The sequence below is a fragment of the Squalius cephalus genome (genome assembly GCF_949319135.1).
Source record: "Squalius cephalus genome assembly, chromosome: 14".
NCBI lineage: Eukaryota > Metazoa > Chordata > Actinopteri > Cypriniformes > Leuciscidae > Squalius > Squalius cephalus.
The window spans coordinates 21192989-21337167 of NC_137135.1; the positions used below are offsets into that span (position 1 = coordinate 21192989).

A 144179-nucleotide genomic window follows, 5' to 3' on the forward strand; every position below is an offset into this window, starting at 1 on the left:
ATCTAGAAACAATACATATTATGCCAATAGCTCAATATACATTTATTTGCACGAACATCTAGTGGTTTTACCATCATGAAAAGGAAAAACAGCGGCCTCCAGAAATGTCAGTTTTACCCCCATTTCAAAAGGGAACTTGCAGGTTTATTAGAGTTGGTGGCCTGTGATTGCCTTTTAATGAGAGAATGACTGGGAGTGAGAGATAAGGAAAGTTCAGACTAAGAGGTCCTTGGTGGGATTAGAATAATCATCAAAACTGCCATGTCTTTAAAAAATCCACAATAGGACATGGCAGCCCAGCACACTTCCCCCCTCTCTGCAGCCAACCTATTTGCATTCCAGCGCAATGGTCCAGTGGATGCTCGTGAATATAGAATTTGTTCTCTTATTAAAGACCCACTATGATTGAGGCAGGAAAATGAAAACTGTGCCTGCAAAGGAAAGAAACTTAAATGCCACAACTGTGACAAGATTAATTATCAGTTTAGTCATGTAGCCCATATTTAATTCACCTTTATGATGAGCTGATATAGTTTGCCTTTTGTAGAATGCTGTCTCAGAAATATAAAAGACTGCCACATTACATGATCATTATATTCGGAAATATGTCCTATTTATTGGGCAATACACCATTTTGTAGGTGACATACATTGTTGAAGTGTATTGGAAATAACCCCATTTACATTCGAAAGAAAGAAATGTTCTTAAAATAAATGGTCATCATGCTGAGTTGAACAACAGTAATACTCTGCAATCTGACAGCAAATCTTCACTTTTCAGGTAAAATGACAAAAGGCAAGTGCTGTGTGTTTCCAATTGATTTCTTTTTCCTATTACCATTTGCTGATGGCGATCATGTGGACTTCTGCCAGTTTAAAAAAGCAGGTCTGAACATGTCGACTGAGATATTGATCCCATGAGCGGGTCTGAGCAGCCAATGGCAGTGACCGCACTGAACATGTACAGTACTCACTTCTCATTGCTCGTGTTTCATTTTTGGAAACCTCATGCTTTCAAGTGATTTTCAGGGATCAAGAAGTGGAAAAGCTTGTTCTGCTGTCTTAGATGTGCTACTCAAAACCTCAGAGGACATTGGGTTGTTACTCGTTTGGGAAAAGATACCCAGAGAGATTTCTAATGGAGTCTTTTTTAGGACTCAAGCTGCGAGTCATTCAGTAATTGAACCACAGTCTATTTACACCCAATGACAAAATATTAAAGTCCACAAATAGTTTTGAATCAAATGAAATGATTATTCAGCCATAATTTAGCTAAAAAATTTATCTCAGATAATTTGGAGCACGTCTGGGTGACAAGCCCAACCTTCAGTGAAAAAGGATTATGCTTCTCTGCCGTAAAGCATTCTGACATTCTGAATGATATTAAACTTCAATGGACTCAGATCAAGGTTCACCGATCATTCTTTCAGGCGCTGAATCCATTATTCAAGGTTAGAGATGCTGTTTACTGAACTGAAAATGGGCTGCATCTATTATACATTCACATTACACTCAAAGCACAAGTGGTGCTTTCTGTTTGTTAGAAGTAATGTACGGTTTGACAATACAAAGATGCTACTAGGAAATTGTATATGAGATAAAACTGCACTGCATTTACATTGCTCTCAAGATGTTAATTATGAAACATTACACAAGTGATCACCAGTGATCTACATACACAACTTATGTACACTGCTCAGAACTTAGTGCTTTCCTCTGAGGGATATTTCTTCCAAAAATGAAAAATAATGTAATTATTCACTCACCCTCATGCTGTCACAAACATTTATGATGTTTTTGTTTCTTCTGTGGAACATTAAGGAGACATTTTTGACAGTTTTGACAATTATTACACAGTTCTTGCTATACAACAAGGCACTTCAACTCTAATTCACTTCTAATCAAGGTGTTCAGAATTACTTGCAAGGTGGGTTAAAGTGGGTAGGTTTAATACTAAAGTCTACAGGACACTGCCCAGACAGCAACATAGTGTTGGTCCAGATCCAACCCTCATCTGGTACACGTGTAATCCACACATACCAGATGTAGGCTGGATCTGGGTCGATGTTGCTGTCTAGGTGGCCCTCCTGGACTGGAGTGGAAGAGCTCTGCCGCCATACAATGACAGTTCATTGTGACCAACTGTAAAACTACACAAATCAACATTAAAAGTGGGCCATACGAGTTCTGCACTTGATAGATTTGAATGGGAGTATGGAATAAAAGACGCAAAGCCTTTGTGTGTGTGGATATCAGATATATTTGCTGGAAAAGATAAGCCAGCCAGAGATTTTACTACAATTTAAGGTCGCTATGAAAGTGGTGACAGATCTTTTCTTCTGTTTTGTGACACATCCAAGTGTAATGTATTATCGAAAAAGGGAAAAGAAATGTAGGGAAGCGACTTGGTTCTGTCGATCGGTTGTCAATTGGATTTTGAGATGTGACCATTGTACTTAAAAATAAATGCGAGCTTGCGGTCGATAGTGGAGGGACAGGGATGAAGTTATGACATTTTGATTAAACATACAACAGGGGTGTCCAAACTCGATCCTGCGGGACACTGTCCTGCAGAGTTTAGCTCCAACTTGCCTCAACACGCCTGTCTGAAGTTTCTAGGATGCCCAGTAAGACCTTAGTTTGCTGGTTCAGGTGTGTTTAATTGGTGTTGGAGCTGAACTCTGCTGGACAGTGGCCCTCCAGGAGCAAAAAAAAGGCACAAGTTGTATGAAGCAATTTTATGTTTGGAACATTTTGGGGTGAACTATCTCTTTAAATTGGTTCCTTAGCAGAAGTGCCTCAAACAAACTCTAGCCATGGCAATCATAATAAACAAAAATGCCTTCAAATGGGAGGCATAACCTGCAGTTCTTTCCGTGTGATGTCCCTATAGTCGGGCTTGTAACAGACTGGAGGTCAGCTGGGACTGTCCTGCTTGGCTGTTCCTGCTCCCCTCTCAACAGTGACAAGCAAGGCTCCAGTGTGACAGTAATCCATTCATCCGTCATCCCGTCTCACTCCATGTGCACCACCATACATCTCTCCGCTCTCTCCGTTACTCATTTAACTTCACCATCCATCTTACGCTGGCAACTTTCTACATCTACGCCCAACACGAACACTGGCCAAGTGAGCCTGTCTGCTTCCCCCACTGTAGAAGGAGTGGGGTGCGCCTTCATTTTAACTTTTGATTCACCGCATATAGCGTTTAGTGATTTCCCTCTCAGGGAGGAGATTTGGGTGAGATCAAAGGCTGTGCATTAACATGGCTGGGATTAAACGGTGAAGGGCGCCTTTGTAGGTCAGAAGTGAAATCATGAGCACATTAGCGTGATTCGTACGCATCACTGTGGCGGTGCAGGAGAGGAGGCAGGGGATCTATCTTTGTCACTGCAATGATGAGCCCGCGTGATTAACAGGCCTCCGCTCTCCGCACAGACTGCAGAACAGTGGGAGCAGCTGATGAGCCAACTTACAAATACAATGCTATTTTCTCTCTCTTTCACATGTGTACGAAAGCATGCCCGCTCTGTCTTTTCATCTATCACTCCATCGCTCCCACTCACGTATGCCCCCTTGTAACAAACAAATAAAAACAAATAAAAACAAATCACACCTCTTACGGAAACCCCTCGCCATAAAATATGAAAACGGTGATTATTTACTCACATTTTTGTAGTTCCAAACTTTGACTCCTTCTTCTGCAAAAGACATAAGGAGAATGGTTTGAATGCTCTTTTCTAATCCATTACAATAAACAGGGACGCAAGCTATGAAGTGTCAAAATGGATGCAAAGTCACAATAAAAGTGGTCTATATTACAGTACAAGCCTTCTATTCATATTAGAAGAGCCCATTTCACCACAGAAGAAAAAAAAAATGTAGTAAATCATAATTTACAAAAGTACATCATTATGAGATAAAAAGTCAATATTGTGACAAAATTCATAATTATGACAAAGATTTGAAATTATGACATACTGCATATTTTTGTCATAATTGTGTAACAGTTTTGACTTCATCTCATAATGACGTAGTACTTCATAATAAAAAATGTCAAAAAAGTCGACATGTCAAAATTGTGACATAAAAAGTCATAATTATAACTTAAAAGTAAAAAAAGTCATAATCATGGCAATTATCTTCAGTATGTCAAATTTCAAACCTTTGAGTCATAATTATAATTTTTTTTTGTCACAATTATGACTTAGGCCTAGTATCTAATAATTTTGACTAATAATCATCATAGTTTTTCTTATGTGGTAGAAATGGGCGTCCATATACAATATGTCTTTATTAGAAGCACATTCAAATTTGTTGTTATTTATAAAAAATCCTAACATTTGAGCTAGGGCTCTATTTTTTCCTGATTTGTGAACAAACAGTTCTTGTGAGTCTGATATTTTTTAATGAATTTCATCCTGTTCACATAAACGATTTGTTTTATTCAATCATGAAATAAACCGATCGGAATCTCGAGTTCAAGTCACTGGCTCAACAATCCAGTCCAGTCATAGCCTATAGTTCATAGTGCTTTTGCTTTTTAAAAAAATGGAACGCTTCTAACCCTTGTAATTGCATGGAAAAGTATGGAGTATGATATGATCTAAAGGGAGGTGACTTTCTGTCATGTTTCATGTATGTTTGCTTCTTCAGACCACATTGATCCATCCACCATGTACCGCGTTGCCCAGAGCCATTCTGTCTCTCAGTGATGGGATGGTAGTGTCAGATCAGACCCAGATCAAATATTCTGCCCCCTTTACTATTCATGATTAATATCAATCTCGGAGCCGAGAAGCTTAGGCAGGAGACTGCATGTCACTTAAGATATCCTTTGCTTGTATTTTTCATAGTACATCACTGCTGCGGGTAATATATTCATGAATGTCTGTGTCTGTATTTTATTGAAAACCTGGACGTGATGCTGGATGGTCTGAGAACCTCTGCTCAGATAAAAGCGGCTGTGACTGACTGGGCTATGACTTGATTGTGCAGACAAAAAAAGAGAGATAGATTGATGGGAAGAAATACAAATCACAGGGAGGAGTGTGTGAGAAAATAGAAAAGAAAGGAAAAGAAAGAGCGTGGGATTGAGGCACAGTGGCAGGTGTCATGGATCCTCTCATGGCGTCTCACACACCCACACTGTGCCTTCATTATGTATGCTGTTCAGGCCCACACAATCACACACATTACAATGCCACAGTCACAGTGTGGGCAATCAAACAGCTCAGGCTATCCGGAAGCATAATGCTATTTTAGACTGCCTTAAAATTGAGGTTTTCTTTTATACTGGATGCTTTTCAAGTCTTTTTGATTAGATGATGTCAAAGAAGTTATTGAAGTATGCAGGGTCCCAGATTAAGAATACTGTACTTGCACAACAGTCAGTTCCGGTCCTTGAAGCTGATTGGCTGAGCTGCATTCCAAGAGTGACTTTTCCCTGTTTGTATCACTTCGCTTGTCTGTGTTTGCAAGTTCCACAGACAAGCAAAATGGACTGTTCGTGTATTAGTGGAGGGAATTTTCAGTGGCAGGTGCTGACACGTGAGTGTCTTTATGAGTGAGATATTAAAAAAATAAACTAATTTGATACATGGATACATTCAGGAATGATTTATCAGTAAGCCACTGAATCATTCTCTCAACCGATTTGTTCAAATTCACTGATTCATTCATTAACGAAACAAGACTGTATTTATCAGTAAGCCACTGAATCATTCTCTCAACCGATTTGTTCAAATATGCTGATTCATTCTGAAATGAAACAAGAATAGCTGCAAGAATTTTGAATAAGTAATTACTTCACAACTGCTAAAAAAGTACTGTATGTTTTATGTAGTATGAGTGTGTGCAGTATGAATGTAATCTGGACGCACTACATTCGCCATGTTGTCATTATCATGTGACCTACCAGTGTCAGTTGTGTTGCTTCACTGCCATTCACAAATCCTCTCCCGTGGCCTCATGGGATAGTAAAGTGTCCATCATATGCACACTTCAGAATCTCGCAAGTAGTAGGTCATCCAGGTACTTTTTGCCTACTCTTTTATGAGTATTGTGAATTCGGACATATACTGTAGGCTACTTCTTTTGTCACATACTGTTTTTCGACTATATAGTAGGGAAGTATGCGATTTCAGATGCAGCCAATGTCTTTATCAGTAAGCCAATGAATCATTTACTAGCCTACACTGATTTGTTCTAATTAAGTGATTCATTCAGGAATGAAACTAGACTGTCTTTATGAGTGAGCCACTGAATCATTCACCTTAAGCAATTCTCTCAAAAACACTCGTTAATTCAGTAACACCAGTACTTTGTGTTGCTTGAAGACTTGGTTATTTTTCTGTGGCTTTGTATGGAATTATTTCCATTGACAGAGCAAAAACAAATAAAGTAACTGACAATATTGCTTCTAAAATGTCAGTTACTCAAAATCGCTTTTGGATATTTGTATCCAAATATGAACATGGCTAATTACATGTGTCACAGCTTGTTGAAAATAAAGATTAATGAAGAGGATCTAAATGCAGCTAGACTTTATTTACACAAGAACTTGAAAAAACACTAGGCAGGAACATAATCAACTAAGCTAAATGTGATGACAACAGACAAAGAACTGTAATAAACACAGAGCTTACACTGAAAAAAAACGATGAACTAAATGAACATCAGGCGCAACCATTAATTAACCCACGAGTAACCATAATAACTAATGAACAAAAGGAAACTGATCTAGAAACAGTGAAACCAACTCAAAGTCAAACTCAAACACATAAAACGAGACAACAGTTTCATTATTGCTTATATTTTTTTTCATATTTTTTTCCATATGTGTTGCAAAGAAGCAAACACAGCTATACCTGCCAGCAACATGAACACAAATATATATATATATATATATATATAACAATTATTCTTTTTATTTTATTTTTTTCTCAGTGGCCTATAGCATATTCTTTACTTTAGAAAGTAATGATATTCTGGAAGATCAAGGAAGTTAAGGAGGTTAACTTGGGTCACCCTCCTCTGGGGAAATAAGAGACAAACCCAGATTTCATTGCCTGACTGCAGCTTCCCATGAACAAACGATTCATTTTCTCCAGTGTCACGGCGGATAACAGGACTATGCTGAAAATGCCACATTTGACACTTTGCACAGTATGCCAGCTTTTGGAATAAACTGTCCTACATGGAAATAGAGCAGAACTGATTATAAATCTGATATGCAAAAAAAAGAAATTCAGTCACAACAGAGGCCTGCCAATCATGTGTGGAATTACACTACAAATCATCTTGACAGACTTTCACAAATGAGTCTCCGGAGCACTTAAAGAAAGAAAACAAACTTCAGTTTTACAAATGCATCTCTAAAGTGTGGCTGAGGGATCCTGATGGAACTGAAACAGACATGGGCGATCATTGAAGTTTCAGCACATATATGTTTGTGAAATATATTGGCTACAGCTGTGACTTGGTTATTTTTTACAACATGCCAGATTTATCATCTGCTCGATAATGTAGCTGTAGTACGGTTTAGATTTCTGTAAGATGCCTTGATGAGACTTTTAATGCGATGTATGGCATCACACCAAACTAAAAATGAGGGAATAAACACCTGTTTCTTTGTTCCATATTTTGTTAACATCTCCGTAATGAGAGCCATGAGGCATCCCAATTAACTCCTTCCGTTATTTCTGCAGGGGAACTCAAATTGACAAAGATTAAAGAATTAATAATTCCTAAAATGAATAGGTTTGAGGCAACATGTGCCAACTGGTTAAACATCAGTGATTATGTGTGGAATGCACCTGTAGGTAATTAAAATACTCTACAGTGAGTCAAGCTCTAGAGATCAGTGGGAAATACATTAAACACCAATCTTTCACAGATGGCCACTTAAGTAAAGAATGAATAATCACTCTGCTTTTAAGCAATCATTATTTATATAAAATAGCAATAAATATTTTTCTAATTTGAATACGTACAATTTTTTTCACACAAGTAGCCTATTTACGACTAAAAATATATGGATAAAATGTAATTTATTTCCCATTGTTGAAAAGCCCAGACTCTTGATGATTGTGGTTAAAAAAGTTTTATTCATTATTGATTGAATGTATTTTCCAGTAAAATTTCAACCACATCTCTCCTGTATGATAAAAAAACAAAACAGAACAAAATAAATCAATAAGATCCCAAATAAAATGCTAAAGTTTGTGAAAAAGTCAAGAAGTAGGTGAGCATGAAGAATACATTTTGCATTAAAATACCCCCAAAATAAGAAGTATCAACACTGTTATAGCAGAAACACAAAGACTCTCAAAGACCAGGTTTCTCTCTTAACTAATCAAAATTATCAACCTTATCGGTGAGAATATCCATCATTAGAATATGCTTCAGCAATGTGTAAAACACCAGTTCAATTAACTCTTCAAAATCTCACAGCGGTATAAATGGTAAATGTCTCACTTTAACTTTACAAATCTTTTACTGCTTATAAAATACTGCTTTCACACGAGGCCATAAAGGACCGCAGTGCTCTGTGCCTAATAAAACACGTCAAGAAAATGGAAAGAAAAAGCCAGAGAAATACAAGTTTCGATGGCCACACAGTGTGTCATGTTTCGCGGTACAATGGCAGTGTGCAGGGGAAGGCTGAATAGGTAGAGCTGGAAGCCATGTTCTGAAAGCCTGCAGTGATGAAGCCAAGAGCCCTGAAAGGTCAGCTTGACCCCAGAAGCCGATCAATGATATCTCCACAAACGTCATCTCATGAGGAGCCTTGTTGCACAGTGTGTCTATAAGACAGAACAGCCTATGTTTGGATCTTGTAGCTGATCTGCTTTCTTTTGTTTGTTTGTTCTATTAACAGAAAACAACTTAAAAGGATAGTTCACCCCCCCCCCCCCTCAAAAAAAAAAAAAAGTGTCATAATTTATTCACCCTCATGTTGTTCCAAACCTGCATGACTTTCTTCTGTGAATATCAATGTTTTTGTTAATACAATGAAAGTCAATGGGTTCCAAAGTCACATTATATGGACAAAAATGGAGCGACGTGAGGGTGAGTAAATGATGATAATTTTCATTTTGGGGTGAACTATCACTTTAGGCCAACATACATTTATTTACAAATTTTGCACTGATTGAGGGGGGCAATTTGTTGAATGGATTTTAAATTAATTAAATATAGAGTCACACTTTTAGCATTATCAAATTAGCCAGATGACAGGGGATATGTAAAAACACACAATGATGGGCATTTGGATTTGGTGGAAATCTCTGGATATTCCATGCAGGCCTAATTGTAGGTGAACGAATCATTAGCAAAGTATCATAATAAGTCCCTTTTTGTTACAGCACCACCATTCAAGAATAATTTCTCATAATGCATACTCAATGGCTTCACCTTAATGAGACTCAGTGGTTTGTGTTGGGGACAAACTAGCTTATTTGCCCATAACTGAGGTCAAATTTTTCCTCCTTCCTCTGGGAGAGCTCACAATGAAGTGGCAATCAAAACATGTGGCGGCTCGCTCCCAGGTCTCCGATGAGGTATGGTGCCTGAAACGAGGCGTAGCAGCTATGCAAGGTCCATGAGGTGGGAAATCACAGAGCAAGATTATCAACAAGTTCATTTCAGCTATGTTCTACCAATCGACAACAAATCAAATTTATCCCTCACTCAGTTTCAGATTTACATCAGAGTATTTACACTATCGACAGGTCGTTAAATGAGCTGATATGTTTCTTCAATATGCAGTGATGGAGAGAAATAAGCAAAGTTGTTTACAGGGCACTGGATCCATCTTAATGAGTAAGATCTTGCTCATTAGCTTACTTTAACTCTTTTCTAGTAAGTATAAGGTAAAGGAACTTACAGAAATGCTGTATTTGTCATATCATAGAACACATCTGTGCAAAAAATAACAAAACATCTCTGTGAGCTAATCCTTGTAAAGAAAATCAAGTTAGAGACAACATTGCCGAACACTGATATGAACTAAAATATTGCACACTCAGACAGAAGTAAACAGGTTTATAATATTGGCACAGCGCGAGTGTCAAATCAGACACGTGACTTCTCTTTTTTGTTTTTTTAATTCATGACATAAACGAACACTTTCCACCCCAAAAGAGTCCCACAGGCTTGTTATTGCAGCACATTTCCCCCCTTTTTTAAAATGTTTCGTCTTTCTTTAGAAAATAGTTTTATTGGTGGCTATTCACTGAGAAGAGTTTTCGAGTGCATTTTGGCAGTACGGTGCGTCTGTTGCGGGCGGGCAGACAGACATAGGGGCAGACGGCAGGTGAACGGGAGGTCCGTGCGTTACATGTGACGCGTGCCGCTCCGTCAAGATGGTCACATGCCAGAGGCTCCCAGGCCCATGCTGGCCGCGTGGCTCATGCACGGCAGCGTCTGCACAGCTTTGGGGAAGTCATGTGTGACGATCCGCCCGTTCTCCCCACCGCTACCATTCCCACTCATCCTGGTCAGCGTGGAGCAGCGCATGGCGTCGTTGATGGATTGCTGGGATGGAGATACAACAGCGTTAGACAGGAAAATGGAAATGTTTGAAAGATGCTCAATTTTAGTAGGATGATGATTTAAGCATCTGCCTAATGGAGTATGCACATAAAATGTTTTGTCATGTGATGACTGGATAATTAGTTAGACAACATTTGTGAGGTCTATGCCAACAGATTTCCATCTTTTGGGTTTCCTGACTTAATTGATCAGCATGATGGCCTGGAGGGCGCGACACAACGCTTTTAGCAAAGCAAAAAGATGAAACACTAATGAAACTTTTCTGATAATTATGCATTTCAGGAAACAATCCAATATTAGCCATATTGCTGTAATAAATAACAATAGTAGCACTCTATTCTACTTGAAAACCTTCCAATTCCACAACATAATATAGGCTCATTGAAAAAATGTACATCTACCTACATTTTTGCAAAACTCATACCTATACATACAATTAACTTCTGTTGAAATGAACCCCAGATAGCAAGGGGCTTTCGCACCGGAGGAACCTTTTCAAAGTTCCTAGAACTATTGGTGGAAGAACCCGGATTTTGGCGTGTTCGCACCTTAGGAACTAGGAACGATTTTTGTGATCCTTTTGGAGGAACTAATTTAGCTCCAACTTCTGAGTAGGGTCTAAATCAGCACTATAGGAACTACCAGTGACATTAGTTTATGCTGATTGGTCGAACCCAGGCGAAACACCAGCACCCGCCATTTTAAAACTCACAGATTATAGCCTATATATTTACTCCACAAACTAACTCTACGATCATAGAAAACGGTGATAGATGGGCCTCTTAACCTTTACGCTAAAGAGATCATCCAACGCAACTTTGAGGGGACCAAGCGAGACATGATTATGTATTTCGGCTCAGCTAGCAACACTGGACATCAACCACACTGCATACGCTAATAAGTTTTCATATACTGTCTACTTTCTATGTATAACAGTTATGTCTATATTAGAAAGGACTGTTAGACAGATCATAAACTAATGAACAAGGAGAATGCGAGCACTGTGTGGCTCTGGCTGGCCGGTGTTCTCAGCACCATCAAAATAAAGGTCTGCCGCGCTGTCGAAATAAAAGTCACAACAACAAGCGCGGCTTACGTCACTTCAGAGTTCTTACTGGCGATGCGAATGCAACCAGGAAAACGTTCCTAAGGGAACCACCCTGGTGGCTAGTTCCTAGAACTAAGTTCCTAGAACCACTTGGTGCGAAAGCCCCTTTAGTGTCGGCCCAGATCCGGGCCACATCTGGGCCGTGTGGAATCCATGTGTACCAGATGTGAGCCGGATCTGGGCCGACACTATGTTGCAGTCTGGGACACTACTGGCAGTAAAACCACTTTTATTCCTTTTTAAACATATTATACAGTGGCAGATTATCGATTAATGTTATGACCTCAAAACACTTTTTACCAAAGTGCATGATTTGTAAACTAATATTGTTTTATGTTTGCATCACATAATGAGCTCCATATGGGTTTTTTGAAGGTAATAAACTGGCTTGGTCGCTCACCTGGTACAGCATTGCTCTTGCGATGCGGAGCACTCGGGTACGAGTCCCGTGAAACAATAAAAGAGCTCAAAGACATGTAGAAGCAAGATAAAATGACATGGTTGCTTCAGCAAATGCGATTTTATCTCTCGTTTGCTATTGTTAACACTATCGGTTAGGTTTAGTATAGGTGCCACGCTATTTTCAAACGCGATAGACCATTAACCTTTTAGCACCATAATAAAACATGGCCAGATTCACATTCATCCGTTTCGAACAAAACTGAATGCGTTTTTAGCGCCACTCACTGGACATTTCACTTTGAAAGTGTTGCAAAAAGCAGCGACGTAATATCATTTTGCAGAAATGTCGCCACAGGCACGTTGTTTCCCATGAGCCTGTGTTGCAATTCCATGCTGTGCTACATATAACTGTACCGGGCACTCTGTTCAAAATGATGTTCAATATGTGAACGACCCTTATTTGCATTAAAGATGTGTTGTGGGCTAATGCTGTTGTGTTGTCAATTTTTAATTGCTTTGCTGCTGTCGTTGCATTGTGCCCCCAAGGACCACCGTATTTAGGCCCTCAAAACCAAAGCTGACACTGTAAAGCATCTCTGACTTGTGGGTAGACAATAAACAGTCTTGATAGGCGTGTAACACGAGCTTAATTTGCTACGGTGGTGGGGAAGTGAGAAATGTCATCGTTTTATTGCTGCTGTTGTGAAGAGCAATCCGCTATTGTAGTCACAGCCAGTGGGCCTGAAACCAAGGCTAATGATGTGTCCCTTTAAATCGCGTTTTTCCAATCTAGGAATGATTTCATTGCCCTACACTTCAACGCGTTGGGGGATGAAGCTGTACGCCTGATGCAGACTAATTAGTTTGCCCATAATGACTCAGATTCCAGCTCGCCTAATATGAAAAATGGACAGCTGTGAAATGTGACTCCTGTCAATTGAATTAACAAAGCAAATCTATATTAATCTGTGCTATTATAGCATTACACAAGTGTGTAATACCCAGCTAAACTTGCTACAAATCCTACTTTGGGTAATTGCCTGTCATAAAGATACTTATTACAAAAATCACACTGAGGTATCTGTATATTCAACGAGTTACGTTCAGTTTTTTGCAATGGTGCTTCTTTGATTTGTCAGTTTGGCCTGAATAAAATAAATGATTACCTGATAGATACTTTTAATCAGCTATGCATTAGCAAAAGTACATTAGGTAAGATCTGACTTGGGTCTTAATGTATGAAGGAGCACACAAGCTGAATGAAGCATAATCATAAATCTAGACTGACTATTTTCGGAGTCACGATGGAAAACAGAGACCTGCAGTGTCTCCGGGGAACACTTGCTCTGTTTCATGAATGAACAGAGACACGATGCATATAAACAAAGCTCTAGTCTATGGACAGAGAGGCTAGCAGCCAACGGGAAACTGAGGGGAGCAGGAAATAGAGGGAGATAAAGAGATAAAGAGAGATTAGATTAGATTAGAAGTATTAGGGCTGTCAAGATAAATGTTGTCTGCATGTTTGTATACGCCAACAATTAAAAATAAATGATAAAAAAACAAATAAATTAAACATAACTAAAAACATTTTTTTTTAATATTAAAATTAAGTTAAAAAAAATCCAATTAAATAAGAATGAATAAAATAGAGATATTTCCCAGCAAATATTGATATATGCAATTAATTTTGATTATTACATGGCTTGGTTGAATTCCAATGTCGAATGCAGTCTGTTATTTCTTGATAACAGGCCGCTGCGAAGTATATCACACCGTTGCCATGAAAAACAGAGCGTTGCTATGGACGCAGGATTCGGAACGGACTATTTTCTTTAGCGGAAACAATACAATCGTTTTTAAATCAATAAACTCCTTTTTAAATCAATATTTTGTGTCAAATTATTGATTTATTTGGTGGGTAGCCATGTAATAAGCGGGATAATGTAGAGCGAGGCGGTTGTTATAGCGAATACAACCCCTTCAGGTTGACTCAAGAAATTCCCGATCAGCCTGTCGGGGTTGTATTCACTGTAACAACCGTCTCGCTCTACATTATCTCTTACTTAATATTATTAAATAATCAGCAAATTTTATAGAGTTATAAATTACTTTATACATTTTGACAGCCCTAGTTTTAAAACAACAGTGTAAGAGAAACAGAAAAAGAAGAGGTTGTGGAAAGAAGGATGATATTGAAAGTGGGCAGCAGAAGCTTTGATTCTGGTGACGGTTAGATGGGGGGCAGCTTAGGCTGCTATGTGGGCAGAATGTGGCCTAGTTTTCCGCGGTACTTGAGGTTCCTACCCCAGAGTGCTTTATATCTTAACAGTGTCGGGACCGTACAGGCCGTAACTCTGCAGCTCAGTGTAGCTGCTGTCTAAGGCGGTGCAGTGAAAGGCCTGAGTGGCCCGCGCAGACACCTTCATTCTGCGGGACTCTGTTCTGGACTTGTAGCAGAACTCCACCAGGGCCACCAGCATGGCCAGACCCAGACCACCGATCAGAATGTAGAAGACCCCAGCCACATTGCTGAGGCTAAGAGCACTGGTCTTGTCCTACAGGAGAAGGAACAGCGTCTTAGATGAGAGTTACTGTATTACACCGTTAACAAATTCACATGGACAAAGACAATACAAGCATTCCTGTAAATTACATATATCACCAAACATCTAAACATAGACATTGAATATAAAAGCTAAAATCAGAACTGTCTAGAACAATGTTGCAAGTTTGCTTAAAATGTTTCCTGCTCAGACATGACCTGAGTATATAATATCATTAATATAATAATATAAAGATTTAGTTTCTGTTTTGACTGTTGAACTGATATCTTGCATTATTGCTAAATGATATGCACAAATCAATAATAATATTCATTATGAAACATCTTATTATATTAGTAACTAATATAAATATATTATTATATTAAAATAAATACTATTATAATACTGACTAGTCAATAATTCAATACTATTGATGTTAATATAATATAAACAAGATAACTAATAATAATTATATAATAAATAATAACTGTTAAATTATATAGGTTAAACATCTTAAAATATATAAAACATGAATCTTAAAACATGGCACAAATTGTCATTTTGGCCTTAGGAACATGCATTCATGCAGTAACAGTCTGTGTTCACCTTTGACTAATTTAATACTTATTTATTTATCCCACTAGTTAGCATCTCCATAAATTACAAATCTTTTAAAACATACACACACAGTATAACATCTGCAAATGCTTATATTAGTGGTTGGCACCCATGCAGCCCAGGCCATGAATCTAAGGAGATTTGGATATGTAGCTGTTCAAAGGTGATATATTTCCTTTATAAGGACAATAACAATCTAAGGAGCTTAACTGGTGTGGAACCGGTTCTCAGAAAGGCAGGTATCACTTTACAATAAGGTTTCATTTGTTAACATTAGTTAACTAACATGAACTAACTATGATCAATACATTTTTTACAGTATTTAATAATCTTTGTTCATGTTAGTTAATAAAAAATACAGCTTGCTCACTGTCATGTTAATTCACAGTGCGTTAAGTAATGTAAACAAATACATCTTTTGATTTTAATGTTGAAATGAACATTAACAAAGATTAATAAATGTTGTAGAAGTGCAGTTCCTTATTAGTTCACGTTAACTAATGTAGCTAACTAATGTTAACTAATGAAACCTTATTGTAAAGTGTTACCGAAAGGCAATCTAAGGGAGGTGTGATGTGGCGTGTGTGTGTGTGTGTGCCATGCAGGTGGGTTTGGTGCGGTGGGGGTGTGTGGCGGCCGGGGCCTATGACAGCACAGACAGCTGTCCACTGGGTTTGCATCCAAATACATGCACACTCCAAGGGCAGACAGAAGGAAGAACACAGAGACTGAGAACCACAAGGGGGCTTGACTCTTACGGATGATCAGAGTCTCTCTCCAGAGCTCCATTCAGACCACCAGGCTATTTTAAACAAAGTGTGTGTATCATACAGTGAGTCATCCAGTCTATAATAATGGCCTTTTCACCTCACGACTCCAGGAGCTAGACATACTATTACTTACAATTGAATTAATAATATAAAAATCCTATTAAATATTATAATTTTGAAATACAACATTTCCCTGACTTGACCAAAGGAATATGCTTACAATTTAATCTCATTTATTTAACCTTAGAATGTAAGTTATTACATATACACAAATTTGTCATTTCTGACAGGACAAAAATAATGGTCGGAAATGTTCGGAATTGCACACTAACATACTACTCTTAAAACATCTTCATTATCACTGTTTTTACTGTATTTTTGAACAAATAAATGCAGCCTTGGAGCATAAGAGACTTCTTTAAAAACATTTTTCATTCTTTCCAACACCAATCTTTTGATCAGTAATGGATAACACTGCAGGGTGCAAACTGCAATACCACAAAGAAATGCACACAACTTGACTTTCCATTTCCAGTGTATGGAAGCTTGTTTCTGTGGAAGCTTGTTTCCGCCACTGAATAATAAATAAATAATAATAAATGCGACTTGTTATCTCACAATTCTGACTTTTTTCTCACAATTGCGAGATATGAAGTCAGAATTGTGAGAAATAAAGTAGCAATTCTGAGAAATAAAGTCGCAATTGCGAGAAATAAAGTCGCAATTGCGAGATATAAAGTCGCAATTCTGAGGAATAAAGTCGCAATTGCGAGATATAAAGTCGCAATTCTGAGAAATAAAGTCGCAATTGGGAGATATAAAGTCGCAATTCTGAGAAATAAAGTCGCAATTGGGAGATATAAAGTCAGAATTGCATGATATAAAGTCGCAATTGCGTGTTATAAAGTCAGGATTGTGAGATACAAACTATTCTGAGGTAAAAAAAAAAAAAAAAAAAGTCCATCTTTTTTTTCCCCTTAGAATTGGACTTTATATCTCACAATTGTGAGTTTATATCTCACAATTCTGAGAAAAGATGTCAGAATTGCGAGATATAAACTCGCAATTATGTGTTATAAAGTCAGAATTGCGTGATATAAAGTCGCAATTGCGAGAAAAAAAGTCAGAATTCTGACTTTATAACACGCAATTCTGACTTTATAACACGCAATTGTGAGTTTATATCTCGCAATTGTGACTTTATAACACGCAATTGCGACTTTATTTCACGCAATTCTGACTTTATATCTCGCAATTCTGACTTTATAACACGCAATTGCAACTTTATTTCACGCAATTCTGACTTTATATCTCGTAATTCTGAGAAATAAAGTCAGAATTGCGAGATGTAAACTCGAAATTGTGAGATAAAAAGTCGCAATTATCTTTTAAAATGTTTTATTTTGTGGCGGAAACAAGCTTCCATACTAGTGTGATGAATGAATGAATGAAAAAAAAAGCTGTTTTTGATATTTTTTGACCTGACTGTCAAAAGGTAAGATGCTTTTACACAAAATCTAATTAAAAATGCAAAATGGCAGCATCTACTACCAAACTGGTAACTGGACACCAGTCAGATGCATAAAGAAGAGGACACAATTTTGTATACTTCAGACCTAGCATGTCTACTACTTTGCTTGCTACCTGTAAATCAGTAAGTAGTATATAAATATTCTACTCCGAACACAAGTGTTTTAAAAGTCATTGAAAATACCAGCAGTTTCAATTTAAATCATGCCTAAAATATTTTCAAAAGCCTTTTAATTTGCCCTCTTCCAGCCCAAATGAAAGAATACAACTCTGGAGAGAGAGTAAGAGCCGCCCATGTCCAGATTCCTTATACTGAACCTTCTGAAAGGGTTCTGGGAAGGCTAAACTGAGGGGAACAGAGCAGGACCAAATGTGTGAACTGACCTTTCTTCCGGAGTCCTTGCTTCCACACTCCCCCTTATCGTACCACCATTTGTTTTTCAGTTTGTCTAAGACGGCTTGCTCACTGAGTTTCAACACCGCTAGGTTAACTGGGATTCTTCAACCAGGGAAATAACATAAATAACATTATCCATGTTATTTTATGTTATTCAGCACACATTAAACACATACCCATCAATATCAACTCAACTGTTGTGTGTTTTTTTTTTTTTAATTGACTGCACACATATCAGAAACATGTTGGTAGTTCATTGTAAAAGTGATATGGGTTAATACTCCATCTAGCGATGCTTCCTTGCTCCCTGCTGCAAGATGTGCATTATTATATCACTTTGGGTAACCGGCAGACCGCAAACACTCCGTCTGGAATAACTTGAATGTGGTTGGCTAATATTGACTACTTGCCATGATATGCCATTATTTGATCAAAACTTTACTTGCTATTAATCAAACAAAATTTGCTAGACGTAAGCTCAATTAAGATCATATTGTTTTCGTCTAGAGTGTTTGGTCGGCGTGAGTTGCCGGTTACCCCCCATGGTAGTGGTGGTTTTACCCGTTGGGTTTGTCACATTGGGGCTGACCTTGGAATCACCTCCTCCGCTGCCACACTCTCCCTTGTCGTACCACCATTTGTTTTTCAATTTGTCCAACAGGCCTTGTTCATTCAGTTTTAACACTGCCAGGTTTACTGGGTTTCTTGAAACGATAATGAAATAATATTTTGGTCAGTGTCAGCCCAGATAAACCATTTCAGAGACAGTGTGATGGGAGAACAGACTCAAACTTGTTTGAACACAACAGCCACTGCTCTAGGTTGAAATGTTAAATGCATGGCAATTGCAGTGGTTTTGCCCTGAGTCTGTATATAAAGTATGTTAAAATGTGTTTTAATGGAGAACAATGCTTTTGTTAGTGGCCTTTGAGAAAGACAGGTTTTATAAAGCACAAGAATAAGACTTCTTCAGACAGAGGAGAAGAAAAAAGATGTCCTTGATTTTTGCTGTCTGCATTTGGTTCTTCCCTTTTAGGGAATTGTAACAATGTGAATCTAAAACAACAGACTAAAGACATTAGGCAAATTCTTAAAGTGATAGTTCATCCCAAATTAAAATTCTGTCATCATTTCTCACCCTCAGACCAAACTGTTTCTTTCCTTTTCTTTCTTTTTTTCTGTTGAAAACAGAATACTTTTTCATGAAATTGCTTATTCCAGTGAAAGTGAATGGTGACCAAGGGCTGTCAAACTATAACAACAACAAAAAAAAAGGGCCATAACAGTGGTTACAGTGTATATATTTGTGAGTAATATATATGTACACAGTACATACAGAGTATGTCTGCCCGGCCAAAAAAAGAAAGTCGCTGTTTGGATATAAATAGGCAAATACTTAAGAGTCTATGACTGGATTATTATTGCTGTGATTATTATGTTTCTAGCATGTTATATGTTTGGCAACAGTTCTTTTAACCCTCATTGATGGAGTGTGTAGCTTTTCATTTCTTAAACAACCATGTAGGAAGACACGTCATGGCTCAAATGTCAAGATTCATCAGGCTCAAATTGTCAAAGAATGTTTGGGAGGGAGCATGAATAATCATTTTCACATATAAATTGGCAGCTCTGAGTCCTTAAATTCATTGAAAGACTTTGGGATGTGCTGCAGTAGACTTTACAGAGTGCTTGACTCTTGCATTGTCAATACAAGATCTTGAGCAAAAATGTATGCACCTCTTGATGGATCACAATATTTATTTCCATCAAGAGGTGCATCAATTTTTGGTCAAGATCTTGTTACTACGATTTTGGAAAACTGACTGGCTTGCTCATTTCACAAACAATGCAATGCACCATATTTTAAAATACACAAATGTAAAGTAAATATAAGATTTGAGAGCTGCAGCAGATACTTTTATAAGTATGGACTACTTTTATGGTGCTTTTTGTCATTTTTGGAGCTGGGTCATCATTCACTTTCATGGTTTGGAAAGGAGCAGCATGAACATTCTGCTAATCTTCTCTTTTTGTGTTTCATAGTAGCAAGACCATTATACACAACATGACAGAGTAGATGATGATAAAAATAGAATTTTTGATTTTAACCCCCCACCCCCCATGACTGATATCAAGAATCCCATCTGAAGCGTGTGTCTCTCTTTTCATCTTCTCCTTCATCCTCAGGTCTTAAACACCCCTTACAGTTCAAAGGCACAAATATACATATCCTCACGACCCACAGAATCGGCTGGCCGATCTGCATTGTGAGCAAATGTCGTCTGCAGCTTTGCCTGTATAGGGAGTGATTCTTTGGCTTGATAAAACCCAGGAATTCTTTCTAATCCCAGAAGTACCAGAAAGAAAGAAGTCAGAGAGTGTCTCAGGAATGAGAAACAAAAATCTACATTCAGTTTGATGAGCATTTGCTTCAGGAGGTGGCAGTGCTTTGGGTGAGATGATTTCATTGACTAAACTCAAAGAATGGCACAGATGAATAGAGATAAAAGGGCGCACACATCAATCTTTAGGGCTGTCACATCTTGACTAAAACAAACTGATTTAAGGTGTCAGTTTGAGATAAGACAAGGAAAATGTGGGACAGCTGTCAAAATGCACCAAAACAACTGATTATTCCATCAGTCAGTAAACCTATAAAACACAGTTAACCTATAAAACACAAAGTGAAGTACAAGGTAAAACAAGTTCAAAAGATCAATTAACATCTGTGTTATGAAATTGATCATTAAAGCAAGATGAGACTAGCAGACCATAACATATAAAATAGTAAGGTGTAAAAATGATCCCTATTAAAGCCTTTGATCAGAATAATTCAGTCGCAATGTAAAAATAATATTTTTTTATTCATTGTTTCTTCTAACAACATTTTAAAAATTATGTAAGCAGTTTTAAATATGTCAATTTGAAAAGTGATTTTTAATTAAAATCTCAATGAAAAAGTCATTGCGTTTTTCGCAGATTAGAGGATTAATTTGAATTAATATATATTTTTTAAAGATTTATAGACGTAAAAAAACAAAAACAGTTTTTGCAACAAGATCTGATCACTATGTAACTTTGTTTCCGCTACTGAATAAAAAATACAAAAAGGTAATTGTGACTTTTTATGTCACAATTCTGCCTTTTTTTTCTCAGAATTGCGTGATATAAACTTGCAATTCAAGTTATAAAGTCAGAATTGCGAGATAAAAAGTCAAAAAGATCTTTAAAATTGTTTTATTCTGAGGCGTAAACAAGCTTCCATAGATCTGTGCCAGATGTCTATAAATAATACAATTGGTTAAAATGCAAAATTCAGTAAAGATACACAGGAGCATTATTACATTTTGACAACTGCACCACATGGTTAGTTCAGCAAATCACAAACAATCTAAATGCTCAATTCAGTGTTTATTGATTTTAACAGAGAGAGCAAAATCTCCCATTGTCTTTCACATGTTGAAATAATGCAGTAGGTTCCCATATAGAATCTACCGGCTCATGTAAACGCGTCAGTAAGGGAGTTGCTCTCACTCAAAATCAGATATACACCGCACAGCTGGTAACTCAACAGACAGAGAAACACATTTATGAATCCATTTCCGAGCCTCTTTCACTCTTGCTGTCAATGTAATGGCAAGCTAGTATTACATTTAATTCGAGTCCTGCTCTTGGTGGCAAGATGGAAGTCATTTACATCTTGTATCTGATGTCTCTCTCTTTCCCACTCCATCCACCCTCTATGTTCGCTTTGCTATAAGGTGACCCAAAAAATGTCTGTACAATTGCTATGAGGTCGTTTCCCCAAGGAGCTTATCTTATTAGAGAGAGATGGAGTTATTGAGGTTATTTCAACAGCTCCAAATTGCCCTTGCGAGGCCCTTTGCACTGCAACGAATGTAATATCATGTGGGCCATGGTGTATTAGTCAGATGGGTACATTCAAGCACAATAAATGTGACGTTAATGATGGTGGTGTACAATTGAAATAACAACTGTTCACCTTATATTGCAGAAAATATAAAAGAAACATGTTAATGTCGACATTCATCTTTAGAAGTGGCTTGCATAAGAATAACAACTGATTGCCCAATTTCTTTCATGCACAAGTCACTCGGTGAGAATAGAGCTTTCGTAATTCGGATTGAAGGAGAGGAACTGAAATTAGCATCCAGTAGACCTATAGCTTCAAAGTGCCTGTCGTGAATAATGTCTGTGGTGTCTCAATGGGCTCTGCCGAGCGGCGCTGCTGTTTAATGAAAGGACGGCGAACACACGTGTTTCCTAAAGAGCTTCTGAAGAGGGCGCGTCATTTTCCTGTCGTTTCTTATGCAAGCACTTCTGGTGGAGTGTGTTGAAAACCCCTTCAAGCAACATGAGGTAGAGGCGGGATTTTGAACAGCTCCACACACATATGTACACCCACACAACAGGATGTTCTGTTATAGCAGAGGCTGCTTAGCACAGTACTTCTACCCTCGCCCTTGGTTCAAATGATCATGTATGACGTCATTAAAAAGTCCTTCAAAAGAGAAACCAGATGAGTTCACTGAAGCCACACCAATTTGGCAAAAACCTCCACCTTATTCACAAACCACCCGGAATCCAGGCACTGAATGTACTTTTTTTTGTTTTTGTTTTTTTTGCACTGTGCCGCGAGTATTAAATGAATTCACTGACATTCTCAGCACAGCCCTGTTGTTTTGCTATGAATGTCTTATTTGCAAAACTCAGCAATATTTTCCTGCAATCATGTCAGCAAAAAAAAAAAAAAACATCAATTGATGGAGAAGAGCACATATAGTTCCACATATAGATTAGGCAGTGTACTCAAGCACACTTGGCATTTTAAAGAGCTGATTTAGGTGCCTGGATTGCAGTGAGAGAGTGATGCTAGACCGTTTCAGTAAAGTATAGCAGATTGCATTAGTTTGCTGAGTCATAATCTATTCAGAACTGGCTTGCAAAATTGGGAATTGAAACATGCAAATATCTATTTATTTATTTGGCTATGTTTGTTCTGTGACATGATTGGCATACTTATTTTAATGAATTCCCATCTCTTTTCTCTTTTGTTTTTTATTTAACTAGTAGATGATGTAAACTTAGATGTAAAAGTTAGCTAAGGTGAGCATTACCCATTTAGTACTGTATCCAGCCTCTACCACAACTGAACCACCATCTGAAGTTATTTTCATAATGGTCAAATACAGTCAGCATACAGTGGACAGCTGGCTTTACCTGAGAGCTGATCCTTTAGGGGTGGCGATGCCGTAGCCTTTGGAGTCCAGGTTCCCTCCGACCTTCATAGTGTCACAGGGTTTGCGCTGCTCGATGTACTCGTTCATGGTAGACTCCAGCAGATAGGCATACTTCCCCTTGGACTTCCTAACCCGTATAACTCCTTCATCTGTGGTTTTCACAAACACTGAGGGGTCTGCTGATTTCATATAGGACCACATCTTCTCAAAGACTGCAATCTTTGACCTCTAAAAGAGGAAAGAAAGTGAAATATTATGCATTTGCACACTGTAAAAAGTGGTAACGTGTTTTGCACTTGTTTTACAATTGTTTTGAATTACCTCTAATGTAATATAGCTGTTTGTGAATGTAAAAATCAAAAAAAGTTTCAAAGATCAAAGTGCATGATGAAATGGAGTTATCGTTTCCCAAAAGAACAAACCGATTCTGAACTGCCTGAAAGAGTCTTTCCTAAACAAACCTACATAGGTTTGTAGCAAATTAGCATAATGCCAGTCTATGATCTTCAATGAGCCGCTCTCAAACACTGCAGTTGTAGCTGAGGTCTGGAAGTGTGTTGTCAACATGTTGAGAAGATGCTGTTTTCTGCGTTGCGAAAGCAAGCAATGCATGCATTTCAAAAGGATGAGGACTCGGGCTCATATAGATATGATAAAACTGATGCTAGCGTTACTGTTCGTATCATTGTGTATTAAAGCGCTGAGGAAGCCTCTGGAGCTGAAGTTCAGCAGTGATGCGCGGGTTGATCCAAAAAGAGCGGGTGCCTGCGGTCATGATATTCGGGTCGCGGTCGGTCGGGTCGTTTGAAATAAAGATGCCAATTAAACCTTTGTAATTTATATAGTACTAGACACAATTTTCTATGAAATACATAGGCCTACACTTTATTGGCTGAATAATTGGTGCGAAGATGATGCACGAGCTCAGTCTGCAGGTCGAGATGGAGGTGGCAAGAGAAAAGGTGAAGACTGGGGAGTGGAAGCTCCGCAAATACACAAATAGAAAGAGCAAAGTGTGGGAGACATTTGCCGAAATAATGAAAGATGATGACCAAAGTGCTGGCTTTGTCATGTGTACTTCTTGCGATGCTATTTACACATTTGATAACCACAAAACTGGCACGACCAACCAGGCACGGCGCCAGGATTCCAGTTTTGGATGGGCCAGACCAATTGTACTTCAAATAATATAATAATTAATAATGAAATAACTAATGTTCCAGCCGTGATTTCCAATGCCTTTAGTTTGCTTTTTTCTCAAACACCGCTTGTTCAACCTCCTATTTTTCACGCGGACCCGTGTTAACAGCCAACCCTGCGGTAGCTCTTTCAAATTTAGACAGGTCAGATCAACGGATGTTCAACAGGCTATTAATAAGCTTTCCAATAGCAGTGGTCCTGGCCCTGATGGCCTTGAGGGTAAGTTTATTAAATTTGCCTCGCATGTACTAGCACCCCCACTGGCTGTGCTTTTTAACATGTCATTTGATACCTGTGAAGTGCCCCTCGCTTGGAAATGTACTAAAGTCATTCCTTTGCACAAAGGTGGAGACTTACAAATTCTGAACAATTATAGGCCAATATCAATAATTAATAGTGTGGTTAAAGTCTTTGAGAAAATAATTTTTAATCAATTATCTGATTATCTATCTGATAATAATTTACTTACTCAATGCCAATCAGGTTTTAGAAAATACTTCTCCACTACCACTGCTCTCTTAAAACTCTCTAATGATATATTTTCTAGTTTTGATGACAATCTGTGTACCGGTGCCATTTTCCTGGATTTCTCCAAAGCGTTCGATTTAGTTGATCACTATCTTCTATTGGATAAATTGCATGCTATTGGCCTCTCGAGATCATCTTTACTCTGGTTTAATTGTTATTTTCATCATCGTCGTCAGGGTGTGTCCTACAGGGGTTGTCAGTCTGATTATACAGGCATAGTGAAAGGCATCCCTCAAGGTTCTTCTCTGGGACCTTTATTATTTTCTATCTTTGTTAATGATATGCCCTTATGCTGTACAGACTGTAATATTCATCTTTATGCCGATGATACAGTCATTTACTGTAGTAAACCTACCATCTCCGGGATAAACCTCTCTCTACAGCACGACTTCAATTCTGTACAGCAGTGGCTATTGGCTAATAAACTTCTCCTTAATAAATCAAAGTCCTACTCTTTATTGTTCCATAGAAAAGCCTTGGATATAGGTGAAAACAACCTTAATCTTTGTTTTCTCGACTCCTCTCCTTTAGTCAACTGAGACCTTTAAATATCTTGGTGTTTGGCTGGAAACTGATTTATCTTTTAAAACTCATGTACAAGCAATGACAAACAAAATCAACTCTCGTCTTAAAATACTTTATCAGTCTGTTAACTGTTTTAATTTTCTGGTCAGGAAAAGAATAGTCTTACATCTGCTCCTGCCTATTTTGGACTATGCCGATATTATTTATCAGAACACTACTGCTTCTTGTTTGCATTCCATTGATGTGGTCTACAACAGTCTTTGCCGTTTTGTTCTTCGCTGTCCCTTTAGGACACACCGCTGTGTGTTGTACAGACAGTTGTCCTGGTTTGCCCCTTCTGCCAGGAGACAGTCTCACTGGTTACAGTTTATTTTTAAAAGTTTTTACTTTAATTATCCAGTTTATCTCAAGCAACACTCAGTGCTTTATAATTCGCTTTACAGCCTGCGACACAATGATCAGATCTTTTTTGTTGTTCCTAGAGTTAAAAGACAGGTAGGGAAATATGCATTTTGTTTTAAGGCTCCATATGATTGGAATAATCTTCCATTTTCTATCCGTTCTTTAACTTCACTTACATCGTTTCGAAGGGCTATCGGGGAACATCTTCGGAACATTTGTCTTTGTTTCTAGTTTTGCTTGTTTGACCTTGGACTTCATTGGTCATGTGTTTACTATTTTTCATTTTTATGTCCTCATTTTTATTTATTTATTTATTATTATTATTGTTATTATCATCATCAATGTTCTTGTTTGTGTTCCTCTTAGTCCTTGACCTTGTGCAATGCTATTCATGTGGTTGTTTTTCTGTCATGTCACTTGTGGGGTTCGTGCTGGGTGGGGTGGGGTGGGGTGGGGTTCGTGCTGGGTGGGGTGGGGTGGGGTTGAGCATTGTGAGCTGGTATGTGTGTGTTGTTGTGTTTTGTTGTGCTGTCTTTGATCGTGATATTTGCTCTGCTGTTTTGGTTCTTTTTTGCTTTGATGTACTGGAGGACCCCCTCGAAAACGAGATGTTTCATCTCAAGGGGTTAATCCTCGCAATAAAGATATGTTAATAAATTGTGGGTGGGCCTTACATTAAAAACGTTAAATAAAAAATAAAAAAAACGTTATCCAATCACTGCTTAACCTAATAAAAAAATATTGACTAATATAGCCTACTGTTATATTATCTGTGCGTATACATAATATAGATTTTAATTGCTTGATGCTCTTTAAATATTTTGTTGCATTGTAAAAGTAAATCCGCGATCGCTCTCCATGATTCTGACCAAAGAAGAGCGCTTTGGAATCTCCATTACGCATCATACCTGGGCTGCATTTTCCGATAACATTGTCTCTTAGCGCGCTACGAAGACTCTTAAGGTATAACTTAACTAAAGGTATACTACCACTAAAGGTATATCATTGCTAGGCGTCTTCAGGGCTATCATCCACTCGCGAGGCAGAGGCGCTGAAAGGCAGAGGCGCTGGCGCCCTCCTAGCAACGGCGCTGTTTTTGGTAAAACATGATTTTGACGACTTCATTAAGTTTTGTTTTATAGAAAACTCTTTTTAAAAGATTTTCATTTTGTATAAATTGTATCTTAATTTTGATCAATGTTTTATCAATCAATTGCCCGTATTTAATAAATAAGAAGCAAATATATAGCAGACAATGTAATAAGGCGCCGGCACGATCACTTGCATTGCATGTGAACTGAAGGGCGCCGAAACTCAGCTTGTGCCTCACAGATTTGAGAAATATAGGCTATATATTACAGAAAGCTTGAAATGTCTACTTTTAAACGAAAATATTCAAACCAAAATAAATAGGCTACTCTCTGATTATGTAGGCCTAATCCATATGAAATGTGCATTTCTCTCTGGCGTTCATGGCGAGTCCGCAATCTCCGCATCGTCAACTTCATCTTTATAGCGACACAGAAAACACCAGTTTATTACTAAACAATTAAATGTCTCCTTGCTAATTTAGACATTAATAATCATTACTTTAACCGGTTCTTTGTGGCAAGCTTTATGCGTGCGGTCATAACGCTTATTATCCTGTAGGCTATAGCCTATTTAAGTAATTAAATTAATATAAAGGGGCGATTTGTCCACGAATGGCTTAAATGAACAACTACTAGTCGACTAGAAAAAAAAAATTAGTCGGAGACAGCCCTTATTCCACATATTTTCGAACCAGGCCATTCTGGGTTGGGCGAGCGACCCTACGGAATGAACGAGCGGAGCGGAATATTCAGAAATGCGCTCTCCGCTCACGAGCTCTGATCGGAACAAACCCGAACCACTGTCTGCTGAACTTGCGCAGAAACATCAAAATAGACATAGCCAGCTTTTTAAAACTAAACATTTAGACTATTTTAGTAAAAATTATGAGCTTATTGACAATTTTTTATAATTCTTGACAAAATTAGAATATATTAAGTTATATTAAGACGCTACGATGAGCATTTACTACTTTTAAAAAATGCGGGTCAGGAAGCGGGTCGGGTAAAATATTTTCTTCTTTTTTTTTGCGGTCCGAGTTGCGGGCGGGTTAGTTGAAAACGTCGGTCGGGTGCGGTTTGTTTATACATTGACCCGCGCATCACTGAAGTTCAGTTATGGTAATGGTCATTTCACTACGCGCTGTGAGTAGTAGACCAATCACAACATACTGGGCCATCTGACCAATCAGAACAGCGAAGGCTCTCGGAAAGGAGGGGTTTAGGGAGACTGAATCTTTAAACTGACCGTTTTCAGACTCTTTGAGAAATGAGGTGATGCGCAATGTATATTGTATATGTGTTTTTCGATCTTGGATGCATGTAAAACTCTTGTAGGGCACCTCCTAAACAAAATTAGGAACCTTTAAAATAGCATGATAGGGTCACTTTAAATTTCAGTTATGCTGAATAATATCTTTGACTTAAATAAAAAAAATGTAGGTTAACATTTTTTAGATTAACATTTCCCCTCATTCATGGCACCTCTCACCCTAAAAAACTCCTTGGTAGAGCCGGCGTCTAGAGTCCCATAAGCAATCTCAGTCTGTTTGGCCAGATCCTCTGCACTCTCGATGGGGGACACCATCCTCTCCACTGTGAGAAAAGCAGCTAGGTTTGCTGTGTATGAGGAGATGATGATTAAAGTGAAGAACCACCACACACCACCCACGATACGGCCAGAGAGAGACCTGTGGAAACATACACGTATATGTGAATGCAAATATTAACTTTTAGTACACTTGAAATGCCATGTTTAAAATGTGTCTTTGTATTATAAAAACTAAAAACCAAATCAATTATTTTAGAGAAACAAAACACACAGTTGGTTTCAAATTATAATTTTTTTTTGACAAGTTCTCAGATGTTAGTGTAACATGGCCATAGTTAATGTAAATATTTAGCAAATTTAAAAATGAATATACAATTTTCAAACTGTACATATAATGCTGTGTTGCCTAAATTCACTTCTAACATTTAAAATGATTGATTTTAAAGTGTTTTATTTTTAATTGACAATATCATTCAAAAGTTTGGGGTCAGTAATTTTTTTTATGTTTTTGAAAGAAGTCACTTATGCTCACCAAGGCTGAATTTATTTAATCAAAAATACAGTAAAAACAGTAATATTGTCAAATATTATTACAATTTAAAATAACTGTTTTCTGTTTTCATATCAGTGATATCAACATTGATAAAACTTGAATGGTAGTGCACATAGACAAAACATTACAGAAAATTAACATGAGTTATCAGTCAACAAGAACATAATTATCGGTTTATGAGTATCAGACCGAATTTCACTCAGGAACTGAATATTTTGTATCTGTGCTGCTAAATAATTCAGAGAAACTAATGGAAATCACATGCTCAAATGGAGATCCATTATGAGTTTATCAAGTGTACCCATTCAAAAAATCTCATTTCTGTGGAGCACTGAACATTTTCTTAATCCTAACTGCATTACAAATACTGGCCGGCATGTACTGTAGCTTCTCAATGCACACGTCGATGCTTACAGTGGTCGGTGGTCTAGTCTGTTTGATACACTGCTCTCTGACTCCACTCAGCTATAAACTCTTAGTGAAATGTGCTGAAACGAGATAAGGACCATCACAATACAACTCACCAGCAGCGCATTAATCTCACGTTTAGAAAGTTGCCAGTATGTTAAAGTAATACATGCATGTTAATTGTCAGGGATTAACGGTGATGAGAGCACTCAGCCGCTGCCATTGTAATTGCACTTAAACCAATAATAATAATATGAATAATAATAATAATAAACCCTGAAAACAACAATTTGTCCAAATTTGTCAAAGCAGTACACAACAAGACACGGTGTGTGAAAAAAGTTCCAGGGAAAATAGCAGTTTGATGTGTGGTGGAACAGGAAAAGCTGCTTTGATAAAAACACAAACAAAAACAAATGCACGGTTTAATCGTTTAAGCTGTGAGGGAGGCGAAACCCATCGTGATGAAAGGCTGTCAAGATTGCAACAAACAGGCAAGATCCTGTGAACCCTTTGAATCTGCAGAGATTGTCAAAAGGGCAAACAAATATATATTTAAGAGAAAGAGCATAACGGATATTTGATTTTATTCTATAAAGGCTGGACTGAGATATCTCAAATTCAATATATATATATTCAAGATATATCAAATTCCAATTTTACAAGGTTAAAAAAAAAGGAAAAACAACTTCACCCCTGGCTAAATCCTGGCCAGAACACTGTGACAAGAATATTTTTAAAGCATCTCTTAGTTTCTGCCAGATCTTTGGGGGTGGTCTCTAATCCCGTGGCCTGAAAGAAGCTCAGACAGGCATATGAGATCAGTGTAATGTCTCTGAGGGAGTTCTAAATGGTCTACCTGCAGGACTAGAAGGCATAAACTGAGTTCCTGGCAGCCTGGCGGCATAATCTTCTATCTCTGCTGGAGTAAAGAGTGGGGTTAACTGTCTACATGGTGAATCCACCTTGATGGGTGATAGCCAGGAGACACTGAAACATTTTGGTGTAGGATTTCATTTGAAAAAGTTTTTACAAATCATTTATAAAAAAAAAGAGCAAGCAACACATTGAATTAAATGTGACATTTTGAAATAGAAAAACTTAAATAGCATTTGCTTCCAATAATCTTTATTTAGAACTTTAAAAAAAAATCATTTTGTTTTACAATGTAGCTAACAGGTCTATAGAGTGCAACTATGCACCGAAATGAAAATTCTGGGCCGAAACCGAAAACTCTGGATGCACTTGGCTGAAAACCAAAACCGAAAATGACTTAAAAAAATAAGAAACTTATCTTTTTTATTTTTTTATTAGACTTTTAAATTACTAATTGTACTGAATCTGAATCTGAAACTATAAGCCAATAAAACAAAATAACCACACTTTTATTTAAAGTAACAAACAAAAATTGGACAGAAAATAGCCCTATATTAAAAAAATATTAAATATCAATATATTATTCTTCATTCAGTTCTATGCAACATACTCAGATTTATTTCTTGACTAATAATCAAAATAAAGTATAGTCCTATAAAACTATTATTATCAGAGCATGTGAGCAGATAGCAGGGAGTGGATCAGTGAACGAGAGGGTAGCGTCATTTTACCAGGGTTGTCCAGCACTGCTATACACACCATGTTACAGCACAGGGCTATTGCAAACAGAAACAAGTCTACTACAGAGAAATTTCATGTTCTCCGCACGTTATTTGAGCAGACTTCCCCTCATTCTTTTCCGGTGAGTGTGATCGGTACATGAGTGGAGCATTTGGGTCATGAGCGACAGAGCAGAGCGCACTACGCTCACACACGGAGCAGAAAATTGAGCAGAGCTTGAGCACAAAAAAACTTATAAACCTTTAAAGACAGACTTACTGAGAGCTACGAGGTTGTTAAAATATGGAATTTGCTTCTGCTGAAGCCGTCAGTCTGCATTATATCATCTTATATTTTTACAATATTTGTGTTTAACAGTGAAATTCCTCTTGCCAAAATTGAACCTAGGCTCTTTTTGTTAATCTACCCGAGTCAAACTTTCATGTAAAGGCATAATTAGAATGGCCACTTTTAAGATTGACCGTATTTTCGTTTTAGGTCAAAATGCCTTTTGAATGGGAGTGCATGGGGCACTTCCATAATAGCATCAAAATCGCTATTTTTAAAACACTAAGAAGGCTCCACACAACATAAAACAGTGCTCGAAGTATCACCAAGGGCTCTACACATGAACGTGAGCATTGACAACATTGTTTGTGTACACACAGTTTACTAAAAAGAAAGGTTTTGTATGACTCACTTTATCAGTTAGTGTTTCCGGCCGCTGGCATTTTGTCAGTCAAAAATAGTCGATCTCTGAATGCAACATAACCGGGAGGAGAGAAAGCTTCTAAAGCTTAGTTCCATATAAATTCACGGATAATTTGTTGTTTTGTCGTTAGTGAAAATCAATATTGACCTTCAATTTTGGCGAGAGTTACCCTTTGGTGCTGTACAGGAAATTACACCAATCAGAGAGTCAAAAAAAAAGCAACATGCTCCAAAATAGCTCTTTAGCTCCGCCCACTCCCATGAAGCACTGCGAAAGTTATAATCAAGTCAAACTCCCATATGCCTTAAAAATACTGTAGGTAGGTATATGCATACTTTGCAATAAACTTAAAATATATTGTTTTTATACATTTAAAACTACTAATTTATGTTGATTAGATTTCTCCATCGGTTTTAATTCGATTATGCTGTTCGCAATGCTTCATGGGATTGTAGTTCTTTTCCTCACTAAAACCGTTAAGTAGGCCTACACAGTCTTGTACCTTCCAAAATATTTGTATGTTTTGTTGTGATTCACTTCGTAGCTGATTGGCTTGGTTCATGGCTTAGTATAACTCTTTTAACAAAGACTATTTTAAAATCCCAATGAAAAGAAACAAACAAACAAACAAACAAACAAAAAAACTTCCGGAACCAGGAAGTTTGGTACCTTTGGTACCTTTGCTTACCTTTGTTAAGGTAAAAAAATAAATCTGAGATTCTTACTCATGTCTATATTTCATTTCCGTGTTCTCTCATTGCGTGAAATGTGTTTACAAATCCAGCTGTGTACAGAAAGCTATGTAAGCACCTGTAGGATGGGAAATTTATTTGCTGAATGCTTTAGTACACAGCAGTATTATAATATAATGATGGTGGTAAATCAATACCAGGCTACACCGTAAAAATGATTCACGACAGGACTCGCCGAAGTGTGTTGAGTTAGTGCTAAACTGGTCTCATGAAGATGCTGATGTGTTGTGTCTGCTGTTTATTCAGCTTCATAATTCATATTAGCTAATTACCATTAAATACGCTATACATATTCTGACAAATACACAGCATGCCATATTTACAACACCAAGTAGCGATAATCAAATGTGAAGGCATACCGAAGTACATTTATTTGCGGAAAATAAAATGGATGACTCAATACTAAGGGATGTCTTTGATTAGTAATGTCAGCATTGCAGTCACCATATTGTGATTTTAATAACAGCTTGATTATTGAAACACTGCAGAATGCTGCACACAGCAAATGTGAACCATCTTAACACTTACTTTGCATGGAAAAAATATGAACTAAAATAAAATATATATATGATGAAAAAATATCAATGAAAAAATTAAAAACTTAAATAAACATAAGAAATATTTCCTTGGCAGCTAAGTAAAAAAAAGTTTAAGTACTAAAATTACTAAAATCAAAACTGAAAAAAAAAAAAAAAAAAAAAAACTAATGAAAGGCACAATCAAATTACTAAAACAAACTAAAATTAAAAAGAAAAAAAGCTAATTCAAAATAATAATAAATACCATAATAATAAATGATACTAAAAATAACACTAACTATATACTCTTGTATGTTATATATTGTTTAAATGATAGTTAGTTAATGCTTATTTAAATAGTTAGAAATAAAACTAATATATTTTCAATTATTCATATTTAAATGCATTTCAAAATATTTCTAATATTTTTTTCCCCTTCTTGATTTACACAAGCACATTTATACTGAGATTCAGGGACCCACAGTTTTTTTTTTTTTTTTGTTTTTTTTTTGCAATAACCATTATATTTATATTTAAAGAGCTTTGTTTTGGAAGCAAAAAAAGTAGCCTGCGGTGTAAAACAACAGCTTTAAGCTCAAGCGGAAGCCTTTTCCAATCGGCTGTATCAGAATTTAGTAAGTGCTAATCCTTATAGCTAGTGCCCACTTCAAGTATGTGCACTTGTAGCAAATCTTTTAATCACCTAATATGCATGAGCCAAGCTAATAACATGCATGTTTCCCTCCCAGTTTTCAGATAATTCCTACACCCCTGAAAAACATCAGTGGGCTGTGAAAAAAAGCCCAAGTCAAACTCTGCAAATATACCACAGGCAAAATGTGCTCAGGAGGCTCGGGCACCAGAAATCTGAAGCTGGCAGAGGGAAATGCAGCTCAGTGCTCTGATGTTGTTTGACAGCTTTTGTCGGGCGCCGTTTGAGCGGTGTGAAGCTGACACACTGATCTCATTCCTGGTCACATGTCAGAATCTCTCCGTGCTTAAATCCCTCTTCCTCACGAGGTCAGTATTTACGCTCTGCATGTATGGAATGAAATGATTATGCAAATGCCGTTTACTGCAAACGACTGCAATTAAATGAGAGAAAAACTGTGGGTGATTTCCCTAATGTCTGCATAATATGCTCATTGCAGAGCACATGTATGTGACTCGGTATGTAGAGATATGAAACTGCTGTGTTTTATTTGTGCACTTTTAATTTCATAAATCTCACAGATCATTATAAAACACGCTTGGCTCAGAGTCTCTTATTTAGATGGATGTGTAAGTGTCTTATGAAATCCACTGCTGAGATATAACTGCCCTCCTGTGTTATATAAATGATAGCCATAATCTTCTGCACTGCCCTGTTCAAGATAACTTACTACTTAAGGTGGCCCGGATATTTGTGGCTATTGACTCTCCCTGCAACAGCATACACACACACACACACACACACATTTACACACACATCTAGAACCAGCATTAGATACAATATGCACCTAAAAACACAAATCACCCCCTGATAAATCATGAAAACCAATGAAAGCCACACATTCTTATGCAAATTATGACTTTACAGACACTAATAGGGCACATAAACCCGGTTAAAATATACATGGCTTTCATTTCATTGACATGCCAGCTAATTACATTTTCAATACCGAAACCTCCGTCACATAAACCTTTTTGCATTTGACTGTTTGACTGTTCTTCCATCATTGTGGGGACATTTGTTCCCTATAATGTAGGCTAAACCTGCCTCTCCCCCACACACACAAGCGGATGGTGGTACTCAGTCAGCAGTGCTCTCACACTGTGAGCTGTGCCACTCCAGAGGAAACACCCATGTCTTTCAGCGTTGCCATGGCAGCGCTCTCTTCTCTCCAAACAGGCGGCTGAGATGGGTTTTGTCACTGAGCAGCTTTCGGTCCACACTGAACTGACTGAAACCCGTCTACAGCCAGCATGCTTCTGTATAGCTCGGAGAAGCCCACTGTTTGTCCGCTGCATGTTTTCTCTTTTCATTTGTCTGACATTGAATTGAATATCTGATATTCTAAACTCTGAACTGTCTCTACCCATCTGACTCTGAGTCTCACACAGAAATGCCTTTCTCCTGGGGAGGATGTAAAGCAGATGACAAAACTATGTCTAATGTCCGGTACACATTGTACGATTTTGGGCTGTCCCAGGCGAAAGATGACCAATCGTGGCGATTTCTGTGGTTGTGGTTCCTAAACGGTGGTCCTATGTCATACAGTGAGAAAGGTTCAAAGACGGTCGTTGTCATGGTCTTGCGACCAAAGACAGCCTGTGATAATTTTCTGATATAGAAATTTAGCATGATCATCTCACAGTGTGTTTGCTGCTATGATCTGCTTATGATCTACTGACCAGCCAATAAAAATGCAACATGAAATGGCATATTAATCAACGCGCTAAAACTTAAAAATACTCCATTTGCAAATCTGGCATGCAAAATTGGCCTCTTATGCCTAGACATGACCGCGTCCATATTCTCTTTCACTTCCTCCTCTTTTTTCAGTGCACATAAAAACCACAATTGCCAAAGTGTGATTCATCTTGCTCTATTTGTTCACCGCTGATTACATTTTATTCTTCTATACTAACTTGCGTCATCGCCTACGATTCAATAGGTGTCATCATCGTACGGTTTAATTACTGTACATGTCGTACCCAGATCCATGTCATAGAGTGTGATTTGTAATGATCTTATAGGATTGTTGAAACTCTGAACCAAGTAATTAGGTAAATAAATAAATAGACAGCACTGTAAAAAGTGAACAGTTGGATCAACTTAAAAAAATTACTTCAATTGGTAACACCTAAAGAAATTAAGTTTTCTCAACTTATTATTAAGGTATTTAAGAAAACTTAAATTCTTTAGGTGTTACCAATTGAAGTATTTTTTTTAAGTTGATCCAACTGTTCACTTTTTACAGTGAGTGTTGGGTGCATTATAAGTTTAGTTTCATTGGTTCTGTACTTTTCCTGTTTCCTGCTATTTGTATGTTGACCCAGTTTTGAAGTGTGTGTCTGTTAGTTCACCTGTTGTTTATTTAGTTTCCTTGTTTACCCCTGTGTATTTATACCCTGAGTTCTGTCTGTTCATTGTCCCATGTCGTCTTTAGCTAAGTGGTTGTGTGTTTTCTCCCTGTGATATTCTCCTGTGCATTCCTGTTTTTTTGGATTATTATATTATAGACAGTTTGTGTTATCTCTGATCATCGTGCAAATTCATTACAGCCACAGTTTAGCGTGACAATAAGTAACGTGTATTACGTCATCAGATGACCTTTTTGATGTAAGAAGTAACGCATTACTTTATACTAAATGTACACATTGATATTTGGGTTACTAAGTATTTTAAATGAAAGTTCTCTTTCTTCTCCATAACGTAGTCACATGTGCACTCGCGTATTTTTGAGGCATAGGCCTACTAATAATTATAATACATATTCAGAATTATACCTTTAAAGAGTATAATCAAAACACAAAGCAAACAACACATGTTATGTGTGTAATCATAAAGAGAGTTAGTATTACAATGAATTTGTAGGGATATCCAAAATGAAATGTTATCATCATTTACTCACTCTCATGTTCCAAATCTGTTTTAATGTCTTTCTACTGTAGAACACAAAGCAGATAGGAAGCAGGAAGACAGTTGTTTCGGTGGAAATAAACAAGCTGATGTGAGGAAGATCATGAGCACGCAAGTAAATATGCAGAACGCTGGACACTGACTCAGGCAGTTACTCTAAATATCTAATAAGCGATGTAACTCCTCAGAGGAAACGTAGAGGGAACTGCAAAACAAAGTCTAAGTGGAGTCCTCCAGGGACTGCTTCACTGAAGATAATTAAAAAGAAAACTGTTGCTGCTCCTGTTCTTATTGTATGTTCGTTCTCTCGCTTCAGGGGGCCTGTTGCATAACACATTAAGAAAAAACAAACCTCATAAAACTGTTATCTTCTCCCAAAAACATGTTTGACAGTATCGTTTCATTTATCCTGTAAGGATCTTTGACTGACGCAATAGGATTAACTAAAAGCAGCACAAAGAAAGAAAGAAAGAAACGCATGTTGGCAAAGAATAGTTGCTTAATGAAACATCAAGGAAACCAAACAAGTGCTTAAACTAAAATGACAAGCTGAATTTAAAACATCAATTTGTATTGCCAAACATGGTTAAAGTCAGATTGCAGGCAAAAGTCCAATTTCTTTTTGCTCATAATGTGACTCAGATGTTTATTTTCTTATCAGTGTGAACAGCACAAACCACATGGAATCTGATCTTTTCCATTCTGATTTGGGCCACTTCCATACAGTATGTGGCTCTAGATCAGATACAGGTCCAATGCTTAGCAATGTGACCTCAGTCTAAACATTCATATGGGAATTCATGACAATAGAGTGTGCAGGTATGCAGGTTTTCGCCGCTGGTTCCTTCAAAAATATTTCTATGGGTTTTTATGATTTTTAAAAAAAATATTATATATATCTTTTTTTATGACTATAATATATGACTATAATTTGCCATTTTGTTCTATAACGTAAAATTACACACATCCATAAGGAAAAATTTAAACAGTTATGTTCATTTTTGAAAATGTATGTTTTTAATAAGTAACTACATTAGACAGTTTGGGGTGTGAGTGTGCAGTGTACGCTGCAGAACGAAACGTCAAAGTATTGTCAAGTTATGTTTTTCACAGTTTATATTTCACACATATATAAAAAAAAAAACCAAACATAAAACCTCGAAGATCTCGAAGGAACCAGTGGCGAATGAGTTTTCCTACGTTCTGACGTCATGCACCACTCTATTCTGCGCTAAAGGGAGTCACTTTCAATTTTTTAACACAGTGGTAGTTCTGTAGTCACTCTGTAAATATGGGTGACTGTTGACAGTCGTAGTGGGCTATTGTATATATTTAAAATTAGCTATTTTATTTCTTTTCTCCCCTTTCTGGGACTATGGGAGATTCCTGCCAAATTCATGAATTGGCTGGGAAGATTAAGAAATGTATAAAATACAACACAATACAGTGTTAAAAAGGACACATTTGATTGATCAAAAATGACAGTAAAGACTTTGTAATCTTGTTACGAAAGATTTCTGTTTCAAATAAATGCTGTTCCTACACTGCAAAAAAATATTTTCTCACTTAGTAGTTTTGTCTTGTTTATAGTCCAAATATCTAAAAATTCTTAAAATCAAGAAGCATTTACTAGACAAGTAAAATGACACAAGTTATGATGTTACAAGTTATGTTGATGAAAAAAAAAGTTTTTGCTTAAAACAAGCAAAATTATCTGCCAATGGGGTAAGACAAATAATCTTGTTTGTGAGATTAATAATCTTGAATTAAGATTATGTTTTTCTGTTTAATCAAAAACTCACTTAATTTTATTTTTTTATTATTTTTTTTTCAGAAAACAAGACATAACTTATGCCACAAGACAAAAATACTAAGTAAGAAAAGCGCAGTTATTTTGCAGTGTATGAACACATGCATCCTAAAAAAAATGTGCCATGGTTGTTTCTTGAGCAACAAACTGCCATATTAGAAAGAGTTCTTAAGGATCATGTGACACTGAAGACTGGAGTTATGATGCTAAAAATTCCGTTTGCCATCAAAGGAAAATTTTTTTTTTTATGATATGACCGTTTTTTCTTAAATCTGATGAAATAAACATAGCCTTGCTGAGCATATTATGCTTCTTTTAAAAACAAAAAATCTTACTATTTATAATTGTATATATAATATTGAGAAGAGAAGAGAAGCACAGTGTAAGATTGTGGGCCCACCTGTGTGAGGAGATAAACATTATCTTGAGTGGCTTGCATAAATTAGGCCTGATGGGTAGGTTTGAGTGACAGGTCTGACATTTGAACAAGGATTTTTTTTTCTCCCAAAGAATAAATAGCACACGATTGGGCAAACTAGCCTGACTGTTACCATCAAGCGGCCAGACCACTCACCATTCAACCTATCCGCGCTCATTAGACAGGAGGAGTAAGTGTGTAAATTCACATGCAGATGATCACAGAGGAAAGAGGCTCTGACTACCCCTGATTAAAGAAGCGTAATGGAGGTGGTTAATGCTGCTGCCGTACTCGCTATATCGTTCTCTAGTCACTAATTAAATGTCATCACACAAACAGAACCAGTCGTGCATGTCTGCTCATATACAGCAATGTCTGAGGTGACGTGTTCTAGATGGTGAAACATGTTCACCCGCAATGCGGACACGCTATCCGCAACCCATCCTCACTTGTTTATAGAACTTCAGTGACACGGAGAGAGAAGGTATAATCACAACAGCATTGTCGATTGCACTCTGCAGAGCCTGAGTCACAGTGAAAAAATGACAGGGAGAAATGACACAGTCTAATTAAGATCCTCTGAAGCCGCTCTGCGCCCCATCACAGGAGACATCCACAGGAAAGTGACGTTCTGCTCCCTCTCACACCGCTGACATTTCAGCATCATGGCTGAGACAGAACGATCAATTCATATAGGAGCTCACAGAGACATATACCGCCTGGAAGTTCTGATATGCTGGATGACACACTGAGGGATTGTTCAAGACTTATCACTGAATCAGTGCAGGTTAAGGTCATTTTCCATACCAACATAGCAAAAAATAAGTACATAAATAAACCATATATAACCATATTGCACTGCATTGTGGGATTGTAGTTCATTGTAGTTCATTTATTGATCAGTCAAGAATAGAAAATTATTGGAAATATTCAAATCTGTAAGGGATAATCTGGGTTTGTTTCTGTTTTGGGTGGGTTTGTCACATGTTTTAGCTCTGTGTTCTAGTTTTCAGTTAGTTTCTATGGTTTTTCATTGTTTAATTAATTTGCGCACCTGTTATTCATTTTGTTGATTGGTTTTGTAAGAAATTGTAGTCTGCCTCGACCCAGATTCCACTCCAAAATATATTTTAGAATGAGCTCATCCCCAAAATGGCTTAATTATCATAGAGATGAAGGAAGTCAAGTTATATTGTTTCTTCAACCCTGAGCAAATGGTCATCATCAATTGTGGAATGGGAATGGGTGTGGGACACAGAGAACCTTCTCAGACAATGGGGTGTCACAACTTCATTAACATATAGACCACAGCTGTTGCAACAAGAGCAACTTCATTTACATAAAGAGTGGTAAAACTGTAACAGGATAAAAGGTTTGAGATTTGGATGTTCTGGGTTCATTCTAACACCGGTGAACCCAAGGTGCTTTGTGTACCTTACCACTGCTATGCTGTAATAAACTGAGATCTTCGACATCCACATCATTGTTTCTTACAGTTTGTTCTGTGTATTTAAGCCCTCTCTGATCACTTTTTAAAACTGCGGTTCCATTATTACCCCTTAACATATTTTGACTACTCTGTGTGTGTGTGTTTGTGTGTGCATGCATTTGTGAGTGTCTGTGGTGACGGTCAACCAAACTAGCTTGTGTAGGACAGTCAGTTTGAAACATTTGGTGGAAAAAGAGCCATATGAGGATTCACAAAAGATTCTATGGATTAACACAATCACTCTCGTTTTTGCTCTTTCTATCTTGTAGACAAATCAACTTAATGCCAAGAATTACATAATAAAAATAATAATAATATTACCACCAAAAAGCGAGCACTTATGGTACCTAAAGTGCATGTTGCCATACAGGCGCTGCTGAACATAAAACCCATATTAAAAGGTATGAGATGTTACCTTTGAAACTGAACTCATTATTTACTCATCACATCTCTTTTTTTAATGACTCCCTGCCAACGTACCCATTTGTAATTATGCTTATGGTAGTAATTGTCCCCTTCCAAAAAAGGAAAGGTACAATTATTGCAATGTTGATGACATGGCATCCACAGGCAAAACTGCAAAAAACAACAGAAACCGACAGTCTACATAGACAAGCGCTTTCTAAGGAAGAATCTGAATTGAAATGGAAGTTCATAAGTGACTGATGTAAAATGTCCAAACTAGACATCGATTCCGTGTGTAATACAAACAGCTCCTCACAAAAAGCGCACAGAAGACTCAATTGATTCCAATACAGTTTGGCTTTAAAATGTTGTTAAACCAACATAGTGATATGCACACAAATCTTAGGTAAAATAATTAGTCTTCTACTACACTGAACTTTTTCTATTGATAATTTTCAATACTGAATGAAATGTGTTCATTAATAGTCACTGTTTCTCCCACATTGTCCACCAACTGAGATTGTTACAATGCATGATATTACATGTTTAGAACAGCCTATAATTCATAGAGAATACATGAATGGATTAAAAATATACATATACCTTGAATGCAATTTAAGACACTATATGTTGGAACAGAACATAGCCACACATTTTTACCTCTCTCTTCAACTTTTTAAGAGACTCACAGATCAGACAGACGTTTAATTATATTTCAGAACCAGGAATCTAGTATATCCATCTGGAATGTTAGCTTTAAGCATCAGCGAGATTTCAATGTGTTGCCCACAGGTGCGAATGCTGTCTGGTGCCTGAACTCAGCCGTTGACATTTCTCTCTCTGAGACATACTGCACCATCCCTCCCTGTGCCCTTAAAACCCACAGCCATTGACCTCATGTTGCCAGCTTCACCCCCAATTAATTAGGTTTTTAATTGGTGACCTTTAAGAGTCCAACAACTGTGTAGCGAGAGACACTTCATCTCTGGCCCTGCGCACCAGCAGCATAGAGTGGAAGGCTCAAATGTAGCCCTCACAGCACTTTAATTTGCCTTTCAAAGAGCTGCTGTCTTCCTCTCATTCGACACTGTGGAATTAGGCTTGCTGTGTCCGGTCCAAGTGGATGTGCAACTCTATTTGATCTTTAGAAATACTGCCATATACCACAAACCAGCTGTGCAAATGAGAAATGGCTAAACTGCAAGCACATATCAGTAATCTGCCAAGAGCCACACAACAGCAGTACCGCTGAGAAATCACTAGACATTTAAACATTTCAAAAATCTTCGGCAAGCGATATATGATTGCTGTGCACCTTTGTGTCATTTGAAACTGAAATCGAAACATAAAACGAGACATGATGAAGAAATCATCATAATGAAATGCAACTAACCATGTAATAGTGTAGCAGTGCCAGAGCAAAATAAACAGCTTACCAACTAATAAAAGGAAATGGATTTCACTTTCATCTTCTACTGACATCTATGTGTGTGTGCCCAAACAAACTTTATGGTATTTTGCTGCAATTGGTTTTTCACTTGGTACTGGTAGAAGCAAAATTAGACAAATGCCAACATCAGTTGCATGACATGACGTCATACTCGTATTCAAACCAAGTGAAGTAAAAAAAAAAATACAACCTAAATGACATTGAATAGGAGTTAATTTGCAACAAAGACAAAGTGAGTGCATGAACCAATCAAAATTCAAAAAAATAAATTATAAACCAATTAATAAGTTTCTAGAATAAAAAATGCTAGGTTATTTGAACCCAAATGATGTGTTCAGTCTGTTGGGTCATTTTATTGAGTTATTTTTTTTTATTGTTTTTACTCAGGTACTGGGTAGTTTTTGTGTAACTCAGCTCCTGTCAATTTTACTGACATACTCCCTCACACATCCAACCAGAGCTGGGTCGGTGCAACACAATGTTGGGTCGTCTGTGCCAAACCGGTTAAAACTGCATACATCTGTCAACAGTGATTTTGTGTTCTGTTCTTCTGAGGGAAATCTTCCAGAGGGGAATCTTACTGAATGAAATTCAATTGTTTTCAATTGTGTAATCAAATGATTACAGTTGAAACGTCTGTAGTCTCATAATATACCTTTTTTCTTTAATATATGTACTTTGCAGCAAATATCTGTTTGGAACGCTAGCCTTACAATCCCAGCATACACCAGATCTACACTCCAGGGCTGAGACACAATGTGACATCCTTGTCATATGTAACAAAGTTGCCGAGCACATGCAGTGAATACAGCTCCATTGACTACAATGGTAGCTCTCTATAGGTCTAGATTGTCATTTAATGAACTGGAACAGACACAAGGTCATTTCATAGTCACTGCATAGTGATTATATAAAATGAATAACCTTCAACATCAGGTTCTTTGACCCAGCACCAAGGGGGGAAAAACAACCCAGCAAATGAAAAAACCCTCACCATGTGATCTGTACAATATTTACCCAACACTCTTTTTTTAGAGTGACGTGTTACATTTTTGTTCACTATTGTACGATAAACAATTTCAGTATTGAGCTGCCGCTTTATGTCCAATTTAAAATCGTAAAGCAAAACCAGTTGAGAAGCGTTGAACTAAAACACAAATTGTCATCTCACCTGGGGGAGATATCACAGCCCTGCTGCATGAAAGCTCCCAATGAGAACCAGAGACTGTTGAAGATGCCAAACTCGTTGCTCTGCTCCTGACTCTGCTGGTTCTGTTGGCCCTGACCCGGTTGGGCGGATGACGAGGAGGGCTGGTTAGGGTTCTGTTCAGCTCCGTCGTCATAGTCCTCTGCGTGCCACTCGTAGGGACTGAAGCGGCTGACCAGGAAAAGCACCACGCTCACGCCGATGTAGGCAAACACAATACACATCCAGATCTCATAGGCCAGAGGGTCCAGGAAAGAGAACACACCAGGCTTGGACTTGGTGGGCTTTTTGATCATGATGGAGATGCCGAGGCTCATGAAAGGCTTGGAGAAATCAATGACTTCCTCCCTGACAAGGGTTATGGTCAGTGGGGCCACAGCTACGTCAGCTTTCTGCAGAGGAATTTATGATGTTATTGCAATAAATACCAAGTATATATTGTTATATATTTTATTAAATTACACATGAACCAGTAGAACCAGTAGAAGAAGTCAGTCTAGGACAAAGTAAATGAAGAGCGGACCTGCTCTAATCTATCCTCCATCTACAGTAAATGCCTTTCCAGGAGGATTTTTTTCTCTCATTTCGTGTTATTATGCTTGAGGTAAAAATATGAAGGCTTTCGGTTAATTGCTAAACCTTTTCTCATGAGGTCTGGTTTTCTCAGTACAATAATGATTAGATTTTCAATAGTGGAATGCTGATTAAAATGATTGAGATTTTATAACAGCATTTTTTTTAATCAGTAGCATAACTGGTAAAAAAGCTATTGTGTTCTTTGGCATTCGTCCTTAACACTCTGATATTCGGGTCTGGATTTATGTAGCGAGAAAATAAGATGTAGCACTTACACCATAGACAAGCTCTCCCACCATTCCATTCCACATCATGGTCTCAGCATCTCTGGCTCCATATTTCCCATCAGCCACTATTTTGAGTAGGTAGTGGTATCCCACATGTTTGGCTATCTCTGCTGCCAGTTCCACACAGTAACCTTCATATTTATCATTCCCTGTAAACTGCTCGTGGTTCTTCTTCAGCATGACATATGGCGATTCCTAGTCAGGACACACAAGTAGACGGACATATACAATGAACAACAAATATTTACATTATTTCTGAGTAACTGACCTCATATTTCTTTAACCATTCAAAACTACACTGTAAAAAAAAATTACATCCCCAAGTCAAACATTTCTAGTGACTGATCACATCTAAATTTTTCAATTAGTCTGACGTATTATTTCTCATTGAGCCAATGTTAACAGACTATTGCAACAAGAATTGCACTTGGGCCAATTAAAAAATTTAGATGTGACCAGTCACTAGAAAATTTTGACTTGGAGAGGTTAGAAATTTTTTACAGTGTAAAAAAATATGTGAATAACTATGTATACTTTATTTTCAATGAAAATCGTTTTATCATACAAATGGATGTTTTAATATTTGATAATATTTTTTACTTTTGTAATATAATATTAATATCACTACATTTTAATAAAAAAATACATATTATGTCTGATTTTTTTTTTTTACAGTATTTAAGACAGACAAGGCAAATAAGATAAAAAAAAGAAGTCTACTAACTGAAGGCACACTGCACCGGATGCGCTACAATGAGAACTTCTGATGTAGACAGCTCCATTGATAATAGCAGCTATTTAGTTATAGTCTAACTACGGTGGCCGAGAGAGCTCAACATGCTGCAACTGAAGAAAACACATGCAAATATATACCCACACATTAAGAAAAGATCTTCATCAGTTTCACAACACATGTGTGCTCCAAATACTCACAACACAACCAAATACAGAAACGCGCTGCAAATAGAATAGAACACAACAGAAATGTTTCCAGGGGACCCCAATAAGTGACGAACCCGGCTGGGACGTGCTTATTACTTGTGAGCATCCCTATGCCCTACTCCCTTCGAAGGGCAGAGCCCATGAAGTGGGGACTTTGGAGTGAGCAGGGCACTTGTGTGCCAATATGTAGCCTTTTGGAACGCACTTGGTGAAGAGAGCAACGAAAGACAACGTAATTTCCTCATTATTTTCCCCTGGGATGTTCCCATGACAATGCAGCACGTGTCCATCAGCTGAATAGCTGTTATTACCAGAAATATCTTATTATTGCTCTTAACATAACTGTTGCAAATAAATATACATTTTATACAAAAACGTTTTTTAAAAATGCGTCTTAACTTTAAAACTTGCCTTGGACCCTGCATTACCTAACATTTCTTATGAAACTTATTTAAACATATCATGACAAAATTTGTACAATGTAACTGATGTATAGATTAATATCTTACCCTTGTGTTCTTTTTCTCTATCTTTCTTTTTTTTTTCAGCTAACTGAAAGCTCATTGTAAACTCTTCTTTTTTCATTGTATTCTGATGACATTGAACATATTGTTAATACATTTTGTATATTGTATACAAAGTTATATGTCATAAACATGTCATCTCTGTATGTTTTGCACACACTTTTGTGCACGTCCGTCACTTATTGGGGTCCCCTGGAAACATTTCCGTTGTGTTCTGTGCTATTTGCAGCGCGTTTCTGTATTTGGTTGTGTTGTGAGTATTTGGAGCGCACATGTGTTGAAAAACTGATGAAGATTTCTTAATTTGCGGGTGTTTTTCTATTTGCATGTGTTTTCTTCAGTTGCAGCGCGTTGAGCTCTCTCGGCCAACGTATCTAACTCAATAGACTGGCTGTAGGCATTATGGAAACCATATATTAAGACATTGAGAGGTGGGGTAAGAAATAGTTGACAAAGCAGATAAGAAATAGTGGTTTGTTACTTAGAACATGGTGAACTTAACAGGTTTATTTTCAGATGACTTTTCTTTAGCATCAGGGACATACCTGGCTATCAATTGTGTAGAAAGTGTAGGGTGATTCTATTTGTGGAAGGTCTGTAATATGAGTTAGCAGTTCAATTGTGATATTTCAGAAAGATTGGACATCCTGAGGAGATTACAACAAACGCCACCTGAGGCCCTGCTGACAGCTCACTCAGTAACAGGACTTTTCTAAGGAGCTCACAAATAACATGAGAGCGTATAGAGGAGGGAAAGAAAAATAGAATGAGGTGACAAAGAATAGAAAAGAACCCCTTGCTGATCAGCATAGGATTAACACTGAAAGCAAACACAGCAAAAGCAAATAGAGATATATAGTTTTTTGCCAAACAGCTTTTCCAGAAACAAACCTCAAAATGTCATATCTGCAAATGTTTCAGTATAACAAAACATTTGAACCCAGCTGTGCTGCAATGCAGCTGAAACAGACCTGAACAGTGGCACCATATTACCTGCTAATGTAGACCTCCGAGATGGCCTACAGTACATGCTGTCTTTCAAGAGAAACAGATCATTCTTTAGAGCACCCGTGGAGATGCCACTATTTCCAGCCTCTTTGATAAACAGTCTCTGTAGGACAAACAGCATAGCTCAGACTATTTCCTGCAATCCCTCCTACACCCTTGTGAGCGCTTAGCCCCTAACCCACACGCTGATACATTACTGTTCCCCCAACATCCTTCCATCAGGAGACCGTTCCACTCACTCTGCCCTTTCTCTGGCTTGGAAAGAGACGGGTAGTCCACATATGAAAGGTTAATAAATGCCCTCTGAAGACTAACTTGCGACAGAATCGCTAAAACGCAGGCTAAGCTCAAAGATCGCCTCAAAGAAGACAAGGATAAAGAAAAGGAAAATTAATCTTTTGTCCACTGCTGGCAATTCAATCCACGGTTCCCCTTTAAGTATAAGATGAAAACACTGTGGCTGGGGGAGCAATAATGTCTCATTTACAGACAGAGCACAAAAGAGCCTTCATGCTTTTATCTGCACAGAACAGCATTACCGTCATCATACTGAGGGATAAAAACATGGAGGTGATGCATCAGCCATTCTAAGAAATAAAAAAAAGGAGAAGAACAATCATGAGATGGTGGGCTCTGTCCGAATTCCTGTATTTTTGTTTGACCTTGGGGCGCCGTAATGTTGGGGAAGGTTAGGAAGATTCTAAGGGCCCTGGACCACCCATCGACAGAGAAATTTGATGCACTGATTTCTATATAAGTACATTTTAAAATGCAATTTATTGCTGTAATGGCAAAGCTGAAGTTTTAGCAGCCATTACTCCAGTCTTTAGTGTCACATGATCCTTCAGAAATCATATGCTGATTGGGTGCTCAAGAAACATATATTTGATTTATGTAACATAAATGTCGTTACTGCCACTTTTGATCAGTTTAATGCATCTTTGCTGAATTAATGCACTTGGGATCTATGGGCTGAAGCCCAGAGGCCTACTGGCTGCATGAAAATAATACTTTTTTCATAATTATTTTTATATATGGGAGATTACAGAAGTGACAACTACATTCTATAACCGAACTCACATCCGTAAATTTTCAGAAATCACAACCGCATTTTCGGCTAAGCCCTGCTTTGTGATTGGAACCGGACTGTTTTCTTTTTTTACGATTTGTACTTTATTGATTTTCTCATTTGCAAACAATAAATTATATAAACCCGCATGTACTTGACATATAAACAAACAAACAAAAATTCTGATATTTGCATAAAACAACACAGTTAACCAATAAATGGTAACAATATAATAGTAACAACATAAATAATAAATAAATAAATAAATAAATAATAATAATTAGAACAGTTTGAAAACAAGAACAAAAAAACAAACAAAAAAAAAAAGGTGAAAGGGGTGTTGCCAACATAATAAGTTCCCACTATAATCTAAATCATATTTACCATGACCGTTATTTTTTATTTTATTTTCGTCCTGCCACATGTTGCTACTACTGTGGATTACAGAAATGCAAGAACCGGACTGTTTTCTAAACAAAAAACAAAACAACTATGTCTACCAAGAGTGATGTTCACTAAGAATTGGATTGGAAGAAAAGTTTCTAAAGTTATGCCAGATGAATTTATACATACTTGAGCACAAATTGAAATGTTTATATTGACTAATGGCCTCGTGACATTTGTATTCGGGGTAGTCCAGGGGCCTCTGGTTATCTGAAGGCGCCCGTGTTGCTGAATAAAAGTATTAATTTGTTTAAAAAAATTACTGACCCTAACTATTTGAACAGTAGTATAACATTTAATGTGTTTTCAAACCAGCACAAATTTAAACCAGTAAATCACAAAAATGATTTGAAGACATACCATAATAGTGGTGACAATATATGTGCGGTTCTGAAGTCCGGAAGTCTCATTACTGCCTGGCATGTAGGCCGCCGTGCTCACAAATTTCTCATCCTCATTCCAGTAACCCACCTGAGAAAAGATCAAATCAGGGACAGGAACTTGAGCATCATCAGGAACCTTTCTGAGATTTCCCACAGGAGACACTACATCAAATACAGTGCTCATTTATTAGGCCAGAGTGGATTTCTGAAACAATAACCATACAGGGGTCTGTGAATGTTTCGTTTAAACTATAAGAGTAGAAATCCATCTGAGAAATGTGAAACAGTCTGTCACATCGAGAGGCTTCCTAATCCTTTTCCTGATATTTAAGTACTTACTTTTTTCGGTCCCGTCGGCCTGAGCTCCATCACACTGACAGTGTAGTTTGTCCTTCGTCCCTTCTCGTTAAACTGAATGTGTCCCGTTAAGCCTTCAATCCGAACCTGAGTAAAAAACACAGAGAAGATGACTTTCGTTCTTTCTTTCTTTCTTTCTTTCTTTCTTTCTTTCTTTCTTTCTTTCTTTCTTTCTTTCTTTCTTTCTTTCTTTCTCTCTCTCTCTCTCTCAAGTACTCCTCCCCAGAAGGGTGTACATCTCTCACAGCGCCTCTTCTGTGTGTACAGTACAGAATGTCTCCCAGGCCGAATGATGGAGTTAATTGACCGAGTTGAACATCAATCTCCCTAGCCTCCCAGCAGATGGACCAAATTGCCTCAGTCCAGCACACATCAGACTCTCAGCAGACACAGCCGTGGGCAACTGTGTGACAGAGCCTACCTCTGCAAGAAGAATGCTACACACTGAGTTTACTACATTGCTTAGACCTCCTCACACTTATAATTAAGTTAAGTGAACTCAAAAAACGAATGATATGGCTGGAAGAAAATACCAATACCTTCTCAAAGAGAGGGCATTTCTAAAAAAGATTTCCAATAAGTCTCATTTGGTTTGTGCTAACAAATTCTGCTCAACCTTGTCAGCCAAATTCTATGCTCTGCGCTTAAATATTCATACGCTGCCCAAAGCGAAGAGACAAACATCTGCCTAAGGGTAACACAACAAAGCCAGGTGTTCTTTCCCTCTCTTTGTAAATATAACTTGTCATGTGCTGTTAGGACCAGCATAAATGTTTATCGCCAACAGGCTTTATTATCTGCAGTGTCACATTTGATTGTGATGGTCTCGTTGGTGAATCAATGTGAACTTTATGAGACAAAATAAAGATGTAATTTGCTTATTGGGGTTTCATTTTGTGCTCTCAGAATAGATTAGAACCAGTGTCAGTCTTGCAGATTGAATGTTTATGTTTGTGAACAATGTGTTCATTCAAAAATATATCTGTGTGCAGTCCCAACAGGGCAAGATACCTGCTGAAGTGCTCTTTGAATATCGATGCCCTGGCCCCAAGGTGCTGGTGGGTTGGCCAGACACTCTCCAGCGTTTCCACGCCGAGATATATCTATCCTCTGCCTGCGGAGGTTCTGGAAGGCTGTGGACATGACTTTGACCCCATCATATGTGAGAGCTCCAGTGTACTGCATAAAGAAGTACATTTAATGTATTTAGTTTTATTTAATGTACATACACATTATATATTTAATATATATAATGCATATAAACCTAATTACATGTTTTTTTTTTTAGTACTTCTTATGTATCAGGTTTGAATTCGTTCTTTACATGGTGAAATATACCTTCAGTCCTCGCTTGGGAACTTTGGCATCTTTGTTTTCAAAGTCCAACCACTGCTGCACTGTTCTACTAATATTAGGGTTTGCGTAGTTCACCAGCTGGAAGCCTGTTACATTCGCCTCACCCTTCTTAAACTCTGTCAGGTCGATGTCCAGAAATCCCTACAGGAGAACAGAAAACATGTTAGCATGACATACTGTGATTTCAGTTATAGTAGAGCAGCAGGTTTCAATAGTCAATAAGAAGATAAGAATCCAATTTAAACCAAATGCCAATCATTAAAGGCAAGTAATTGACTCAATTGAAAAGGGAAACCAATCTGAGATAAAATATGATGACGAATCCCTTGCGATTGTTAAAAAAAAAATTCCAACGTAAAACCTTGACAAGAAATGCAGGTTGAATTCGCAGTAGAGGGAGTCATTTCCACAATATTGGTCAAGTGTAGCGAGAGAGCATGAGGCCGGGCCTGTGGAGTGCTGTCAAATGTAATTCAGGGTTTAAAATTATAATGGAAAGAATGGTTGGGTCAATCACTTAATGAAAAAGGCTAATCCCTCTCATCCACTGAGGCTGGTTATCCAAGAAAGCTCGGTTGTTATCCGATGTGGTGCTGGAAAATGCAGGAGCTGTGAATAGGAATTTGAATAAAAAAAAAAAAAAAAGTTTTCTGGAGGTTTGTCTTTAATCCCAATGGCTCTATTCAGTAATTCAAGGACTTTTCTCACAATCCTATCAGCTGAGGCAAGCTGCCCCAGAGCAGCCCACACACTCTCCGTACCAGAGATCATACCGAACTGAATCTAACCTGAAGTATTACAAGGAATGTTTCATTTCATGAAGCTGACTATTTACTCCTATAAGCTCAAATATAAATGTTTGTGTACTAAAGATCAGTTTGTGTTCAGCTCAAAAACAAAATACGTTGGTTTACACACAGTTTTGAGTGTAATAGCCCTTGTCAGGCTGTAAGTGTGTTGATCTTTGATCTTTTATCCCTTAACAAGCTTGGTCCCCCAGGAGCAGTAACATGTCCCTGTGTACCCTGGGAACATCTGCTCCGTAGGACAACGAACAAGACTGACTACACTTCTAACATGACCTCACGCTTGTGTCTTACCTCAAATACCCTCACACACACATAAACTACTGTTCAGAATCAAAGACTGAATAGTATACTTGGCAGACCGTGCAATGTGTTTTTTTTTATGTCAGACTGCAGCAAATCTTTAGGACATTTGTTACATTTGACAGTGTCGACTGGGCAATCAAACATATCACGTTCTGACATCCTCACTAACAGGCAAAAATGAAATGGCACCGCAGGGAAGTCCCATATGCCAATGTTGGCCCATATTGGTTGCCCACTAATTTAAATATGCAGAAGGAGAGGCTGTCAACCTAAATATTATGGTGCCACAGATCCCTAAAAAATTATCCCTTCGCTATAAAATATATTTAGCAAAAATATAAAGGCAACTATAAACTAATGTTAAAAAGTCTAGGGTCAGTTTTTTATTTAGCAGAAATTAATACTTCTATTCAACATTAATGTATCATATTTACCAAGGGCTTCTTAAAAATAATAATCCGCACAACTGATTTCAACATTAAATAATAAAAAGAAATGTTTCTTGATAAATGTTACACTGAAGACTGGAGTAATGGTTGCTGAAAATTCATCTTTGCCATCACAGGTATAAATTACATTTAAAAACATATATATATATATATATATATATATATATATATATATATATATATATATATAAACTTATTTTAAATTGAAATAATATTTCACAGTATTATTGTTTTTTACTGAATTTTTGAACCAAACTTTTTTTTTATAAAAACATCGAAAAACACCAACTATGTTTTCATTTATAAAGAAAGATGCATTTATAAAAAAAAAAAAAAAAAAAAAAAAAAAAAACCCTGACCAAAGTAAATGTCTCCCTACTGGAACCTACCATTCCACAGGGACAACTCAAACTATCCTGTAACATCAAATCAATTCTTGGAGTGAAGTGCTATCACACGGCTAGCCTCAGGGCTGAAGCGTCACACAACCTCGTTTCACAGCCTCATCACTCTCTGCGGTGAGAGTGAACAAGGCAATCAGAGATACACAGCCTGCCTGCATCACTGCACATACCGTATGCCACGCTGTTACTGAGCGCACAACTGGGACGCATGTCATCACAAGCTCTCAAGTCTGAAACATGGCACGTTCTTCCCTCAATCAACATGACTACAGTCTTTGAAGGCAATCAAGAGCTCATTCACCAAACAAAATTATAATAAATTAAAGGAGAAAACAAAGTCAAGCAGTTTGCAGAATGAAACTTTCACTGATTTCAAAAAAGCAAAACTCTCGACACTTCTGAAACTCTCATTTCAGAAAGATAAATGTTTCAAATTTCTTATTTTGACAGGTTATATATTTTTAATCATTCACTACTTTAACTTCATAACCACTAGCTCATAGGTCCAACATACTCGCAACAACTATATTGAAGCAGTGTTGTTATTGTTAACTAAAATAATTAGAAATGTTCGACAACTAAATGAAATAAGTTTAAGCTGAAATTAAAATTTAAATGCAAGTTGAATTTAGCTGAATGATTTAGCAGGAATTAGTAGGCCTAATATTAATAGTGATGTTTGCCTTGAATTGAATCTGCCTGGTTAGACACACCACGCAAGGGACTCTATGAGTCTATAACCAATCGAGAGATGGAGGAGAAATGGGGCCAGGAGTCATTACTGATTACAACAGCAAGTTGCTTTCTGAAGAACTGTCACTGCTCTCTCATGATTGGCCGCATCTTTCTGTTTTTTTTCTTTTCTTTCTTTTTTTCGTTCAGCAGCATGCACATCTTTTGGCATTCCTTCTCATGTCAACTATCTGCTCTCATAGCAACAGTGACAGGGCACCACTGATGATATCCTTCAGTTGTATGTGACTATTATAATTCATTACAGGTTTTTGACAGATTTCGTTCATTTTTGCCAGTCTTGTTCTCTTGGCTCAGCGTAATTATTCTCAATTTCAGGCGTAGGCGTAGTCCTCCCACTCTAGAACTACAGAGAGGGCTTTTGCACATCTGATCCTACACAAACTCACTGTAAACCAAGTGAATGATCTAAGGAATGCAAGATTTTGGGTAAAGACACCTGTATTCTCATTACAAGTTCTCAAATCAGATCAGTCAAGCACAAGACTTGAAAATTGCAGCCAAAATGTGAGATATGGTGGAAGTGCCTCCTATGAAAACCTGCACAGTCTCTGTCTGTGTTACACCATTAGGATATTTCCACAACACTGCAAAAAACTAAAGAGGAAGCTCCTCTTTTTCCTCTTTTGTTTAACTGATCATTAGAGTCATTTGTATGTAAATATGTCTAGGGGCATCCTCCCCCAGGAGATTTTTTGGTAACACTTTACAATAACAGGACTAATACCTGAATTAATAGTTACTTCAACACGAACTCGTGATTAGTTGTAATTAAATCAGAAGAGATGATCGGTTCATGAATCACGTCACGCACAACCTTCGGGTTACCAGTCTGACTCAGCCATGACTGTTGACTAGTGTGCTTGCAATTTCACCCCGTGGTCATATTTTGCTACTGTGACCACACATTACCAGTCAAATACTGTGAAAAATAATATTTTACCGTGGTGCTAAAGATGGAAAGGTCATGGAGGAAATGCTGGTACAGTACAGTGAACCTCCTAACTTTTTTATTATGAAAATATTGATCTTAAAAAAATAACAGGAGCCACGCATGCATCCTCTAAAAAAAGTCAGAGTAAAATATCAATCTTTTTAAGAATAAATATCTGGATTTTTAAAACGATGATTGATTTTAACTCAATTCGATATTTCCCCATTCTCTCCTCTCGGATGTACTTGTAGCAGGTGTTCTTATCTCTCGACTGAGTGAATGGAGTTGTATCTTTTTCCGCTTGGCGTCCCTGTAAATGTGGTGCAGCGAGTTGGTGATGTTACTATAGAAACTAGACTTTACCCAAAAGGCTTGGACACAGAGGGGAAGCTTACACGGGCATCCACTCAGATACAAACGTCCATGTATGTGCGCACGCACGCGCGCACACACACACACACGCAAACACAGTGTAAATATAATTGAGCTCCCCGTCGTAGGACACTGGGAGTAATTTGCTCACTTCTTAAAATTTGTCCATTATGGAAATCGCAGGCAGTTGCAAATCTTTCTTTATTGCTTTGCAACCTTTATCGTTTATCATTTACAATTACATCTAACAAAACGTCCAGACCAGTTTAATTTAAAATCCTCAGCAGTGTGCCATCCAGGAGCACACCACAGCATATTAATGCTGCGATTATCATCATTTCTGTTTAAATCAATTTAGCCCTCCGTTCTCATACGTTGAGCGCACATACAGACAAAGACTGCAGAAATCACTTGTAGTTTTTCATATTCACAGAGCAGTTCTCCAGGCAACGTTTATATAACATCTCATTTGTTAGTCATAGTGAGCATCTTCTTATGATTGGTCAGTAGTGAAAATATGCAAATCACTTGTAATATCAAGAGTCCAGTGGCATTTGAAAGCTTAATGCTGAGGTTTAGTCATGAGATCTCTCATAGTGCTGAAATGAGTGCCGTGTTTTTTTTTTGTTTTTTTTTTTGCTTACCAGGTTTGCTAGGATGTAGTGATAACTCTTCACGTTCTTCCCCAGCTCGATGATCTGAAATGGACCAACAAATAAGATGAAAAGGAGAACACAGCACTATATAAAGCCTTATTTATGACAGTAAACCCACAAATATTAATAAATCACACGGTAATATAATATTTGCTGTCACATAACTGCAAAAAACGTATTGTATTTTTTGTTTTTCACTGCATTCATCAATTGAATCAGTAGTCAATGAGCATGTGTTAAACTACATTATTGCCCAGCTCTGATTTGCTAAATCCGACAATAGTGCATTAAGATATTAAGATAGTATAAACACTGACATTGTGATTTTCTATAAAGCTGCTTTAAAACATTATCTATTTTGAAAAGCGCTATATAAATAAATTTTACTTTACTATAATTATTATAATATTTATTATTACTATTTGAACCAAATCAATAATAATAATAATAATAATATTTAGTGTTCCTTTACCCCAAACAGTATACACCAAAGTTATGGTTAATAAATAATAATGATTATTATCTATAACAACACCTATAATAATAATTATTATATTTATTTATTTTTACTTCAAAGAGTGCACACCAAAGTTATAGTTTTGATTCTTAGCAAACACATGAATTGATAAAATGTGTAATGTGAGTCACTTTGAATGCAATGTAAGTCACTTTGATGAAAGTGTCTGCAAAATGCATAAACATTTATATAATAACAACAACAACAGCACATTTCATCTCCATGATATGACTACAGTCCTGAGCTTTCATCTTTACACTGAGTTCAGGGTATTTCAGAATCAAGATGGCTATGATTTCAAAGTAACAAAGAGGAGAGGAATGAAGATTTGTGATGTTCATTTTTGTGTGTGTGTGTGGCTATAGAGATAACAAAGCTTCTGCAGGCATGAAGAGTACAACAGTGGTGAAAAACAATGAGTCATACTCTGACGGGGGAGGAACACATTAGCAGCGCTCTCAGTTCTGTTTGGTACACACTGACCGAGGGTCACAGCTTTAACCTGTGTGGATGTACGTGAGTGCGTAGTGTGCAGTGTCAAGGGGTATCAAAGACTTTGACACCATCGAACTGTTAAGTTGTTCTATGGCTATAATTAAAGAAAATCCTCTGCATATACTCGAGATGTACGGGACTAATGGGGTACTCAGAAATAACAATGAGCGATCGTAAAGAACAATTCTGTGACCAAATTGTATGTATGTGAGTGGATGTTTGCTCTTACACACTTTTCTGTAAAATGAAGTTGTGAAAGCTGACTTTAGCTAGTGGCCATGACAGACAGTAGCATTAGTTATTAATGGTGACCCCAGTAAGATTTCATCCGGCAGGCCAGCCCAGGGCGGAGAACACACGTCTTCTTGTGTATTTCAGTGCTGTGATCAAAATTAAAGGGAGAGTTCATCCTAAAATGTAAAAAAACTCACCATCACATTGTTCCAAACATGTATGACTTTTCTTCTGTGAAACATGAAAGAAGATTTTGAGAAATGTCTCAGTGGATTTTGTCCATGCAATTGAAGTCAAAAGTAACCAAATCTTAAAAATGATCTTCTTTTATGTCTTGCAGAAGAAAAAGTAATTTAGGTTTGGAATTAAATGAGGATGAATAAATGATGACAGAATTTTCATTTTTTGGGTGATCTTTTTCTTTAATGCAGAACACAGGAATGAAAGAGAAGCCTCAAAAACTAAAATTTGTTTTGTGACTTTTAGTCCATGTCTGTAAGGATCCGGTTACATTAGCAAAAATTCTGCAAAATTTTCTGGGCAAAAAAGGTTCATCGCTCACACAGAAGTCACTTTAAAACCAAGCAGTTTTTTTGTTGGTTAACACGGCACATTTGCGTGACCAACTTGAACATGAGCAAAATCTGTGTGTGGAACTTTTTCACCATTATGTGAAACTCCCAATAGCATGCATTCCTATTGAAACTACTGGATTTTGCTTGCAAAACATTGCTGAGGAATTGTAAATGCGACTGCACCTTAAGCTTGAGGCAATCTATATGATAACATGCTCCAAAAAGTTGACAAAAAACCTGTAGCAGAGGGAAATACTGGAAAGTCTTAAAAATAGGAAATATTTATATCTAAAAAGCTCCACACAACATATTGCATGCTAAGAGAGTGATGGAAAACATGTGAGTTTTTCCTCAGTTAAACCGTCTGGCCCCCGGTGTTAGTGAAAGAATCAAAGTGGGGGAAAATTACACCAATGTTGTTTTACGGTATGATTGGTGGATGCGTGGTGATGGATGATTGCTTTCAGAGAGGAAAAAATTTGTCTAGACATGCTGTGGAAATTGCCACCAAATGATGCAACAGCCTTAACTGTGGCCACTGTGCTATCAATAACAGAACATGGCCTGTCGAGGGTCTTCTGTTTGAGTCATGAAATAGAGAAAAGAAGAAAAAGGGAAGAAAAGACACGCTCTCATTAATTACAGTAACAGGGCGCTTCCTCCTCCTCCAGGCAGTGGGGAGAGCTGATAGAGAATGTGACGCGTCACTATGGCTCCGCTGCCAACCCCAAATGTCAGCCCAGTGTTATTTATCTGCTCCGTCCTTGGCGCTCTATGAGAGAGAGAGCATCTTGGGGCCTGTTGCACAGGCCAGTCCATCTGATAAGAGTGGTCACAGGCTTCATCCAAGTACTCAAGCTCAGAATTGCATTTTAAGTTGAGTCATCTGAGCCTGCAAATGATTACTGTTATATATTAATAATGGCACATTTATTAGCAGCATTACAGATGACTAACTGTTTGACTTGGTTAAAAGACATATTGTAGTCTTAGTACATTTAAAGCAAAGAACATGCTCCATTTGCATCGAAAATTTGAATCCCAAATTCATTTGGAGGATCTGACAACATGTATGACTGTAATAAGACTGGCGAAAGCCAATTACCTTCTTCAGGATGGAGGTGAGTCTCTCCAGCTCACAGTCGAGGATGATCTGGCCCTCCTTTCTTTTGTCCAGGTCCTGGAACACTTTGAGGAAGGATGCTTCTGTCATTGTCTCCACGTTCACGGAGGTCACTAGCCAGTTATGCTCTGCTGCTGTGTCCAGAACCTTCTGCAGAACTGCCAGTCCTTGAATAAAAATGGGAAATATTAGGTTAGCAGAACTCAAAAAAGTTGAGTTACATCAATTTACAAATTAATTTACTAGAACTTTAGATTTTAATTTTGCATATCACAAGCAATCTAACTGCACACTAACAATTTTGGAGGAAGATGGGACACTTAATGTGACAAGTTGTGTGAAATGTACTGTGTAAATAATGACATGTGATAGTATGCCTAAGCTAATTCATTAAAAAAGTCAATCTAAAGCAGCTCGAGAGCTGTATAGTATCGACACTCTGTTATCTCCAGCAACTAATCATCTAACCATCTGAATGCCACTTTATTAGCTGTAATTTCAGAAAAAAACCCGCCAGGAAGATACAGACCAGTGGAGAGTGAAAGCCACACTGTTCACAGACAGGAAATTGGGTTCGATTAGTGAAGACATTGATCTTGGCATAGGATTGCATGTGCATGTGGGAAACCCCCATAGGACCAATCGGCTTTCTCCCCAGACACCAACAAAAATCTCTCTAGATGTGCTTAGTAGCCATTAGAGCCAACAATATCAACTTTCTGGATCAGCCTTCAAACCAAGAACATGGTTATGATGCCTTAAAATGTTGCCTGTAGAAGCAGCTCACTAGGTTTTGGAACAGAGTGATGGTGTCTACACATACTGTAACACGAGCCGCATCTCTCACATAAGAACTGAGCAGTTCTGAAGGATCATATGATCCCATGACGTGATGACAGTTGAAAGCACAAGCATACATGATTGCTCTTATTATGCTGTTGCTGAGAGCAGCTTATGCTCCTTGTGTTCTCAGTACTTCAGCACCATGGCCAGCTCCTCCAAACTCATCAAAACCTCTCCAAACACTCAACTGCACACTTTCACAGCCATCTATGCTTTTTGCTGTGCGAGTATTTCACACAACAAGCCCAAGTTCATCCAGTAATCCAGTATCCAGTTTTTTTTAATCCTTCTCAAAAACTGACTATGAAAGTCTATGGCTGCCTGTAAATTGTGGCAAGCTTAACAAAGAGACATAAATACAGTAAGTCCCCTGTGAGCATTTATATGGGAAATTGTTTATGAAATGTTTAATGGACTTTGGGTGCTGTTCAAAACATAAAACAGATTTAAGTAAAAAAACAAATAAAGAAAAAGCATGTACTTGAATTTTATAGCCTTTGTTTAATGCAACACCACCCAGCTGTTGTATGAGCTGCAATTAAAAGGAGAGCAACAAGGATGCACACATTATAATTTATGGAACCAATGGATCCCGCAGCAGCGATAACAGGAATAAATATTTCATTTATGGGGTGGGATGGACCACGAAATAAATTACAGGAAACTGTGACTCTTCCAGAAGAATCATTCTGTGCACTAGACTACAATAGGGACTACACACTTAAACGATTTAAAGTTAAAGGATTAGTTCACCCCAAAATCAAAATTCAGTCAGCGCTTGTTTACCATCACACCATTTTACCTCAACAATATGACTTTATTTTAATTGTGGGACACTAAAAGGATACATTTTGGTCAATTAATGTGATGAAAAATAAATAAATAAATAAATAAATAATATGTATATATATACAATATATATATAATTATTAACTGTGATTAAATTAAATTAAATTCGGTCACTCTTTTTCATGCAATTACAATGAACAAGGACTGTAGATTTCAAGCTTAAAAGGAAGCAAACACACCATAAAAGTGTCATAAAAGGAGCCTATATGAGTCCTTGACATCCTTCATAAATAGAAAGTGTTATCCAGTTTGTGAATTAATTATTTTGAGTCAAATCTTTTCAATAAATCAGTTGATCTTGTTAACAAAACTGGTATAAAAGATTCACGAGTTCGCCTGCCCATTCAGTCTTAATTGCTGTCCTCGAAGGAGGCTCGGACCAGAGGCTCGGCTCGAGCTCCGAGCTAGACTCTCCTCTACAGCACTGCGCAGAGGAAGAATAAGAGAAATAGAGGAAGGATGGTGCAGTGACTGCTGATGATTGACAGGACTGAATGTTTAGGCTCCTCCCAAACCTACGTTTGGAACTTCATTTCATTCATGAATCAAACTGTTTCAGTTCTTGAGTTCACAATCATAATGAGTCAGTAGCAGTGATTAACAGGCACCAGAGGGGAAGATTATCAGTGAACAATGATTTAAATTTCAGTCTGTTTCTCACACAAAGCTATCATGTGGCTTCAGCAGATTTGATGTCCCCTCGAATGGGGACTAAATGCATAGAAAAAGCAACAAGTGCAATTCTTCAGAATATTACAGGAAAAACTGATTTGAGTAAACTTATTTAAACAGTCCAACTAGACAACAGCAAATCATATTTACAGTGAAGTTTGAAAAACAAGTCAATAATAGTTGGATTCCCAAGTAAAGAAAGCACATATTGACGGCAGGCGTGAGAAATATTGACTCCCTCCTCTGCTTCGGTCCGCCTCTGTTTTGAGCACTTGCCCTTTGACCCCTCTGCATCTGAGTGCAGATCTGCATCTCAGTGCTTCTTCCTGTTTGACTCAGTGTGAGTACAGCTGGACCACTTTAAGACTGCAGGGTGATTTGACATTAAGGAGCTCACACTCCCAGCAGGCTGAACAAATGGCTCACGATGCACACAGAGAACAGGGCCAGCGGGGGAAGACGTCTCTCCTTAGCCTCACTCTCACTCATCTGGGGTGGTGTGACGCCAATGGAGTACTACGCCAACATGCAAAACAGCACACGGCAGCGGGGTCGGTTTTATACGCATAGGAAGCTTACAGCGGTTCACATACGGGCTACATACACTCTCACACGTATGTCCTTAAAAGGCTTAAAATAACCCCGTAGACAGTGCAGCGCTGTATCTAGGCAACAAGAGGCTGGTGATATGGATTCCTGCAGTTTGGTTCCTCTCAGTCACAGAGTTAATGATCCCACAATCTTAACCCAGAGCCCTCAGCACTTCAACAAGATAAAACCATCACTGAGACACCTGTGGTGTGCATATAGGCAGGCATCAAACATATTGTGTGCGTACAGCGATGACAGAACTCACAGCGACAAAGCAAAAAGGTGAGCTGGAAAGAAGAGGGCTGGCGGTGAGAGCATTATGGGTAACTACATTTCTTAAAAAAGACTAATATGCAGATCACGCCATGCTCCCATCATGGTCGGCTGAGCTGAATGTCTGTGACAGATGGTGACACATTATAGGGACACTGCAGTCGATTGGCTAGGGGGGGACGGGGGGAAAGCACACCTGGTGCTGACAGGTGTGTCAGATTTTACCTGTTCGTGGAGCAGCACCGGATGCCCACGACTTTTCTAGAGCAGATCTGGGAATTTCAGGTATTTATTTTGAAGTGAGAAGAGACAGGCAATCAAAATTCCCGTGCTATGGGATGGTAGGTGGAAAAAGGTCCAAAATTAACACTCGTCATGCACCAAATGCAAGTAAAATTTGGGTTAGTAACCACTCTGGTAACTTTCTTAACAACTGTGATCAAATCAAATCTGATGTAAAAGACATCTACCAATGAAGCCATCTGTCATGATTTGTGCGTCTTCTCAATTTTTACCAAATTAGAAGTTTTGCAAAACATTCAAAAAAAAAAAAAAAAAAAAAAAAATGGAGAACCAAATTATTATAGCTGGCTCATTAATGTGCATTACATTAGAATTCTGTCATTATTTACTTTACCCTCATGTTTTTCCAAACATGTATGCATTTCTTTCTTCTATGGAACACAAAAAATATTTGAAGAATGCATTGACTTTAACTTTATGGACAAAAAAAAATCAAGGAAAACAATAAAGGCTTTTTTAGGTGCACTACTTTAAGGAAAGAACAGCTAAATAATTTCCAAAAGGACAAAAATGTATTTTAAAAATAAAACAAAATATAATTTCATGGCTTGTAAGAAATATTTATTATTTGGTAAATTTTCTCAATTCATCGCCCCTGGCATGTGTGGTAGAAGAGTTAATTTTGGACCCTTCTTGGGATAACAATGAAACCATGTGCAGAGGTGCTTTGGAATTGGGATTTTCGTTCCTCAGCCTTCAGCTGGATATATTTTACTCTGGCACAATGGTTTCATTCTGGCAGATATTCATGGAGAAAGATGCACAAATGAGCTCCAAGAGCAGGGGAGAGATGCATCCACTCAGATCAGAACACTATTGTTCATCCCAGCAACACACAAGCAGGCAGCTCTCTCATGAGTCATATCTATATCTGTCATTACATACCAACATGTTCACAAACAAACAGGGAACAAAAGCTGACTCAATGTGCACACCAGCAATGTGGTGGTAAATATTGGGTCTCAGAAAACCAACGATTTCAAAAAGAGAACTCTAAGGGGCGAATTCAGTTTAGCGCATGGTATTTCAGAACAAAAACCAGTGTCTTATTCACTAAGCAGCCACAAACCAGTTTAAACAAGACTTTCTAAATGCATCGCTACAGCACTACATAATGAGAATGTTGCATACAATATTTGAGTTCTAATGAGTGGAAAACATTCCTTCATTCAATGCAAATTAAGCTTATTAAACATTGCACATTTTAGAGCACTTTTAGACAGTTTTATAGAGACTTTGTATTGATTATGTCAGGGGTTTTCAAACTTTTTGATGCCAAGAACCTAAAAATATGAATACCTTGCCACTGTGTGAGAAAAAAATTGTGAAATTGACATCTAAATTTACATTAATAATAATAATAATAATAATAAATATTATTATCATTTAAAAATGTTTTTTTTTCCTTCTAAACACAAGATCATGGAAGCAGTTATACATCAAAATAATAATCAAATGCTGTAAATAATAGTGTGTAAACAAACAGTGCCATAAGTGCAATTCATTCTTAGACAATTTCCCCCAAAATCCAAAGATTTCGATCATAAAAGCAGTCCTCACCAGAGTCCGAGCTGTACATGTAGACGAACCTGGACCACTTGTAGTGCTCGATAACGCCCACCAGGGCATCCTGCAGTTCGGGTCTCAGCTGGATGACAAACTGGTTGGAGTTTTCCATGGGGAAGCTGGGCGTCACAAAGCAGACGTGTAGTGCACCGCAGAATGACATCAGCATGTTGACGGTCTTCCTGTCGTACACGCCGATGATGGCGTACACCCCTTTTGAGAACTGCGAACAGACTGGAGACGACAACAGAACACGATTTACAATACAGACATCACTCATGTCGCATTGTTAGCATCTTGCTGGTTTTTATTATTAATTTCCGAGAAGCAATTAGTAAACGTTTCTATGTGCATCACTGGACTGGAAATGGTGCGAATGGAGTTTCTGAAGAGGCAGATAATCAATGCACACAAAGGGTCTCGCTGACATTTACCAAACAGCAGGGCGCTTTTCTATCTCTGCTGCCTTGAACGATGAGTATCTTTTTTTTTCTCTCCCTGTTGGTGGCAAAATGGCCTCCATCGGTTTTGAACCAGTGTATTTTAATGCTGTATCATACTCTGTTGTTGCTATCTTTGCCCTGGCGGAGGTTATTTTTCACCGTGGCTCCGGCCCTCACGTTTCAGTCCCGCAACTAAACAGATTGAAGTTGCAGTCTGTTCGCTGCCCAAGGCCCAAATCCCAGCAGGGGCCGCCTGAGGGGCACGGGGGGAGTAGGAGCGATAGGCATGGCCATCACCCAAACTGCCTGCCCCATCATGCAACAGCCCACAAGCAGTGCAGGGTGCCAACTCCTCCAGCATGTGTGTTTTTGTGTGTGTGAGTTTGTGACCACTGGCCTTCATCACATGCACTATGGCTCATTTTAACATCCGGCCAAAACACTTTATCTGTAAGACATTGTCTCATTCTGAGCAAATTACATCTTATAAAGAGAATGTGATATTCAACACAGGCACATTCATTAAACTGTTCTCCATGCACTGTATATAAAAGTCACACACTTGGTGCTAAGCAATAATGAGTGTGGCACGTCTATAACAGACGCTGCCGTGAGCTCTGAGGTAATATTGGGGGGTGTTCTTATCACACGGCTCTGCTTCCTCTGTGACTGATGACTTGCACATTAATTCTGTCTGGGCTGAGCTTTGTGGACCCGGAGAGAGAGAAAGAGAGAGAGAGAGAGAGAGAAAGTGAAAAGAGAAAGGAAGGTGGGGGACTGAATCCCTCTGTGTTAGCTATTACCGAAGACATATGGCATATTGAATCGAGATCCTCATCATACCATATGTGCTTGTCTTGAATGGTCTCACATATTTAAAAAAAAAATTTTTCAATGCATACAATGTTAATAACCTGTGCTCATTCAACTACAACATATTGTTGAACTGGTTCCTGGCAACAGGCATCAGCAGAACATATTCATTACCTTTATTTGATATCATTAGGCATAATTCATTCTAAATGACTTAACTTTAATAACAGTGATATATTAGCCTACCGAACACAGCTTTAGTGTCTTGCTCATGGTTTTTTTTAAACTTGCAATGCTATCTGAGATAGTCACATTGATGCACTTGAGATTGAAGCGAGTGTGAGACACACTCCTTTCCGGATCCTTTCCCTCCTATTCCATACACCATTTCCTGTTGTTTTTCTATTTTCCTACCAATAAAGCCAAACCAACCTAATGCTTATGCTAACCAAGACTGCATTTATTTGATGAAAAAATACAGTATTGTAAAATAACCATTTATGTAATAACTCTAATAAGCTCTATTTTAAAATACTTAAAAATGTATTTATTTTTCCTGTAACGGCAAAGCTGAATTTTCAGCAGCCATTGGTCACGTGATCCTTCAGAAATCATAATAATTTGCTGATTTGGTGGTCAAGAAACATTTCTCATTATCATCAATGTTTAAAACAGCTTAATATTTTTTGTGGAAATGGTGATACATTTTGATGAACCATAATACATGTTGATTATGAATAGTTAAAAAGCATTTATTTTAAATAGATCTTTTTCGGTAACAATGTAACTGTTTTTTTGTCACTTTCGTTCAACTGAATGTATTCTTGCTAAATAAAAGTATAAATGTCTTTACAAAAAATTAAATCTTAAAAAAAAAATTAAAAACTAAATCTATTGCAATTTCCTCAATTAGTGTTTCTTCAAATATGGCTATTTTTGACCCTGTGGAAAATAAACTCTCCTAAAACATGTTTTACTAGTAAAACATTCTCACTAGTTTAGGAAATGTGTTAATTTAATCTCAAGTTCTTCACTAACTTTGAAGAAATCTTTACTAGGAACAATATTGTTTATCAAGTGAAGGACCACCATAATTTGTCATTTGAAAAGAAGTTAAATAAATATCCAGTGAAGACAGTTCCAAGACAGTTTTAATGCAATCCAAGCAAGAATAGTAACAAACGCATTTGGTTTTTAATCAGTAAACCATTTGCCACACGGCCGTTGCCACTTCCTACGTGTGTGTGATAGTGTGGAAGCAGACTGCAAGTGTGCGGTTCTCTCTCGCTCACATCTGCTTCCCTGTCCTGAAAAGTTCCCACTGACAGGGAGCACATGGCCGTGTCATCCGGCCCTCTAATGACAGGAACACACTGGCCGCCTGCAGTGGTTTGTGTTAGCCTGAGTGGAGGCGTAAAACATGATGTGAACACCTCTGGCCAACCTGTGCTCTCTGGCCCCGCTAAAGATCCTGGCAGCATCTGCCGTTCTGGCACCATCTCGCAAACAGATCTCCACAGGTCTGTTCGGCCCTACCAGACCCTCGACAGGGATGACTGATGACTCTATTGAACGTTCAGCTTGTCTGTGGTCATGAGACTCGTAGAGCCTTAGCCAAGCTGATGCTATAAGCCTAGAAGCTACTGTAAAAATATCCTGTTGAATTTACAGTTTGAAAAAAAGAAAATGACAGCAGCTGTGGTTGCCAGAAGTTCAAGGTAAAAAAAAAAAACCATGGTAATTTTTCATGCACTTTCTTCTACATCACAAATCTCTAACTCGCTTCATATTCCATATGTTAATAATTAATTAAAGGAATAATTCATGTCCATGTCATTTCAAACACTATTGACAGCAACAAGCATGTTCACACACACATCTATAATCAAACTACAGATGTTTTTTTCCACCCTCATCTGTCTAAGTGTATATGACACAATGTGTAATTGAATATTTGAAAGATTAAATACACACTGTGGGTCACTTCTGTCTTTGTGCACAATGCAGAGATCAAGTGTGTTCATGCTGAACATAACATAGTGAATGAAGCCAATCTACAGTCCCATCATCTGCTAGTCCGATTGGACAGAAAACGGACTGGTATGATTTCAGTTTCATTACTGAAATGAAATTTTTAAACTTTTAAAGTTTATGTAAACACAATTACTTTTTTCCCCCTTTTAGCATCCTTATAATGTTCTCCTTTTTTTGTGTGCCACAAAACAAAGGAAGTCCGACATGTTTGGAACAAAATGAGAGTGAGGGTTTACATTTTTTGGTTAACTATTCCGTTAAACGAGAAATATTTCACTTTCTAATTCCAAAATCAACTGGCAACAGTGAAGAAACAGTATATTGGTTGTAGATAGACTGCTGAACTGGCTATTCTGTTTTTCCTTATCCTAAATTACATCAGTTCCACTTAATGTATGTGAGGCCAGTCTATTTAAACGGCAGCGTGTCTGAGAGGTTCTTGCCAGGCAGCACTATGGAGTAAACCTTCTTTAAACTGCAGTCTGAAAGCAGTCTCAGGTAGACTCCCTCAGGAGAACTGTGGAGACTAAATAGCCATTTCCTTCTCAATCTGTTTCACTCACTCACTATTTATCTTTTCCTCCAATCGTGAGCAGAAAACCTGTGGATTATTGGAGCCTGTGTGCCCTTTCATGTGCAGTTATTTGGTGTATGTTGATGCCTGATGACGTGTCGGTATATGGATTATTTGAATAACTCTGCAGTGGACTAAATTTTAAAGGACAGTGAGCAGCACCTCTTCCATCCACATCTACTGCTTTAATGAGGTGTTCTGCTCGCTCCTTTGGCCTCCAGTCCACTGTATAAACACACACACACATAGACGCACACACACACATATCATATCCTCTGGCACACAAGCTACCTTCACAGTTCAAATATAAAACACACGCACACACACAAGCCTGTCCATACTCATTGATGGGAGTTACACGTCATTACCCTACACAGTGGAGCGTATTGCTGTGGGTGCTCAAGGGAATGTGTAGTAATAATCACGCCTGAATCCTGCTGTATTTATGCCCTAAGTGGACAGTTCCAGGTCAGCTATACATAATGTGTTATTTCCAAGGAATTCGACCTTTACAAATACAGTATGTGCATGGTACGACAACATAAGCCAGGATGAGGGCTTCTCATCATTTGCATGTACTGCAATGTACTGTTGTTCATATCCCATGATACTGCCATTCAGTCACAATGGCTGAGGACTTATCAATGTCTTAAAATTTTTCTTTTGTCTAAAAAGGAACCGACATCCTCAAGACTGAAATTACAGGTTTTTTTTTTAACAATCTCTAGGACGCATTTTTCAATACTTAGGTCACTTTTTCAAAACTCTTCACATAGTGATCACAACAGCAATCTATGTGCAAATATGGATCTCATTGCTTTGGCACAAAATGCCTTCAATGACAAATTCTTTCAATTTACATGAATTCTTTTCTCACTTAGACACGAACACCACCAAAACTTTGTACTATACAAGCCAATTTGCACGTTTACATACTCTTTTCAAAACTGTTAAGTTTAAAAACTAACACAACACACAAAATGAACAAGACAGTAATACCATTAATAATTGAAATATATTCTGATTCTAAAAAATCAAATACTTTAGGCGCCAAGTTTATTTTTGAAAAAATGCTGGATTTTGACATCAAAATTTCAAAAGCTTGTGGCTTGAAAGGGCTTAAATATAGAGATCTACTGTAAATTAGAAAAATGTTGGGGATGACTGAAAGTTTATGTGGGGTGTAAATATACTAATCTAATTTGCATATTATGACGTCATCAGGGGGCGGCCCTCTTGAATTTCATAATATTCAGGAAATAGTAGATATTCAACTGATGTTTGAACTTATTTGCATGTTTTATTTTTATTTATCCTCATTCCAAATGATGAGAAAAGAGGAAACCAACAATAACAGGAGAAAGTACTAAATTATTACTATACTATATAGTAAAACGCATGTGAACAGTAGCCTACTTTTGGATCAGTTCGTCAGTAATATTCAGGAAAAAATATAGAGTGATTTTTTTTTTTTTTTTTTTTTTTTTGTCTTTTTATCCTCATTCCAAATGATCAGGAAAAGAGTACACTAAGCTTACGTCCACCCCCGCCACCCCCATCCCCCCCATCCCCCCCATCCCCGTTGGGCAAATGGTCAAAATGATCTGTTTGTGCTTCGTGAACACTCGCACCTTGCACGGCGGCACCATTGCGCGGCAAAGATGTACCGGGAGATGCGCGCGCGGCACGTTGCGCGGCAAAGATGTACCGGGAGATGCGCGCGCGGCACCATTGCGCGGCAAAGATGTACTGGGAGAAGCGCGGGCGGTACCATTGCGCGGCAAAGATGTACCGGGAGAAGCGCGGGCGGCACCATTGCGCGGCAAAGATGTACCGGGAGAAGCGCGATCATTAGACGGCCGATCGTCATTTCCAAAAGGCAAATATTCCTCTTCAGAGTCAGAATCGGTGAATAACATTTGAACACATCCTCACGGACCACGGTACAAGTTTTTATTAGCCATTTTCTCTCACAAATCTCACAATTTACTCAGACGCTCTGAACTGAACTGCTTCCGCATCAATGACACGATCGCTCACTTGCTCTGCTGTTTCCGCCAACACTTTGAATAGGAACATGACGTAATTTTGGTCTTGAATCGAAGTATTACATGTCTGCCATCTAGTGGTAGGGAATACAAATGAAATGAGATATTACACCATATTAGGATCTACAGCCTGTTTTATTAAGTATGACGTCTTGTCGCAATTTTGCGACTTTGGCGCTTAATATACATTTTCATTTACAATATAATGTTTTATAATTAGCATGAAACAAAAATTGTGCTCATCTTCTCACTCCTATTTTGACAAACATCTGAGGGAAACAGCTGGCAATGAAAAAAAAGTAGAACAGTACTTGATTTTGATTGGATAATTGTCATTTGCTAATTTCTGTGATCTGATGCGAGTGACAGGTTGCTGAAAGGAAGGGGTTAATGTGCCGCCTTAGAGCCGGTCCGCACGCCATCAGAGGCCCTGTCCCAAATGGCACCCTAAACACTTGCGGTCTTCCCACGAGTCCGCACTTTCGTGACGTAACACTGCTTTGACTGTCGAGAAGTCGTCTGCTGAGGAGCTCGCTTCAGTGCGGGCTCGGCAAAAGTGCGCATCGAGGGCGCATATCGACCACAAAGGGGGGCGCTCTTCTGACAGCTAAAATGATAAATGGGACACCCTACGGTCTCATCAACTTAACGGACATGTACGTGGCAGCCATTGTAAGTCCACAGGACTGTAAGTGCATATGAAGTGTGCCATTTGGGACAGGGCCAGAGAAGAGATGTTGTTGCGAGGGGAAGGGGACCCTAATGTTTTTTGATTAAAGATTATGAGGGCAAAAAATGTAAAATACCAAAAAATAAATAATACAATATAAACAATAATGGATGGATAAATAATTTATAGTAAACACTGCAACATTCCATCAAAAATAATAATCATAAATTTTGTTTTCATTACTGTAATTAAATAATAAAAAATTATAATATAAAAAAATATAATTTGAGTCTCTACACATCCACATGTTCCAGAAGTTTCAAGTATTGTCATTATTCTAATTATAGAATTTATAGATAATTTCTGCTCTACCCTGAATGTGCAAAAGAAGATCCTGAGAAATCTTTTTATTGTGGATAACGGTAGTCATGTCCTGAACCTGTCTGCTGACAAGGCCTCTGAGGGTGGAAACGGCTGTTATCACTCCTGCAACAGGAGAACAAACCAATTTAGCGAAAGCCAGAAGCAACCTCTGAAAAAAAATATTTTTTCTAGTACCCAAACACAACAAATAGCCTGAGTACTGCAAGTCATTTTGTCCATCATGTTTGCTGCAATAAAAATGAATAAAATATTGACAGTTTAAGCTTCAATTTGATGTTTGCTTCATTTTACGGAAACAGCTAAACTAAATTGTCCTGCCTGGTGGCTGACATTAAGAGTTACTGCTGTGGCCCTAAAGCATTATTTAAAAGCCACACAAACACACTTGAACGATTTCCTTACAGGTCTGATTAAAAGTCTGTCTGTCCAGAACATATAGTCTATGTTTAGATTTAGAAGTGTTAAAAACGGTGTGAAAATAACTAAGCCATACCTCTCACTGTGTTTGATTGACCTTAATGATAATGATATAAAGAGATACAGGTCCTTCATACTGAAGGCCACAAATAGCTCTCAATGCAGCAAAAGTGATCCAGTGTTGGGTGGGTGGAAGCTCACAGGTGCAGAGACCGTTGGTTTGGCCAAATGAGAGTTCACTTCTTCAGAATGAGTCACTCACACAACCTGAGCTTGAGAGTGAGAGAATCAGATAAATATGGAAGAGAATAAAATCCACCTCAGACAATATGGCACAATATGATGGCAGACATGCTGGGTGGCACAACTGTGTGCTCACACAGCAAATTTCCAATCAATCAATGCCTGAATCATAACCCAAACTGTATAACCACAACAGCATAAAATTGGAGGGCAATAATTGTGTTATAGAAATGTCTTTGTCTTTCAGTTTCATTTTGTTTGAGAAGGGTTATAAAAACAATAGGAATGCCATCACTCACAACCGAAGTAAACAAACAAACAAACAAACATTTAACCTGCTCCTTATCCCTTCCAACCCAACCCACATGACACATTTAAGTCAAACAAAACCATTATATTACCTTTCAAAAATTATGAATATATATATATATATATATATATATATATATATATATATATATATACACTCTAAAAACTGCTGGGTTGTGTTAACCCAATTTTGGGTCAAATATGGTCTCACCCAACGTTGGGTTAAAAATTCAATTTAAAAATGGACAAACCCAGCCGTTGGTTTACATTTTTAATGTAACCAATGCAATTTGTCCATTTTTAAATTGCATTTTTGTCCATTTTTGATTTTGTCCAAAATGCAATTTGTCCATTTTTAAATTGCATTTTTTAACCCAACGTTGGGTGAGACCATATTTGACCCAAAATTGGGTTAACACAACCCAGCAGTTTTTAGAGTGTATATATATATATATATATATATATATATATATATATATATATATATATATATATATATATATATATATATATTATATATTATTATATATATATATTATTATATATATTACTATTATTATTTTTTAAACCCTCCAAACTTTTGAACCACAATACAGGTACTGGAATTTAATGAAATAAAACAAACAAACAAACACATAAATAAATAGTTCACACTGACACCAATCTGCACTGGCAAAGTGACCTGGAGTCACTGATTACCCATTAGATTTGGCAGCTGATTCACTGTGTGAACGGCTTAAGAATTAGATCAAGGAAGAAGTCTTTTACATTACAAATGTTCTCCAAAGTTGCATTTTAAAGTAAACCGTATAGCTTATGAAGAATTGTCTGGTTGACAGGAATGCTGTTTCAGAAACAACTAAGGATGTTGATAGGCCATGACGTGGAGAAATTAACTAAAAATAGTAACACAATTAACAGCAGCTCATCTGCTTCTAAACAGCAGTTTTTCCAGAAACAAGCTACTATTTTAAGTAGACGTGTTGGTTGATAAAACGCCACATTCTACAGCATACATTCAAATAGCATGTTTGGACATATCTGCAAGCTCTCACACACACTATCCTTAATACATGTGAGCACAATAATTCCCAGCTGAAAACCCTTCCCCTCGAATGGATGGATATACTCAAGTCTAGGATCCTCAAGTAGGCCAGAATAGTGTAAGGGCAGGCTGACCAGAGAACTTGACACCTCGGGTCTTGGTGTGCAGGGGATGAACAAAACGGTCACACTTTCAAAGAGTGCTAATAGTGCTGTGAGCCAGTGGCTGCTGAGCTCAGTATGTGTTCTCGACATCACAGAAAGGACAAACGCTGTCCTCAGACAGGCATTAGTAACACGTATACGCTCTTGTGCTTAAGCAAAGTAGCTAAGGATAAAAGAGGCCAATATCAGCTGATGTTCAGGGACAGGGATGGTCTCTTACTTTCTCTTCCACAATTTGTTACAACAGTGTAAATTAACCTAATGCCTAATTAAACGGATAATTGAGAAAGCCAGATCTCCGTCCACTCCAATCACAAGGCATCTTAAGAGACAGCAGCCTGACCCACACACACACACACACACACACACACACACACACACACACACACACACACACACACACACACACACACACACACACACACACACACACACACACACACACACAGGGATTGGAATCGTAAAGTGCCTGGTTCAGATTTCATTAACAAGTCTTTTTGAACTTCTGAGGAAACAAGAGAAATAGAAGGATGTGCTGCCTGTCTTATTTCGTGGAACCCATTTTTTCTCTCTCATCACATTCAATTCAGGCGGTAAACTCACAATTCAACTAAAATAAATTCAGTAGTAGCAGTAAAACAAAACCAATGAATAGCAGTGTTTTAGTGCAATTTTCGTCCGCATCTGTGGAAGAATGCAAATGTTTAAGCAAAAGCATAAATAGTCATAGAAATAGAATGTCATGAAAATCATTTGGTTTGCTTGTTAAATTACATTAAATAGAATGAGTAAATGTGGTGCAGTTCTTAAATAATTGGTCAGTGTGTGAAATCCATTTAAATGTGTGAAAAGTTTACTTTATCCATTTGTGTTGTAACTACATAAATCAACATCACTGTAAGAAAACCCAAATTCAGACTGACGTGTTGAAAATTATGATCAAGATTTTCTATTCTATTTTTAGTAAATAAAAAAACATTTTTAAGGAAGGGGTTAATGTGCCGCCTTAGTGCCGATGCACACGTCATCAGAGGCCCTGTCCCAAATGGCACCCTAAACAGTCGCGGTCTTCCCACGAGTCCGCATTTTCATGACGTAACACTGCTTAGGCTAAATTAAATAAAGTGTATGGGCGAATAATGTTTAATCACAGAAACACGCTACCGTTCAAAAGTTTGGGATTTGATACGATTTTTTAGACTCATACTCACTAAGGCTGCATTTATTTGATCAAAAATACAGTAAAAACAGTAATATTGTGAAATATTAATACGATTTTAAATCACTTATAAAGTTTTATATTTTAGCATATTTTAAAATGTAATTATTTTTTTCAAATATCATCCACCCCTCAAACAGTTAATTTCATTTATTTTATTTCTAATTAATTCAAATATGGTTATTTCTTAGTTAAGAATTCATATTTGACATCATATTAATATTTATATTATATCATAATAAGAAATATTAATAGGCCTATGTATTATTACTGTATTTCTTATTGGTCAAATTGTGGTTAAAAGCCATAAATTGTGAAAATGTGCAATGTTGTTCTGTTGTCATATTTTTATCATCTAGTGGGCATAACTAAATAAACATTTGTACAAAAAGACGGCAACAAATTTGTTAAAAAAATATGTGTAACACCGTGTCCTAACTACAGGCGACGCGACGCCGCGACACGCGATAAAAGATATCTTTTCCATGTTAATCAGAGTTTTTGTCCTAACCAGGCGCGACGGCGACACGCAACGATTCTAATTTTTCTATTTTTCTTTGACGTCGCGCTGGAACATCAAACACAAAGTGTGGCAATGATAATCTCAGGTACTGTTTCTGTGATTTATTTAATTTTAAAAGCGTGAAATGTGACTTTGAATATCATTTAGTGCTCCAGCTTTGTAGCTGTAAAAGCAACAATGGATATAATTCACCTCAGATCTTGAAATTAAACAAATGGAAACATGAACGTTCAAACTGTGAACAAACAAGTGTATTATTTGACAAAGATTGTTTTAGTAACTCAGTAGCCTATGTATTTTTTAAATGGTGTAATATTTGTGAATTTGATTATGTAGCTACTTATCCATTTTCTTGCGAGTGCCGTCAAGTTTACTCTCTAGTGCTGTGCACTTGCCGCGAGACTCCGCCCACACGCTGTTCTGATTGGCTGTGATTTTTGATTGACGTTGTGGCCTCTCACAGTCGCGTCGTGTCTAGTGTGGACAGACACACTGCCTGTCCTGGAATTTTATCGCATCACGTGTAGTTAGGACATGGTTTAAGGCTTATGTTTAGTTCTGTGTTTTTGTTTGATTTTGTTCATTTCCTGTTTGCATGTATTCCAAGTGATTGTTAGTTTCCATAGTTACCTCCTTAGTTTCACACCTGTTCTTAGTTCTGTTGATTACTCCATGCGTATTTAAGCCCTTGGTTTCCGCAGTTCAGTGTTCGGTGCCGTTTATATTTAGGTTGATGTGGTTAATATTTCTCCTGCGTTTGTATCTCTAGCTATTCCTCGAGTATTTTCTTGTTTGTGTTTACCACAGCAGCTGTAACAATATGTGTTTTTATTGTTTTTTGACAGGTTTTATTTAATTGTATAGAAAACTTTTCTTCAGTTTAATTAGGTTCAGTGTACCTTTTAATTTTCTGAGTGTAGTATTTATCGATTCTCAACCCTACACCTGAGCCAGATCTTCCCCATCATAAAACATTTTCCTAACATGGATAATACAGTACATGATTACGTCTTCACAAGCACTAAGACCTACAGGGATTAGAATTAAAAAAACCCTTCTTAAATTCTCTATGGTGATGTCAGCCAAGACAGCCGCATGTGTCCTCATTAAGACAGGAAGCTCAGGCTATATGGGGCATCCTCATAATGAAGCATAATTGGACTGCTTCCACTATTTAAAATGACTCTATATGATGGTATGGGGACAGTGGAGTCTCTTGCAGTAGATAACAATGTCGAGGCAAGATTGTCTCATACTGAATTTATGCTTCAGTTTGTTGCACTCATTCTTTTATTTGTCATTTGCAGCTCGAAAACCAAAAGACTCCCTTAGTGTTTTACCACCTTTACATTCTTTGTTCTAGTTTTATAAATAAAATAAAAAACAGCAAGGTTGTCATGTTTTTGAGGAGGAGAAGACAGTTGAGAGCAGACGTGGTTCTCTCTGTGTCTCTCATTAATGTAAGGGACTGTGCGAGACAAGGGAGTCTCTGTTCGTCTCAGACTGAACATGACAGCTCCTTTCTCTTCCTCATTGGAGAAGTACATCCCTCGCTGGATCCTTTTTCACAGCTCTTACAAAAACCAATAGCTACTACAGTAAATCAGAGATAAAAAGCCACCATACAAATTCACCACACAGTGGACTCAATCACCTCACTATTATCGTTGTGAATGCACAAAATGTATGAAATTGCATTGCATTTTCCTAAGCTGCTGGAGTGCAGAGCTGCCATGGGATATTGTGAAAGACAGGTGTTGTTATTCATGTTTGCTTTAAGTCAAAGGTCACAATTAACAAGAGATCCACATTTGGTTTTGGACCTGTACCGGTCCAGACCGGGATTGGTTTCATGTGAAATGCAAAACATTTCTCATAAATTAATATACACAACAGTTCAAAAGTTTGAGGTTGGTAAAAAAAGATCTTATTCTCACTTACTGTGAAATAATTTTACAATTTAAAATAACCATTTTCTATTTGAATATGTTTGAAAATGTAATGTATTCTTGTGATGGCAAAACTGATGACTATTGTAATGGCTGCTGAAAATTCATTGCCACATGATTCTTGACAAATCTGTCTAATATGCTGATTTGCTGCTCAAGAAACATTTATTACTATGATCAATATTGAAATCAGTTGTGCTGGTTAATTATTTTTTTGTGGAAAGCATAATAAAACATTTTTTAGGATCCTTTTGTCATGAACCAGGGTTGATCTCTCTCTCGCACACGCACACACGCACACACACACACACTCTTTCTCTCTCAGCTGATCTTCAGTGCCAGATTATTGTTGCTTTGGCTACGTTTACACATGGCCGGCTATTTTCATAAACGGACATTTCACCCTCTCCGTTTTCAAAAATAACACCGTGCACACCTGTCAGTTTTCAGAAAAGTGTTTGTTTACACAAACCCGTGTATATATGCCGTCAAGAGCATGCCAAACCTGTAGGTGGCAGTGTAACGAGAAGCTCAAGCCCACGTTAGCCAATCAGAATCCCGAAAATAGCAACAACAGCAACTAATCTTTCTGGTCACACTTTTGACGCAGGTGCCAGTTCTGTCGCATACCTAAAACTCTGTTTTTCTCAGTTTACATGCAAACGTGCAAACAAAGTTTTCCAAAATCTCCACTCTGGCCGGAGTTTTTAGAAAGAATCGTTTTCAGAGGCGAATTCTCCGTTTGCGTGTAAACGAAGGGCATAAACGAGGCGAAATGTCTCCTTTTTTCAAAATAACCATGTATGTGTAAACAAACCTTTGTAAGGCTCGTTCCTGTATTATCTGCAGTTCTCGTCTACTTGTCTGCTTATACTGTGCTCTGCCCAGCCATCCTGCTGCTCGTGACCTTCGACTACTCCTCAACCTGCCATTCTGCAACTACTGGTCTAAGACTGTGTTATCCTCGCTGACCGCTGCTATCCAGCTCCAGGGATCTCCAGGGATCCAGGGATCCCTGCTGTTTGTGTTTCATTAAGCCAAGTGTGTTATCCAGTTCTGCACCCGCCTGGCGGATGACTGCCTTTGTTCTCTTTACTATTTCACGAGTTCACACTTACATACAATTAGAGGGAGTAAAGTTTAATGCGTATTTGCTCTCCACTCGTGTTAATTATCTGAACTTTGTTAATAAAACACCATTAAAACTTTGTTCGCTCTTGGGTCCTCTGTTTATCCCAACGCTATCTCACGGCCAATTCGTACGAATTCGTACGAGTGATCAAAAAGTGGCTAATTCGTACGAATTCGTACGACCTCACTCGTACGAATTTGTACGATTTGTCTAAACCCACGTGATGGGTAGGTTTAGGGGCGGGGTCAGGGGTAGGTCATTCGTATGAATTCATACAACCTACAGAAAGCTGATAAATCACTCCCATTATAATCAATGTTCTGTCTTTAGGCCCTACTTGTAGAATTTTAAGCAGTTGAATGCTGTCTTTAGGCCCTACTTGTAGAAGTTTAAGCATGAATTCATACGAATTGGGCAATTCGTAAAATATGTACGATTTAGCAAAAATCGTACGAATTCGTACGAGTGAGGTCGTATGAATTTGTACGAATTAGCCACCTCGTAGAATTCGTACGAATTGCCGTGAGATCAGGCTGGTTTATCCTTACATCTTTAATGTATTGAAAGTTTAAAAGAAAAACACTATACTTTAGCAACAATGTAAATGTATTTAGGATCACTTTTGATCAATTTAATGCATCTTTGGTGAATAAAATGATTAATTTCTTAAAAAAAACAAAAAAACAAAACAAATTTGAACGATTGCATAATTATAAACCATTATAAAGCATATAGGCGACCCAGAAGCTGACAAGGTGCATTCACACACTTCCAGTGCCATGCGACAGTAGAAATGTGTCAACTGCTTAAAATTCTACAAGTAGGGCCTAAAGACAGAACATTGATTATAATGGGAGTGATTTATCAGCTTTCTGTAGGTTGTTTACGGTTACTAAGCAACAGCACAACCTGTAACAGAATTCTACTTTGTGGTTTTGAAACTCTGATTGTTCTGACCTTTTCTGGAAAGAACATTTAAAGACGGAACCTCTTGGTACTTTAATTGAATATCCTGCTTTAGGGAATCCTATCCAGATGATTCTGTTGTTTTGATCAGGATTTGGAGGTCCTGCAGTGACTGAGGGCGATCCCTCCACCGCTTCGTTCTCCTGTTACACAATAACACAATACCCCGGAGCCAACTCTACCAACACTCACAATCCTAGAGGTTCACTACCGTACACATTTCTCTGTGACTGTACGACATGCTGTAGAGGGTTATTATTTTCTTCTCAGTGTGAAGTGCTGAAAGACATTTCAGGCTTATGACAGAAGCCGCTGCTGCTTATACTGAGATACTCTGATGCATGTTTACAGCCATCTCCCAAGAGCAATCACATCAGATACAAAGGTGTAAACTACAAACTTTGAAACACCAAATAAAAGGAAACACACGAACATACTACTCTTCACCAGCAGCAGAGCAGTAAAAAAACAGATGTTTAATTTAGAGCATTATGAGACTTTGCTCAACGCAGATCCAATAATAGCAACAGGAAATACACTCGATTCAGTTCTTTGTCCAGAAGCGTGGTAATATTCTTCTGGTCTGAAGGCTTTCTTTCTTGGAGGTCTAAGAAAGCACACTCTCCCATAGATCTTTAAGTGGGCTCTTGAGTCTTTACACGCAGGAATCGGTGAGCATCTCATATTGATTGTGGAGCCATTTGCATGGGGTCCGGCTATTGATCAGCTCACGGATCAAATAAAGGGATCCACCATTAACTGTGAGGACTTCAAATGTCAGCGAGACGGTTGGGGGTCATTGAATAAATTGCATTGCACATTCTTCTGAAATTGGGAGTGAAAACGTGTCTATTCCTGGAAAGTGGGAGAGTGTTTGAAACAGGTCCTGGTTTATCAATTTATGTATCAACTATTTTAATTACTTTTTTACCACGAGGTAATGTAATTAATATTACCTCTCTAAATAGGATATTTAAATTTACTCCAGCTTAATATAATAAGAATTATCAGAAACCATCCAACACTGCTAATCCAACACATGAAAACACAAGACTACAGCAGCAATTAAATCAAACATGGCTCTGGGAAATCAACAGAGATATCATATTCAGCTGATGCTGTATTTCATATAACAATGAACAATAGCAGCACACACAATTTTCCAAATTTAAAATCACAAAAGACAGTCTTAACCCTCAGGTTCTGTTATTGATTTTGATGCTCTCTGGAAACCACAATTTTTTAGGGTAAAAATAATAAAACTAATTTCAAACTTCAAGTTATTTTAATACGTTTCTCTTACTCAATCAAATCCCAGTAAGCAAACATTATTGTGACTTTTTCCTGCTGTTTTACCACAAAGTAAATGTCCACTTTTCAGAAATGTAACTAAAAACACACTAAAAATACAATTAATTGAACCGCATTCATTCATGTTTTATATCATGTATAATCTCTTAGACCCCAACATTAATAACACATTAAATGGAGAATGAGAGTTTTATTATTGTTTATACAACAGTTCGCCGTGCATTATTCACTCTAACCGTTTCACCGTTTGTATCACTCCGCTTGCTTCGACTGTCATAGCGGTTGAGCAAATCCACCATATTTAAAAAAAAAAATTGTACTGTTGTTGTGTCACAAAATTTAGTTTTAAGAGTTTTTTAGGCAAGAATGTAGTTATTTAGACCTCAAATATGTGACTAATATATAATCATAGTGCCTATTTTACAATCTGTTTAGACACTTTCGCAGATGCGAGCTCCAGGCCGTCATCGGCCGTTCAGCGCTCATGTTCCCGCAGAGAACAGCGTCATCTCGGCCAGTCCTTCGGGAATTTGCCGCTGGCTCTTACGTAGATAGTGGTTAAACATGAGATATAATTAATTTGGGGTATATCAAACGGGCAATATTTGGTCTTATTAATCTATTACTTGTTCCATAACAAATCGATTTTGGTTAAGGGGAAAATTAAGTTTCATAACTTTATATTTAGGCTATATTTCACTTAAATCCTTTACTAGAGTGCTGCTTGTAAGTTTGACTGAATTGTTTGCTTGTGTTTATTTCCTATTGTCTTTTAAAAATGGCTATTGTTGTTCATTTAAATATTGTTGTTCAATAAATATTATTTTGTATAAATAATATGCCATATTTGATATTACGAAAGAATCATGATATGGACTTCAGTGAAAGTTACATTATTACACCATTAGATGGATGATATACAGCCATATCGCACAGCTACTCGTGTGATATTGCTCATTTATCATCACTTCTCTTAAGATTGGTAAGTATTAAACTAAAATATCAATGTTAGGAAAATACATAACATTAGCTACTAAAATCACCTTGAGGTCTCTGAGACCCCAAAGAGAACATGAGGGGTAGGTGTGCTCTCATTACGGTTTCCAATTATTAATAAAACTGTGCTTTCCTAGGTGCCACACCACTTCTTATTTAATCAGCCTTTGCCCCAGAACAATCCTACCCCCTTTTCTGTGTACTCACCCCCCTCTGGTTCACCCTGGCAGGTGCTGACAGGGATGATTTGCTCTAAGGACTGAGCCCAGAGGGGGAGCAACTGAGGGTAACTCTCCTCAGGCATCTCCGGACACACATTCAGTCCATGGCACAAGAGGCCATTCAGCAATGCACAGAGTCGGGGCCTTCACAGCACTCCTCTCACAGCTCATTGTGTGAGGGCTGCCCATTCACCATGCAACAGATCAGGACGGGAGCACAGCCGAGCAATACAAGAGACCTTCGATTATCCGGGACAAACTGCTGCAGCGTTTAAATACGACTGAGCTTCATAATGGGTCAGTGAATAACAAATGTCTTATCTTGAGGGGAAAAAAGGAAGACAGTGAGGAAAAAGTGCAAGAACATCATTGACTAATGAGCATGTTGAATTTTCCACCTGAGAGAACCCTGTGAAATTCATAGAGGGACTGATTTGTCTCTTCACTCCATTACAAATCCCACTGCACACCTCCAGCTCTGACAGAATCAGTGGATGAAGTTTAATTGCACTGTTTGGGGAACCTCACATTAGTGTTTGGATCTGCATCCTAATATCTGTTAATAAGGCCATTATGCAATTGTTTTCGTTTCATCTGATTGGTTTTCCTCAAGACCAGAGAGAAGGCATGAGGTGCTGATGGATGGGCACACACAGAATGCATGAATAGAGGATGAGGCAGGAGGGTCTATGCGTAGCTCAAAATTCACATAAAAAAAGAAAGAAATATTGGTAGCCTGGGGGAGACGAATCCTTAGATTTAATGTGAACATCTTTGATGTCCTCTCAGTAGTATTACAGAACAAAGAATATTTAAAATGCTACAGAGCTGAAAGATATCTGCTTACTGATTTCCCTACTCAAGTGTCTAGTTTGGGTCATATTTAAAAAAAAAAACTCTATTCTCTAAACTCTATTCTCTCTATATATTCTTTGATGCTTTGGTGACAAAAAGAAACTGACAAAGACGGATATAGAGCAACCTTTTTTTTTTGTCTTACATTCTCCAATGAATAAGGCTCAAGAATCAGAAGAATCATGTTATTTTATAGCCTACTGGATATATCAGTCTGCATTATTATTAAGTGGCTATTATTACAGTGATTCACTTTCAAACATAACATGATCAATACTTTAAGTACTTTCTAATACAACTGAGATTGTATTTTTTTTAAGCCTTTCTCGGTTCACATATGAAAAGCATTCTCAAAGAAAGATCTAACAATTAATTTTATTCATAAATTAAAGTAGGCTACTCCTGATTGGGAATCACTGATATAGACAGACAGATAGACAGACAGAGAGAGAGAGAGAGAGAGAGAGAGAGAGAGAGAGAGAGAGAGAGATCCCCGGTCTATACTATATTCCTGCTGTTAGACATCTTCGTGAGCCTAAATAGCTTGAAAGGTACACGTTGTGCGCTTTAAGACTAGAAACACAAATATCTTACAAGCTACTTAATCATAAAATGACCCAACATAACTGACCGACAATCCTCAAAAAAATCCGCAAAATAGATATTAATTCATAATGATCCGCATTATAAGCATAACGGTTTCATGATGTATCAGCAACGAAGCGCTCGCGTCCATGACGCATAATTGAGATTAATTGCACGCACAGTAGGCTATAACAAAAGAAACAAACAAATTACGTACAGATGTGGATTAAAATGTGTTTAATTTGATAATTGGGTTATTTCCTAACCACATATTCCACACGCTCGTTCGGCGTAACACGCATTTTTTGCGTCTGACCATGCACTTTATGCAGTTGTGAATTATATAGGCCTATCAATAATACATTCAAAAACGTTTGCCATGCCAGATATATTAGTGTTTAATACAAATAAGATTTATTTAATCTCCGCGTTGTATGCGCAACAGGGAGACAAAACTTTCACATACAGACTTCTTCATTTTATCATTCTGCCATCAACGCAACAGATAGACATGAACAGCAGCTGCAATGTGTTGATATTCACTACACACATTTTCTCTACACTGTAAAAATGGGTTGTACTCACAAGCATATGTCATGGAGAAGCTATTCCCCATTTTGACCATATCCACTTGAGGTACCAGTTTAGGGATATCCTGGTGATGCGAGAGCGCAAACCGAAACACTTCATATTCGTGTGATTCGGTTGGGAACAATCCTCCTGTGGGAAGAGATAAATTACAGAATACGTTAATAAAACAACACAAGCAGTTTTCTGGTAAAATAAGTACATCTACTAAGACCATAATAATGAGTATTTCTCCTTTTTTTATTTTATTCACAACGCAACACTCCACCCTTCACTTTTGTAATTCACTCACCTATGTTGATATTACTTGGAAAACTGGAACCGAAGCACAATCCCAGAAAACTGGTGCAGAGCAGTGTGAGGCTTCGCTGCATATTTCCTTTTGCATTAGCGAAGAAAAAGAAAGCCAAATCCCAAGCATGGGTATGCGCGAGGTGTAGAATATCTCTTCTGGATGTTCTCACACTATCCGCACATCGGCGAGTGAACAGCGTGGATTACAGGTGCACCTCTTTGCTGTCCTCTCTCGCGCTGCGTCCTTGTGTGTTGCGCTCCCAGCCGTTCTTTCAGCACGAACAGTACTACTTCCTCTGAGAGCCGCGGACGCGCGCGAGAGAGAGAATGAGTGACGGACCCCAATAACCGTATTCCACTCCAGCGCAACACCGTGAGTGGACTTTCTTCTCACGTTCACGATTAACCACTTACTGTGTGATTGAATTACCCAGCGATCTTTCTCGCGTTTAACTGTTTTGTTACGCACAAAGAGACGATGGCGCTCAAGCGCGTAAACAAACAAGAGCGCATACTTTGAAATGATATTTCAGAAAAGTGCTTCTCAACCTTTGTCACTTAAAGGTCCTTCATTGTCAAAGATAATATTCGCAGGGCTCTGATATTTCTTCTGGTTTCCTGTAATTGACGATAAGCTTTTTTTTTTTAACAGAACATGGAGTGATTATAAGAATGTATTGTGATTCCAGTGGTTTCAAGAACTGTATGTAAATGTATTAAAACAGTTGTTGTGGGGAAAATTGAAATAAGAAATTTGCTGCTACATGTTGGACATCTTTAATTTTTTAACCATATTAAGCTAGAATATATGAAGACCTCCGATGCAAAAGCCAAGCCACCTATGTCAAAAATGAGATAATATTATTGAGTGAATGCTCTCCGCACATAGGCTATATGTTCATCAAATACTTTCACTTCAAACTCACTAAATCCCACCCTCAGCCCATTAAAAAATATCTGTACTTAGGTAGAAACCTATACATATGAGCCTGATAAAAATGTTAATATTAAAGAAAAACGTTAGACGGACTTAGAGGCTTTTGCATCTGAAGTCTATATAAAAAATTATGTCATCGTGTCATCTTTTTTCAGGATGGTGTCAAAGAACGTAAATCCCAGCATGTTTCTTCCCTGAGAATTAGGCATGATACTGATTTAGAGAATTTAATTTAGATATTTCAATCCAGTTTACTGCATCCGGTTTCACAGGAAGATGCAAACATTTGAATAAACTTAGAATAAGCATTACGTCCATAGGCGGATTAACCATATGGGCAATTGGGCAAGTGCCCAGGTACACAATGTCCAGGGGGCACCACACTAATATTTTTTCTTTTCTTTTAAAACAAGCGATTCATTTACCAACGCATTTCTAGCCTAGGCCTATCCTTTCATCAGAACGTTCCAAATTCCCTGAATGTTTTAATGAAAGTTTATTATTTTCATTATTTTACAAGTTTTTATTTTGTATTTTTTGTGGACGCGCGATCTACCGCCAGATACTGCGTGAGCACGCGCGTTTCATTTCAACGCCCATAGTACACTAGCGTGTCCAGCAGAGCGAGTGTTTTCAATTAATTCCAAATGGAAGTTGAGCGTGAGCGCGAAGCTAATTTGAACTGAAAACGCTCGCTCTGCTCCGCGCTAGGCTAGTGGAAACGCATCATGCAGATTCTGGGAGTGTGCTGTGCGGTTCAGCGTGTTTTGCGTCCTTTCATCGAAATTAAACTGCCTCGCGACGCTCATGTATGTGTGAATCCACTACAGAGCATCAGCCTTTCACATTGTAGTCTACTTTGCAAAAAAGTTGCAGAAAGAGGCAGTGTAAACGAGTGCCCAGGGTGCACCAAAGAGTCTTAATCAGCCACTGCATACCACTAATCACATAATACCTCCCAGTAGGCCACATAATAATAATAATAAAAAAAAACTTTATGCAGCTCACATAAATTTGATGTGGTTCAAGACTGTATATACCAGGGTTGTGTGCGCCATTCAGAACTAAATGGACCATGCCTTTAAAATTGCAAACAGCAAACAGGATGTAGAATTGCAATTTGAATGTGAAGAAATAGATACAAAATTTATAGAAATTTATATTTTTTGTATTTTTGTATTGTGTACATTTTTTTAAACAGAAATGAATAAAGTGTTGTCTGTGTTTGATCATGTTGCAGTAAATTCAAAGGCCCACTTTATGGTTTATCCTCCTTGGTTCACACAATATTTAAACTTTGAGTTCAAATTTTGATGGTTTGTAACATGCAGGCTCAGGCACTGAAACCATCCTTTATGATGTTGCTGGGCAATCTCTACCACTTAAAGCTGCACAGCCGGCTTCACAGCCACTTTGAGCTGGAGAGAGCAATGACAAGATTAGAGCTTTTGGGCTGATTCAGAACAACAGTGGGTTATTTATAATCCACTGCACTTTCAGTGCTATAGAGATTACCTGGCAAACACTGCAGGAAACAACATGCCAGTCACTGTTGCACCACAACAGTAATTCTCAAACATGAGCCCATCAAGATGCTCATATTCTCAAATTATCATATGTCTGAGGATACAGTAAAAATGCCATATGTATTAGGTCATAGCATTATCCTTGTTGATGAGCAAACCTACTTGGGCCCAGCTCAACCAACCATAGTTTCTGCAGTGAAACTATTAGTGTCAGGTGTTTTAAATGCAATGTGGGCTTAAATGTTATCCATGTTACTTTGTCAAGTCTTTTGTGAAGTTCCCTACTTGTTTATGAAAAAGGGCAAATCCTGTCTTTGACATAATTAGGATTAAGGATAAACTCATTTATCAGACCCTGGCAATTTCTCTTCTCTGGATAATGAAAAAAATGTTTTTCCTTTTAATATTGTCTCATGCAAAAAGAGGACCCAATTAGCATATTTTCACTGACAATACAATTTAAGCTATTTAATGGGTGTGGAGTGAGAAACAAGAGTCCTTTTTTGTTTTTTTTCGTCTTCAATTTAACACGCACAATGCGCCAGTGATAAAACATGATAGGTATCTGGCTGCTGTGACATCTTTGAGACTATAGGAAATCTGATGAGATGTAGCACTGCAGAAAATGAAAGAAGACTTTTGAGAACTTACCATCACCAGCAACGTGTGAAAGAGAAGGTATCATTTATTATGAACTAAGTTCAAGAGGAAGGCACACATACAAATGAGGCGAGATAAAGCATATGGGCTGAAATCATCCACACCAGCTTCTTACCATGAAGCTCAATTACTCATTGGAAAGTGAGAAGGTGAGGAGGCCTTTCTCATTAAGCCTGTATAATATTCAACCCAAAAGACCTCTATTAGACATCAAGGCAAAAGGAGCAAGTAGTTAGAGGCTTGGAAAATGAGTTGCACACATTACGTAAGATGTTTTGATTATTGTACACACAACTTGTTCTCTCTGCCCTGTGCACTCTTCTCTGGGGCCTACATAATTAATGTTATCTCTTTTTCAAGATGATGTCTGCTGTCAAAGAACTCAAATGGTTAATGCCAGCATGTGTTTTTTTCTGTGCATTAGACATGATACTGATTCGCAGAATCATCTTTAATTTATATATTTTCCTCCAGTTTATAATACCGCACACTGAAAAAAATACTAAGTAAAATGTACTTCATTTTTCTTTTGCAAGTTTTTGCATGTATATTAAAAAAAATTCACATATGGAATTAAGTACAATCTACTTAACTATGTTAAGTAAAATCAACAAAGAAAATAAGTAACTAAATTCAAGCCAGTAACAGTTTAACTAATTTCTACTAAGTTAAAGATTACTTTGCAGTCCTCTGTTTTCAAGTACATTTTACTCAATACAATATAACACTGAATTAAGTCATGCTTTTAAAGTGTATATTTAACTTAGAACATCCAAATAAATAATACAGTAGATACTGTGTAAACAACATAATATAGCAGTGATGTGTTACCCACCCGAACACAGAGACCTCAATGGTACACAATACACAATGACAGTAACATTCTTTGAATTATTTTTGAATATGAATGTGGAATGAACTCCAGATGTCACAAAACAGCAATTTACTAAACCTAACAACAAAAGCAATGATAAAACAGTGTAAATACAGCCGGAAAACAGTGAAAAATGCAACCTTATTAATTATTCATGCTCCAGTGCATGATGGGAACACCAGTATCAGAAAGTAAAGTAGGTTTTACTTAATTTTATAACGTTGATATTTATAATTTAATTTAAAGCTTAAATTGAGTACTAATTTAGAATTTTTTTTTTATTTTTTTTATTCTTGCCTGAACTAAATGATTTAGGTACAAATTACATTTGTTTTTTCTGTAGTATTAAGTTTTTTACGCATTTGGTTTCACAGGAAGACACAAACATTTGCATAAGCTTAAGCATTATGCCCATACCACTAATCACATAATACCTCCCAGAAGGCCATATAAACAGACAGGCAGATTATATTAGATGTTAAATGACACCTATATAGAAATGTGGTTTATATTTTGTCTGTCATGTTCTGTTTAGTTCATGATTGTGGACTAAATTGATGGCTGTTCAACCAAAAGACCAAAGACTGCAAATACCAAGAGAGATTACTTGCATAAGAGAAACTGCAGTGCACCATATGGTGGAAAAAGTCCCACCTTCAAAATAAAAGAGCCAATCACCAGTTGGTAAAGTCATCAAGTCACTGCAGCTGCTGTTAGAAGCTCCGGTTCCCATAGAAACAGTCAGTGTCCTGAAATGTATGTTTGGACTGCACATGCGCCTTGGCTGGATCAACCTGAAATATATGTTTTTTTTAATGCTATTTGAGGACATTTTTGGGTCAGTTCATGTCTTTTTTTTTTAGTGCAATGCCAACATCTGCCAACAGTGCAATGCCAACGTCTTTTTCGACAATATGTTACACTCGGATTTACTTCACAATATGGAAGAAAGACAAAGTTCTGTAATGAAATTCTGGATGGCACAGGCTGATAAGTTCTTAACTCAATTTGCTTGCAATCAAATTATTCTCTATAGGGCACATCTGATTGATTCCTGCTGTATCAGTAGCCAATGAACTTGTGTGCTCAAATTTCAAATACTTGGTTAGCATTTGCTGTAGCAGTTGCAGCGTGCTTTCAGACACTCCACCTTCCCCAGCTCCTCCTGTATAGATCTGCTACAGGTAATTAATGTGCGCTATATTGTACAGCAGCAGCTTGTCTTGCATGCATTGGCAGTAGTAAGTTTTACTACTTGGGTAGTGTAATCTATTCAGCCAAGACCAGAAATATACAAGTGGTACTCACTGCAGAGTCAAATGACGACCAGCTCCTCCTCTCTGGAGCTCTAAAGGGGTGGAGGGATAGAGTTGTGGGTAGGGTTAGGGTGTGGTTGGATATTCTAGCTCCACCCATTAGGCCAAAATTACATTCGCTCCTCCTCGCTATCCATTACCATGCCAAACACTCAGAGAGTTGTCATGTCAGAAATATGGATTTGAAAAGAAGTTTTTGAGATTTCAGTATTTCTCCATTCATGCAGATATAACTTGGTCTTGCATGCTCGAAATAGCTGTATACTCATAGACAACATCAGTTTCTCATAATTAGTTTTTACTGTTAGCTAAGGATCCCTTTTTGGCTTGTTGGACCAACGTCTCAATGCTAAAGATCGATATGAAGCAGGGAAGCATGTTTAACTTCAACTCTGTCTTAATTGTGAGTTATTGATTTGCAACTTAATTAGACTTTGTGATCAATTGTGGTGGGGGTTTTTCTTAGGATAAGGATCTGTACCTCTGTAGATTCAACAGAACATGTAGAGATAGCCAGGAAAATATGTATTATTTATAGAAAGTTTGCATAAATTGTTATGGTAATGGTTTTACGACTGAATTAAATACCATATTTGATTGACTGGAGAGAATTGTCTTATCAGACTAATTGTCTCCGGTTCCCTTTGTTTGCATGTGGCACAAAACATATTTTCTCTATTTTTGAATATTCTGAATCATGGCGGGTCTATAGGGACAAATTACACTGTTAAGAACTACGATTGACACCAACTGATGGAAAGGTAGAAAACAAGTGAGTCAAAGATATGTGTGTTTGGCATTTTTTAAAGGCCTAAAACCCCCATCTGTCTCTCTCGCTCATTCCATGTTCCCGCCGGTATAATTGTCTTTCCATCCCGCTGCCTGCCGCTGGATGTAGGGCTTTCAGAACGTTACCGCGGTAATACTGATTGATGGAGTCGATACCTCGCCAGGTTCCAGAACATCGAACACCCCCGCACACAGACATGACAAATTTCAGGGAACAAATTATTATCGCTTGACTCATGATAAATTCCTTCAGGGAAAATAGAAATATTGTGAATACTTATGAACTTTGCCTGCCATATGGCCATTCATTTGGTACGCTCATATAGAAGAGGAGGAGAAAATAAAGACAAGGTGAAGAGGTGGAAACTCTCACTGATGAGGATGGATAAAAGAGAGAGATGGAGGGTATTCGACGGGTATATATATACTGACGAACAGCTATTACTTCTGAACTACATCTAGTCTTTGATCCACATTTTAAAAAGCAGTCGAAATACTTCTACACTGAAAAAAAATAAAAATAAGGAAAATTAAGATAAGATAAAGATAAAGATACCAAAATACCAAAATACCAAAAAAGATACCAAAAGATAAAGATACCAAAATAAGTAATTTTAACTTGGCTAGTAAAAGGTTGAGTAATATCTATTTAGTTTAAGTTCCCTTTGCAATACACTTCACTCAAACAATATAACATTGAATTAAACCACACTTTTAAATATATGCTTCACTTTGAAACATCTAAGTAATTAATACAATAAAAATTGTGTGACACTGTACCTATATGTCTGAAGTTACATGTCACATGAAGGAAGATAACTCAATACTTGGCAGACAATACACAACGACAGTAACATTTGATGGATCGTTTTTGTGTTTGAATGTGTTATTTTCAGTAGAAAATTAACTCCAAATGTCAAAAAAATGGCAAGTTACTAATCCCAACAACAAAAGCAATGATAAAACAGTGTAAATACAGCTATAAACAGTGAAAAATCAACCTCATTAATTATTCAAGGCCCAGTGCATGATGGGAACACCAGTTTCAGAAAAGTTGAGTAATTTTACTTAATTGATATTTACGCTTTCATTTCTACACGGTTGAATTGAGTACTAATATAGAATTTACTTAGTTTTTTTTATTCTTGCCTGAACTAACTTTTTCATGTAATTACATTGTTTTTTCTGTAGTATTTACTTCACCACAAAATCATTTTTATCAGTGTACAACAGTTACTGTATGTAACAGATACGTTCGCCTCCTCTAATAAAAGGTGCAGGAAACTAAGAAATTAATCTGATCTGCTACATAGACATGTGGGTTAAAGAAAGAGAGCGAGACACACTGTGGTTGCTTCAGCCCAAATGTGACTATAGTTGACAAGCATTAAAAATCAATCAAAACAAATTAATGGCTGACAGCAATAGCTGAGTTTTGTTAAATGGAATTGGACTTGGTTGCAAAGCAGTCATGAGGCTAATAATGAATGCCAATCACCACGACTGTCAATCATTGGCTCTCTCCAAACCTCAGAAAGCAGAAGGGTAAAGATGTATTTGATGGGGCCCAAACGATTGGCAGATAAATACTGGACACCCGTGGGATCACAGTGGAAAACTGTGGCGGTTTCTGAACCCTAAAGCACAAATCAACAACTTTTTAGTATGATAGTACCTCCCAAAGCACCATAACGTCATGTATAATGAAATAGAACAAAAATTCAAGATATAGAAAAGTAAATATTTTAACACTACAAAACTTGTTTTATTATAATGAAGAAACCACTGTCACCACTGTCATACTGCCCTGAATAATTATGGGATTGTTTCCCCCCAAAAGTCAGTCTCTTCATCAACCGTTATATGATTAGCATTTTCAGACAGACTATTCTTCAGTAACAGTAAACAAGTCTGTACAAATTATGCACAAACTAAACTATACAATCACTTATAAAGATTCATTACAATTTAAAGGGCCATTCACACAACACATTTTTGTGTAGAAATGCAAGGACAACAAAGTTTGTTTTTTTCTAAAGCTGCACTTCTTTTAACTTGAGCACAGTGTTTTTAGAATGGTGTGCCATGTGTGAGACGCTGCAAAAGATGTGAGACATGAACACAATCGAAAAACAGTACAGTGTGTCAGTGTGAACAGCTTCTAAATCTGTATTTGCCATACCTCCAACTTGAAGTAGACTTTTAAGTTGTGTTCATGTTTGCTCAATTCGTGAATATGATGACTTGTACGCACCAATAGCAGTACATGATACATTCATGCTGCCTTCAAAAATGTCTAGAGGAAGCCATCTTTATTTACACAAACGCTGAATTGCATTTTTAGGATTTGGATGTCATTAAAAGCTGGAATATACTACACGGTCAATTTTGACTGCTCAAAATCTGCAACAAGCGTTGACTCATCTAGACTGGAAATTGGGAAAAAACGTTGAGTGTATTCCAGCCTTAAAGGGATAGTTCACCCAAAAATGAAAATTAGCATATGATTTACTCACCCTGAAGCCATCCTAGGTGTATATGACATTCTTCTTTCAGACAAATTTCAGAAGGAGTTACATAAAAAAATGTCCTGGCTCTTCCAAGCTTGATATGCGTTTGTGTAAGAAAAATATCCATATTTAAAACTTTGACTAAAATAACTAGCTTCTGGCAGACGGCCATACGCATCGATTTACGCCAAAAGAGTAACATTTGAACTTGATGTACAACGTAATGACGAACGCAATTGCCCAGCCCTGTTTGTTTGAACCGAGGCGTCAATTGCCGTCATTACGTTGTGCGTCAAGTTCAAGTGTTACTCTTTTGGCGTAAGTCGTCTTGCGTACGGCCGTCTGCCGTTCACAGCCATTCACTCCCATTATCAAGCTTGGAAGAGCCAGGACATTTTTTAATATAACTAAGATTGTATTCGTCTGAAAGAAGAATGTCATATACTGTACACCTAGGATGGCTTCAGGGTGAGTAAATCATGGGCTAATTTAAATTTTTGGGTGAACTATCCCTTTAATATGAAAAAGTATTTGTGAGATGCTGCATACCTAGTGAGGTATAGTCAAACATTTTGCATGCATTACCTAATAATTAACAATAATAAAGAAAATGGTATTGTGAGGGTTATAAAAAAAAGAGCAGAAAAACAGGAGATGGACAAAGTCAAAACTGAAGAGACAAAACCATATCATGCTGTATACAATACAACAGTCACTCCTGATTTCAGCCGTCATACCATCACTTTTCAAACCCTGAATGTGATATAAGAGTCTACGTGGCAACAGGCAAGAATGCTGGGAGGCCATATGAGGTAAACAAAGGTGCTCTTTTAGCGTTGATGGATTTGCGTATCATGCCTTCTGCACTGTTTATGCTGTGCTAGCACCTGAGCTGACGGCTCGCATTGTGGAGGTGTTGGGCCCTCATATATTTATCCGGGGAAATCACTGGCTGAGAAATCAATTAGTGCCTGTCTGTGTGAGTATCGCACACCTGCCACGGCCAAGCAGGACGCTTCCTGTTCATTAAATCAGTTCGCCTAATGATCTCAATCGTTTGGCTGTCTCAAGCAATCGCCTTAATGCCATACAAAAAGTGAATGACAGGATGAATGAGTGAAGGGAATTAGAGAAAGAGCAAAAGACCATAAGGACTGATTTCATCCTTCCACATACAGTTTTTGAGCCAGTCACCTGATATATAAAACTATGAGACTAATTATTCTGAAGACGCAGGAAAATGATGCCATGACAAGCTAACAACACTGACGTGAAAGACAGACTGGGAAAATATAGTCAATTTCATGGTTTTACAAGTCTTCCACAAAAAAAAAATGGGGGGGGGGGGGGGGGATGGGGTGGGGGGAAGGGGGAAGGGGGAATGGGGGGGCGGAGGGGGAGGGGGAGGGGGGGTGTTAACCAATCAGATTTGAACCAATCAGACAGGAACGTAGAACGTTGAGAAATGTCTAAATTTATTGCTGCACCTTTAATGTATAGTTGCTGTGTAGGCGTTTTCTGGAAACCTACATTATGTACGTAGGTGTATTCTGGAATAACACACATTCAATTCCCTTTGAGACCATTAAGATGTGTAACATGGTCCATCTTGCAGCCAAGATTAGATTGTTTCCAAACTTAAATATACAGTAGCGTGAACTCCACCCACGGATTTCCCTAATCACAAAAGTAGACCTACAGTATTAATACAACAATGTTTACATATATCTTATAATAAAAAGACACCATGCCAAAGCTTACCTTTTTTGGGAGCATCTTAGACTCAAGACGTACCTTCATCAGCAAAGATTCAGCCCATGTTCTTCTTTGCCTCAAACAGCAGTATTGCCTACATTTTTTATGAGGTTGGGATGTTAAAAAAAGTCACTAGAGGGTCCTGAAATAGTTTGCAGTGCACATTACAGCACATATTAGCTTGGAATTCATTAAAATAATTAAACATGAACGTAAGAGACACTGTTTTGTTTGTAAGAGGAATGCTCTGTATTATTTATGGCGTAGATGACCTTTTAAATTTAATGTATGCGTTTACTGCACCTAAAGGCATGTACAGCAGGGTTCAAGTCTTCTTGTCCTGTATTAACATGAAGTTAAAGCTCACAGATCTTGTAAAGGTCTCATGCCAATTACTGGGGGTCATGAAGTGAGTCATACTAGCTCTGTACAAGCACAAAAGATACCTTTTTAGGAGGGGTGTTTTCTCTGAGGGAAAAATCTGATGAGAAAATAATCGGCAAGACAAAAAATATTTAATAAATCATTTTAAAAAGTAAATATTAAAAATTCTGAACTCAAAAGGTGTCTAAAGTCATTTTTTCAAAAGTGACTAAAAAGTGACTGTCGAACAGTGACACCAGATACAGATAAGGATTCAGAAGAAGGCAATGTCTCTTTCTCCACCCTCAAGCTTATTGCGCTGTCATTGATATCCTAAAATCTGACGTGAATGTAAGGGTGCTAATGGCGAAATTCAAGTGAAAACTCACATGTGGTGCCTCCACTGCTCTGTTACTGGCTCATCACTGTGTCAGATGGATAATGTCTTTCATATTCATTTTCGATCCACAAATCGCCTGGAGGGGTCCAACTGGCAGAAACTTAAAAAAAGTATTTACAAATAGTTTAGAAATAAACAAATCTACCAAAATAAAATCTACAAAATTATTTAAACCTAAATTATTTTACCGCCTTGAAGCGATCTGTATTTTTTAATAAATAAATATTATATTCATTAACTATAAATGCATTTAATTATAGCAAAACCCGTTTATTGAATTAAGCCATGTCAGCGCCAAAGGCTAATTAAGGTACTCTATGAACAGAATAGTTTAAAATACATTGATCATCAATCAATCAATAAATAAAGTCTTACATCTCTGCAAGAAAAACCTGATATTTGCTAAAAACAAAATTCCCTCATGGGATGTTTTTAAAAACTTCAAAACGGTGAATGCATTGAGTATTTCAAAGTGAGCTTCTGAAAATTTCTTGTGAAAAGTGTGTCACAGACTCTGTAATGGCTTCAAAAGCTCGGTGTCTGTGAATAGCCAAAGGTCAATATTAAAGATCCCATTCCCGGCAGACATTACAGAAAAGACATTTCCCAGAGCCTGAAACATCTTTGAGTTTTATTGACCCGCATAGTTTGTGTCAGCAAACTCATTACCTGACTCCGCGACAGTCTTCCATGCGGAGTAAAATGCTGTGCTGTCAGGTGGTGGTGTTGATGGAGAGAGACCTGCGAAGCTTTGTCAACAAGGCAGACAAGTGCATGGATGGATGAGAGGAAGCGGGCCACCCCAGAGGAGTGTCAGAAGAGAGAGTCGTCAGTGTCACTCCGCAGAGAGAGCAAGACGAGCATTCCTGGCACACGCTCAGATCCCTGCTGAATAAATACACAGAAAAACAAAGAATTACCTCATTGTACACATATCATTGATCCAGGAGTATTTCACCACCCAAGACAACCAATCTATCCCAATCACAGTGTGCACATGTGACAGGGGATAAAGCCTGTTTTGCTTCCATTTCATTAGCAATAGGAAAGAGATGAAAGGTGCCAGAATGGAGGCTGAACTGCATGCAAAGCTTGTGCAATTTGTCAAAACGTGTGGTACAACAGAGCTTACTGAAGGAAAACACTGTATCCCACAATACAATGTGCTTGACTTGAAGGCCAGAAAAAAAGTAGACTTTTTTTGTCTGTGAAATTTCACTAATGTGACTGCACCTTCAGGCTGAGTTCTATTCATAATTAACTATGGAAAAACATTTTATGGAGAATTAAATGGCATGTTATTATGCTAATTTATCACTTTTATGAGCAACACAATATTTATGATAACTGCCTCAGATATTCACTTGCTAGCACTGAGCAGAAGCGGTAGTGGCCATCATTCTATACCGTATTTTGTGTGTATAGAAATCGCCTGTATATACACGCAATCAAAGCTTCACACATATAGAGCTTGGGGGTAGACGTTATGGAATGGTGCATTGTGGGTAGCGGCGGCCATTTTAGAGGCAACGCAAAAGCCGGTTTGGAATAAGGTAATAACATCGCCGGCCAGTCTCCACCGGCACCAAGAAAGAAAGAGAAAGAGTTATGGACCGTGACAAAAAAAAGTTGCCTATACCGTATACTGACAAACTTAATAATGAAGCCAAACAACGCTACTTAAAAAAATTGAGATTATAGGTGGAATCGATCCCTATGAACAAAGTATGGAGTATTTATGAAAGTTTACCAAGCCTCAGTTTCCGTGATTTTTCCCCCTGGTCTGTGGAGTGAGCGCTTACACCTCCGATCCAGGGCCGGATTAACAATTTCCTGTGCCCTCGGCAACAACATTCAAGCCCCCACCACACACACACGCAATTTTTTTGTTTATTAATAAATAAGTGTTTTTTTTTTGTCACAGTCGGCTGCAAAGATGAGATTGACGATGTTGACTCGTGATCTTCGCTGTAGTGAACGCGCCAGAGAGAAATGCACATTTCATACGGATTAGATAAGCAGAGAGCAGTCTGTTTTATTTCGTTTTGAATTGTTTGTTTAAAAGTAGACATTTCGATATAGATATATTTTTCAGATCTGTGAAGCAAGTAGGCTACCTTATATGCTGAGTTTCGGTTAATTTATGAGAGACCTCCAGTTCACGCGCTGGCACCTCTCTGCATGACCTGTCGATCATGAGACCATTTTCCAAAAAATAACCTAAATTAATGACCAAATGACCAACGTTACCTACTGCCTACTATACGCTACTATACAGTACATCTACTTTTGTACCGTGATTCCCACAATGCATTGCGACGTGACGCAACGATCCCGAACTCTATTGGAACATGTAAAATCCCCTTAAGAGTTAAGAGTTGAAAATTTTTCAACACAACAGTAGAGCCTGCGGCTAATTGATTCTGATTTAGTTTGACGAATCTCTCAGGTCATCAAATGCCATTTGGGTCATACTGAATCAGAAACATTATGTATATCCAGCTTTTAAATATTGGTGCAAAACCAACCTACATTTTCTCCGAGACCCAATATTATGCAGTGGATCCCGCTGATTAGCCCTATCGCCATCTCTCAAAACATCATACTGCTTCTCTCCCTTCTCCTTCTGAGTTCAAATGGTATTGTGCTGCCCAGGCCTGGATGAGAGCAGACATGCAACTATGGTAACAGAGATGAGGGAAGACTACTATTCAAAAGCCTTTTCCGTCCCAACTGTCAGCAGAGAGTAAAGGCAGCTGTCGGACTGAGGTAACAAACCACTCTTAGTTCATTCCACAAATACGGTCGCCCATTAGGTGGTAACAAGCCCGTCTCACCATTCACTCCTTCCATCAATGGCTATGCCTTTCAGGTCACTTCTGGAGCACTAAGGCCTTGGGGTTGCTTGAGTCCTTTGTTGCTAGCACAATTAGTGAGGCTCCCAGTGGCTTTTGCTCCCATGTGACCGGAGGTGGAAATAATCTCTCTTTTCTCTGATGGCCTTGTAATGGTTGAGCTCAAGCTCAGTGTCTGGTGGTCAGACCTCAGGAAATGGCAAGACATTGCTGGGCTGTGGGAGTAGCCGAGGGGCGAAGAGTGCTGATAGCACTTTCATTAGCATGGAAAATGCTAATAAATGTGAGGAACCATTTGAAGACGCACCTCCGCTCAAGTTTCCATGGACAACCAAGAAAAACAGTTAGGGATTTTTTTTCTGGCCAATGTAATAAGACATTTCAGTTAGACAGGACAACCTGATCTCAAGGTAATTTGTACGTATTTTTAGCCTGGGTTTCCCCATGCTGCCTTGCACGCAGCGCGATTTTATTCACGCTGCTAGGCAGCCTGGATACCATGGACCAGATTTTCCCCTCAAAAAGGGAACCAATCACAGAACGGGGAGGGAGCAGCAAGACGATGACGACGTCAATGCGACACACCGAAGGAGTTTGTTTATATCTATGGATCCAACATGGCATCAGACGCAAAGTTACCTTTCGATGCAGCCTTAGATAGTGTTCTAAGTAGTTTAGAATGCAAGTTTATTTCGTCTTCTTCCTCGTCAAATTTCTGCCGCTCTACATACGTCATCTGGTATAATTGAAACGATTGACTATGAGCTACGTACAGGCGCATTTGATAGACATTCGCAGCGCCCAATAAACGGCTCTGGGCATTCGTAAACCACGCCTCAAATACGAGAAAATGAACATATGGTTCCCAGACCACGTCTCAATGAAAAAGAGGTCTGACGTTAGCCAGGCTAACGTATTTTAGGTATTTTGGGTGGCTAATTCGTACAAAATTGTACAATTTCAGCAGAAGGGGGCTTCAAATACTGTTTTTGACAACTGGAGTCCTTGTGGTCAAAAAGGAACCACTGCATTGATGTGCTATATCTACCATAGCTTAAAAAAAAAGGTCAAAAATACATTTCAATCTTGAAGTAAAGTCGGTTGTAACTGACTCACACTGACTTTTAAAAACAGTTAATTTAGATGTTACCACAAAAGCTGGTTTATAGTGGTTAGTGCTGGTCTAGCTGGTGGACTAGAATTGTCTTGCTGTTCATAAATAAATGTAGCTCATGAATCTGGTCATTTAGCATGGTATTATTTATAGACCAAAATATTATTGCTGGTTAAGCTAGTTAGAAAGTCTGGTACAAACACCAGTATCTCATGCTGGATGATCAGCAACCCAACCCAAATACCATATGTTGGTTAGCTGGACTAAACCAGGGCTGCATCTCCCAAAAGCATTGTAAGCCTAAGTTGATCGTAGAGACCATTGGTGGCAATTGTTGATCAACTTAGGCTTACAGTGTTTTTGGGAAATGCAGCCCAGCTTAGTACTAAATGCCTGCAAAAATGTCTTGTTGACTCAACCCTTTTAAATGTTTTTCATTTTTAATGGTTTTCAATACAGCTATTTTAGATATAGGCTTAAATGCGAATTGAAATGTCCATTTGAGAAATCTCACGTACAGTAATGAGTAATTAAGTGAATAATAAATAGACTGGGGGAAAGCATTTAGTTATAGCAGGTAATTAAATGCATTTTATATTGACTTAAAAATGTTAATAGCATTCATTTAATGTGCTATGAATAATCAGAGAACAACTTCCTTAGTGTACTTTGAAATTATTTTTGTAGGACGGACATTCCATTCACAAGTGTTTCACCTGAAAGACTGAACAAAAATTCTTAAAAATACATCAGATTTATCAAATAAATACTGTACTAAGACCTAAAATTGGACAAAAAAAAATCATTAAATATGTTTTTAACGTTAGCTACACTTGAGTGTACTAAATTACTTTTGGCTAAATACAGTTGAGGGAGCCTTTTGGAGCCTCCCCCTCAGGCATGAACGAGGTCTGTTGGTGTACATTTGTTTATGTAGGCTACTGCACTTTGTACTTTTTAAAAACGATATATTATTGTTGGGTGTAAGACTTCAGCCATACATGTTTAACTACTGTTTTACGCTATGGTCAAGGGACAATATTACTTTGTGTCAGGATAACAAATACAACATAAAACAAAACATCAATACAGCACTGAGAAATTTCAGAATGTAATTAAAAAGCACGTACCTGTCATGCGAGCTTGAAAAGTGTTGATACGTCCAAAACTTAAGTCATAATTCATCCATGTACCATTCAGAGTTTATGATGCATGCTCGATTAATACGCACAGTCAGGCCACTCTTGAACTTTCATGTTAGGCAAAGAAGAGCGCCGTAATGTCACATGTGCGAATATTCGTCCTCACAGGAGGCTACATTTCTAGACCAACAGGGAAATGACAGAAATGTTTGACTAATGAAACGTGAAGCCAATATACAATTGTCTTCGGTTAAAATCAAGCATCTACATTTGGATTCCTCACAGTATTATATGCCAGAAGTGCCAAGGGTTCATGAACTGCAACCAAACTGTCCTATTTAGTCTCAGAAGGTGATCAGGTTATGGATGTTTTGTATATATATATTTTTTTTTATATATATATATAATGTACATCATACTTAAAAAAAATGCTGAATTATGCACAAACATAACGTAATTTTCTTTCATTAGTCAATATGGTGTCAACACCATTGGCCCATTTTTCATTAATACCGCTAATGTGTGAGCTATGGTTATTTATAATAATTTAAAATTGTGAGGGGCCTCAAATTTCTGGATCATGGATGGCCTACTAATTGCTGCAAAATAAATTAATCTTATGATAGGGTGTGGGCAACAAAAGCCCTGAACAATGCCATGATCTGTTATGTGTGAGACTGAGTAGGAGAGAAAGATACAGCCAAAGGCAAATGACAAGATGAGGAAGATATTGATTGTTACATCTTATTTTAACCCTCAGCATCCATGGTGCACAGATACAACACATTCCCATTGAACATTTTTGTTTCACTGCCTCTCAGTCTCCATTGCTGGCACAATCAGAGCCTGAAGTCAAGTTGTGCTCAATCACAAAAGGCTGTTCGGAGGTAGACAGTTCTGTACACAGTATTTTGTGAATATTTGCAAGAAGAGGTTTACACAGAGATGATGCATTCTCTATGGCTCACTGCAGGCTTGTTTTGACCAACCCCTCATACTTATACAATTGCTTATTCATCCTGTAGAAAGCTTGATAAATTGATAAAGCCATATTCAAAATTAATGTTTAATTTGGTTGACATATCAGAGTTATAAGAACATTAATAATATAGACATTAAACCAAAAGGTTGAGTGCATTTAAGTGCTATACTGACGTGGTAATTACTGGCTCAGTACATGAGAAAAAACATTTTGAGAAAACAACCTTTAAATATATGTATAATTGAAACCTACAAATACAAATAGAAAAAGTGTAATAAAATAAACACTTAAATTTTTAATCCAAAATATTTTGGAGGTTTTCTGAAAGAAGCAAAATAGCCTAAAGTCGGAAAAAACAATGGTTTAGGCTGTAGCATCTTGCCTTAAACAAATCCTCAAAAAAAAATAAAAAAAAATAAAAAAATAATAATAATAATAATGAAAATAAAACAAGAAATAGTGAAAGTTTAATATCAGAAATATATATATATATATATATATATATATATATATATATGAACTGATTTGTTCACATGTGTGATTCATTTGCATTGCAAAGTAGTGGGAGGTGTGAAACATGAGTGTCCGTGCAGGATCAGACCCAGGAGATCCTCCCTAAAGCATTTCTGCATGGCCCTAATAAGGCCTGGAGACATTATGCAAATACCAGCTAATGTGCCACACATCAGGGATGAGCACTGCTCTCTGTCACCCTCCCCCAGATGCCACAGATCCGATGATGGGAAAACTGCAGAGCAAAATCAAATGTACGAAGCATGTGAACAATTCAAAGCTTCATGCAGAGCGGGAGAGCAAGACAGACAAAGCAATGACTCTGATGGAATTTCAAGGGCCATTCGGAAGTGATGGCTCTTTGTACACTTTTTTTGCGCATCACAATTAATTGCTTTTATTGCTGTTTCCATGGAAACGGCAGAACACTTTGAAGCCATTACAGATTTTCCTCCAGCCCTTCGGAATGGGGTTGGGGATTGGGGATTGGGGGTTGGGGTGGGAAACTGATGTCATGGCACTGAGTTTAATAAACTATAAATGCTGCATGTATATAAACATACAGACCTTTTCCAAGCCTCAGAGAAGCCTTGAAGTAATACAGAGAGGACAGAAAAAACGAATACGCTTGATAACAGGTGGACAATACAAAAATACATAGAATGCATTACACGGGATGCTCATATGAGCATGCTCACACAATGATATTAGCGTTGAGCGTTGAGCATATGGCCAATGATAATACAGAAGTAGGGATGGGAATCGTCAATGATTTCTTTAACAGTTCTTTAAGTACTTTTAAGGAATTAATAGGAAAAAAGAAATGCAATTCCATTCCCAAATGATAGTAACATCATTTGGCAATTATTTTACTGTTCTTGAAAGAAGTCTTTTATGCTCACTAAGGCTGCATTTATTTGACCAAAAATACATTAAAAACAGTAATATTGTGAAATATTCTAAAAATTTTAAATAAATGTTTTCTATTTTAACATACCATGAGCATGACAAATGGACAATTGGACATTGGAATGAATGTATTACATAGTACACTATGTAATACATTCATTCCAGTGCTAAATTTTCATCAGCCTTTACTTCTGAAGTATACTTTGCTGGTTCCGTTCAGTCTCCTAGCTCCGCCACTTCCCAGGCTCTGCCCAGTTCCTCTGCTCCTCTTCCTTTGCTGGTTCCACCCAGTTATTTTCCTTCGCTGGTTCCGTCCAGCTCCCTGCATGGCTCTGCCTCATCTTCCTGATCCCCCGGCTCTCCTCAGCCCTCCTGGTCACCCAGATCTAACGTGGACTTAGGAGTAGTGGCCGCAAAGTCTCAACCTTCTTACTCCATTTTGGCCCTCCAAGCCCATTAATCCACCTTGGCCTTTCAACTCATCAGCTCCACAGTGCCCTGTCATCCCCCTGGCTTCACTGGGCTCCCACATCCTTCCGACTTCTTCTTTGCATGTCATCCCCCTGACTCCACGATGGGCTTCCGGGTCTGCAGCTACACCTAGACCCTCCACTCCTTCGGCTCCGTCGGGGTCCACCATTCCTTCAGCTCCAACAGCATCCTCACTCCCACCGGCTATGCCGGCTCTCCTGGGATCCTTTTCCCTGCCTGAACATTGCAATGTGTTTCTTGAGCCATTAAAAGAGCCAGAACATTAAAGTTAAAAGCCAAATATCTGGAGATTCTAACTCACCACCTCCTCTTTAATTCTCTAAATCCATCAATATTTTGTGTAATCCGCAACAGCGAAAATGGAGTTGAAGCAGATGGGTTAATTCTCAGAAGTCTCAGGGCTGCTTGCTGGCACACTAGGAGAACACTCTACTCTTATTGCTTTCCCTCTTTTTCACCAGAAGCGTTTTATTGTTATTGCCTAGAATCTTGGCATCCTTTGATGCACCTCTCAGTCATTTGAAAGGCTGGGGGAAAAGAATAAAAGTGAAAGATAGCTATTAAGGAGGACATATTGGAGCGGATGTTGAGAGAAGAATGAGAAGAAATGGTAGCACCCACAGAGGATGATGGCACAGTCAATCTCACAGATTCCCATGATAATGACGGTAGCGAGGTGATTGTTTCTTCAATTACTCCCAAAGCCTAGAGCAATTCCATCTCCATATTTTTTTTTTTTTTTTACTTGGTTGGTTTAATAGAAGCATTACACAGCATCTGAGAGAACAATACAGTGGTAATGAGACCCTGAACCACATGCATTAAAACCACCATATCCAGGCTATTAATTGAACAGTGGCTTGATTGAAGTGATGGAGAGACACACCTGTGTAAAAGTTAGATCTACACAGCAGAAGGTAACAACAGGTTTGTTTTTTCCCCACTGAATATAGGATAGATTAACCTGCAGTCAGAACATTGGCAATCTGCAGGCAACCTCTAAAGATTCACACTGATGCATTATGCATGGCACGGTGAATCATTTGAGATATGACAGTGAGTAATGTGCTGGAGATTGTCTGATGGAACATGAACGCAGGCCATGCTTAAGATATGCTTTTTAATATAATTTCTTCCAGGTGTTTTTTTTTCTAATGGCCTTGTGCCATGATGATCAGTCTAAACCTGACTTTAGACAAATATAAGTAAAATGCTGATAAACTGCCATAACCGTCTGTGCAGAGCACACATCAAATTGAAGGATACTGAAGAGAAATTATGCAAAAGGATCTAATTTCTTGGCATTAAGAATAGGGACCATTGTTCTGTCTATTAAAAAAATAGGTTTTTATGCTTTACTACATGTAATCTTTTTACTTTTTACCATTATTTTGAAGGAAAGTGGAGTGGAGGCAGGAAAGTATAACTGAGAGAAGGGAAATCGTCACAGAGTTGAGTTAAAGCATTTTTTTTAGCTCAAATAAGAATGAAAAAAGGGTTTTAGGTGCATTCACCAGCAATGAATAATGAATATGTTTATATTGTTTGACCATTTGCAAGTTTTATTTACCCTGTTGTTATTGTCATTTTTTGTCATATATTTGGTAACCTACTGTCTTGTGATATACAAATGCATTTGTTTCTCTGGTAAAATGAGCAGTTACATGTAAGTGATAGTTATTCTTGTCATGTTCCATGTTGAGGTCAGCATGTGGTTTTTAAAGCCAACTCATGGGTGTGATGATGTCAGCATTTTAAAATAATACACTTTTGCACAATTAACACGTTTCCAAAATGCATACATTTTCTTTACATATAAACTTACCCAATACCAAAAGCATGGATCTTTATAGACTTTTTTTTTTTTAAGTAAAAAAAAATATATACAGTATACAAATGCTTAAACACAGCATATTGAAAAGCATTTAAACATTGTGTGTTTGATTTCTTTCAGAGATTTCTTTTCTCTTATGGAGCTAATCAGACACTGCATGAATACGTTTATGTAGACTAGGCAGGGTTTAACCTGGAAAAAACATGTAGACGAGGAGGAAGAAACATAATTGGGAAAAGGACCATCACTGAGAGGAACAAATATCACAGTGTGTGCTGCTCAAGTGCTGGTTTGGTGCTGAAAAAAAGCCAGATTGGTCCCTACAACACTTATGTTTTTAGATGACCTCCACCAACAAATGGTGCCAGGAGCAGAACAGGTGGTAGGAAAAATTAGGACATTTGTGATTGCATGGGACAATGTAGCATTCCACCATTCAGTCTCCTTACCCCATTGAGGAATTCTTTTCTTGGAGGCGGAACGTCTTTGATCATCGGTCAGATGACCAAATGTCCCTCCTGGATGCAGAGGCATCTCAGTTGAAGACTGCCAGGGGTGGATAAGGCATGTCAAGCATTTCTATCCAAGGTGTAGCGATAAACAACATAAGATGTGATGTGGACGAGAACATGTGGCAAATGCTAGATAAAATAGATTAGAACAAGACAGTTCTTTTTTCTCTGTGCCTTTTTTCTGTCATTTTGTTTTATTTTTGCAAACTTTGAACCAAAGGACATGTATGTTTGTCTTTTTTGTTTTGTTGATCACTGGCAGCAATTTCATACTGCTAATAAAGCCTTTACTACAGCAAATCTGTCACTTACTGATTTTATTTGTACATTCTATGAAGTATTGATGACTCCTTCACTTTAAGATACTATGTTTTACAAATTCTATCTAATGGACCATGAATTCAAACAAAAAATATAGAGTGGTATAGAGCATGTAGTTACAGCTGACTGAAAAAAAAAAAAAAAAAGGATTTCATACTGTATGTTCTATACAGGTAGAACGGAAACATGACAAGTAACACTTTTTGTATTGCCACCAACTAGTTTCACAGTCATCGCGCTTGGTTGACTATATGTTCCTGGTGGATAGAAAACTAATACTAGTGTTTTGACCGAATTATTTGATTTTGAACTGGGTTAGCATTTATTTATTTTATTTTTTTTGCCTTTTGAAATTAAGAGTTTGTATTTATTTAACAAAATATGGTTTTGTGCAGAAAATTAACTATTTGGAGGTGTGTTGCTGTGTTAAGAGTTTAGAAAAAGTACTTGAAGTATTGGCAACTGCCTGTTAGCAATTGTAAAAAAAAAAAAAACTGTAATGGAATATTACAGTGTTTATTATAAATGATTTATCTGTGCAAGGATATGTCGCAATACATAAGACAAGATGATCGCAATTTCCATTTAATGCCGACTTTAAGTTCTGTGAACTCTTTTAAGCATGTAGTTCAAATGTTTAATGTGTGCTTCTGACTATTAACACGTGATCAAAGCAGGTTGTACAGTAGATTCAACGTATTTGACCTCAGGGAGGATCAGTACACCAGCTTTAAGGTGAAATGCATTCCAGTGCTCACAACACATCAAACCTGAGCACACCTGAGCTTTACAGTATGTGACTAAGAGTTGTCAACATGTTCACATATACTGGCATGTTAGAGTGTAAAGCAGGTCAGTGCTCCTCACCTGATACATCTGCTGCAGTGATGCAGAGAGAGAAGGACGTGGTTTGACTACCACTGTAACTGTTTTTTTTTCCATTTCAAGCACAGTTGAGCAGAAACCCTGTTTAAAACACCATGATGCATATGGCTTCTATAACTTATCACTTATACCGTGCTTCAAAATGCACTCTACTACCCCAAGCCCTTTATCAGCCACTACTGCTTTTCAAAAGTGTTATATATTTAAAATAGCCACCAGTGCTTTCTAAAGTAATAAATACTATAATTCTGGGTCTGCAAATTATGCAGCATGACTTTTATATTCTCGAAGAGAACTGTAGACTGGTTTTGCATTCGACTCCTGATGTGGACTGTGTAAGATTTCCAGAGGAAGCAATTATCTAGTGAGGCGAGCCCTTTAAAAAAAAAAAAAAGACTTTTGCTACTTTTATTGGGCAGAGCAGAGAGCACCAGGAAAGTATTTGAGAGAGACAGAGAGGGGGAAATTGGATCGTGGCACATCAGAGACCAGGTTCGAACCCGAGTCACTTATATGACCGCCACTGCTCAAAATGTCTGCGGCACCAAGCCTTTTATGTGTAGATGCAGACGGTGAGACATTTTCTCCTCCCCGGTAAGTTCTGTCTATATCAGCACTCAGTCAGTTGGTGTTGACTTCAATTTCCAGTTGAGTTGCAGAATCTGATAAGACCCTGTTTAAATTTCCCATAGAACAGCTGCAGCTCGGCAGCCAGCAGCTCAATGCCTTATCAAGGTCAGGAGAGCGTGGGGCAACCCTTACAAGCTTTCATCAGTGTTTTATCACATACACGGCAGCTGAAAACCGCACATATTTTGACTCACTTTCAAGTGCACTCACTGCTGCAGAGCTCCTTGGTTTGTTTCAAAAGCAATCACTGAATCACTCCTGTAATTGATTCACAAGCATCCCCTGGATTCCATTCTATTTTTATAAAAACATATGGGGTGCAAAGTGAACACCATTTTTACATTGCAAAAAATAAATTGAGAAAATCTAGGCATCATGATGCATTGAGACATCCTCTCAAATACTATTTAATAGCCAATTTGAACTGAATCAAATTCCATCAAATTGAATTGAATAATCCTTACATATTATGAATAAATGAGTATAAAATCTTAACAGAACAAGGGAATGGACCATTTAGTTTATGTGATTTGCATTCATAAAAAAAAAAGAAAAAAAAAAGAAGATGGTCCAGAAATCATTCTAATATGCTCATTAATTATCTTAATTATTCCAAACTCAAACACGTTCAAATTCCAGATAAGTTAATGCTGACAAACAAACTCATGTTGATTATTTGATGCAATTGTATTCTATGCAAATCAGTCAGTCATTTTGTAACATCTCATTCTGCTGGATCTAGTCCGTTACCCATGAGGGGTTTCATTTGTGCTCTGTCCGAGTTTGCCCAGAACAGAGCAGAACCCGCCAACACCAACAGAAACCGCCACAAATTCTCATTACTGTAAAACATTTATATGTGACAAAAAAGTGGTCCTGACTGCAATATAATACAGTATAATGGAAAATGGAAAAAAAAAAGCATTATTAAATAACAAAGTTAGTCTATATCACACATACGGACTGTGCTGCATAGCTATATTGCACAGATCCCCCCACAGGAATTTCAGAGTGACTATTGGGTTTTAGAGACAGACTGTAAGTCATGCTGTGATAAAAACCGTTGTCCTGAGTGGCTAGTTTACAGTAAGCTGCTGTATTGCCAAGCGTCGACAGCTGTCAGGACAGCACTGTGTAAATCAAACGGGCCGCTGATGACGAGGCTTTAAAAGCTCCAATAAATCAGGCATGAGTGTGACGGCTCGTCTGGCCCTCTGCTGCCACGAGGGGGACAGGTAATGGATGTGTCCCCCCTGGAAGGCCTAAACCTCAACGTCTCCACAGCAGCCTGAAGCTTTAATCATGGATGCACACAAGATAATATAAAAACAAAAGGTCTTAAGGATACTCGATAACATTATAAAGTTATAAGATTAATTAATTAATAAGATCCAGTTGAAATACAGAACAAAAAAGGAACTCTGCTGTAATGTGTGTTAATTTGTTGTTGAATTACTCTGATGAAGATGACTAATAGTTTTTCATCTCTGGCTCTGAAGCACACTGCTTCTCTGTCTTGGGTGCCAGTTATAGTAATTACCATGTTGGCAGGGCTTGCGTGGCAGCTTTCGCTGTGTTATGATTAACCAAATGTTTAGACTGTTGACCCAGCACAGTAATGCAGTAATGAGCAGAGGCCAGTGATGTTTTGGGATGTTTCTTTTAATTAGACTCTAAATTGCCTTTTACGATGCTGTACTGATTATGCTGCTGTCCCGCGAGCAGCTAAACGCTCAGTCAAACAATCTGTCTGTCTGTCTGTCTGTCTGTCTGTCTCAAATTACAGTTCTGCATCCTGTTTGCTACACTGGTTCAAATGAAATTCACATTCAGAAAATGAGTTTGAAAATTCAATTGTTAATGGTGCGCATCTCCGTCATATGTGTTTGGGAAGCAGATTGTGGAGCTCTGGCTTTTTTATGGTTGGTTAGAAACAAATTGGCATTGAAAACCACGCAAGTCTGCACAAGCTTTCTTTTTCTCAGATATCTTAAACTCATGGAAACCAAATAATTATCAATTAGCCTGGCGTTACAATCCTCCATCACTCTGTGGAGTTTAAACGAGGCTCAGACACAAAGGTGTGTGGTGTTTAAAGGCCCATGCTCTGTAGTTTGATGGATTCTGGAGGGTTCACAGGTTCAGTGGAATGGGCCTTATCGCAGCCTGCCAGCTGGACCAGAAAGAAATGACTCAATTTAATATCCATCTCAGCTGCGTGATAATAGGCTCTCTTCTGTCACCGTCCCCCACTCATTAACCCCTTGCAGTCTTTGTCTTTTGAGAGAGACACAGTTCTTTATATTCCTAGCAGGCATCATTCTCCTCCCATCACACCTATTTCCATTCTTCTGCTAACAGCTGAAGAGAACATTGTCTTTGCAGTGAGAGAGAAAGAAGCGGGGAAAGCATTTGGCTCACCTTGTTTTTGTTGTTCTCCATACTGTGGAACAAATAAGCTAATGTTCTCATGGTGTTAGGGGAAGAAAATCAGCCTCTTTTTTCACATCTTGCTCTGGAACATATTTTTTTTGAACCACACAGTAAAGGTTTTTGGTTTTATTATATTTCAAATAGTTAACTTTTGATTTTTATGTTTCTGCTCATTCCTTAGTTATTGATCCTTTTAGATATGTTACACTGTTAGCATTCTTATTTGCATAATAATGAGGTCAATAACTTTAGACAAATCAGACACATTTGAACAGGAAACTGTTCCTGCTGTTAACGAGTTTGCCAATATCAATGTTTAGTCATTATTATAATTATTATTTTCTGAGATGATAAAAAAAAAGTAAACAGCATGTGAAAATGTCTGGGACTATACAAAGCTCATGACTATATAATGAGGTAAGCACTTTATTTTATGATTGCTTGTCTGTTGCTGAACAACTCACTGCAACAACACTGTCCACACTGTATGAAACATTGCTTTAGCCACAGTTCAAAGTGACCTCAGCCCAGGGTTTATAAAGCCGATAACTCAGGGTTAAGTGCAAAAGCTGTTTTTATAGATGCAGCCCACACAGTTTTAAAAGCATTTCACAGCTGCATTCATTTTATATGGATCAGGTCAAAGCTGTGGCTTGTTTACAAACCTATGAAATATAGGCTACTTGAAATGAATCTTAGTACTCATCAGACAGGATCTAATCTCTTGGTGCAATCTAAAAATCAGAACAATACTAATGTAGTGAATAATTTGGGGAAAGATCAATGAGACCATCAATGGCTTTCTCCTCTATGTATTTGTCTAGAGACCCTGAGCCAGCACCTCCATTAATCATAGGTCTCCCGTCTGCTTATTTCGTATTCACAGTTTCTATTTGAACAAGTGATTAAAAATGATTAAAGTTAGCTTATACAATCAGCATAAACTTGAGATGATATAACAGGTTATGAATGAATCAACAAAACCTTTCTCCAACTATTATATGACGCTGGGAGACTGTTTCAATAATTATAGAGTCATTTATTTGCAGTTCTGTGACTTTCTGATCACAAAAAGTGGAAGTGAGGTGATTAGTTATTAATCAAACACCTACATAGGGATTAAAGCTGGGTGGTTGAAACTTTTCAAAGAATTAGCAAATTGACACTTCCTAGTTTCATTTTTCCATTATGATGTTGTTGCAAAACTCAAAAATAATCTTAATTATATAATGGTAGTTAAAACCCACAAAAATGTGATTTACTTTGTTCCAGACAGATAAACAGAAAATAGATTACAGATAAAATAAGCAAACCTCCAGTTTACTGCAGGGGTCAGAGTGCAGAAGGGTTTACTGGCTGCAGGCAAAACTACTCGACCCTTTGAACACGAAATGTTCAGCTCTGCGTTTAATACAGAAGAGAAAAATTCTGAAGAAGTCCACCTTAACATTACCATTACTATTACTAAAAGCCTTCCGTCATTTGACTGGGCTGACAGGTGTGGTAAGCCAGAGCCAGTGCAAGGGCTAATGTAATTTCATGCTCTGCAGCAAGCTCCATCAAATTCATACACGAATCCACCTTAGAGAGACAGACACAGAGTAGACAGACTGTAAAGCATTTCCACATCATATTACTGCATGCTCTTGGAACACCATAGAATTGAATTTTAACATATATACCTCAATCCATAGTATTTCTGTTTTGCCATTTATGCTCTGTTTTAATTAAAAGCAATATATAATATAATATAATATAATATAATATAATATAATATAATATAATATAATATAATATAATATAATATAATATAATATAATATAATATAATATAATATAATATAAAATGTGCTGAAAGCATTTCATTTAGAAGGGATATTACTATTATATATAATTGATAATAGCAGGAGTAAATCATCAGATGGTGCAGATGAGCAGGGCATACAGGTGAGAGCAGTAGTTGCAGTAGCCTGCTGTATTATGCACATATTATAACCTGCAGAGAATTGCACCATACAAATTGCATTTAACACTGATTTTGTTAGTTTGCGCTGGTACGAGATTTGCATAATTCCTTTTGTGAAATGGATGCTAATCTAACAAGTAAAAAAAAAACAAAAAAAACTATACTAACGGCTGCCACAATTCATTCTTAGTGAACACCCTCCAGCGACTATCAACTCTACTGTTGTGAGGAAATATTATCTCTATCCTTAGTCTTACACAGTCTGACTTTAAAAATGATGAAGACACATTCACTTTTTCTACTCGCAATGTGACTGTAAAATTGGATGGTTTATTTTAATGAGCTTTCCAAAGACTGGTTTCAGTGGGCTCTGGAGTCTGCAGGAGTGGGTTTTTATCATGAAATACCACAACAATAATGCATTAAGACTCAGATTAACACATTCCACTCTAGACATGATGTTCTGAGAGTGAACAGCTCTTCAAATTCTAGAGGATGGTGACAAATTGTAAAAGACTGGGAAGGAAGCTCTTCTTTTAATTGATCCTTCTTTATGTGCATACATGTGTAAAAGCCACGTGGGCTCAACCTAAAATAACACAGTGACACATGCTGATAAAGAACACACTGTGAATGTAACAGCAGCAGTTATGAATGATGCTGTGACTACAGCAAGAAAAGAACAAAACAGAACACTCTTACCAGGACTGATGAGGAAAACCTGCTCTTAATGGATTCATATGTCCAATGAAAAGCAGGAGCAAAGAATGTGTGACTGCATCAGATAGACTGATAGACAACCTGGCTTGCATGCAGCAAACATTTTTCTCAAAGATGGCCGACTTTTGATATCTGTGTGATGATGGGGTGCAGACTGTAACATAATTCAATGTGCAGTTTTTGGCATGTGTAGAACTATGTTTATCTTGTGTGGTTGAGTCAGACAAGCATGCATACTAATACAGGCGTCTATGTCGAGTCTTTATGAGACTACAAGTCTAATTGTCAAAGCTATAGAGCTAACTATCGAAACCGTTTACTTAAATGAATATTTTGGGGCTAAATTTCTGTACAGGGACCTTAAGTCTTGGAGACAAAAAAACAATGCTGAGTTTGGAACCACATATAGCATTCTATTCTTACTATTTCTGCCATAGAAAGATATGATAAAGGTACAGTATGCGGTGCTAGTGTGCTAGTAGTATACTAGCAAGTAGTATACTAGTATACTAGTATGCGGTTCTGAATTGAGCACAAGTGTGTTGTACACTGAAAAGTGAAGTCAAAACATTTCGATAGCCCCTTGGTGGTTGGCTGCAGTATATACGTCATAAACCCAGCCCGCTCCATGCAATCAAATGGGACATGAGCCAAACCCAAAAATCCAATTACACTTCAAAAAGAATCCAAAGATGTCAAAAAAAAAAAAAAGTCTTTACAATTCCAGTGATCAAATTCTAAATAACAACTGTATAAAAAAATACAACTGAAATTAAAATGTATGTAAAATTACAACATAAAAAATAACTTGCCCCAAACTCAGAATTCAGAACTATTGGTCAGAACTGGTGATATTTCACAGTAACATACGATCAAAAATATAAACAGAACAATTCCATTAACAAAATGTTCCACCAAACAGAAAAAAAAATCTCTCTATTTTTATAGACCATATAATTACACATCTTGTGCCAGACAGGTTCTTTATATGACTGCTTTTACCAAGTGTAGCATCTAAAATTCTCTGATAGCCAGGCTCTTAAAAGCACTGCAGTCATTCCATATCAACCCTCATCAACCCAGCTCTGCTCCGTCTGAACTAAAGTGCACATCTGTTTGTTCACTATAGTTCACCATCTAAATTGAGGCTCACTGCAGCCTCATAAGACACAAGAACCACTTTGCTGCATATGTCTGGCATGATTTATGGGCGTCACTTTCCGAATCACTTCTGAGAGTTGCACTCGCCATGCCTGACACCCTCTCCCTGCCTTCTTTACTTCACAATCTGATTTGGTACTTTACAGCTATGAAAAAATCACAAGATGGATTTGACAGCGCCATGCTAGTGCACTATGCAAACACATTACATGCTTAAGTGTGTCAATATTCTGCATTGTGTGTGTTGCCTGGTTCAGCATTCTTAGAGTCAGTGAGAGTGTGATTGTATGTTTTTTTATCTGAGCTCAGCTACTTTTTATTCACATCCTTTAAGGAAGTGGGTAGTTGAAATATTGTGGATTGGAGTGTTTTATGTGCATTTCATGTGTTTTTGGCAGACTAACAGCGGACACCTCTTTGAGAACAGAATGATATGTTTGATGAATAGGAGTATGTTTTTTCTTAGCAAGTTGAGTCATAAGTTCACTTACGGATCAGGGCCATCAGTTACTTTTCCTTACAGGCTGCTGTAAAAATCACCAAAGTTTTGTCCTGATGGAGGCCTTCATTCATTTACAGCACCTGGCTCTCTTTGAATAGTTTGGTGACATTTTTGACAGTTCTACAGTCACAGTGGAAATAAATAACTCTTAAGTATGGAATGAAACTAATGTACTCGTTGAAGAGACAGCCATTTATCACCTTACTCATGGGAAAGGAGATAAAAAAAATGCAATAATTTATCCAGCATGCTGAGTTATAAAGTGCCAACAACACCTCCACCCCTTGCTTTCCCTTCAATTTCCAAAATCAGTATCTTATCACCCACACTGTTCTGAGGCAGTGACATCAAAAGAGAAGCAGAGCTCTGAGACAGACTAATGAGTGAGGTTCGCCAATCAAACATGATTCAAATGAATTTTTTAACCTTCTCAGTGCATCATAATTTTTATTTCAGAAACAGTTTTTATATTGCAATTTGCAACTAGTGTTTAGTATTATTTACATACTAGTTTTTGTTAACTTAAAATATAATATTTTAAATTACCATTTATTTTTATATTTTTCATTTTAAAGTTTGAATCATTTTATTATGTCTGGTGCTTTTGTCATTATTATTAGTTTTTTTGTTATTTCTATTTATTCTATTATTTTGTATCAGTTTTAGTTGTAGTTGTAGGCTACTTCGACTTTATTTTATTTCTAATTTTCATTTGAGTTCTTTTATTAAAGTTTTTCCATCTAATATTTATATTTTATTTTATTTTTGATCTATTTTATTTTATTTTATTTTAGCTTTATTTGATATAACGATTTTGTTTTTTTTAGTTTTAGTTGATTACAGTAGCTGCATTTCCATTAGCCTTCAAATTGCGCAAATTGAAATTGTGAATTGAAAATATGCAAAACTCCCATATATCACAAAGAAGTTTCGCATGTGTTTTTCTTTAAATGACTTATCGCAAGAGGAAAAAAACAAACATTTTAGACGCATAACATCGCTTAATGGAAACACCGTCGTTTTGCAATAGTTTTTTTATCGACATTTAAAAATATAGCAAAAGATTTGTGCAAATCTGTAATGGAAACCAGGCTACTGATTGCACCTTGTGGATAAGTTCAGTAAAAGAGGAAAGAGTGACAATGTGCAGGAAGCATAAAATTACGCCAAAATGTTTCAAATTCTTTCCAAAGGAGCTGGTCCACTGCCACATAACAGCCAAATAGCATCCTAAAAGTTTCATTACAAGCAATCGTACACTTTAATCCCAACACATCAATTTGCATTGTTTTCTCTTTATAGTAGACTGTTTAAACATGGAAATTATTCTAAAATGATTCTTTCTCATCTTATTTTTCCGTCAACTGTGTTTATAAAGACTTTACAGACTTGTTTAATTCCTTTAATGAACTTGGTGCTAAATAAATGCATAAAACACTCTTAGTCTTCTCAGTTCATTCTTGGTGAACTGCCACCTAAACCTTTGAAAAGCGTGACTAAAATTGAAAACAGATTACTAAAATGTGCTATATGTGTTTGAATGAGATAGACCTGGATGTGCTTGTCTTGTCCTCACACATGGTGTTTTGCAGGACAGAACAGCTTTCCGTCTGATTCCTGTTTGCTGTGTGATTATCAAAGCTGGATTCCCCTCATTGCTCCACCAGGGAACAGGCCAAAGCATTAGCCATCATCAGACAGACATGATCACCTTACTTCTAAGCTCTCAGAGCCTTCTCTCAGCCAGATGTCATTCCTGATCTGCCCTTCCAAGTACACCTTATGCATTTCCCTATATGTAAAAAAGCAACAATACTGCTTCCCTAGGTTAACAAGCATAACTACACCAGATAGACCAGCATAAACCAAAATGTTCATGCTAATATAGGCTGGGGGGTTTTCTCAATAGGGAAAAGCAAGAGAAATTAGGAAGTGTTGCTCTAACAGTCTGACCTTGTGAAAAGCTCTTGATGTGCTATCACAGAATTGGGTCATCTTGCTCATTTTTCAGTTTTCAGCTTGTGTAATGTTTCTGTGACACTGAATAATGTTTCTGTTTATGGGAAAGAAGACTATGTGGGTTTATATTTTTTTTCCCTGGGGCCAAAATTGATTTCCTGAGGCACTATCCGCATGTGAGAAAAAAATTATGAATTCAGAGAAACCTGAAGGGCATGCTATTTTTTGCTTTTTCTTCTTCCTCTCTGTCTGGCTCAAAACCATTGTTATGTACAAAATCTAATATGTTGTACACTGTCAGAATTTCTTTTTTGCAAGAATTCTTTAGAAGTACAGTAGCTTGTCACTGAGTAGAGACAACTCTGTACCGTATGTACCACTAAGCATACTTGAATAATAACATCCACCCTTAACATAAACTATGAAACTTTAGGGGTAAATAAAGCTGTCCCTTTAAAGTTTCTGAATGTACAGTAAAACATGTTATATGCTAATGTGTTATACAATATATGAATAAATGAAGATGAAGAAGAAGAGAAACATGTTAAGAGAGAGAGAAAAAAACAACAACCTGGCTAATAAAACTAAGCAAATCACCTTAACTAGTCAGGCTTGCAGTGCTTGTACAGGTGCTGGTAATAAACCCAGGGGTGAGATCTGGTCAGGAGGAAGGGTTGATGACGCTGCCACAGCTTGTCAGCACTGACGAATTGACATCCCAGACAAAAAGCAAGTAGACATCCGAGAACAGTGATTCACCGAGACCACTGATGATGCAGACCTTCCGAGTTTGGCACCAATAGTCTCGTTCAATGAATCATGGGAAATTGATTTAGGCTGCTCTCTGCAATTGACATGAGATTCATCTTGATGTGGAACATGCAAGAAGATGCAAGACAGCATACACTGGGGTAAAGACAGTAAAAGGAAAACATCTCTATTCATCCAGCCTGAAAAACCTTGATACATACACATCATGTCACGGACATGCAGATCAGAGCTCCATATTTGCAGTCCAACTGGCAGAGAGCAGATAAATATGAATGCAAGCTTGGGAGTGTGGAATGTCTTCACCCTGTCCAGCTTATGCTACACTGTGCATGGCAATGAGCCTGCAAATCAGCTCTTTCACTAGGTAGTTTGTTTTGCTAAATTGAATACTGATGGTCTTCCTTAAGATGAATCACCCAGTGTTTGCATTACAAAAGTGAGAAAATTAAAGATATCTCATTTTATATCACCTATACATCTTAGCTTTCCTATCACACTCACAGACTTTATTTCATCATCTGTGGAACTTGATTCTCTCTCTTTATCTCTTTCCTGCACTGATAGGCACAATTGGTCTGCTCCAAAACCAATTGAGCTTCCAATAGAGGTAGAAGTTAAGGCCTTATAGTCTGATGCGAATCCTCTTCAAAAAGGTAATTACTTTATAAGATAACACATTTTAGCCAAATAAAGCAGCAAATCTCATTCACAGAGACGGCAACCCCAGAATGCTTTGTGAAAAGCTGAGTGAAATGATGGTGGACAAGATGAGGGAATGTTGAGTACCTATTAAAAAAGTAGTTGAATCTATTTCAAATAGATTATTATACACAATATTTGTATTTAGATACTGTAACATTTAAATGAACAGATTTGTTTTGTAAATATGATTTATTAGGACTGAATCTACTTTAGATCAGATAAAAAATAGTTATTTAAAAGGCAGCTTACTAGGTTTTGAAACAGATCCAATACATTCTTTCTCTGATTGATAGGGTGTGTGAGAAAGTGAGTGAGTGAGTCAGTGTCAAGGGAAGCAATGAGGCCAGTGGAGTAGAGCAGGAACTCACCATGCAGAGCTCAGGGTATAAGAAGAACTACACAGCATTAGATCTGCTGAGATAGGAAAACAGTTTGCTCTTGATGAAAAAAAGAATAGAATAAGCAATTTCATGTAATTTACCTCAGTCTTGGATCTTTTTGAAGCCAGATGTCATGTATGGTAGTCTTGCCTGTTCTTTACCACCAAAGTATCATCCAGAGCTACATCACAGCATAATATAAAAATGTAATGGTCCAAGACAAGACTACTCCATCTTCTTAAATCGGCAGGAAAAATAATAAGACTACCAGCGGAGAGAGGCTCCAACAGTGAGCACATTACAAGCCTGAGCCAGCTGGTTTAAAACCCTTGACAAGCTTCCCTCTCTTACACTCACACTCATTGCAGTGTAGCAGGATTTTTTTATTAGCATTAATATTTTATTTACAAAAGGGGCAAATCTTTTAAAGGAATGGGAAATTTTTCAAGGAAAAAACAACCCCATGTCTTTCCAAACTTGACTTTCATTCCTCTGTGAAGCACAAGAGGTCAATTTGGGAGATTATGTCCACTTGCTGAATGAGGGCTGGGGCTATCAAGAAATGAAAAAAATTAAATAAAAGCACAGTTGAATGTATTATAAAAAATGTAACTTACAAACCGCTTTGTGTGAAGAACAGACCAGAACAGACAATTTTCCCTGAGCGCATAAAATAATCAAATCAATATGCACTGAGATTGTGATGAGAAGAAGAATTTATTTTTAAATCACATATTTTAAATTATTTACTTGATTCAATTCATACCAGTCTAAATGATTTGTTCACAAATCAGACTAACTCAGTTCTCGAGTTAAACTCACCGAAGGAGAAGCTTATCAGTAAATATCGAGCAGAATGTTTTGTCTGTTTCTGACACAAAGCTGTCATGTGATGAACTGGAATATAGTCTAAACTAATGATAGATTATTTGGAAAATGGAGCACTTTTCCAAACCACCCATCGTCATCATCATCATCATCATCAACTTCAATTCAACCAACATGGCTGACATGCAGGCGTGAACTCAAACTAACCTGACAGCAATGACAGTCTAAACACCCAGACGCACTGCATTAGACTGAGGAACTTTACATCATGTCAGTATTCGTCACATCAAGTTTGTCAGGTGTGATGACATCACTTTTACCCTACAGTTGGGTTTATGTAAATTCAGATCCAAATAACAAATGTGAGTCACAATAGCTGCAGAAACTCTTTTTGTAAGATTAGTTTTGGACAGCAATCAAAACTATTGATATTGTGCATTTAAACCTCTGGAGAGGCACTTTGCCTGGCAAAGCTTGTTGTGTCCCTCTCTTTTATTGTGTATTTTTTCAATTTCAGGCTCCATTTTGCTGTGAGGAGCCAATGAAGTGTGAAGGAGAGTCAGAGACACTACTTGAGAAAGTAGAGAAAATGATAGTATTTGTTATGATAATCACATAAGCATGATGGATCATGTTCCCCAGGTTTTGGCTGGGAAAGTCGAGCAGGGGGCTGGTCCCGTCAGCTGCCTGGGGCGCTGCATCTGGGAACCACTGCTGTTTGTTCCAGGGGGTGTCTGCCGTGGGTCAGCAGCTCTGCGAAACCCCAAGCCAAACGCAAAGCCCTTAGCTCAGCGTATGTGTCAGCATAGAAATTCTCCTGGGACTCTTGTCCTACATACTGAATACCCTGCAAACTAAACCACCATTTTATTCCGCTTGAACTTGAAGCCTTTTTGCAAAGTCCTCCTGAGTGGAATTGTGGATAATGGGCTGATCCCTTAGGTTTGTTTTAGCCAGAATATCAAACATTTTACAAGTACAAGATTTAGTCGAGGAATAGAGAATGATGCACTTTATTTTACATTATATGCACTTATGTACTTACAGTGTACTTACCTAAAGATACTGCTAATATAAGGTAACATGGGTTAAGGTTAGGTTTAGGGGTCGGCTCAGGGTTAGTACATAGTTATTACCCAGTTATTACCCAGTTATTGTAATCACTATAATAAGCTGTCAGTCTCACTAGTTACTGAAAGTTAAGCAGGGCTGAGTCTCATCAGCAGACCTCCTACTTGGGTTGCTTCTGGAAAAGATTTTGCTATAATTTTCTTTTACTGTACTTTATCTTAAATTAAACTGAGCTTAATATGGACGTTAATATGAGCTTAATATGGACGCTTTAGGGGTACCCTTTTCGTCGTATGTTGCCGTATGGTCAAGACGCGTCAGTATGTGACGTTTTGGGGTGAGACTGTGTTATAATAGAATGATTTCTGAAGGATTCAGGAATTCAGCTTTGCCATCACTGGAATAAATTACATTTTCAAATATACTAAAATGGACAACACTTATTTGAAATTGTATTGAATGTGTAAGATTTTATGATAGAGCCCAGAAACATAAACAAGTTTTTTTTACCCCTGTGTTTGTGCCATGAAAACCATTTATGTCGCTTCTACAGATGCATGTTTTGTGCTGTGCTCAGTTTATTTCTAAAGTGAGAGATGAGTCATATGGTCCTCTACCCAGTCTGACTGTTTGATGATTTAGTAATGATGTCAATTTCTCATTTTCTAAACTCTATTTCCATTCCTGTCTCATAGTCTTACTCTTCTTTTCTGAACCTGTGAGTTATTTTCTCATATTAAAACTCATAATGTCAGTACAAAATGACCTCTGATCTCCACCGCTGCGCCTCCGTCTTCTGTTTTGTTACCAATATGATGCGAGCAAATGTGTTATATTAAAAAAACTATTAAAGAAGTTTGCTAGGAAAGTTACAAACAATTGTTTGATTAAAAACTTGGGAAGTGTATAAGTCAAATAAAATCAACAGAGTTGAAACTCTCTCCGAATTAAGAAAATTGATGCTAGATTCTTGATTTACTGTATGTGGGACAGACTTTTATCGGATATTTTGGTGCTTTACTCTACACAGATCATTTTGCAGACTATCCAGAGCTGTCCATTATTGAGCACCTCTGCTCTTCACTGGGAAGTCTAGGGAACACACTGTTTCTCTCTACCTTTGATTATTTCTACGCATTCAGATAATGAGATTGAAAGTCTGATTAGCTCTAAATAAAAATAAAGTATACAGAGTAAATAGAGTAATAAATAATATGAGTATTTAAATTAACTAACTATCTATCTATCTATCTATCTATCTATCTATCTATCTATCTATCTATCTATCTATCTATCTATCTATCTATCTATCTATCTATCTATCTATCTATCTATCTATCTAAATCAGTAAAGATTAGTACCTCAAAATGAACATCACCCCTCCCCCCTCCCCCTCCTCTTTAATTGGGACACTGTCTTAATTAAGCCAGGGCTAATGGTTATAATCATTATGTTATTATCCTAATAAGCATTCAATGAGACCCATTAAATCCGGTCAGCTAATTGACTTGTCTGAAATGTCCTCACAAATTAAAACTGTTTTAAAGGGTATTGCAGTGATCTGAAGTTGATGACCAACAAGCTTCGGACATGTCTCCAAGAGAACATGAATCATATCTGTGTAGTGAACATTGTAACCTCTTTAACAAAGCCAGTGACCGGTGGAAACACTGGGTCAGATGCCAACAAAACAACAAGCAATAAAAGTGCGGTGAAATACAGACGCAGAAGCAGTAATGAAATATAAAGTCCTGTTTTCATTGTGTGTGCATGTTTGATAGGGGTCAGAGCTTTACGGTCTCTAATGATGGAGAGAGCTCTTTGTGTAACATCACTGATATAACAAAACAGTAAAAAAAAAGACATAGCCAAACATCCAGCCAAGAAGTAAAGCAATATTTGCCCACATAAACACTACATACTCTATTCAAATATAATTCTTTGTCCAAAAACACAGATTTGACTGATTCAATACTGAATCACACTTAACTGAATCTACTGAATAAAAAGATTTTAAAATTCTGAAAATGGTTTGAAAACCACAACAGTATGCGCGATTCTTACAAAAATAAACAGAATAGCAAATGGCGCAGTGAAATTATGTCTCTGCTTCACATATCTGCACAAAATTAATTAATCTACATTTCACATCTATTTTATTTATTTCATATGGCATACTCATTATTTTTTAGTTATATCAGCTCAGTTATAACGAGCAAGGCAAGCAAATTAAACCACATCTAATATTGGGTAAAATAAGAATACAAATTAAAATTTCTCAGTAAACTTGGTAAATTCCATCTGATTTGTCATGTTTACTGTACTTGTACTTAATAATAGGCTGTAAATATGGACAAATGAATAGATGCAAAATAGTCTTTCTTGAGTAGCCTCCATTGCATAATTAGCAGAGCTATGCTCCAGCACTTCCAGGTTTGTCATTGTCATGATTCCTGTCTTGTGTTTCCCTTGTCTTGTGTGGACTTTTGTTATTTCCTCTTCTGTGCCATGTTTTGTAGTCCTTTGTAGTTTTTCCTGTTGATTAGTTCCTGATTGTTCCCAGGTGTGCCTTGTTTATCAATCTCCTCTTGTGTGTATATATACCCCAATGTTTCTCATGTTCTTGGTGTTGTCCTACATGGATGTATCACTGTAAAAAAATGATCGTAATTTTAACGGTAAAAGACTGTAAAAATGCTGCAGTGAAAAACTGTTAATTGGTTAACAGAAAGTTTCCGTACTATATACGGTAAATAACTGTGATAGATCTAACGGTACATTTAATGTAATTTTGCTGTAAAATACCGTTAAATTTACAGTTTTTGAAAGTGAAAAAGAACAACTCATTGTATAATTTACAGTGAAAAACCGTAAATTGACATTCCCACAATTCCCTGTGTGACACTTCACATTTGATGTATTTTTGTTGAAATAACTATGTTTCTTCATAGTTTTCTTCGTTTTTTCTAATCAGTTATGTACATTAGGGTTTTATGTTACATTTAATGTTGTTAAATGAATGTTTATTGCATTTTTAAAATTTCATGTGTTACCATGATGGTGTTTAATGTTTGTGTGAATGACACTATGCAGCTTCTATAAATTAGTATTAACTCTCTTGTGGAAGAGCTGCTTGTGATGAGCTTTGATTGATCATGTGACTCTCATCACTGCTGTGATTGGTGGTTGTCAGTGTATTACTATGGTACAAAACAGATATTAATACTTCAATAGGACAGTAAATTCACATTATATCAGATAATAAAATACGGTTTATTACTGTAAATTTTATGTTAAGTCTGTAAAACCAATAATGTTGCTACCGTATTTTTGACGGTAAAGTTCTGGCAACCACAGCTGCCGGTTTTTTACCGTAAAAATCACGGTTGAATTTTTTACAGTGTATGTTTGGTGGTTCCTCGGTTCCTGCATTTGGATCCAGCTCTCCATTTGTTTCTTGAGTTCAACCAGCGTTATAGTCCTACAGTAGCTATAAGGAGCATGATGGTGTCTTCAAATACAACACCATAAACTCAAAATAGATCTGTAACCTATAACCTCTAATAATCAGCAATTTAAAGCCCTTATACAAGCCTCTAAGTTTCCTCCTAAATTAATTATTCAGGAGCAAGAAACAATGGCCCCTCCCCCAAACACACTGCCTGACAGTCAGGTACAGCCAGGATCTCAGCTGACTGAACTAAAAATATTTGATTGACATAAGAGTGCCCAATACAATACATATTATTAGTAGCACATTTAAAAATATGCTTAAATGAATCAAGCAAAACTTAATAAAATAAAATCAGCTGTAATACAAGCGTTGAGTATGGGCGCAGTGCTACAAACAGATGCTTAATTATTAACGCAAGGCTTGGCAGATGTATTGATTTGGGATGAAAGTCTGCATTCCGGAGGGGTGGGAGAACAGGGAGAGACGGACAGTTTGCTCATTAAAACGCTCCACATTGCTTTAATTCCCTTAAATTACGGAGAGAGGTACCTGCACAGGTGTTGATCTCCAAAGAGACCTTGGCTTCATTCAGACTTTAATTATTAGCAAAGGCTTATGATTGGAGCCTGATGGCTAAATTATGTACTCCACCATCCCCATTAAGCAAGCATACAGCAAAAATTGGTTACAGGCAGAAATACACATTAACATCCTTTTGATCATGCCAGGTTTCTACTTCCCCACAGAAACGCATTAGGATGAGCAAAAACATGAGCAAAAATACTGTGTTTTGAATAGCAAGTACCCCAAAAAATACTGAAATAAACAAGTTTGATATTTCCTTTTCCTGTACCAGCTCATATAAACAAGATATTTCAAATAAACTCACCCTGTTCTTGTCATAAATATTATATATGTGGCTGTGGAACTTTGATGAACATAATATCTCAAGCAGGTGTCAGATACTCATTTACACCAATATCAATATCACTGAACAACATATTGTTATATCTAAAACTACTGAAAATCATTTTTCAGTGATTAAGGTAGAGCTTAAAAAAAACATTAGATTAAAATATTATACACTTAAAAAAAGCTGCCTTGACAACTCAAACAGTTTAAGTAGTAAAATTACTAAAACTGAAATAAAAATAAAGCTAAATAGAAATATAAAAAATAATACAAATGACAAACACACATAAAATTACTAAAAATGTAACAATTAGATGAAAACTTAAAATATAAAAACAAAAGCTAATTCAAAATATTAATACTGTATAAATTATACTCATATAATGCTGATGAACACATTTGCATATATTCTTCTTAAATTAACTAAATTAATATGTGCCGATTCTGTCCAATATTGGCACTGCATTGCAGTTAAAGATCTGAAGTGCTAACCAAAATCTAGTATGTTTGAAACCAACAAGTGGTCATTTTTATGATGTTACAGACTGGCCATAGACAAGAGAGTTGAGAGAGCTCAACATATGCTGCAACTGAAGAAAACACACGCAAATAGAAAAAAACACCTCACTTTCACAACAAATGTGTGTTCCAAATACTCACGACACAACCAAATACAGAAACGAACTGCAAAAGTTCACAACACAACCAAATACAGAAACGCGCTTCAAATCGCACAGAACACAATGGAAACGTTTCTAGGGGACCCCAATAAGTGACGAACCCGGCTAATTTGCAGGTGTTTTTTTCTGTTTGCATGTGTTTTCTTCAGTTGCAGTGCGTTGAGCTCTCTCGGCCTCCGTAATAATTAGAACAGGACAGTCCCATCTATTCTCCATCTATTCTCCATCATGTGCATACGTGCATACATCACTTCCTCTGGGAGACAGACAGCAGCTTTAAATAACAGAAGCTCTGTAATGAGATTTTTCTGATGGGGTTTGGAAGTCACACTGACCTTGCTGAATATTTTACCCTCATTTAAACAGAACTTACATTCAAGCACGTTAAACAGGAAAATTGGAATACTGCAAATGATAGCAACATTATAAACATTAAATTGATATTTGCCTTTCCTGTCTTTAGTCCAAAATCATTGTAAGCGTGACTGTCAACAGAACAAGGTTAGACCTGCTAGGGTAGGGACTACACCATTTTATCGCACTGGGAGTCACTGGGAGGCAAGAAGAATGTATTTTACAATATTACTGTTTTACTGTGTTTTTTATTAAAAAATAAAATAAAAAAATTGGTGAGCTTAAGAAGCTTTAAAATACATTTAAAAAAAAAATCATACTAGCCAAAAACTTTTGCAAAGTAGTGTACTTGTACATAATACATTTCATAATTTACATAATTTGTACACTGCCATATACAGAATTACCATAGTATTTTGTGCATACTATTGCAATACATTTGTATTATTTTAAGTACCTTGGAGTACCATTTAAATACCATTTTACATGAATACTGTAATCAGTACCATTGTATATATACTGTAAAGCACTGTGGTATTATCATCTGGTACCACCACTTTACCATAGTGCCACAACAGTACTTTTTTACAAGCCCTGTCCATTCTTTTTAAAGCAATGCATGTAACCTAAATGATAAAACATGGATAAATGGATTATTGCTTCATTGCTTCACAGGAAATTATGGACAGAAAAAAAAAATCAGAAAATGCCTCACATGCATCATCATGTGTGAGCCAAAGCTTAATCTTTCAGAGCATGCGACCATGCGTGCTAACTGCTACAGTAGGTCTCAACAGGAGAGTTGTTCTTTCACAATCACTTGAACTTTGCTCAAATAAAGTACATTACTGTATTTATCTCTTGCTTATGATTTGTTTGTGTGTGTGTGTGTGTGTGTGCGTGCGTGCGTGTGTGTGTGTGTGTGTGGCAGGGAGCCAATTAAGTGTGGTTTTACACTCTATCTTTATGCAATATTCATGAAAGAGTAAAAAGATTACACAGACTTGAGGCTTGTTTTAGAGGTGTCTCTCTCACAGGTACATCCAGCATGCTCTGCATGTAAATCATACAGGTAAATGTTTCATGAAAGGTCGAGTAGGGTTTCCCTGCCTCGCTCAGGCTAATGGAATACTGTGCATCCTGTTCTTCTCACATGAATGTAATTACATCAGGGGGGATTCTGCAGCTTAGCAAACCATCAGCATTGGAGATCTGAATGCAATAAGGTTGTTCTGCTTTTGTTCCTCTGAATGAGACACAGAGGAACGTCGAAAACATTATATTAAGATCACACCACGTTTCACTAAGGGAAAGGTAATAAAGCTGCACATAATAAAACTGTCAAAATGTACACGACCTTACTTGACCTTACTTACCTGTAATTTGCCACCATTATGAACTACATTAGATTGCTTAAGGCTGTGACACACCAAGCTGACGTCAAACTAGTGGTGACGAAAGCCGATTGTGTTGTCACCTCGCGTCAGCTATGTCTGGACCAAAAACTGCAATTGAACACACCACAAAGACTACAGGTAACTATACCATTCTGAATATCAATCATGGTGTTCACCTTCTTCACTCCAGGCAGCTTATCTTATGAAAATATTTGCGCATTGCATAGTATGACAACTAGCCACAGTCTCACCTGTTTATAGTAATAACAGCATTGTGATTGTGATTGAAGCTGTGATTGTATTTGGAATAATAATTCCTTTCTTTCGAAAATCAATTGCTGGAATAATCTACGAGAGATGGTTTTAATTTCAATGTGCCCCAAAGTAAGAGCCCAAAATGAATTGTCCTTTCACACTGGAGAAAGTGTTCTCCAGAGACAGCCTGGAGAACAGAGGAGAAATCAGAATAGACTGAAAACGTAGAAGAGGTGTTGCCGCTGTACATTCCACAGCGGCTGTGGATTACACACACTGAACAGTGTACATACAGTATGTTCAATGACTTACCAGAGCAGAATTGAAATGGTTTTTTTTTCCCATCTTTTCAGAGGTCGTACTTAGTTTAATTATTCACCCCTATTATTATTTACTTAGGCCTATTTCATTTGTAAATCCCTTAATTTAAAATTATTTTCTTTATAAATATATCTGCATTTATGCTACAGTCATGCATTTCTACTAAAAAAAAATAAATCCATCAAGGTCCCTGGCCGAAGCAGTTTAGACCAATGAAAAGTGAGGCTCATTTGATTGATTTTCTCTCCGTCTAAAGCCCTACATTTTTGATTTCAAGATAGATAACTTCAAAGAGTCCAGCAGCAGGGTCATTTACACACCTCTATTTCTTTGCGTCATTGACATTATTTAACTCTGTGCTAATTAACTAATGATTATAATTCATTTTTATAAATCTGGGAGTCATGGGTTCACAGTAAATGGGATGAAGTCTCCTAGTATGTCAAGGAGATGGTGGTGGACCTGCTCTAGCCTTATTTATAGGCTAGATAAATAAGGCTTATATACTGTATAGGCTAGATGAGGTGAATCTGCAAGTGAAAATTTGCCTTGTTACATTAAGGAGGTTTCTTTTGTTGGAGTAACATCATTTTGATAATTAAAATAATTTTTGCCTTAAGTTTTGAGTTGCACAACATTTGTGTTCTACAGAAAATATAACAGCATACAGTGAGTACAATAATGACAGAATTTTTTTTTTTTTTTTTACTGGTTTCTTTAACTGCCACCTACCAGGTACACAACCAGCAAATAACATCCCATGTACAATAGTACTGAAAAACAGTGTTGTGTAGTATCCGAGCTCAGTGGATTTGAGCTCTGTTCAGCCTGTATGTGAGCACAGAAGCCGGTCAGTGTGGAGCCTCATCCAGCAGCTGAGTGTAGCCTATCTTCCTCGTCTCTGTGGTAATAATGTTTCCCATCAGTGCTGTAATGGATCACCTCCAGACTTCATCAGATTGAGAGTGTGAGGGGAGGCTGGAGCTGGCCAGCACTCCAGGCTGGCTCGATCTCAGCATCGCTCTTCCTCAGGGAGTCACCTCGGAGGCTTAATGCACTATTGATTTGTTTAGCTAATATATATTTTTTCTCTTTCCACAGTAGATGGTTCATATCCTGTCAGTCTTTGATGTCCCGCATAGGATAGTGTTTATGAAAGGACTAAAATTCACTCTTTTTTACTTTAGACACAGCGATGTAATAAACATCCTTTCGTGACATCACACTTAGGCATATATATTGATCCATGCATTTATACAACTTGTGAAGCTTAAAAAACCTGGCCTTAAAGTCACTGGGTTCTGGCATCAAACAGCTTTCCATCTTTTGAAAATGGTTCCGTAAATTTTTTTTTTTTTTTTTTTTTTTTTTTTTTCTGGGAGGACCTCTTGGGAAATGGAAACTGCTTTGAAAAAGTAATCAAATCTCAGAGGCAGCAAAGCCATTGAGTTTTCCCCTAAGAGCTTGGCTTACTCTGTCTAAACATTTTTTGGGAAATAAAATAATACTTGGAGATACATCTGCAATCATGCACTACAGACCTCCTGGTTTCTTCTCCTGTCAAAAAGCTCCGTCATCCACCAGGGACGGAAAAGGTCAAACAAATGTTAATAGGAAATCGAATTTTGACTGAAACGCTAATAAATGGAAAACGTCCTGTAGACATAACAGCCTGTTCTGCAGCACTTTTGACACGTCATTACTGCAACAAAGCCTAATTAGCATTGTTAATCAGCATTTTCATCTGTATTACAACAATTAATGGAACTGGAAGGCTATGCTACATCTTCACCGTGAAGAATTAATTATTAGCAATCAGATTACATTAGCCAAGCAAAAGTGGTTATAAACGCTCTGTGAAGGAGAGCCTGTAATGAGATGGCAAAGCAATCTGACTAACTCCCTTGCAGCAAATCTAAAATAAACTTCATCAGTTACGAATATATGGAAATAGAGTGTGCTTTTTGCTTTGAAAGGCTACTGGTTTTTAAAAGAGCGTGCCAGAGTTTTAAAAACAGAAGCTGGCAAACACAGAAAATCTTAACACTAATGCACAGTTTAAATGCACAGCCTAATCAAATTGCCTTATTTTATAAAATACAGTAGCATACATTGGTACTTGAAGAGTCATCTTGTCTTTGCCTAATTCTTATGATAAACTGGTGAAGGGAAGACTCATAGCCTACTGGAGCAGATACAGGTTAAGTGCTTTGCTCAAAGCATAGAAGAAGTGGTCCTTGAGGAATTTGTACTGGTAGGCCCAATGTTCCTGTTTAATAAGACACCCACTCCTAACTGCCCACAAAGGGGCAACAGAAACATAACAAATGAAAATACCTTTCAGTAACCTAAAAGCTAATGGTTTGACCTCCAACTCCCATGTGAAATGAGCAAAATGCCAGAAGTCTTGCTACAAAGGTTAGTCTCATGAGGGATGCACTTAACGTTTGACTATGACTACATGACATTATTTAGAAGCCTTTCCATTGCAAAGATTGCCTTGCATTTACGTATAAAATACAGTAAAAACAAATCTCTCTTAATATATTTTAAAATGCAATTTATTCCTGTGATGACAAAGCTGAATTTTCCCCATCATCATTACTCCAGTCTTTAATGTCACATAATCCTTCAGAAATCATTCTTATATGCTGATTTGGTGCTCAAGAAACATTTATTGTTATTATCAATGTGGAAAATAGTGGTGCTGCTTAATATTTTAGTGATCTTTTTTTATTTGTTGATGAATGGAAAGTTAAAAGAACAACATTTTTTTAAAACAGTAAAACTTTTTTTTTGGTTTTGTTCGTATGGCTTTAGACTGGGAATATGCGTAAATAATGAGAGAGTTTTCAATCTTGTCTGAAATGATTCTTTAAGCAATTATGCTAAAAACACAGCACTTTTTAAACATGTTGATGCTTTGTTTTAAATAAATAAAACAAGTAACACAAGTGAAGCGAGTCAATACGCGGAAAGTCGTGTCAACTCCAATTGCTTTCAGCTTAGGTGCTAAATTTAAATAGCTTGCTGGCAGAATTAAGGGGGAAATAAGAATGAGAGGAAGAGTTTGCTCCTCCATTAGAAAGAGCGACTGGTGGAGAACTGTGGTCTTATGTGAATTAGCTAGCGGAGAAGGAGAGACTGGCCCCCTAACCTTCATTAGCCACTGTCAGTTGGCTGTGTCAAATTGGACAAAGCTTGTCGCCAGATAGCGGCCGAGTGCCCGCAGGGAAAGCGACGAAGACAAATTGCCACTACAAAGAGATAAGGCCGTTATTAGAATCCTTCCTATCTCCAACAAATGAGGAGAGAGCACCCCATTAAAAAGCAGCCTGAAAGAGTACATGACATCCCCACTCTATATAATGCTGTCATGATGACGCGTCTCTGCTTTTCTCTGGGTGGACCCCAGTTTGGCCGCAGACATGATAACTATTACTGTCCCACAATGAGCAGGACGTGTTATAGGAGTCAAACTATTGCGTGAGGACATATTAAGCCTGTGAAGTTAAATACTGATGTTCGGGTTTCAGCAAACTGGAAAGATACTTGTATTCAAGGACAGTGATAGATGTGAGAGAAGAGGGTGACCGGAGACATAAAGTTCCTGCATATGACATTGGGATTATTTAAATGGGAGTCAGAGTGACATTTCATGATCACAGATGGACCGTTTCCAGGAGAGGAAGCGTGATTGGACAGAGAATGAACATATGGCCAAACAACAATTTAAGGGAAAAGGGAAAAAGAGTCTCATGTGTGTGGACTCTCACCACAGCTGGTTTTTAATCACTACATTGATGTTTATGCTTCCGTGAACAGACTGTCTAGACTGTCATTACATATGTTGTGATCCAGACATCCAGACGAGGCAGTTTGTACCACAGTATTCCATCAGTCAATAAAGTCGGAAGACCTGCTTTGAATTGCATGTATTAGTCAGCTTGTTTGTTGGGTCCATGCGTTTATGGAGCTGGAGATTGGCCAGATGTTGTTGCAGACCCACAGGGCTGACGCAAGGCGGTGTTATTGGGAGACTGAGGCTGTTTGCCTGATGCGAGCTGTGTTTGAATAAAATCCTTGGAAATGTTTGAGGAAGTTTAGCTTTCTCACATGCACACATCAAATAAATGTTTAATTCAAAACTCCCTAGCTATCTTTTTTCCAGTTGCAATCCATTTCACCCCAATCCATCCGACAAAAACAAAGTTCCTATGAATACAAAAACGTCAGCTTTCTCTGATCATCCCCTTAGACAGACAGATGTTTTTAGTGCACCCCTGTGCTGTCCCACTGAGTCTACACACATACACACACACAGGCCAGTTTTATGGACTTGTCCATCTGCAGGGCTGCTGGGAAATGAAAGCATTTTTTAGGCTTCTCAGTGCTTTTCCTTCATTATAAGTGCACTGAAATGTTGGGGAGAAAGTCTCAAATTGATTTGTCTGCTCAGCTGCAAAGACGAACATCATCCTCTTTGAGATGCGTTATTATAATAGTCCATAATGCTGAGAGGTAATTACTGTTCAGCCAAACATATAGATCTGTTCTGTGATTCATAGTCTCATTTCCACTTACTATAGAATACTAAAGCTATTCCTACAGAACAAAATGATAAATCCACCGTAACATACTTTATAGATGATTTTTCATGTAATTTTAGAGCTTTTAAATGTTCTGTGTCAACTGAGAGCATAGGACTGAAGGCCCTGATGTACTCTTGTTGTCTCAGAGCTCAATCCACCATCATGGACCATTGGCTCCAAACTCCAAGCGAACTTCATTTTGACCAGGGCCCGGTTCCCCGATAATGCTCACTCTTAGCGCGCTACGAAGACTCGAAAGATTTATCTTACCAAAGTTGTTTATGTTCCTAAGTGTGTTCCCCGAACCATACCTTAGGAAGCTGCTTAAGATATACCTTCTTACGTGCGACGTTACCGGGTGCTGTCCGTGGCGATGGTGCTGAATTGGTTGATATCGATGGCTCGAGAATCAATTATTCTCTCGTGCAGGGGCTGTTTATGTGAGAAAACGGTGTTCTTTATAAAAGAAGCACTTCAGAAATAGTTGAAATTGCATTTATTAGGACTCATGGAATATTATAAAAAATAATCCAAACTATAATAGCCTATAATAGCCTAGCCTACATATTTTAAATTGTATCATATATTGCTGCCATAATAACCATTTCAAATTTGTACGTGCTTTCTTCTTTCCCATTTTTGTTTGCTGAGGTGGAGCTGTGATGAAATATTGTTCTTGGAAATACTTTCCAGCATTTCAGTATAAATAAATCACAATAAAAGTGTAGGCCTACATCTCGGTGCTCGGCAGTGACCAAAAAGGGTTTAAACAGTGGATTTTGAATCTCTTCTTGTAAACTCAGAGATGTGGATTCAGACGGCAATTAAATTACCACACGACCTGTTTGTCAAAAAACAGTAGGTACTAATTTGGCCAGGGATTTTTACGCGGGTTGGGTGAGAAAAAACACTGATATTATGGATTTGGACGGCACTAAAATCACAGACTCACCCCTATAAATGTTTAAAATACCATACAAGCCCATGAGAAACAATATTAGCGTCCGAATAGGACTTAACTGACAGTAGCCTATGCTTTCACTGGCCTTTAAAAGCGCTTTTTAATTAAATGAATAATATTGTATAATAATATAATTAAAAATCTAACAACAATCAGTGTAATGACAATTTTATTCTTTGCATGAAAACACTTGAATTAGCCTAATTGAATACTGTCTGGGTGTAATAAAACTTCAGAATTATATTCGTATAGACCTACAACAGTGATAAGGTAAAGCTAAGAGTGGTCCAGACCAACCTTACGAAAGTGTGACTTACAGAAGATATACTTAGCGTACGAACGTGTAGGGAATCGTGCCATAACGTTAAGAGAGAGGTTAAGGAATAGGTTAAGAACTACTTAGCGATAAGGCCCAGATTTTGTTCTACGTCACACCTGTTTGTTCTTTGATTTCACTTGAAATATATCAGGGTGTTTTAGGAATAATTTCCCATTGTTTCCTGTATCGAATGAAGTCAAAAATGCCATGAAAAACCTTTGATTCATATATATTTCAAAAACATGTATTCATATTTGAATATACATGAACTACTGAATTTTTTTGAAAAGTTTCCTGAGAAATCCTTGTTCTGTAATGTTTAAGTAATCTGCTTTATTTTCCAGAAACATCAGACTAATGACATGCTGCACCATGATTTCAACAAGATGGATCAAAACATCTTGGTTACCAGATGTCATGCTTAATGTGGAGTTCTTCTGGATGGATTGACAGAGAAAACACAGAAGCATTTACAGCATTGCAGTTTAATCAACCAAAATAAAACACTTAAGAAACCTTGTGGTAGGTTCAAAACGTCAAAATATGTACATTTCGATTAGACAACTGCAAAAATGTCTAAATATGCAGAATAAAAACATTATCACAATCTCCTCAGTCAAGACAAAAATGTAAAAATGTATAGTGTAGCTGTGTTAACTGGAAAGCTGCACCCAGTATTCCTGCTAGTGGTTTCTCTTCAGTGCACTGAAAGTTACAGAACTCGCAACAGCATAAAACAACTTGGTATTTAACATGGTCTAAGGCCAAAAATCTTATTTGGGCACAGTTGCCCACCCTTACCCACTGGAACCAAGCACATACTCGCTCACAGTGCTTAGAGCTACAGAAATGTGGAGGAGTGAGACAGATGAAGGAGAGAAATGGGTGGCGCTGTGAAAGGCGATTAGGGTTCCCAGCGGTCGCCATGGTGCAGAAGATGATTGATGTGATTAATAAAGCTGTCGTGATCATTGCTCTCAGTGCCAATCTGAAAGTTAGGCCGAGTGTTTCTGCTCAAACGCAGAAAATATCTCCCACTGGCACCCTGAGCTCTTACCTAAACCCTCCCGCGCAATCGAGTCCCTCACAGAAATTTGGGGCCACTAAATATGCAGTTTTTCAAAATGATAAAGCATTTCCATCTCTATAGGTACAGCCTCGCATACATTCTGCACGCTTGTGCACTGCTGTTGAAAAGTTTGGAGTCTGTAAGATGTTTTATGCTCACCAAAGCTGGATTTATTCACATTAATCATCAATTACTAATATTAATGGTTAATTAATTATTATTATTAATAAATTAAGGTTATAACAGTAATATTGTGAAAATTAAAATACAACTTCAATAACTGCATTCCATTTATTTTAAAATTATTCCTGTGATGGCAAAGCAGAATTTTCCGCAGCCATTTGTCTTCAGTGTCACATGATCCTTCAGATATCATTCTAATATGCTGATCTGAAACATTTCTTATTAATATCAATGTTGAAAATATTTATGCTGCTTAATATTTTTTGTGGAAACCATGATACATTCTTGAATGTTTGAAAGAACAACTTGAAATATAAATCTTTTGTAACAATGCAAAAAGTCTCTACTGTCACTTTTGATCAAATTAATGTGTCCAAGTTGAATAAAAGTAATAATTTAAATAAAAATAAATAAATGGCTTTCACATGTAATATGCTGCTATGCAGTTTACTTAGCAACAGTTTTGCAACCAAAAAGGCCTTACGGGGAAATAAACCATTGTACCCTTGAGTGATACAATTAATTTGAAGATGCTCCAAGAGGATTGTCTTATGGGAAATGCTAAATGGTGACTACTAGTATAAGCGAATCGGTTGCTCACTGTAATTTTCTGACATACACATCATGCCAGAGAGAGTTTTTTTTCTTCTGTTATTACCCGTAGCCCCTTTGGCCACAGCGGGTTTCAATCTCAAATCAAATGGAACATGTGACACGAGGGCCTAACATTGAAAAACAAATAGGAGGTCTCACTTCATTGAGCAACCTAATGGGTATATGAACTGAAAGTTGCATTCAATTTTGTTTGTGTTTTTCCTTGACATTTAAAGGGTAAAAAAAAATAAAAAATCATCACACACAATTTCATAGGGTCTCCAGGACGACCACACTAACATTTAGACTAAAGCCACACATCTTTTCTTTTTTCTTTTTTTTTTCTTTTTTTTTTTTTTTGCTTAAAAATCAATTTTAATCTCAGAAGGCGATTTTTCACTAATTTTTTCACTTGTTTCTTTCTTATTATGCATTCAGATACTCAGATAAGCTATTGGGCCCTATTTTAACGATCTAAGCGCATGGTCTAAAGCGCACGGCGCAAATTCACTTAGGGCGTGTCCGAATCCACTTTTGCTAGTTTAACGACGGGAAAAATGGTTGGCGCGCCAGGCGCATGATCTAAAAGGGTTGTCCCTATTCTCATAATGAGTAATGGGTGTGTTTTGGGATTTACGTGTTTTAAACTAATCAGAGTCTCATCTCCCATTCCCTTTAAATGCCAGTTGTGCTCGCACCATGGCAGATTCGCTATTTACATTTGATAGTGGAAAGACCGAACGCATCTCCAGAGCGCAAACAGAACTGCTCGTGCGCAAGGTAAAAGTGCGCCAGGTTTCAGTTGGTCAATGGCGCAGTCTATTTCTGTTGCCTCAAAATAGCAACGCGCCAACAATGCGCCAGAACACACCTCATTTTCAGACCAGCACGCCCATGGGCGCACAAATGGGCACAAATACATTTGCTATTTAAAGAACGTGGCGCAGGACGTGAAAATGATAACTGCGTCGGACTGAAACTAGCAAAAAACACTTGCGTCGCGCTTGCAGCTGCATTGCGCCGGGTGTAAGATAGGGCCCATTGTGTCAAATGGAGTAATCACAAAGTTACTGCCTTATTGTCTGTAGCCTGTTCAAACAGAGTATGCAGGAAGGCTTGATGGTGATATGCAATGTAATTAATCAAGACCTGACCTGTAGGTCAGCAGATACCTGCTGCAAGCGCCTGAATGGAGTGGCTAAATATGCAATTAGAATCTTTTGTAATTGCTTATGACCTCAACTGTCAGTTCTTGTTTGGGCAGGTCTAGTTCAGGAGCACTTGAAAGAAAATGACCGAACAGGCAATAGTTCTAGTTCTACCAAACGGGTTCTAGTCTCTGATGTATAAAAGTTACTTGAATTATAACGTTACCAGCAGAAGTTCTTGAGATGATGGTGCATGTGCAAAATAGAAAGCTGATTACTCATTCCTCGCCAGCAGAGCGGTTCTGGTCCATTACAAGAAAGAACAATTTAAGTCTTGAAAGATGCTGTTTAGTTACAAATCCAGCCATTATGTTTAGAAAATGAGCACAGCTAAGCTGTTCAGAGATGAAAATGCTGCAGCTAACGGCATGCTGTCACACCCCAAGGAAGAACATTTACTCAGCCATTTCAATTCAAGTATATGCTGGAGAAAAGAACTGAAAAACAACAAACAAAAAGTAACAAAGAATGATTATTAATACATAAAGGTATTAGATTCAATCTGGCATGCTGTAATGTTCGTTTTTTCTTTCAAGTAAAGAATCCATTCGATTACTTTGCTTCTGTGTCAGGTGCTGTGCCTTTAGAGATAGTTGTCAAAAAAGAAACTAAAGGCAAAGCTGATATGATTCTGGACGAGGTAATGAGTTTTGTTCAAGCTGGTTTTCAAAGCAGGCTGCTGGGCGAGCAAACTGAGGGAAAGCCCTGAGCAAACAGCTGTCCTCTCTCTGTCTACACAATAATACTGTCCTTGCCTGAAATAAGTGATTATTACCACAAAAATAATTTCCATTTGTCTCTCCTCTTTAAAACATAAAAAAGCGAAGCATTTACAATGGAAGTCAATGGGCCCAATTCGTAAATGTTAAAATTCTTGTTGTTTTAATAGAATAACTAGGAAATTGTTTTTTCTAACCTTTTCAGAGTAAAGTTATATCCAATTTTACAACTTTGTCACTATGACAATATAATGCTGTAAAAACTAAAATGCCTGTAAAAACGATCATTTAACAGCTTAAATGACAGACAAGACAGAAGATTATACGCTTCACATTTTGCTTTCAAACCTTCTAAAAATTGGCATAAATTTTTACTTTTTTTTTTTAAACCCAAAAAAAGTCAAAATCATTTATTGTGGTAATCAACATTGTCACAAATGTTGGCGATTGAACTTAGACCTGGAATATTCATATTCCGGTTTTGGAATGACGATGACAGAGTTTTCATTTTTGGTTGAACTCCCCCTTTAAAGCATCCCTTTAAGACCTTGTTATTGCATGTTCAATGGCAAATCCTACCCCCTTCACTGTAGTATGTTAATATTTTATACAACTGTTAGACATGACAAAATGCCCAAGGCTTTGGTTAGAGCACTGTTTCTCCATCTCTTTTCTTTTCCCCTCTATATTATGTTGGATACTTCTGGGACTTTAAACAACTACTGCCCTCATTATCCAAATATGGAAGTACACAGTGTATCACATAATGAATTTGATTAGAGTGTATTTATCTCAAAGCATTTCTGCACAGATACACACAGCGGGGCCGGAGATGTGACGGCACATCTGCCTCCAGTGTAGTTATTTCAGATCGTTTGTGTAATATCACCTTTTCCAAGGTTTGTCATCTCATCCCCCTGGGGCCAAATCTTGCCCTGGAGAGTAGGTTGGATAGGAATTAAAGCGGTACATATTTATGGGGCCAGGCCACAGCATTACGGACCACTGAGTAGTGAGAAATGAAGTGTTTAAAATGATTTAAAATGAATGAAAAGATGTTGCTAACCTGTATATTGTATAACGCTCTGCAAAATGCAACGTACATTATGCATCTCAGACCAAAAGATGGGTAGGATGGAAAAGAACAAATCATTTTTTTTTTTTCATTGACAAAATCCTCGGTGTTGAAATGCAATCACTATCGGATCAGGCTGATCCCAAAGTCTCAGCTTTCATTTCTCTAACGCACAGTTGCTCAAACTCCCTTCCTGTGAACGAGGGGTTTAGGATAGTTAAGATGATGTGGGTCTCTCTGCTACTCACAGCGTGTGTTTAGAACAGTGACCCCCCCCTCCCCCCTCATAACGCCTGTCAGCTTAGTGTCTGTTGCAGGCTCCAGCTTTCCCTCTCTCACTCTCGCCTGTCTTCACCACCCAGCGCAAATCCCTCTCTCCCAACTGACTCTCCTCTCAAAGCTTCAAACTCAGAGTTCTGTGTGGTTTTAAATTTGTACTCACCAGATCATAAAAATGCAATTTATGCATGCACATTCACAGACACACAGGAGCTCACATTTGCACTTGCTTGCATACACACAGAATGCCTCTGTATCCCTTGAGATATAACAACAAAGTTACGTACGGACACTCTCTACCTTTAATGGAAATATAAGGGGCGGTCAAAGTTGGGTCACGTTTTCCAAAGCCATGGTATTATGGTATTAACACAATTCAACTGAACTCTCAACCATAGTTGGCTAATGATGCTTTTGGGAAACGTACCCCAAAAGTACAGCTGAGTGTGCCTGTGTGCATATAGTCAGAGGATCAGGGGCAAGCCCATTACGGTTAAATCTTTGACCACAGTTTCTGAGTTGAGACGACAACAGCCGACTGTCTTCGGAGGGGGAAAAACGATCACATTTCAAATGAATGTGTCATAAACCGGTCTCTACCGAAACACTTGTTTTCTTTTCTTTTCTCTTTTAAAAAAAAAAAAAATACCATGATTTGTTTTTTGTTTTTTTTAAATGATCACTAGAATGGGGCTGTCACACTTTGGCTGAGCGTGGTGTAGGCAGGACGGGAAGACAAAGATAAAAGTGAACAGGTTTATTGACAGAAAGAAAACACCAAACTGGACTGAAGCATTAACGAGAACTGACAACTGAGAACTAAGGCCTAGGCTAGTCCACACATACACAAGTCATTTTATAAACAGTTTTTCCTCCTTTGTTTAAAAAAATAAATAAAAAAATCGTGTCCACACAAGCACGGTTTAAATAAAATCTTTGTCCACATGAAAATACAAAAACACGCTATGAAGCGCTGTCAAGAGCATGCCAAACCAACAGGTGGCAATATACCCCTAAATCCATGTTGGCCAATCAGAAGTCTGAAAAAAAAAGGTTATTACCGGTAGGCTAACAACATGTTATCATAAGCAGTGACCTGGGTAGTATTGCATTCTGATGCCTCTGTTCCACAATATAATGGGAGAACTGTGAATTTATCTGTATACCTGTTATAAACCCTGTTAGCACAGTTATTAGCATGTTTATGACATATAACTGTGTATAGCCTACAATATGTTCAATATAATCAGAATACAAATGAGAAAAGAAGAGTTAACAACTGAAAACTAAAAAAAAAAAAAAAAAAAAAAAAAAAGAGAAAAAGACCATGAGGGTAAGATATTAATCTATACATCAGTTACACAAATTTAGTCATGTTATGTTTAAATAAGTTTCATAAGAAATGTTAGGTAATGCAGGGTCCAATGATGAGATGGCAAGTTTTAAAGTTGAGACACTCACACACAGATATATAATGCATATTTTAAAAACTTTTTTTTTTAATAAAATGGATATTTATTTGCAACAGTTATGTTAACAGCAATAATAAGATATTTCTGGTAATAACGCTGTGCTGCGTTGTCATGGGAACATCCCATGGTGAAAATAATTAGGAAATTACATTGTCTTTATTTGCTCTCTTCACCATGTGCGTTCCAAAACTGCTACATTATGGCACACAAGTGCCCTGCTCACTCCAAAGTCCCCACTTCATGGGCTCTGCCCTTCGAAGGGAGTAGGGCATAGGGATGCTCACGACCAGTAAGCACGTCCCAGCCGGGTTCGTCACTTATTGGGGTCTCCTGGAAACATTTCCGTTGTGTTCTATTCTATTTGCAGAGCGTTTCTGTATTTGGTTGTGTTGTGAGTATTTGGAGCACACGTTTTGTAAAACGGATGAAGATGTTTTCTTAATTTTTGGGTGTTTTTCTATTTGCATGTGTTTTCTTCAGTTGCAGAGCATTGAGCTCTCTCGGCCACCGTAAGATATAGATATTGATACATGCATCCTCCTGGGAAGTTTGTACTTGCGAAGTGGGAAGTCGTGTTTACGACGGCAAGTGGCGGTGAACTTTCTCTTAATTAATTACACAAAAATACTGCAAGGTTTTTAAACTCAAGTTCTAAAAAATGAAGAACAAAGAAATGTGCATCAGATGTGTTTTGCTTTTTTATGTTTTTAATTAATTTATGAAGCTTTATCGTTACATATTACATTGTTATATTATAATGCCATCATATTCTGTGCAGGCAATTAGCTTAATGCGCTGTAAATAGAAAAGCCTGACAATACCACTGCTAAATACCTTTCGGTACTATGGTATTCCGCCATGTTTCTCACTGACACGCCCCCAACTCGTAAAGATCGGGGCTTAAAGTTAAAGAAAATCCCGAGCTTCACACTCGTTACGACATTGTGGTGGCGTTCACGTGTAAATATGATCTTTCGAGATGACTTGAACGCACCATTACTACGCTTGCAGACACACTATGACGAACGGCTTACATATAGCGGCCTATAGAAACAGCCACTAATGAGGCATCTATACATCAGTGACTGTAACAATCATCCAACTTCCACGGGCAACAGTAACCATGGCAACTGGCATTCTAGAGGCCTGCAGCACACAGGCCTGAAATGTATAAAATATCAAAACATTACATTGTAATTCGTCAAACTCAGCACAGCACAACCATGACAAATATTTGAACAAGGCAATGATGCAGGAGCATGGATGTCTAATCTCTAACTGAAGGAACACAAGCTTGGATGGTGAACAAGAGAAGTATTGTTTATATCCTCATACAATAGCATACCTGTAACACCTCTGGGAGCACATCACGTCAATAACATAACAGAATAATGAAACGAGCCACGGGGCCAGATCTCACAGGAACAGGGAGAGAAAATCACTTACTGCCTTCAATGATTAGAAAATGTGCATGTGATAAGCCTAGATGCATCTCTGTCAATGCGTTGATTTATAAGAGTGGGAGGGAAAAGACAGCGGGGTGCTATAGAAATGAAACCTTGTGCAAATGAGCACAGATGCTGAAGGGAGGGAAAGGGATTTCGGCTTTCTTTCATTATTAACAGTAGGACTTTTCATAAGATTTCACATTCATTCTGTCCCCTTGACACAGGACATTTACACTGTAGAGAAGAATATGAATGGGGTATAAGCAGATATGCAAAACAATCTATGGTTAGATCCTGTACTATGGGATGTGAACTGAAACGGAGAGATAATCTTTGCACAGTGGTGACAATGTACAAAAAAACCTGTTCAAGTCCCATTAAAAAGATAAAGAGCATTAAGGGAGCTTATTTACGGAAACGATGCACCATGAAATATGCAGGAAGATCACAATTCAAAACACTTTTGTGGTTTCTAATCGACCTTCTCAGTGAAGGAGAAAGAGAACCAAGCAAAATAAAAGATTATTTGGTTTAGTTTATTATTATTTTTTGAATGCCAAGCCATTTTCAAGAGAAGTTAACTCCAGATTAAAATGACATTATCTGTCATTTTAAGGTTGATGACTAGTAATATATGCACTGAATGTACTATAATCTATAATTCATTAAAATCTACATTCACTCAAAAAAAAAAAAAAAAAAAAAAAGCATCTTATAGGAGTCAGTTTCATGTTTCATTTAATCAGAAATCTCTCTATATATATTGTTAGATATATTTGATCCCTTTTTCTTAGTTTAATAACTCTATTTTTAAATGTAGTAGAAGACAGATTTATTCTGATCTACCTTTCAGGCAGGCCAAATCTAAAAAATGTAATTATACACAATATTCTACTGTGATTCATTTCATTGGTTCTCATAACCAGGCCATTAAGACTACCAGAACTGAAGCCGTGGAAGTCCGGTTTGTCCTTTATGTGAGTTCAGATACAGAAACCTGCCAACACTATCAGACCTGAACTCCTGCACACCTGCAGCTAATGGCAGGTTTATTCATGTGCCAGAACACATACAGAGCCAGAGACAGAGAAAGAGTGAGAGGGATGGGAAGACATAAAAGGGTGAGGAAAGCACAGAAAATAGAAAAAGAGAAGACAACGTCAAGCAAAGGTTAAACCTCCTAAGAGGATGATGAACTGCCTGATCCTTAAATGAACTGTTCAACCAAAAAATTAACCTTCTGTGTCATTTACTCACCGTCATGTCGTTTCAAACTTTATTGGTTCTGTGGAACACAAAAGGTGAATTTTATTAAAAAATATTACAAAAGTGGTCCATAAAACTAAGCCAAAGACCACCACTGACGAATATAGCACCACTCAAATGTCCTTTGCTAGAAAATACTATTTCTTAAACTATGCCAATTAATCTTATTTCTCTATATCTACAAAATTAATTAATTTGGGGTCAAGCCTTAGAGAGCAAAGTGGGTTTCTTAAGCTGATAATTCATTGTTTCACTGTCTTCTTCTCAATGTAGGTCTAAAACAATTAGCCAAACTTCATCTTAAACCTACCACATTCAGCTATTTCAATAGAACTAAACTCAAACAATAGCCGATCCACCATTCAGCGAGGAAATTTTATATTTCAATACAGTTAAGCTGAAATTAAATATTTCTCATTTAAGAATCCATCACAAACCCTTGAGATTTCATCTAACCTTTTGTGAGACAACAATAAACTTATTCATTTCCACAATACTTTGGATATCCTTGCTGCATAAACTCATTAATTAGACTATCTGGTGATAGACAGAACTAAATCATGAGCATTTACACAAAATGTAGACATGTCCACATAGTTAATATGTGCTTCAGTGCTTTTTCAAGATAATGAGAAGAAAAATATCAATATAAATCCTGTTACTGCCTCAAAATGGTTCTTTACCTTTAATCAAAAAGGAACATTTTTACTTCCTTGAAGTTTATAGAACATAAAATATGAAGTAGTTCATGATAGTGTGACACAAACCATAACACATTCCTGTAAACTGTCTCTTCTAAGCCCCGATAAACATTATACGTCTTGCCCCGATCTAGTTAAAACTGCACTCATTCATGTAAACAAATCTCTAGCATTAATGACTTCATATTTGGATTGTTCTGAAAAAAAAGAAAGAACAAAAGATGATTGCCTCAGTAATTGGCTGTGCTAATGGTTATTGTTTCTAGTGGGCATTCATAAGCATGTTTAATTGTAAGGTGAGCACATTCAGCATGCTGGGCCCTCAGGAGCCGTGGTTTCCGGTCACGATATCAATCAGCTAAATGAGATTGGCCCATTAAATAGCTTTAATTACCTAATCACTGAAGCAGGACAGAAGCATGGAATCAATTAAAAAGGATAATGTAAAATATGACTTTGTTTTCAAAAGCAATATTTAAAAAGGTCTAAGCTACTAAAAATGACTGACAGGAGTGCAGGTCATGGTGGGCTCTGCTTGGATGAGCCTGTATTTTAAAATTCACATATACAATATTTTACAGTCTCCAGTGTTTCCCATACATTGATTTATGTGTGGCGGCCTGCCACAATATCAATTTTGACCGCCACAAATAGATTTCAGTGCTTCCCATTCATTAACTAGACTGTAGCGGCCAGAAAATATATTTAAACTTCTCAAAATAACATAAAAGGTCTTTAATGTCGTGTTTTGCGCCATCACTGTCAAACAAACTAAAATCAAAAGTGCAATAAGTCTTTGTGTCCTTATCAAAAGACGGTCTGTTTGCGCTGCACAAAGAGAAGTGCGCACATCAGCACATGATCAGCTCCGCATCTCAGCTCACAGTGAATGAATGCAGTGAACTCCATCTGTGCATGTGAAGAGTTTAGCGTGCATTTGGGAACACAGTTATGCAATATTTTCACATTTGCATAGTTGACGGTCACAGCATTTCACTAGATTTGTAATGAGACACTTTTATAAACTTATTTTCCACCAAAATAAAAGCTCGACTGTGGTTTCCGTCAAAATAAAAGGGTTTGTCTCTTGCATGTATAGAAATTAGCACAAAACTAATTATGAAAGTTTCATCTATTTTTCAGTGCATTTGTTTTACATTATGTCTATTACTGTCATGGGAATAATATTATATTATTATTAGCAGTAGTAGTAGTATTATGTAGTGTAATGTAGACTGAGACCCCGAACCCCCCTATGAGGGACAGAGGTCCATCCACCACAGTTTCACAAAATCCTGTGGGAAACACTGGTCTCTCTCTACCACCAATACTAATCAGCGATTAATCAGTGACATCATTTTGCACTTCAGCTTCTCATCAGTTTTTCTGTCCAATCAAGCCTTCTCTTCCCAACATATAAAAATACGCTAAAGTGTCTGAAATTGGTTCACACTTATCCACACATTTACTATTTTCTTATGGAAAACAGCACATATTGCATTGTATAGGATAGTGAATGATTCAGGCTATGTATATGCTTTCCATTGGGGTGAATGAAGCCTGGTTTCGCATCAGTGTCAAGTAAAACTCCATTTAGGTGATCATATGCACAACCCAGCGCAACCACAAAACATATTGGACCCATTTGTATTCTGTACAGAATGCCATCTTTTCTCTGATGACATGTGACCAGCGGGACAATTATCCCCTTTAGCAATCTGCCACTCACATGAAATCACAACAATTAACGAACGACAACAATCCAGTCAATTCCTGATGAAGAAAATCAAGTCCCACCCAACATTTTTAGAGAAGAAAAGACAATCGCTATTTACATTTCATGCTGACTTTAAAAAAGGGAAGAGCTCTTCTACATCTTCCAATTCGAGGAAAAACTGCTCTTATCAAGTCATTTCTTAATGTGATTTAAAGCAATACGTTTTTCAAGATGTTAAATATAAATGACCCGTCTGACCCTCATATAATTAAGGAAAGGCACAACCTTGCCTGCGAAGGGGCTGCTAATTGCATTTTCGAGGTTACGTCCAGTGATCTCTTTCAGTCATACTGTGTTCTCCTGCAGTGACCACTGCTACATAATGACCTCACTGTGTGATTAAAACTGTCCTCAACAATTAATGCTTATAATCTCCTTGACAACACTGGGTGAGCCAGGGTGAGGCAAGCATAACGAAAATGAACCGCTGCAATGGACAATGATGAGTTTCAAGCG

At 37.6% G+C, this 144179-nt stretch overlaps 1 protein-coding gene across 3 annotated transcripts; it reads right to left on the reverse strand.

The window, feature by feature from the left end:
• Nucleotides 1–8095: 8095 nt before the first annotated feature.
• On the reverse strand, nt 8096–83196 carry gria1a (glutamate receptor, ionotropic, AMPA 1a). 3 transcript variants are annotated; one of them, XM_079891699.1, is made up of 16 exons: nt 82875–83196; nt 82580–82714; nt 63088–63327; nt 57979–58163; nt 55041–55094; nt 50355–50513; nt 50028–50195; nt 48999–49103; nt 48637–48747; nt 44278–44484; nt 43391–43818; nt 28424–28622; nt 23169–23416; nt 18517–18631; nt 14490–14624; nt 8096–10538 (listed from the first exon to the last, which is right to left on the reverse strand). In XM_079891699.1, the coding sequence occupies exons 1-16, from the start codon at nt 82954–82956 to the stop codon at nt 10371–10373; spliced, it is 2739 nt and encodes a 912-aa protein (XP_079747825.1). In that variant the 5' UTR covers nt 82957–83196; the 3' UTR covers nt 8096–10370. The 3 variants fall into 3 exon arrangements, 2 of the variants coding, with proteins under 2 accessions (XP_079747825.1, XP_079747826.1); XR_013823401.1 differs by lacking the exon at nt 18517–18631 and having other exon boundaries at nt 10461–10538; XM_079891700.1 differs by lacking the exon at nt 8096–10538 and having other exon boundaries at nt 14522–14624; nt 18489–18631.
• Between the last annotated feature and the right edge of the window lie 60983 nt (nt 83197–144179).

Excerpts from the sequence above, each read along its gene's own strand:
- gria1a (XM_079891699.1), bottom strand. The coding sequence starts at position 82,956 with ATGCAGCGAAGCCTCACACTGCTCTGCACCAGTTTTCTGGGATTGTGC. Across the intron at positions 55,095-57,978 it reads TCACCTCCATCCTGAAGAAG|ATCATCGAGCTGGGGAAGAA; the intron begins GTAATTGGCTTT and ends GGTCCATTTCAG. Across the intron at positions 23,417-28,423 it reads CTACCAAGGAGTTTTTTAGG|AGGTCAAAGATTGCAGTCTT; the intron begins GTGAGAGGTGCC and ends TTCCTCTTTTAG.